The sequence below is a fragment of the Olea europaea genome, chromosome 10 (genome assembly GCF_002742605.1).
Source record: "Olea europaea var. sylvestris chromosome 10, O_europaea_v1, whole genome shotgun sequence".
NCBI lineage: Eukaryota > Viridiplantae > Streptophyta > Magnoliopsida > Lamiales > Oleaceae > Olea > Olea europaea.
Genome location: NC_036246.1, coordinates 13966416 through 14068907, shown reverse-complemented (window position 1 = coordinate 14068907; position 102492 = coordinate 13966416). Strand labels below are relative to the sequence as shown.

At 32.1% G+C, this 102492-nt stretch overlaps 3 protein-coding genes and 1 pseudogene across 4 annotated transcripts; all 4 read left to right on the top strand.

Annotated features, from left to right (window-relative positions):
- Positions 1-22203: 22203 nt before the first annotated feature.
- LOC111400323 lies at positions 22204-46246 on the top strand (annotated as a pseudogene).
- Positions 46247-74769: 28523 nt separating this feature from the next.
- On the top strand, positions 74770-75726 carry LOC111401324 (cytochrome P450 82A1-like). Its single transcript, XM_023029018.1, has 2 exons — positions 74770-75455; positions 75594-75726. Exon 1 carries the CDS (start codon positions 74856-74858, stop codon positions 75357-75359), a length of 504 nt encoding a protein of 167 aa, XP_022884786.1. The 5' UTR covers positions 74770-74855; the 3' UTR covers positions 75360-75455; positions 75594-75726.
- On the top strand, positions 75663-76281 carry LOC111400322 (cytochrome P450 CYP82D47-like). The gene is made up of 2 exons (XM_023027737.1): positions 75663-76049; positions 76273-76281. Exons 1-2 carry the CDS (start codon positions 75663-75665, stop codon positions 76279-76281), a joined length of 396 nt encoding a protein of 131 aa, XP_022883505.1.
- A 719-nt stretch (positions 76282-77000) lies between these two features.
- On the top strand, positions 77001-80464 carry LOC111401323 (cytochrome P450 CYP82D47-like). 2 transcript variants are annotated; one of them, XM_023029015.1, is made up of 4 exons: positions 77001-77547; positions 77806-78261; positions 79109-79388; positions 79652-80464. In XM_023029015.1, the coding sequence occupies exons 1-4, from the start codon at positions 77068-77070 to the stop codon at positions 79996-79998; spliced, it is 1563 nt and encodes a 520-aa protein (XP_022884783.1). In that variant the 5' UTR covers positions 77001-77067; the 3' UTR covers positions 79999-80464. The 2 variants fall into 2 exon arrangements, with proteins under 2 accessions (XP_022884783.1, XP_022884784.1); XM_023029016.1 differs by having other exon boundaries at positions 77003-77547; positions 79109-79382.
- Positions 80465-102492: the final 22028 nt, after the last annotated feature.

Genomic DNA, 102492 nt, shown 5'->3' with positions numbered 1-102492 from the left:
AGGTTTTGAGTCTAACTTGCATGGACTACGTGACACATTTCATGCTGATGTTCTGTATAAAATTTACTTATGGGATTTTAAACTATGTGTGGACTTAAGATTTGTCTACACGCTCTGAATGTCGGGTTTGTGATTTTGTGCATATTATTTGTATCGTCTACATATTTGGGTACGTGTTTCATCATCGATTTTTTAGTTTGTCTTTACAAAAACAAAAAAATAATAATACATACAACTGAAAATAAAAATAAAAATTTTTGGACCTATTTTCGTTATTTTCCAAAATTGTGCTACTTTTCATAAATTTCAAATGTTTGGTGCTATTTTTGACATTTCATTTTCGCTCGAGTCTCGCCTGGACTTCGCTCGAGCGACAAAAGCAGAAAGGATGTCGCTCGAGTTTCGCCCCGGTCTCGCTCGAGCGACATATATATTTAAAATGCGGCTGTTTCAATTTTTCGCGCATTTCATCATTTTTTTTCCTTCAATTCTTTTCTTCTTCCATCGAAATTATTCACTCCCAATTCATTTTTGGCCTCAATTCGACATCTTTAACACAATCTTGGGTCTGAAACACTGACTTCTTAGCAAAATCTTTAAGTAATTCTTAACTTTCTTTGCTTTCAATTTTTTTTGGCTTGTTTGATTTCTTTTCTTGATCATTGTGATGGTTTGTGTTATTTTGGCATTACATCTTGCTTGTACACGTGTTTTGTATCAAGTATTGATTTCCATTTCCCAAATTATAGTGCATTCCTATGGTTTTCTTCACATTTTTTCTAAGTTTTTGGTCCATGTTCATCAATGTATTTCTTGCACCTCGTTGATTCGTTTGATGTGTGGTTTGTTTGATTGTGAAGTCCATAGCATGTAGTAGGGATGTGTTTGGATTTGTGATTGGGTCTCGTATGTGCTTGGAATTTGGTGCTGAAGTCACGCACGCCACGTGTTCGATGAAAGTTCACTTTTATGCTTATTTGGTTTCTTTTGACTTTTTTTGATTTCCTTCTTTTCCTTCATTTCTTTCCTACTTGTTTGAGTGTCGTTGCATGCCATGTGTGTTTTCATTCATTTTTATGTGATTGGATCATATGTGTTTCCGTGTGTGCATCTTCTCATATCATGTTGCATCGTGATGCGTGCATTTCACATTATACTTATTCTTTTCATCTCTGCATGTGCCAGATGGCTCGTAAGAGCTCTTGTACCTCTGCACAGCCCGCTAGTGGATCGACATCTTATAGTAGATCCCGATTTATTTCTGCTACAGCTCAGGAGGTCTTCACGTCTCAATTCTCCTTACACCCCGTTCTCATGGAGCGTGAGGTAATTTTATCTGACCTTCCTGTTGACGTTGCCACTATTTTTGTTTCCCGGGGTTGGCAACCCCTTCTTGTTGGTCTTACACCACCGCCTCCACTCTTTGTTCAAGAGTTTTATGCTAATATTCATGAGGTGGACAGGTCGTCGTTTAGGAGTTTTCTTAGAGGTCATTCTTTTCGAGTTACTCCGTCTGCAGAAGCTCTTACGTTAGGTATACCTCAGTTCCTCATCCGACGTATCCCTATCTTTTCCCTGCTTCTCTTTCGGCCGATGCCCTTGTTCGGTCGACTCTTTTGAACACCTCGTCTACTGGGGGGCCTACGGCTATGGCCATGGGTTCATTACCCACTGATCGACAGGTTTTGTTGTGCATCATGTGCACAAACCTGTGGCCTGTTGCCCATACTTCTTCTTTACCGATGGTACGGGCTCGTTTTCTATATGCCCTACTTCATGGGGACTCTATCGACCTTCCTACTTTTGTGTGCCAGCAGAATCTAGCTTCTTTTCGTACTCCTGGGGGTCGTTTAGGGTTACCTTATGCTTGTTTGATTCATCGGGTTGTCCTTTCTCTTGGTGCATCTTTCCCTGAGGGGTCTTCTACTCGTATAGGTCGCCCGATAGGACAGTAGACCATTCACTAGAGTTGATCCCATGTCCCGTCCTCTTCGGCTCATGCTGCCGCTCAGGCTGAGCCCGTTGATGTTTTTGATTTTTCGGAGCCCTTTGATCCTATTACTGATATTCTTACTGGGGGTTCCCGTGTCTTTCTTCCGGCTCGTTCGGATTTTCCTTCAGCTGTTCTGCTTCGAGCTGCCTTTCCTTCGACATCTATTTCTGCTCCAGGGGTGGCTTCCTTGCCTGCTGACCCCATGGTGACGCTTATGGGTCAGATGTCTACTTTAGTCGCGCAGCGTGCTCGTATGATGGCAGAGATCACGCAGTTACGTGCTGCTTCAGAGCATCAGTCTGCTGAGCTTTCTTCATTTCGGCGTGCTCTATCAGTGTGTCAGCATCAGTTGCGTTGGATTTGTGATCGATTGGATGAGAGCTCGAGTGACGAGACTGGTGATGAGTCACCGAGTACGGGTGGTACTGCTTCTTAGTTTTAGTTTTAGTTTTTGATCCTTTGTCATTTGTGACAAAAAGGGGAAGTAGATAGTTTAATCTCAATTTAACTGTGATATATTGGATTAACTGTGATATAACTGTGGTTTGATATCTATTTAATGACTAGATTAAGTTTTGATGTTTTAGCAATATTGATGTATGTTTTTGGTGTTTTTTGACTTACATTACTATTGCTTCTTAATCTAGTTAATTACATATGCACTATTCCTTGTTTTATCTACTGTTTCCATTTCACGTGCTTTTACACTTGGTATTGAGTTTCTATATTTCAGGAAACAGGTTCGACAGGAGATAGTTGCTTTGGTTGAATGAATAGGTCGTTATGAGTTACATTTTTTTGTGTCCTTGACTGTCTTGTGTAATTTTGTCACAGAATGCCAAAGGGGGAGTTTGTTAGGAAAATGTTGTAATTGACAATCTGTGACCAAAAGGACTAATTTGTCGAGTTTGTAAAGTCAAGGACCAATTTGTCAATGGCTAAAAGTTCAGGGACTTGTGTTGCAATTTTGCAATAATTAATGTATAGGTCTAGGGTAAAATTGGATGCTTTGAAGATGAAAACAGCGCAAGATTGGTGCTAGAGTTTCGCCCTGACCTTGCTTGAGCCTAAATAACAGAACCTGCGTCGCTGGAGTTTCGCCACCACTTCTCTCGATCGAGAGTGCGTCGCTAGAGTTTCGCCGGCACTTCGCTCGAGCCACAGTGTCATCCGGCATTTGGTAATTTTCCTTCCTCGCTAATTTTAAACGCTCCATACTACCAAAAACGACCTACTATATAAACAAAAATTTCGCTTTTCATTAACAACATTTGGCAAAACACATAGCACAATATTTTCCTCTCTACCAAAGGATCAATTGCAAAACTCTTCACCATATGATTCATTGAAAAAAAAAATCAAACAACTTTTCAAACAAAACACCTATCAAAAATCCTCACTACTTCCAGAAGATCAGTTGACTAAAGATCCGGGAAGGAGGTTCATTGAAGAACTGGAGTTCATGTTGATTCACGAGAAATAGAAGAAATACAAGGCTGGGATTTTGGCGCAGATCTGCAGAATCCAGGAGAGCTTTGGTTGTACAGTAAGGAGGTCAGAGTGTTGTTAGATACAGTCATGTCTGGCATACTGTAAGTTGGAGTCTTCTATAGTGAATCCCTACTGGCTTGTGCCCGGAGTTTTTACCCAATTGGGTTTTCTACGTCAACAATTTTTTTGTTATTTATTACTTTCTGTCAATTTCAATTCAACCGGCAATTCAACATAGGTAGTTAAATCATGTGAATGAATCTGGACAACGTTTAATTTATGTGACTTGTTGCATAACTTAATTAAATTGTTAAATTCCACATAGACACCTATTCACCCCCCTCTAGGTGTTGGTTGGGTCGAACTATAGCCTTTTCACTACCTATCCGAGGTGGGTCTCCAACCGGTTTTAGTAAAGAAACACAATTGCAAGTGGAGGGTGTGCATCGACTTCACCAACCTCAACAGAACTTGCCTGAAAGACAGCTTTCCTCTCCGAAGGATTGATCAACTAGTAAACTTCACGGCTGGGCACGAGTTATTGAGCTTTATGGACGCATACTTCGGCTACAACCAAATACCCATGCTCCTGGCCGATGAGGAGCACACCTCTTTCATTACAGACCGAGACCTTTATTGTTATAGGATGATGCCCTTCGGGTTGAAAAACGCCGGAACGATTTACCAAATGCTCATCAACAAAATGTTTATGGACCTCATCGGCAAGACAATGGAGGTATACGTGGACAACATGTTGGCGAAAAGTTTGGAGGCTAAGGATCACATAACACACCTCAACAGCACCTTTCAAATCTTGAGAAGATATAGGATGAGGCTCAACCCCCTCAAGTACGCCTTTGGAGTGGCCTCCGACAAATTCTTAGGATATATGGTCAATCAACGTGGAATTGAAGCCAACCCGAAGAAGATTGAGGCCCTATGCAAGATGAGGTCTCCCCAAAAGCCAAAGGAAGTGCAAAGTTTGACTGGACAGGTGGCCGCACTTAGCCGATTCGTCTCCAAAGCTACAGACAAACGCCTTCCATTTTTCAAAGTACTAAAAGCGGGGAAGAAGTTCCAATGGAATGAGGAATGTGAAGAGGCCTTCCAAGGCCTGAAAATGCACCTGGAGCAGGCCTCCCTCCTCTCCAAACCGAAGCCTGGAGAGGTCCTACAACTATATCTAGTCGTCTCAAATGAGGCCATCAGTTCAGTCTTGACTCGAGAAAAGGGAACCACCCAACTTCCAGTTTACTATACAAGTAAAGCACTCCTATCATCGAAAACCCGTTACCCCAATATGGAGAAGCTCGCTTTGGCCTTGACCACGGCCTCTAGGAAATTAAGACCCTACTTCCAAGCTCACACCATCCACGTGCTGACAAATTTTTCCCTAAGGCAAGTGCTCCAAAAGCTTGATGCCTTAGGAGGATTATTGAAGTGGGCAGTGGAGCTAAGTGAATTTAACCTCGTGTTCAAGGCTAGGGCAGCCATCAAGGGTCAGACCCTTGCTGACTTTGTGGCAGAATTCACCAACCTACCCGAGGTAGATGAAATCATGGAACCCGCCAAACCCCCTATGTGGAACTTATTCGTGGATGGGTCGGCTGGAGACGCCGGCTCAAGCGCTGGAGTAGTGCTCATCAGCCCTGAAGGTCACAAGCTAAACTCAGCAGTGAGGTTCGGGTTCAAGGCCACCAACAATGTAGTAGAATACGATGCACTACTTGCAGGCCTCAGGTTGGCCAAGGAAATGCAAGTAAAGAGGCTTCTCATCAGCAGTGACTCCCAGCTGGTTGTTAGCCAAGTAAATGGTAACTTCTCAGCCAAGGACAAAATAATGGTCTCCTACCTGCAAATGGTGATGAACCTCATCCCATCCTTTGAAAAATTTGAACTGACCCAGATCCCTCGCATCGAAAATTCTCATGCGGATGCACTGTCCAAACTTGCTAGTAGCAAGGATTCAGAACTATTCACAGTAATACCCATAGAGCACCTCCTCCTACCATCGACCGAGGGCCCCAATGCCATGTGGGTCGCTGGGACCCCTATCTAGATGCAGCCAATGGTAGCATACCTCAAAGACCAGGTACTTCCCACTGACAAGCATGAAGCCTACAAGCTATGGAGGAGGTCAGCCCACTTCCTCTTCATTGATGATGTTCTCTATAAGAGGAGTTTCTCCTCTCCACTCTTAAGATGTGTTGGGGGAGAAGAGGCTACTTACATATTGAGAGAAGTCCATGAGCGCGTGTGCGGCAATCACTCCGGAGGTCTATCTTTGGCACAAAAGATTTTGAGGTAAGGGTACTACTAGCCTACCCAAAAAAGGGACGCCCTCGAGTTTGTACGAAAGTGTGACAAATGTCAACGATTCTCTTCAATACAAAGACAACCGTCGCAGGACTTGATCGTGGTTTCCAGCCCTTGGCCTTTCTCGAAATAGGGTGTGGACCTCATAGGCCCTCTACCTAAAGGTAGAGGAGGTGCAAGCTTTGCAATTGTGGCCAATGATTACTTTACGAAATGGGTTGAGGCTGAGCCACTGACAAAAATCACAGAAGCCAACACTTCCAAGTTCTTGTAGAAGAATATTATATGCCAGTTCGGGATTCCCTACTCAGACAACGGTAGACAATTCGACAACAAGAAGGTCAGAGCACTATGCGAAGAACTTGGCATCAAGAAGTATTTCTCCACACCTCACCACCCACAAGCAAATGGCCAAGTGGAGGCTGTCAACAAAACAATCAAACACGTCCTGAAAAGAAAGCTCGATGTGTCAAAAGGGGCCTGGGTGGACGAGCTACCACAAGTTCTTTGGGCAATCCAAACCACCACGAGGACGCCAACCGGGGAAACACCTTTCCTCATGGCATATGGTACTGAGGCAATGAGCCCCGTTGAGGTCAGACTTCCGTCTCCAAGACGTCTGCATTTTAGTAAAATAACAAACGATAAGCTTCGAAGGTGCGACCTCGACTTCATCGAAGAGAGAAGAGATGACTACCAGTTGAAGCTCGCCACATACCAAAGAAAGATGATGAAGTACTTCAACTCAAAGGTAAAGACAAGGTCATTCCGAGTCAACGATTTGGTCCTTAGGAGAGTCTTCCTCTTCTCAAAGGAACCTGGTTCTGGTTCCCTAGGTCCCAACTGGGAAGGGCCATATAAAATCAGAGAAGAAATTCGGCCTGGGACTTATTGGATTGATCAGAATCTATTACCAATGAATGTACTACCCGCTGGACGATCTTTCCCAGCTCTTGTAACATTTCTAAGGTTCAATGAAATCCTATGATTAAATCAACGTATCGCATTATTTCCTCACCTCGGAGGAGAGGCCGGGGTTCCATCTCTGGGCCACCTCGTTTGAACTCCGAGGCACATGCACATGCCTCCCTTTGGCGAGACTGGACGCCAAGGGAAGAAGCCTCAACATGGTTGCACCATCCACCATGTTGGAAAGCGTCGTCATCTCGGAGGAGAGGCTGGGGTCCTATCTCTAGGCCACCTCGTTTGAACTCCGAGGCACATGCACATGCCTCCCTTTGGTGAGGCTGAACGCCAAGGGAAGAAGTCTCAACATGACTGCACCATCCACCATGTTGGGAAGCGTTGTCACCTCGGAGGAGAGGCCGGGTCCCATCTCTAGGCCACCTCATTTGAACTCCGAAGCACGTGTACTTGTATCAGAGTAAAACTCCCAGTTCAATTGCAACACGGTCCATTCTTAGGATCCCTTCAGGTTACAATTATTAAGCTCAAGTACAATTCATTTGCTTAAGTCCCATATTGGTCATTTGCATACAATTTATTCGTTCAAGTAATTGGAGTTAGGATACCCAGTTAAAGTTATTTGGTTCTTCAATCAACATTATGTTCAATTATTTAACGAGGCCAACACACTTGAAAGAAAGAAATAGCATTGAACAAAAAGGAGATATTATATTGATTTTCAATTGAGATTACAAAAGGAGGGTCTGAGGCCAGTACATCATGCATAACTGAAAAGAAAACTATCCTAAGCTTGGGAAGATGGTGGAGGTGCCTCAGCAGCTAGAACTTCGGCAGCTTGAGCATCAGAATGTGTTTCTTCTGCCTCTACTACTTCATCTCCCACCACTTCATTAGCTGGGGTTTGAGGCACTTCGTCCACAAACTCCGACTTGAGTTACGACAGGTCCTGATTTGGGTACAATTCCTCAGCCCGCTCCATCACCTCGGCAAAAGCAAAGTTCCTCCAGTAAGCGCTGAAGCTCTTGTACTCCTCGGCATTATGGAAGTTGGCAATGTAGTCTCTCACTGCTTCCTTCCTTACACTTTGAGCTTCCTCCCTAACATGGGTCGCATCATCGACATACCACTTAATTTGGCCTTTGATGAACTTGTATCCGTCCTGGGCCCCTACCAGCTCCAGGTTAGCCTTCTCCAAGGCTTCGGCTCACTTTCTGGTGGTCATTGGAAACCTCCACCTTCTTAGTCAAGGAGGCAACCTCGCACTGGGACTCATGTACCTCCCTCTTCAATGCCTCTATCTGAGCCAAGGCAGACTCCAGCTTGGCCGATTCTTCAAGTTTCTGGGCCCTAGCTTTTTTAGCTTCAGCCTTAGCTGCCTTCAGCTTCTCTAAAAGGGAGGCAGCCTTCTTCTCAGAGGACTGGGTCCTCATCTGAAAATCAGTAAGAGCCTCCCTGCACTCTAGTGCGAGGCCAAAGGTCCTAACACTTTGGCTCACAAGAGCCATCGTCAAGTCAGTGGCATCACAGGCGAAGGCGTGCAGCTGCCACCAATCCGTCCAGAATTTATAGAAATTTTTAGCAGCGCTTCGGATTTCAGGTGGTAGGGCCTCCACCAAAGTTGGGGCCAGAAGCTCCTCTCGGCCGGTAAGGAAGCTTGGAGACTTACCTTGTACTCAAACAGGTTTCTCCTTGGCAGCCTCCTCCTCAGCCACCTCAGCTTGCCCCTTGCAGCCTCCTCCCTCGCCTCATCAGTCTCTGTACGCCTGATCATTTCAATCTTAACCGCTTTCGAAGTGGCTTCCAGTAGCTTCGGCGGTCCGGCTTCTTTGCCTTGGGACACAGAACTCCCAATTTGCCAGAAGAGCTGGAGATGTGCATCGGCTTCCTTTTCTTTGGCTCCTCAGAGACTTTCTCCTTCCCTTGAGGCTCCTTGGCCTTTTCCTGCCTCTGGGGGGTCTCCTCTTCGAAAGCCCACGAGGTGCTGTCCTTGGAGAGACGTTTGACTCTACCTCGGACCTCCTTCGCACCACTTGACCTCGGCTTCAGGGGCCTCACCTTCACAGTGGAAGTTGCCCTTAGTATGGACGCCATGTCAGGAGCTGGGTACTCCTTCCTCTTAAACTTATCTGCAGAGCGCAGCACGTCAGTACCAAAATGAAAACACAAAAAATATACAAGTAAGGGAGCTTCATACCCTTGGAGGCCATCAGTTCGAAGTCCAGAAAATAGCGACTTCTGTCGATGAGGTGATCGAAGTGGCGAAGCTTTAGAGGTCTCTTGTAAATATCTTCTATCACTTCAAACTCCTCCCTGCTTAGCTCGAACCTCGTACTGCAATCTGCAAACGAGGCATCAACAGTTAGACAAAAAATTAAAGCTACAAACGGAATGCAAACTACTAGAGTGGGAGACTCACGAGTTTCGTAGTACTGGGTTAGCACATTGCAAGACAGGGCTTTGTCTCCCTCCAGCGCCTACCACCTGCCCCTCACCCAGAACCACGACTCCTTCCACCTCTTTATGGAAGAAGGCAGCTCTACCACAAAAGGTGATGGGCCCCCAGGGAGTCAAGTAATAACACCCCTTCGACTCCTTACCTATTATCCTAGGCTGAAATAGGGTCATGAAAACATGGAGAGACATGTCCTCCCCAAGCGACACTTCCTTCCACAGGAAGTACGAGCCGACCAACTGGCTCCACCCATTTGGTAGAACATGGGTTGGCGAAAACATGGAATTCCTCAGCACAGCACTGAAGAAGGGGTGCAGAGGTAGACGCATACCTGCCCTAAATAAATATTAGCTCACAGCCACACACCTCGGCCTCAGATAACAGGCTCGCTCATGGGTCTCGGGCACTAACATCTCCACATAATGAGGTACATAGTACATCTCCCTTATCTCCCCCAACCTCTTTGACGTCATATTCGAAGGGACTCTAGACGCCCCCACTCTACATTGTAATCTACTTCCTCCTCGGTCATAGCAATATGCTCAACCTCGGAGTCCCCCCGATAACTAGACCCCCGACTAAACGATGCGACAGTGACCGACTCCCTACCCGAAGTCGACTCCATCTCAGAAAGCAACTACTTACACAATAAGAGGATTTTCTGTGAAAAATACCTACTAAAAAACTACGCGAACTGAGTTTACTGGAAAAGCAGTAAACGGAATTGCCTCAACGCCGGAATGTCTAAGCTCTAAGAGGAGAGATCAGATTGCAAATGCTAGAAAATTCTGAAAAAGGGAGTTTTCTCACCTTTTATAAAGGGCCAGGACGAACCTCCACCGTCAGATCGAAGCTCATTCAATCTGAACCCTTCATTTTAAATCAAATCCGAGGCGTAGAATTCAAACGATTTTTCAAACCTATGCCTCAGATTCAAGCGTGTCTCCCACGCATCTCAGCCAACGCGTCTGCTTCTAGAAGCTCCAGCTGTTCTAATAATTACGATTTTAATTCGACAGCAGTAGGCATCTTGGAAGTTGCAACGGTTCAGCCACCTTTCCTCGAAAACATGTGCAAAACATCAAATCATTGGCACAACTAACAAGGAACAATTATTATCAATGAACCTCGGCTAATTTATTATATAATTTATGATGATTCATTTATGCTTTTTTATCAAACTCCAAGAAATGGTAAGTGACGTTTCATTTACATGATTTTTTTATAATAATAATAATAATAATATAAAATTTATTATTCTATCAAAATAACTCAAATATGACTAGTCCAAAATTAGTTCTTCTTGAGCCAATTTATGTTATTTATCACAAGTTACAAAAAGAGTATAATATTGATATATTTTTATTAACTTCTAAAATATTTAAATATTTGATCCAAATAACTTACGGTAAATTTTAAAAGTATTTGTAAGCAAATAAATCATTTATACAAATAAGTTGGTCGAGTTTAGCACTTCAACTTTTGAACTTTAGTATGACGACAAGATTAGACATGGACTATTTCATTTGCTAGATGACCATTATTAAATTTAGCTCATATTAAAATATAATTAAAATACGAGGTTTTACATCCCTTTCCCCTTAAAATAATTTCGTCCTCGAAATTACCTTATTTAACCTAAAAGCTTTGGATACTTAGCTTTTATTTCTTCATCTTTTTCCCAAATAGCATCTTTGACTCCGTGATTTTTTCCATCGAACCTTAGCCAAGGCAATTTCTTTATTTCTTAATGCATAAATTTTCCTTTCAATAATCTCCAAAGGAGCCTTTTCATACGTTAGATCTTTATGTACTTCCAATGATTCATAGCTTGTCACATGTCTGGGATCATGCAAGTACTTTCTAAGCATTGATACGTGGAATACATTATATACCACTGATAGTCTAGGTGGCAGTGTTAGACGGTATGCTACATTCCCAATTTTTGTCTAGAATTTCGAAAAAACCTATAAATTGAGGTTTCAACTTTCCTTTCTTGTCGAATTTAAGAACCCCTTCTATTGGTGTCACTTGAAAAACTTTCTCACTGACTTCAAATTCTATCGATTTTCTTCGTTGATTTGCATAACTTTTCTGTCTATCTTGAGTAGACTTTATTCTGTCTCTAATTTTATCAATTGCTTGCACCATCCTTGTAATAATCTCTAGACCCAAATTTTATTTTTCTTCGATTCTCCCAATGAATTGGGGATCTACATCTTTTACCATAGAGAGCTTCATAATGAGCTATGCCAATAGTAGCCTAAAAGCTATTATTGTATGGAAACTCCACTAATGATATGTGTGATTCCCAACTACCTCCTAAATCCTAGACACATGCCTGAAGCATGTCTTCCAAGATCTGAATGATCTTTTCATACTGTCCATCAGATTGAGGATGATAGATAGTGCTGGAATTTAACCTTGTCCCCATAGCTCCTTGCGTGCTCTTTCAAAATTTAGAAGTAAACATTGGGTCTCGATTCGAGACGATAGATATTGGAACTCCATAAAGTTTAACAATTTCCTTAACATATAATTAAGCAAATTGATCCATATTAGAGTTCATTCTTACTGGAAGAAAATGGGCTGACATTGTCAACCTGTTCACAATCACCCAGATGGCATCATGTTATTTCGTTGATTTCAAAAAATCCACCACAAAATCTATGGCTATTTACTCCAATTTCCACTCTGAAATTTTCAATAGATTTAATGGTCCTAATAGCCTTTGATGTTCTGCTTTAACCTGCTGACATACAATACACTTTTCAACAATGAGACCAATCCCCCTTTTCATATTACTCCACCAAAATGTATCGCCAAGGTCTCAATACATTTTAGTACTACCGGGATGTGCAGCATACGGAGCATAGCGAGCTTCCTCTATCATTTCTTTTATTATCTCTTCATTCTTTGGTACATATAATCTTCTCTCGAACATCAAAGCATTGTCATCTGCTATTGCAAAACCTTTTCTTTTACCTGTACCAACTTCTGCCTTAATTTTCCTCAAAAGAGGTCATTGTCCTAAGCATCTTTGATTTGGTCCGTAAGAGTAGGTTGAATCTTTAATGCTGCACTCTTTGCAGTAACTTGAGACGGTGGAATGACAACTTCCGATTACATTTTATCAAAATCCTTTATCAAAATTAATTTTCTTTATCTAATTTAAGCAGAAATTCATTTTTTTATCGGTAATTCGAGAATGATAAACTATCCATTTAAGTGAAAATTTTCACATTAAATAAAATCTTAAAGTACTACGATTTCAAATTATCAATTCGAATTTAACATAAAATGTCAAATGTTCGAACACAAGAAGAACTACTAAATATTGTGTAGAAAATGGTTAAATAACAATGTTCTTCAACCGGACAAAGAAAATTTGCAAATTATCATCTTTAGAAATTTTACTTGATGATCCCATAAGTATCACTCGGTTAATCTGCCACACGTCCACACGACCCGTTCTAATCTGAAAAGTTATTGTAAAAGTGCGTATTTTGAAAACACTTAGTAAGAAATACGTACATATCCTTATTAACATTATATAAATATGAAATGATATGGCAAACCGATGTTTCTCAAATTTAGAGCAAACTGGTCGCGACATCCAATAGTTCAAGGAATTTCATAAGAATTTCTATATTTCGTAGGATTTACATATTTGACCAAAAGGTCCATCGTGTACAATTTATCATAGTCGGCCTAATGATTCATCCAATAGGATTTAACATAGAAGTCGATCCGAAGGTCTTAGAGTATTTCATGCTGAAGTCTATTAAATTTCAAAAAAATATTAATTTACCATTCGCACAAAGTACTTTTATCTCAATTGATATCGAAAATTCTAAAATTATTCCTTGAGACAATAATTAAAATTGGACAGAATGTTTATAATGGAATGAAAACCCAACTTGTGAAGTTTTAAATGTGGTTGATGAAATAAAAGGATACTCCCTTTTAATAAGTGTCTTAGGCCCGTTTGGTAGGGATTTTTTGCCCCAAAAAATGATTTTTTGACCGTTATTTTACTATTCAAGCCGTAATTTTTGACTTCTTCTCTCACATGTGGACCTCACTTTTCTTCTAACGGTCAAAAAATCAATTCTCAAAATCCCTACCAAACGGGCCTTAATATGTCTACCATTTACTATCTATTCAAACGCCCACATGTTAGGTTTGAGGATTTAATAGGTTATTTAATCTATTCTTTATTTCAAATCAAATCATGATGGATGGTTGAGTGTGGGAATTCTAATAAATCAAGTGACGGTTGAGTGTTAGAATTTAAAAAGGTTAATTAGATAATTTATTATATAATTGATAACGATTGATTTATGTTTTTTTTTTTTTTTAATTCAAAGAAACGGTTGGTCACGTTTCATATATATATATATATATATATATATATATATATATATATATCCTTATTTTAAAAGAGATAATGTGAAGTTTATTATTCATTTTTATCACATAGATTTTCACATGAAGCTAGTTTGACAACAATAAATTATTCTATTCCATCACACTTTAGCACTCTTTTGACACGCCAGCTCGCTATTTTCACACACCATTTCACTGATTTTTCCGTTTCACACACTACTTTACTTGATTAAAGCCAGTACTATATATTATATAATAAAGAAATGAAATTAAATGTAAAGATTATTAAAAAAAGAAATTGCAGACAAAAATAGAAAAATTTATTATAAAGTTTTTAAATTAAATTAAAATGATTTTTAAAAATATTATTTAATTCAAATTTAAAGAATGTCGTTCTATCATAAAGAGTATATAAAGATTATTTTATTAAACTAAATTAAACAAATAAAATAAAAGAAAGTTAGGAAAATTAAATAAATAATATATAAATATTATTTAATTAATTAAAATTGAAAAAATTAAATTTTACCATAAAAAAATTAAAAAGAATTTTATATCGAAATATGATATCAACAAAATTATCCCTCCATAAAAAATAAGAATTAAAAAAAAAAAACTCTTCGTGGATAGAGAGATAGTCTCTCCTTTCAAAAGGAGAGTAAAATGAGAGTTTTCTCCTTTTGCACGGAGTGTTGATTTTTCCTCCTATTTATAGAACATTTTTATTAATAAATAATTACAAAAAATATTACACTATCTACAACGTAAAAAGTTGTTTATAAGTAAAAAAAAAAGAAAAAAAAGCACTTCAAGTTATTTAAAAGTAATAAAAAACTTATAATTGTAAAAGCTACTTATAACTAAAAAAAAATATTAATCCCTCATTTTCTCATAATTGCAAAAGCTACTTATAATTAAAAAAAATAACTTAAAAATTTTTAAGTACAAATATTTAGATATATTTAGTTTTTTAAATTAAATATTAATAAAAAGATTACATTATCTAGAATGTAAAAAGTTACATATAATTAAAAAAAATCACTTCAAGTTATTTAAAAGTAATAAAAAAAACCTATAATTGTAAAAACTACTTATAGATAAAAATATATTAACTTCAGAATTTTTAAGTAAATATTTAGATATATTTAATTTTTTAAAACTAATATTAATAAAAAAATAAAGAAATAGAGCTCCGTGCACATAGAGTTGATTTTAACTCCCCATGTGAACTCCCATGCATGGGAGTGACAAATCAACTCCCATGCATGGGGAGTGAAAATTACTCCACCATGCACAGAGCGATTATCGCTCCGTGCACGGAGCCTATTTCTCTTTTTTTTCCCCTTAAAAATTTTATTTATAGTAATTATTTATTAATATTTAATTTTAAAAAATTAAATATATCTAAATATTTACTTAAAAATGTTGAAGTTAATATTTTTTTTTTATCTATAAGTAGCTTTTATAATTATAAGTTTTTTATTACTTTTAAATAACTTGAAGTGATTTTTTAGTTATAAATAACTTTTTACATTTTAAATAGTGTAATCATTTTATTAATATTTAATTTAAAAACTAAATATATATAAATATTTATACTTAAAAAATTTTAAGTTAATATTTTTTTATTTATAAGTAGCCTTCCCAATTTTAAGAGAAGGATGGATTAATATTATTTTACCTATAAGTAGCTTTTACAATTATAAATTTTTTTTATACTTTTTTAAGTAACTTGAAGTACTTTTTTTCTTTACTTATAAGTAACTTTTTACATTCTAGATAGTGTAATTTTTTTTATTAATATTTAATTTAAAAAACTAAATATATCTAAATATTTAAACTTAAAAAATTTGATGTTAATATTTTTTACTTATAAATAGCTTTTATAATTATAAGTTTGTTTTACTTTTAAGTAACTTGAAATGATCTTTTTAGTTAAAAGTAACTTTTTACATTTTTAGAAATAAAAAATAACTTTTATGTAAAAAGTTATTCAAAAAATATTATTACTAATAAAATTATCGGATATGATCTATAGTTGATAGCGTGAGAATATGGAGAAAGAGTCCTTTGTATCGGACTCAGAGCATGTAAGCTGCAAGTAAAATAGAAAACGACGTCGTTTCTACGCCACCATTTAAAAAAAAAAAAGCTACAGTGTGAGAATGTGAGGTTTACTTTTCATTTTTGTCACATTGATTTTCACATTGAACTGGTTTTGAAATTGGTTTGATCCTTTGGATTTGACATGCAATATTCCTTCTCCATTTTCTCACACTATCAACTATCAACCATATCCTATGATTTTATTGGTAGCAATATTTTTTTAAATAATATTTTGTCACATTGTATTTTTTTTAATTGGAGCAGAAACGACGTCGTTTTCTATTTTACCTGCAACTTACATGCTCTGAATCTGACACTGAGTACTCTTTCTCCATTTTCCCACGTTATCAACTATCGACCATATCCGATAATTTTATTAATAATAATATTTGTAAATAACTTTTTACATAAAAGTTATTCTTTATTTTTAAAATGTAAAAAATTACTTATAACTAAAAAGATCACTTCAAGTTACTTAAAAGTAAAACGAACTTATAATTGTAAAAACTACTTATAAGTAGAAAAATATTAACTTCAAAATTTTTAAGGATAAATATTTAAATATATTTAGTTTTTTAAATTAAATATTAATAAAAAAAATTACACTATCTAGAATGTAAAAAGTTGCCTATAAGTAAAAAAAGCAATTCAAGTTATTTTGTAAAAGCTACTTATAGGTAAAAAAAAATATTAATCCCTCATTCTCTTATAATTGCAAAAGATACTTATAAGTAAAAAAAATATTAACTTAAAATTTTTAAGTACAAATATTTAGTTTTTTAAATTAAATATTAATAAAAATATTACATTGTATAGAATGTAAAAAGTTACTTATAAGTAAAAAAATCACTCCAAGTTATTTAAAAGTAATAAAAAAACTTATAATTGTAAAAACTATTTATGGATAAAAAAAATTAGCTTCAATATTTTTAAATAAATATTTAGATACATTTAATTTTTTAAAATTAAATATTAATAAAAAATAAAGAAACACGGCTCCGTGCACATGGAGTTGATTTTCACTCCCCATGTGAACTCCCATGCATGGGGAGTGAAAATCTCTCTCTCTCATTTTTTTTATTTTTTTTATTTTCTTAAAAATTTTATTTATAGTAATTTTTTATTAATATTTAATTTTAAAATATTAAATATATCTAAATATTTACATAAAAATGTTGAAGTTAATATATTTATCTATAAGTAGCTTTTATAATTATAAGTTTTTTATTACCTTTAAATAACTTGAAGTGATTTTTTACTTATAAGTAACTTTTTACATTTTAAATAGTGTAATCTTTTTATTAATACTTAATTTAAAAACTAAATTTATCTAAATATTTGTACTTAAAAAATTTTAAGTTAATATTTTTTTAATTTATAAGTAGCTTTTGCAATTATGAGAGAATGATGGATTAATATTATTTTACCTATAAGTAGCTTTTACAATTATAAGTTTTTTATACTTTTAAATAACTTGAAGTGCTTTTTTTACTTATAAGTAACTTTTTACATTTTAGATAGTGTAATATTTTGATTAATGTTTAATTTAAAAAACTAAATATATATAAATATTTATACTTAAAAATTTTGATGTTAATATTTTTTACTTATAAGTAGCTTTTACAATTGTAAGTTCGTTTTACTTTTAAGTAACTTGAAGTGATCTTTTTAGTTATAAGTAATTTTTTACATTTTACAAATAAAAAATAACTTTTATGTAAAAGTTACTTAAAAAATATTATTAATAATAAAATTATTGAATATGGTCGATAGTTGATAGCCTGAGAAGATGAAGAAAGAGTACTTTGTGTCGGATTCAGAGCATGTAAACTACAGGTAAAATAGAAAACGATGTCGTTTTTACTCCACCAATTTTTTTAAAAAAAAAAGCTACAGTGTGAGAATGTGAGGTTTACTTTTCATTTTTGTCACATTGATTTTCATATTGAACTGATTTTGAAAGTGGTTTGGTCTTTACATGCTCTGAATCTGGCACAGAGTACACTTTTTCCATTTTTTCACGTTATCAACTATCGACTACATCCGATAATTTTATTAGTAATAATATTTTTTAAATAACTTTTTACATAAAAGTTATTCTTTATTTCTAAAATGTAAAAAGTTACTTATAACTAAAAAGATCACTTCAAGTTACTTAAAAGTAAAACGAACTTATAATTATAAAAACTACTTATAAGTAAAAAATATTAACTTCAAATTTTTTAAGTACAAAAATTTAGGTATATTTAGTTTTTAAATTAAATATTAATAAAAAGATTACGCTATCTAGAATGTAAAAAGTTACTTATAAGTAAAAAAAATCACTTCGTGTTATTTAAAAGTAATAAAAAAATTTTAATTGTAAAAGCTACTTATAGGTAAAAAAAATATATATATATTATTCTCTCATTCTCTTATAATTGCAAAAGTTACTTATAAGTAAAAAATATTAACTTAAAATTTTTTAAGTATAAATATTTAGATATATTTAGTTTTTAAATTAAATATTAATAAAAAGATTACGCTATCTAGAATGTAAAAAATTACATATACGTAAAAAAAATCACTTCATGTTATTTAAAAGTAATAAAAAAACTTACAATTGTAAAAGCTACTTATAATTAAAAAAAATATTGACTTCAACATTTTTAAGTAAACATATAAATGTATTTAATTTTTTAAAATTAAATATTGATAAAAATTACTATAAATAAAATTAAAAAAACTTATTTCCAGTCCGTGCACTGAGTGTTAACACTCCGTGCATGGACTGTTAACACTCAGTGCACGGAGGAGTGACACTCCGTGCATGGAGTGGGTTTAAGTCTCTGTGCATGGAGTGTTACACTCCATTTGCATGAAGTGATTTTTTATTTATAAGGAACTTTTTACATTCTAGATAGTATAATCTTTTTATTAATATTTAATTTAAAAAACAAATATATCTAAATATTTATACTTAAAAAATTTTAAGTTAATATTTTTTAATTATAAGTAGCTTTTGCAATTATAAGAGAAGGAGTGATTAATATTTTTTTACCTATAAGTAGCCTTTACAATTATAAGTTTTTCTTATTACTTTTAAATAATTTGAAGTGCTTTTTTACATAGAAGTAAGTTGTTACATTTTAGATAATGTAATCTTTTTATTAATATTTAATTTAAAAAAACTAAATATATCTAAATATTTAAACTTAAAAAATTTGAAGTTAATACTTTTCTACTTTTAAGTAACTTTTACAATTATAAGTTCGTTTTACTTTTAAGTAACTTGAAGTGATCTTTTTAATTATAAGTAACATTTAACATTTTAGAAATAAAGAATAACTTTTATTTAAAAGTTATTTAAAAAAATATCATTACTAATAAAATTATAGGATATCATTACTAATAAAATTATAGGATATGGTCGATAGTTGATAGCGTGAAAAAATGGAGAAAAAATACTCTATGTCAGACTCAGGGCATGTAAGCTGCAGGTAAAATAGAAAACAATGTCGTTTCTGCTCCACCAATTAAAAAAAAGCTACAGTGTGACAAACTATTACTACTAATAAAATTATAGGATATAATTGATAGTTGATAGCGTGAGTAAATGGAAAAATATGTTATGTGTCAGATTCAAAGGATCAAACTAGTTTCAAAACCAGTTCAATGTAAAAAAAATTGATGTGATAAAAATGAACAGTAAATTTCACATTTTCTCTTTGGCTCCGTGCACGGAGCAAAAAAATCTTTTTCATTTTTTTATTTTTTTCCTTTCTAGCTTCTCAGAGAATTTTTTTTTTTTGTTTCTATTTTTCTCATCATGTAACTTTACGAGACACGAGACCCAAACCTAATATCTTCAATCTCTGTCTTTCTCTTACGCGACAATCACATTCCACGTAGCATCTCCTATTTTTTTGGCCAAATCGTCGATAATAAGTAAGCAATCGAAGTCGACGTTTTTCTTCTTGATGGCCACACCAGGTTAGTCTTTTTCTGTAATCTAAGAAATTTTTTAATCCATATTTTTTCAATTTCTTCAAATTTTAGGATATTATTTTTTTCGATAATTTTGACACGATGAGTTTATCTCTACAATTTGGTGCTTTTAAATGTAATTGTGTATACGTTCATATGTTTGAAACTGATTTCCTAAACCTGCTCTTTTTGGGAAACGAATTCAAAGAATTCAGTCTTAATGGTGTTAGCAGAGCTAAAGTTCAGTCCAGCATTTGCTCGGGCCTTGTTTCTGTTAATGGCCGGGTCATTTGTAAGGTGACTTATTTTTCCTCCGTCTTTATTGTTTTGAAGATATAAAAATCTGATTCTATTGCTGAGTTTTTTTAAATATCAAACGCTATTCTTCTCTCTGTTTGTCTGCATTTTCTGTAGAATTTAAGTGCTTAATTTCGTACTTTTCATAAGAAAGTGCTATGCAATTTTTTTTCCATTATATTGTGCATCTTTTATGATAATATTTTCCTATTTTTGATCAGGGATTTTGATGCTTTTGTAATCAGGTTAAAACAAAAATACAAATACTCGTTGGGGATTTAAAGGAAAAGATTATACTCTGCCTAGAGACTTAGTACTTTCAGATTTAATTCTTATTGTTGGTTTACTTTCCAATCCTAAAATTGTATTAGACTCATTATCTGTTTGGTAAGGCTAAATTTCACCATTCTCTTGTCTATTTCAAGAACCATTTCATGTTCCAAAAAATTAAAATAATTAGTTAATTAATTAATATGTAGTGTCACAGTCATTATGATATCCTTTATTTTCCCTTTTCTCATTTTCCAGTGATTTGCTAAGTATTGAATTAATTTTTCCACTTCTCCTGACTAAAGTGTTGATTCTTCTTTAAAATTTATGTTGTAAGGTTAACATTGTTTTATTTGATATCTCTTGTTCCATTTCAAAAGTAGGACCATGCATTTTCCATTTTGCCATACACTAACATTACCTTTAAAAAAAACACAGTCCGTGCATTGCACGGCATGAGACTAGTATATATGAAATTAAGAATACTTTTCTTTCTATCAAAATAATTCAGATATGACTAGTCCAAAATTATTTCTTCTTGACCCATTTATTTTAGTTATCACGAGCTACAAAATGAGTATAATATCAATATATTTTTATTAGCTTCTAAAATACATAAATATTCGACTCAAATAACTTACATTAAATTTTAAAAGCATACGTAAGCAAATAAATCATTTATGCAAATAAGTTGGTCGAGTTTATCACTTCAACTTTTGAACTTTAATGGAACGATAAGACTAGACATGGACTATTTCATTTGCTAAATGACCATTATTAAATTTAGCTCATATGAAAATATAATTAAAATTCAAGGTGTTACACATTACGTGTTATAAAAATGGTAATATGTTGAACTATTTATGTTTAATATTTATCTGCTAGAAATTGAATTGATTTCACTGTATGATTCGATGCCTAAATGAAAGCTCAATGGTTCCACCTGTTCGAAATCATAAATATATTTTCTTCAATTTTCTATTTAGTCCAACTGGTTGCCTAGTTTTTATTTGTCATTTACCAAAATTTGAATATATTGACTTTCTTAAGTTTCAGTATCCCTTATCAAAAATCTAGGATTCGTCTTTGATCATGATTGTGACACGTGTTAAATGGATCATGGTGACGTTTGTGGCAGGTTGTAGTTGCACTAGTCATATAATAGTTCAAATGGACCATGAACATTGAATTATCACTGTAAATACAATTTAAGTAGGCCACACTCTACTTAATCTTTGAATGTGCAATCTAATTTGGTGCAGGCTGATTTAAATATCACAGCATTAAAACCTTTGTTAGCCGAGTTTAAAAGCTTTATTTATACGTATTTATTCTTAAATGAAATAAGTAAGTAAGGTAATTATAACACTAGTAATAAGGTTAAACTCTCTCTTGAAATAAAAAATTTTCTGACCATAAGTAACTTAGAAAAGTATATGACTTACTTTTAAGCTGTTAAGCACAACAAACATGTCAACTAACCTTTTTTCTTTTTTTTTTATACCTGAAAAGTGCCCAAAAAAAGAATAAATAAATAAATTGCTAAATATGTTTAAAAACAATCTTCCAAATGTAGATTTTTACCTTTTTCAAGGTCAGGCAACCATGGCTTATTTTCTGAAAAGAAAATTTTGTGATTAAAAGTCGGAACTTTGATTTCAAAATTACATCTGAAAAAATGAGTGACTTAAAAATAAATTAGGCTTAGTTTTTAAGATGATTAAGCATCCAAAAAAAAAAAAAAATTTTTAAACATGTGTAGATAATTTACTTTTCTTTTAAGTAATAAAAAAAAAATTCTAAAAGTAACTTTTACAACTCCCAAAAAATGTTGCTTAGCATTATCCGACTTTTAATAATAAAAAATTGTCAATTTTATAACTTATTTATTTATAAGCAAACACTTTAAGCTTCACTAAGCATGCTTACCTATATATGAGTCCCACAGGCCATAGTGAAAAATTAACTAGGCAACCCATCTTTGATCAAGAAAACCATGGAATTCTCGGTCTCACATCTCAGTTCTGCCATAGCTGCAATATGTGCGCTACTTTTGATTTTGTACTGGAAATCTAGGTCTAAAGCTAGCAAAAACAGTACACCGTCGGAAGCTGGTGGGGCATGGCCCATTATAGGCAACCTCCACCTCATAGGAGGTGGCTCGCGTCTTCCACACATCACCCTGGCAGCAATGGCGGACAAGTATGGACCAATCTTTACAATACGGCTCGGAGTACAGAAAACCCTAGTGGTGAGCAGCTGGGAATTGGCTAAAGATTGTTCACCACCTGGGATATGACTGTTTCTTCACGTCCAAAATTTCTTGCAGCAAAACACATGGGCTATGTGTTATAACACAAATTTTTTTTTCTAGTAAAAAATCAAAGGTTGACTTGTCAAAGTCAAACAGGGATTAAGATGAAATAAATTATTTTATTGGGGCTTATTTTACAATTAAAAATACTTAAGGGTTTAAGATTGATAAAAATTTAATTTTGGGATCTACTTATATATTTTTAGAAGTTGAGGATTTAATGCCTTATGATATGGAAGTTGAGGGACTCCCTTTGCAAGCATGAGCTAGTGCTCCACTAGGGGTACTTTTTAAATTAGCCAAGTCAATATGCCATTTTTTCACTTTGATCAAAAAATTTTGCCAATTTTCAAAATGGCCATTTGTTGAGTAAAAGACAAAAATATCCTTAAGTAATTTATACAATTACAAAGATAGAATTTTATTTAAAAAGACAAAAATACTCTTATATTACAAATTAAAAAAACCAAACACTTTTCACTTTATATTTAATTAATTATTTAAAACACTTACTCAAATAAAAAAATTAATATTTAATTTACATTCTTGTTTAAATATTTCGTTAATTAATTATCTTAATCGATTATGTATATTATTTATTTAATATTTAATATTTAATTAATCTATTTAATTATTTATTTAATCACTTGTTTAAATAAAAAAATTAATGTTTAATTTGATTTCTTATTTAAATATTTCATTAACTAATTATCTTAATTGATATATGTATATTTAATTATATATTTTAAACACTTACTCAAATAAAAAAATATATATTTAATTTGGTTTCTCTTTTAAATATTTCATTAATTAATTATTTTAATTGGTCCTTATTTAATTATTTATTTTAAACACTTACTCAAATTAAAAAATTAATATTTAATTTAGTTTCTCATTTAAATATTTAATTTGGTTTCTCTTTTAAATATTTCATTAATTAATTATCTTAATTGGTCCTTATTTAATTATTTATTTTAAACACTTACTCAAATAAAAAAATTAATATTTAATTCGGTTTCTCGTTTAAATATTTCTTTATTAATTACCTTAATTGGTTATGTATATTGCTCATTTAATATTTAATTACTTTATTTAATCACTTATTTAAATAAAAAATTAATATTTATTTTAATTTCTTATTTAAATATTTTTAATTAATTGTCTTACTTAGCTATGTATGTTATTTATTTATTTTTAATTATTTATTTAATCACTTAATTAAATAAAAATTTAATATTTAATTTAATTTCTTATTTAGATGTTTCATTATTTAATTATCTTAATTGGTTATGTATATTATGTATTTAAAATGTAATTAATTAATTTAATTATTTATTTAATCACTTATTTAAATAAAAGAATTAATATTTATTTTAATTCTTATTTAACTATTTCATTAATTAATTATCTTAATTAATTATGTATATTCTTTATTTAATATTTAATTACTTTGTTTAGTTGTTTATTTAATCACTTAATTAAATAAAAAATAATATTTAATTTAATTTCTTATTTAGATATTTCAGTAATTAATTATCTTAATTGGTTATGTCTATTATTAGTCATTAATATTTAATTACTTTGTTTAGTTGTTTATTTAATCACTTATTTAAATAAAAATATTATACCATAATGTACAGATGACATAACATTATTGGATATTTGAAAAACAGTTTTTTCGATCCTCCACTCATGGAATTCCATATGTACATTATGAACATCCTTATGAATTAGTACATGTGGAATTATCCAATATTTAATTTGATTTCTTGTTTAAATATTTTTTTTATTAATTATCTTGATTGGTTATGCATATTTAATTATTTTATTTAATTATTTATTTTAAAAACTTACTCAAATAAAAAATTTATATTTAATCTAATTTATTCTTTAAATATCTCATTAATTAATTATCTTAATTGTTTATGTATATTATTTATTTAGTATTTAATTAGAACATAAATCACATGGTGTATGAGAATATTTAACAGAGATGGAAGTTGAACTTTAGGCATGATCAGATTTACAATACATCAAACACTATTCAATAATGCCAATACTATATTTGCTCAACAAAATGAAGTTGAGTGAGAAGTTCCCAATTATGGTATATTACTCTCTACCCAACGAATATGTAATATCTATTTAAATCCTATGTACTCTCTATTTATAGTGTGTTATTGATTTTCTCAATTTTCTTTATTTGTAGTGTGTTATATATGTAATTAAGAGTAATTAGTTATTTATTCTATAATTACATAAAAACTGAAGTATTACAAACGTTTTTAAAAAAAATGCTTACTTTTGAAATTATTACAATTTCGGATCACAATGTACATAAAAGAACGATTGCATTTTAATGTGTGTTTAGTTTATTACCTCTACACCACGTTCGATGCAAAAAATTTAATGTAATTCAATTAGGGTTGTCAATGGATTGAATTTTAATCCGAATCCGATGAAATTAATGGGAGATGGATTTAGGGTCTCAATCCGATAACACAATCGAGATTCGAATTCGATAATTCGTTAACTAAATGAATTAATAGATTGGATTTTGATCCGAATTCGATCTAAATCCAATGAAATTAATGGGAGATGGATTTAGGGCCTTAAATCCGATAACCCAATCGAGATTCAAACTCGATAATCCGTTAACTAAATGAATCAAATATGGATATAGGTCATTCCTATCTGATAAATAAATAAAATCTTTATTTTTCTAATTTGTTCAATTTCGGATCGGATACCCGATAACATAGTTAATCGGATATGGATTTAACATTCAAATATCCTTTGGATTAATGGATCGGATCGAATTTGAGCAAATCCGATTCATATATCCGATCCATTTACAGCCCTAACTTAAATGCGAAGATTTCACAATCACCCTAGTCGATTTCACGAAAGAGGTTGGGCAACGTACCGCCAACAGATGTTCTCTTCTTTGCTTCGATCGTGTACGAAGAAACAATATGTTGTGACAGTAATTTAGTCCTCTTGCTAACAATTTGCTCTGGCACGTCAATAATATATTTCGTACAAGGTGTCATCCAAACTCGCGACATTATTTGTCAAGTTGGGGGCCCTCTTCGACATACTTATGTATATTATTTATTTAATATTTAATTACGTTGTTTAATTATTTATTTAATTACTTAATTAAATAAAAAAGTAATATTTAATTTAATTTCTTATTTAGATATTTCATTTATAAATTATCTTAATTAGTTGTCTGTAGTATGTATTTAATATTTCATTACCTTATTTAAATAAATTTCACAATATATACAATTATTTCATAAATAAAAGAATTACAATTATTGCAATTATTTCATCCTCACCACCGACACCTCTTCCATCTCCACTGACATCCATACTGATTCTAATGAAATAACTGTGTACATCCCAACCCCTCCACCGTCACCCTCTCTGTCACCATCTCCGCTACTCTTTGTTACTGTCTGGGACCTCTTTCACCTACGTACTGTATCTCTTCAGATATGACTCTGACCCTCCTCCTCGATCAACGGTATCAGCTCAGTGAGCAATTCAAGCTGACATATTAACATTTCACTGAGTTAATGACCATGCATCGAGATTTCGAAATGACGTACAACATAAATCACAAAATGAATAATATGTATTTCAGGATCGTCGAGGAGAGCTGATAATTGTCAGCTTTGTCCTATGGATAGTTGTTGAATGTGCCAATGTCATCGACAACCTCCAAACAAAAGACACCGATCAACGTCTTCTTGTGATGATACCTCAGTATGCTCTCCAGTATAAACACCATCCCCAACTTCAACTTGTTAAACATATCGTCGTATTTCTTGAATGCATCTCCTAACTGTGCCAGAGTTACTGTCATAAGTAGGATCAGTGTAACAGGTTTGCGTGCTCCTCATCCAACAAATATAGGACTAATGCGAAGCTGGCAAAGTTATAGTTCGACGCAACTTTGTCAGCAATTTGTCTCATGACGGTGTTCAAATGGTAATCCATCTTGTAAAATTTAAAATATTTATATTTCTTTGTTATTTATGTCAATTAATTATTTTTATTGCTTAATTAACATCTAAGTTACTTGTTTATTGAGTTTATTTCAATTAGTTATTTATTATCGTTTAAATAATCATTTAATTATTTATCATTCAAGTAATCATTTAATTATTATTTAAATGTTCACCGAGTTAATGACCATGCATCGAAATTTCGAAATGACATACAACATAAATCACAAATGAATAATACGTACCTCAGGATTGTTGAGGAGAACAGATAACTGTCAGCTTTGTCCTCATGGATAGTTGTTGAATGTATCAATGTCATCAACAACTTCCAAATGAAAGACGTCGATCGACGTCTTATTGTGATGACACCTCGGTATGCTCTCTAGTATAAATATTCCCAACTTCAACTTGTCAAACATATCGTCGCATTTATTAAATGGATCTCCTAATTGTGTCAAAGTTACCGTCATAAGAAGGATCGGTGTAACAGGTCTACGCGCTCTTCGTCCAACAAATCTAGAACTAATGCGAAGCTGACAAAATTATAGTTCGACGTAACTTTGTCAGGAATCTGTCTCATAGCGACGTCTAAATGGTAATTCATCTTGTAAAATTTAAAATATTTGGACCTTGCATAAAAGACAATAGATAGAGCATAATATTTGAAAATTAAATAGTTTATTTACTTATTTAAATCGTGTATTAAATATTTAATTGTTAACTATTTATTTAAATTGTTTATTGAATATTTAATTGTTAATTATTTATTTAAATTATTTATTCAATATTTAAATGTGTATTTAAATGATTTATTTTAATTGTTTGGTTGTTTATTTAATAATTATTTTAATTGTTAATTGAATGTTTAATTGTTTATTTTGAATGTTAATTATTTATTCCAATTGTTTATTTAATATTTAATTACTTATTTTTATTATTTATACTTATGGTTCATTTAAATTATTTATTTAATACTTAAACGTTAATTATTTATTTCAATTGTTTATTTAAATTTTTTATTTAATATTTAATTACTTATTTAAATTACTTCTTTTTATATTTATTGTTCATTTAAAATATTTATTTAATATTTAAGTTCTAATTATTTATGTCAATTATTTATTTAATATTTAATTACATATTTAAACTAGTTTTTATTATTTATATTTATTTGTTATTTATGTTAATTAATTATTTTTATTGCTTAATTAACATTTAAGTTACTTGTTTATTGAATTTATTTCAATTAGTTATTTATTATTTCAATTCATTATTTTAATTATTTTATTAATATTTATTTAATTTATTTCAATTAGTTATTTATTTTTATTTAAATAAACAATATGCATAAATAATTAACATAATTCGTGAAATATTTAAATAAACAAATAAAGTATAAAATGAAGAATTATATACTAAACAAATAATATACATAAACAATTAAAGTATTATTTGATTTATTAAATTACTTATTAAATATTTAATTTAATATTTTATTTAAATATCTCATTAATTACTTTAATTGGTTATGTATATTGTTTGTTTAATATTTAATTACTTATTTTAATAGTTTATTTCATATTTATTTACTTCATTTAATTATTTATATTAATTTCTCATTTATTTTAATTGTTTATTGAATATTCAATTGTTTATTATATTTATTTCATTATTTATATTCTAAATAAAATGAAATAAAAAACAATTAATTATTTTACTCAAATAAACAGTTTACATAATTCATGAAATATTTATTTAAATTCTTTATTGATATTTATTTAAATGCTTTGCAAATAATTAATTTGATTGAGATTTTAATTTTCTAATTTAATTGCTTATTTTTATTATTTTACGAATGTTTAAATATTTATTTAAATTCTTTATGTATATTAGTTATTTAATATTTAATTATTTTGTTTAAATTTTTTACTAACACTTATTTTCATAATTTATTTTAATATTTTCATTGCTTATTTTAATTATTTTACTAACACTTAATTTAATTATTTATTTTTAATTAATGTTTAAATACTTTTTTTAATTCTTTATGCATATTGCTTATTAATATTTAAAAATTTATTTTAATTGCTTTGCAGAAATTTAATTTGATTGATAAAATTTAATTTGATTGATAATTTAATTTTCTAATTTAATTGCTTATTTATAATTTTACAGATGTTTAAATATTTATTTAAGTTCTTTATGTATATTACTTATTTAATATTTAATTATTTATTTTAATTTTTTTTACTATTACTTAACATAAAATAAGTAATTAAAACTAAATTGGCATATAATAAATATTTAGATAAATAATAAAACATTTATATTAAGCATTTCAAAGAAATAATTTTAAATACATAATATACATTAAAATTAAACAATTCAAATAATAATTAAATATTAGACAACACAATATAAGCAATTAAAATAAATAGTTAACTTCAAAAATTAAAGAAGATAAATAAATAAGTAATTTTAAAAAAAAAATTTCTAGGCCTAGAAAACTGTCGGCCCAGTCAACTGGGTGCCTAGGCGACCCAGTCAACTGGGCACCCAGGCGACCCAATTGACTGGGTCGTCTGGGCACAGTTGACTGGCCCAGACGGTCTAGTCAACTGGCGCCCAGACGGCCAACTGGGGCGTCTGGGTGAGTCTGAGTTGTCTGGGCATGCCTAAATGGCCCAGTTAGCTGGGCTAATCGTCTCCTTTGTGGAGATCGTCCGAAAACTTCATTTTCGACGATCTCCACTCCATTTTCCTCCTCCCAAACTATTATCCTTACCAAAAAATCATGCATTTTTCCAAAAATCAACACATGTATACAAAATCGTGTTTTTTTTCTCCCAAAAATCAACATAAAAACATTAAATATGGGTCGTTTATTTTCCCTTTTTTATCAGTGCTACAGTAATTTTTCTCTTTCCTTACTATCTTCTCTTTCTTCTTTAAATAGTAAGGGTAAATTTGGATTTCTCTTGATTTTCAATATTTTAAACATTTTTGCTTTTTTTCTTTTTTTTTTAATTGGTCAAAGGCCTCTTTGGAAAAATGGCCGGGTCAACCGGCTATTGGCCACTATTTCCTCTGCTCCACTAACTTGGCAATAAAACCCATTTTTTATTACTGTTTTACATATATACACACACAATCCAGTTGAGAATCGGGCAGCAGAAGAAAAATCTAGAAAAAATGAGAAAAAGGAAGTGGGGGAAAAAGAAGAAGAAGAAGAAGAAGAAGAAGAAAAGGAAAGCTTGGGTTTAAGTTTTTCAATTTTTTCAAGAGGTAAAGACATCAATTTTTTCTTATGGAAGGATGATGTTAAAGTTGCCAGGGTTGGTTAAATTTTCGATTTAGTACAAGGAATATAATTTCTCGCTTAAATTGTTTGATTGATTAATTTTCAGTTGAATCAAGATAAGAAATACAATAATTAGCAAATCCTAGATTTTTATTTGGGATTCTTAATTAAGTATTATTAGTGGAAACAATTGTGGTGATGAAATATTCAAATGAAAACATGAGTTTATGGAGCAAAATGAAAGTTAAATTGGTTGTCAGTTTTCATTAGATTGAATGATAATTATTTTTATGTTTGTTATTTTGATGAATTAGTTATTAGTAGAGGGACTAGAATAAAGTGAAATTAGTTCCACTTGGTCAAAGAAAAATTTGGAAATTTATTCAAGTATTGAGAAATTTAGTTTAAGTACTATCATTAGAGATAAAAGATTTCTTGTTTCGACAGTGGTTAAATTGGTTATTTTGTAACGTATTTCAAATGGTAGCGAGGAGATCGGAAAAACTTATTTTCCTTCCTAGCATGTAGCTTGAACTGTGAGTGGATAAGCTTTTTTCAGAAATTAGTATTTATTAAATTTATATTAAACTAGAAAATTTATTATTTCATATAGTTGATTTGATAGCATGATTTTCAGAATAAAGTTGATTTATAATGAGTTGTTTTTAAAGTTAAATTCGGTTCAACTAAATCATTTGATTGATATGTTATATGAATATTAAATATTTCAACATATTTAAAGTTATTTTTAAAACCACCAAAAAATACCCTGGTGATTTTACCCTAGTCCGCACTGGTGTGAATGTGTTTCCACAGTGTATGACTCCATATGATGATTTTACCCACTCTTCACTGGTGTGAACGTGTTTCCACAGTGTATGATCAGTTATGGTGATTTTACCCGTTCTGTACTATTGTGAATGTGTTTTCATAGTGTATGACTAGATTATAGCTTTCGGACAGCTCTGCTCGCGTATGACCAGATTTACAGAATTTAATAGTTTTGCCATGTATATTGGTGCTAATCGATACATGAGTAAGGTTATTCCATTACCCTTTTGGTGTGATTTTCAAGTATTATGCAGCTTATCAGATTTCAAATTACAGAATATAGCTTATTCAATTTTTAGAGTAATGATTTCAACTCATAGTTCTGTGAAAGGATATTTTCGCTTATATGTACTGATATTAGATTATTTACATTTATTATATCTCACAGTTGTTTATCTAGAATTAAGAACAAAGAATTTTATGATGCAATCATGTTTAGTTTTAAAAGTGTTAATAAATTTTAGAATTTCTCAAAATTTTAATAGAGAAAGAATTTTCAGAAATTATGCATAAATGGAAAAAGTATATTCATTTGCAAATTATCCACTCATTTTCAGAAATTATGCATAAATGGAAAAAGTATATTCATTTGCAAATTATTCACTCATTGAGTTATAAGCTCGTATATCTTTTCACCATTTTCTTTATCAGATAGCAGCCGAGTTGAGCAGTTTTGGAGCCTTTTGATCTACTATTTTGAGCCACGCATTGTCGTTAGTTGTGTGACCTATTTTGTCAGTTTAGACAGTTCATATTTTTGGGGTACATGCATTTTTGTCAGGAAATGTATCCATATCATGGGCTCATTGCATATTTGATATCTTTTGATTATGTTGGGCTTTTAGTGTCTTTGACTTGTTAAGAAGTGTAAAGTTCATTCATGTGAGCTTTATTTTGAATAGTTTATATTTGAAGGGGTTGGTATACCATATTTTAAGTTACATATGTGTTTGGGAAATTTTATTATGTTTCAGGTGATTTTAGTCCATATTTTAGAGGAAACTCTGCTAAATTTTTTTTATAAAAATATGTCAGAGTTAAAGTAGGTCAAAGTTGCATTGGTGGTGGGACCGACACTTAGCTGGTATCTACCATCAACGCACGCACGTGTCGGGTCCATAAGGGTAATTCGATACGGGTCGTGAAAGTTTGTATCAGAGCATGGTTTATAAAGTTTTCATAGTTCATACATTGGTATATCATGCATATTCAGTACGTGTGGTTACATGTCGTGGTGATAGAAATCACAGGCTCTCAAACTCTTGCTACTAGAATGTTTGGAACTTAAAATGGTAGAAGAATACTTCTAACAGATGCAGAAATGAATAGTATGTATGTCATTTGCAATGATCTGATGGTTGAAATTGTTATTAGTTGTTGGGTTGGAATTGTGGTGCATATAGCCTATTAAGAGTTAAATAGATTGTTATTTTAAAAGTGAAAACTTTGATGATTTTGCAGGTTAATTACTTATAGGCATTCGAAGTGATAGATGCTGCAGTCACTTAAGTATCAAATTATATGTAGAATTGCATGAATGTTTAATGTATTCATAGAAAAATCTCTAGTCATAGTTGGCATGATAAATAAAAAGGAATGATATTATCTGCGTAATTGGTGATAGTCAACGAGGAATTTTAATTAACTTTGGAAGCCAAATGGTCATTAGCGTTATCAAAATTTTGTGGTAATTTGTGACCACAAATATGAGATGAGGATAGAAATCATGATGTTGTATTCTTATGCTATATGATGAGAAATTATGGAAGACAAAGTGATGATTTGTTGATGGATAGATAACAATGTGTTATTGTATACCTTAGGCGTCGATGAGATTAATGTTTAAGTGATTCAATTTTTTTTTTCAATTACTTATGAGTTGTTTGATTATACTAAGGGATATAAGAAAAATAAGATAGACTTCATTATTATTACTTATTATGGGGTAATATGTTGCTTAAGAAATATAATTAAATGGATATGTGCATTTAGGTACGTTTATGGAATAAAAAAAGGGGGACACACGAATAACTTCGATTTCATTTCTTGAGTATAGAAAGGATAAGTGATATAGGATACAAAATAAGGAAGTATAAGAAAAAAAATGAGTAGGACTAATTGAATTTTGTAGAATAAGGAAGTATAAGCAACACGGGATGACTAAAAATGTACACAGATAGGCACATGAAAGATCTTGAATTTGCAGTTGGAGATAAAGTATTTCTAAAATGGTCGACTTGGAAAGGGGTTTTGAGGTTTGGCAAGCTAGAAAAGTTAAGTCCACAATACACTGGACCCTATGAGATTACTGAGCGGATTGGTCTAATTGTATATTGATTAGATTTGCCAACTGAATTATCCAGGATCCATGATGTTTTTCATGTCTCCATGCTTCGCAAGTACATTGCAAACCCTTCTTATGTTCTAGAGTCTCAACCAATTCATTTGAAGGAGAATTTGACTTATATAGAAGATCCAGTCAGAATTCTAGACAGAAAGGTGCATATTTAGCAAAGCAAGACACTTTCATTTGTAAAGGTACTTTGGCAGAATCAAACGGTAGAAGAAACCACATGGGAGAATGAGGATTAGATAGATGCTCAATATCTTCATCTATTTATTACCCAGCCAGATGCCAGTTGAATTTCGAGGACGAAATTCTTTTAAAGAAGCACGATTGTTATAACCAAAATTTTTTCTAGTAAAAAATCAAAGGTTGACTTCTCAGAGTCAAAGTCAAATAGGGACTAAAATGAAATAAATTATTTTATCGGGGCTTATCTTACAATTGAAAATACTTGGGGGTTTATGATTGATAAAAATTTAATTTTGGGATCTACTTATATGTTTCTAGAAGTTTAGGGTTTAATGCCTTATGATATGGAAGTTGAGGGACTCCCTTTTCAAGCATGAGTTAGTGCTCCACTAACTTGGCAATAAAACCCATTTTTTATTACCATTTTACATATATACACGCACAATCTAGTTGAGAATCAGGCAGTAGAAGAAAAACCGAGAAAAAACGAGTGAAAAAAAAAAAAAAAAAAAAATTGGGTTCAAGTTCTTCAATTTCTTCAAGAGGTAAAGACATAAATTTTTTGTTATGGAAGGACGATTTTAAAGTTGCTAGGGTTGGTTAAATTTGTTGGTTAAATTTTCAATTTAGTACAAGGAGTATATTTCTTGCTTAAATTGTTTGATTGATTAATTTTTGGGTTCAAGTTCTTCAATTTCTTCAAGAGGTAAAGACATAAATTTTTTGTTATGGAAGGACGATTTTAAAGTTGCTAGGGTTGGTTAAATTTGTTGGTTAAATTTTCAATTTAGTACAAGGAGTATATTTCTTGCTTAAATTGTTTGATTGATTAATTTTCAATTGAATCAAGGTAAGAAATACAATACTTAGCAAAATCCTAGATTTTTGTTTGGGATTCTTGATTAAGTATTATTAGTGAAAAGATTGTGGTGATGAAATATTCAAATGAAAAAATAGTTTATGGAGCAACATGAATGTTAAATTGGTTGAGTTATTTGTGTTAGTTTTCACTAGATCGAATGATAATTATTTTTATGTTTGGGATGAAGGTTATTTTGATGAATTAGTTATTAGTAAAGAGACTAGAATAAAGTGAAATTAGCTCCAATTGATTAAAGGAAAATTTGGAAAATTTATTCAAGTATCAAGAAATCTAGTTTAAGTACTGTCATTAGAGACGGGCGGACGCAGACATTTTAAATTGGGGGTCACAATCAAACTTTTAAAAAAAATGACGAAATTTTTTTTATTACTTTATATGGATTATAAAATGTTATATTTTTCATCTTAATTATTTTTACATCTAAAAAATTTTGATCATTTTTAGAATTTTTTTTATTATGTTACTTTTTCCTCTCAATCAATTAATTTTTTTTAAAAATAATCTAATAAATTTCCTAAAATTTTTGACGTCATTTAAAAAAAATAATTAATTGATCGAAAGGAAAAGGCAACAATAATAAAAAAAAAATCCTAAAAATGATTGAATTTTTTTATATATAAATTTCTTTTAGATATAAAAATAATCAAGATGAAAAAGAAGTATAACAATTTATAACCCTATGAAGTAATAAAAATTTTATTAAAAATTTTTATGTCCAAAAAATAAAAATAAAAATTTGACATCATACCACATATAAGATTTCCTAATAAAATGATTTAAATTATATTGAGAAGTTTGTCGCGTAAAAATAATAAATATTAATAAAATAATTGATTTTTTTAAATAAAAAAGACGACTTATAAATTTCTCTTTGGCATACACGTTTGACATACATTTAACTATTTTTAATATCCATTTAGATAATTCGATATGTTTATGATATAGTTCTCGAAATAAGTTTTGAGAGGATATAGAAGATTTATGGATAAGGTTAGCATATAATCGTCGAATAATTTGTAAAGTTAGCTTGTTATTGAATTTCTTGAAATATTAAATTGGAACGACCTATTTTGATGCATCGTAACATTTGTTATGATTGACCATTTCTCACACCATTAATGACATGAAATATTAGGCCGTGAGTACTTCAAAATGATATTAAAAATGTAATATTTCAACTTCATTTGATATTCCATAGTGAGTTTGAAAACTAAGACATTTAAAAAAAGAAAAAGAAAAGAAAAAGAACTGGAGGGTCAAGTGACCCTATGGGACCCTCCTTGGGTCCATCCCTGATTAGAGATAAAAGATTTGTTGTTTCGGCAGTGGTTCAATTGGTAATTTTGTAACGTATTTCAGGTGGTAACGAGGAGATCGAAAAAGTTTATCTACATTCCTAGCCTGTATTTTGACTTGTGAGTGGATAAAAACTTATTTTTCAGAAATTAATATTTACTAAATTTATAGTAAACTAGAAAATTTATTATTTCATATAGTTGATTTGACAGCATGATTTTCAAAACAAAGTGAATTTATAATCAGTTGTTTTTAAAGTTAAATTCAGTTCAATTAAATAATTTGATTAGCATGTTATATGGATATTAAATATTTTAAGTATATTTAAATTTATTTTTAAAATCACCAGAAAGTACCCAGGTGATTTTACCCTAGTCTGCATTGGTGTGAATGTGTTTTCGCAGTGTATGACCATACCCACTCTACACTGGTGTGAATGTGTTTCCATAGTGTATGATCAGTTATGGTGATTTTACCCGCTTTGCACTATTGTGAATGTGTTTCCATATTGTATGACCAGATTATAGCCTTTGGGCAGCTCTGCGCGCGTATGACCAAAATTTCAGAATTTTAGAAATACAAAATTAAATAGATTTGCCATGTATATCCGTACTAATCGATACATGAGTAAGGTTATTTCGAGTACCTTTAGGTATGATTTTCCAGTATTATACAGCTTATCAGATTTCAGACTACAGAATCTAGTTTATTCAGTTTTTAGAGTAATGATTTTAGCTTAAAGTTCTGTACAAGGATATTTTCACTTATGTGTACTGATATCAGATTGTTTACATTTATTATACCTTACAGTTGCGTATCTAGAATTAAGAACAAAGAATTTTATGATGCAATTATGTTTAGTTTTAAAAGTGTTACTAAATTTTAGAATATTTAAAAGTTTTAATAAAACAAGATTTTTCAAAAATTATGCATAAATGGAAAAAGTATACTCATTTGCAAATTATCTACACACTGAGCTATAAGCTGGTGTATCTTTTCACCATTTTCTTTATCAGATAGCAGTCGAATTGAGCAGCTTCGGAGCCAATTGATCTACTAAGTTGAGCCATGCATTATCGTTAGTTGTGTGAACCATTTTGTCAGTTTAGACAGTTCATATTTTTGGGATACATGCATTTTTGTCAGGAAATGTATCAATATCATGGGCTCATTGCATATTTGATATCTTTTGATTATGTTGGGCCTTTAGGGTATTTGATTTGTTAAGAAGTGTAAATTTCATTCATGTGAGCTTTATTTTGAATGGTTTATATTTGAAGGGGTTGGTGATAGAATTTTGATAATTCAGAATTTGAAGGAAATCAAGAGATCCTTTCACCAAAATTGTAATGTTCCACGTTAAATCAAAGAGAACAAGAAAGCAGAAGCGTACCTTGATCCATAGATTAACAGTGATTTTGAACGGGTTACAATCTTCCAATTGATCCGTGATTTCCCTTGGAATTCTTGAAAAAACTATGTGTTGATGGGGATGCAGAGATTATGGAATATCACGTCAATTGGGGACCATGACCCCATGATAAATAGCTGTAGGCAGTTATCATCTTTTGTTTGCTTTAAATTGGCCCCTCATCAATTTAAAACAACCACCCGGCCTCTACTCTTTAATCTCATAATAATTGATACCCATTAGTCCAAAATTAAATTCGTTGGATTACTTTAATGGACTAAAATTATAAGATAGCAATGCACACTTTAATCACATACATGTGTGGCCCCAATTGATGAAAATTTTCCAACAATCTTTCACTGGGCCATACATGTAATCTTTTAAATGTGTACAACCTTATGAGCTCAAAATTTGCTATCATTATTAAGGGTATTTCCAAACAATCTTGTCCATTAGTCATACTGATGTAGGATAAAAGCGATTTTCGTCACCCTTAATGTGACTAAATCCATCAATGGTCACGTACACCCATATAACCAAATGACATAGATCAATCATGGGAGCGTAGTATGGAAATTACATGTTATGTGATCCAAACATATTTATTTCCAACTGGTCCAACCTTATATCTTAAGTGAGATCAATACTGAATATAATAACAGAGTGAAATGAATTGAATACTTTATTTCTGTACAGAAAAATACCCAAATACACAAATGTGTCCAATTAAACATAAAGCAATAAGAATACAAACTCCCACTAAAACACGATATCCTCAATAAATCTGACACTCATACGAGCAGTGTGCTCATGAAAGACCTTGGGTGGCAATTCCTTAGTAAGCAGATCCGCAATCATGGTGTTCGTCCCAATGTGTTCTATGGAAATTTGTCCACTCTGTACTCTTTCCTCCACGACCAGGAATTTAATGTCAATGTGTTTTGACTTAGATGTGCTCCTATTGTTGTTGGAATACAGAATTGTCGAGTTATTGTCACAATATAACTTTAGTGGTCTTTCTATGCCATTCAGAATGCACAGCCCAGTGACAAAGTTTCGCAGCCATATTCCTTGGTTAGATGCCTCATAGCATGCTACAAACTCTGAAGCCATGGTAGAAGAAGCTATGAGTGTCTGCTTGGCACTTTTCCAGGAAATAGCTCTTCTAGCTAGCAGATAGATATAGCCTGATGTGGATCTTCTACTGTCTTAGCATCCAGCAAAATCAGAATTGGAGTACCCTATAATCTCCAACTGATCCGATCTGTTATATGTGAGCATGTAATCCTTTGTTCTCTTTAAATACCTCATAACCCTTTTGGTTGCTTTCCAATGATCCATTCCAGGGTTACATAAATATCTGCCTAGCATTCCAACAATAAATGCTATGTCTAGACATGTACAATTTTGAGCATACATTAGACTCCCAATAGCTTATGCATAGGAAATCTTTTGCATTTCCTTAACTTCAAGGTCATTTTGCGGGCATTGTTTGAGACTAGATTTGTTTCCCTTAACGACAGGGGTGTCACCTGGTTTGCAGTCTTGCATGCCAAACCTCTTAAGTACTATATCAATATAGTTCTTTTGTGACAATCCAAGAATACCTCGAGAACGATCTCGACGTATCTGAATCCCTAACACAAAAGAGGTGTCACCAAGATCTTTCATCTCAAAATTCCTTGACAGAAATCTCTTGGTTTCGTGCAACTTGCCTATATCATTAGCGGCAAGCAGTATGTCATCAACATACAAAACCAGGAAAATATGCTTACTCCCACTGAACTTGTGATACACACAATCATCAATAGCATTTATCTCAAAATCAAATGAGATAATCACTTGATGAAATTTGTGGTACCATTGACGGGAAGCTTGCTTGAGCTCATAGATGGATTTCTTTAATTTGCAAACCATATTCTTCGGGTCTCCAGACACAAAGTTTTCTGGTTGCACCATATAGATCGTCTCGTCAATGTCGCCATTGAGAAACGTCGTCTTAACATCCATCTGATATAACCCAAGGTCAAAATGCGCAACAAGTGCCATAATTATCCTAAAAGAGTCTTTCGTTGAAACTGGAGAGAAAGTCTCTTTGAAGTCGATGCCTTCCTTTTGAGTAAAGCCTTTAGCCACAAGACGAGCCTTATATCTTTCTACATTACCTTTCGAATCCCTTTTGGTTTTAAAAATCCATTTGCAACCGATGGGCTTCGCACTTTTTGGTAACGGGACAAGATCCCAAACCTTATTATTTTGCATAGACTTATACTCCTCATTCATGGCATCAATCCACTTTTGAGAGTTAGAACCCTGCATGGCCTGATGGAAATTGATTGGATATTCTTCCATCATTCCATCATTTTCCTCATGTTCTTGGAAAAATACTATAAAATCATCCGGAATAGCATTTTTCCTTTCTCTAGTGGATCTCCTTAATGGCATTGGTTCTTGAGGTTGTTGAGTTTGTATTTCTGGAATAATTACCTCATTTTGGGTGGGAGGTTCTTCAACATTGTCTTGTTGAGATTCTGGATATACTTCTTGATCAATGACAGGTATAGGAACCTGTACATTGTCAAAAGTAATAGTAGGAATCGAGACCTATCCTCCCTCAACTTTTTCCTCAAAGATAATGTCTCTAACCTTATTCCTCTCTCCAAACTCAACATCCTCAAAAAATGTTGCAGTTCCCGTTTCAAAAATTGACTTAAGTGTGGGATCATAAAATTTGTAGCCCCTAGATCGCTCAGAATAGCCAATAAAGTAGCTGCTTACTGTTTTGAAGTCCAATTTCTCTTCATGTGGCCTGTAAGGCCTAGCCTCAGCTGGAAATCCCCAAACGTGAAAATGCTTTAGACTAGGCTTTCTGACTGTCTAAAGCTCATAAGGTGTTTTAGCAGCAGCCTTAGTTGGTACTCTGTTCAGAATATAAGCTGCGGTCTTTAATGCCTTTCCCCAGAGTGATTTTGGTAAGTTTGAATGACTAATCATACTCCTTACCATGTCCTTAAGAGTTCTGTTTCGTCTTTTACCTACACCATTCATGCTATGTGATCCTGGCATAGTGTATTGAGGGACGATTCCACATTCCTCTAGGTATTTGGCAAATGGTCTTGGACATTGTTCACCTAATTCGTCATATTTGCCATAGTACTCACCACCACGATCAGATCTAACGCTTTTTATCCTTTTGTTGAGTTGATTTTCAACCTCAGTTTAAAATTTTTTGAATATGTCCAGTGACTTAGACTTTTCATGAATGAGATATAGGTACCCATAACGTGAGTAATCGTCTATGAATGATATAAAATATTGTTGACCATTCCAGGAAGTCGTAGGGAACGGTCCACAAATATCTGTGTGTATCAATTCTAAGACATTCGAAGTTCTGTTAGTACCTAATCTCTTTGTTTTGGCCTATTTTCCCTTGATACAATCAATACATACATCAAAATCCGTAAAGTTAAGGGAATCCAAAATACCATCCGACTCAATTCGTTCAACTCTAGCTTTTGATATGTGACTTAAGCGCTTGTGCCATAATTTTGCTAAATTTTCTTTATTTAATATGCGTTTAGTACCACGTGATTCCAATGCAAGGTTTCATTATATGATACAATAATATCAAGTAAATATAGGTTATCATATGTAGATACCGAATCAGTACCAATAACATTTGAATTTAACAAAAGACTAAACTGATTGTTTCCAAATGAACAACAATATCCAAATTTGTTTAACGAAGAAACAGAAATTAAATTCAGTCTAAAAGACGGTACAACGAAAGTGTCTTTCAAATCCAAATAATAACCAGTTCTTAATAACAACCTAAAAGTGCGTATTACGTCAACTTCCACCGATTTGCCATCACCTACATAGATGTATCTTTCACCATCATTTGGCTTTCGGTAGTTCAGACAGCCCTGCATAGAAACACTTATATGAGTAGTAGCACCAGAATCTATCCACCAAGTGTTTTTAGGTACTGAAGCTAAATTATCCTCAGAACAGACCAAAGTAATAGTTGTACCTTTCTTTGCACGCCAATTGCAATATTTGGCACAATCATTCTTCACATGTCCAGCCTTGTTGCAAAAGAAACAAGTTCCTTTGTTTTTCTTCTTTTTCTTTTGTGCTAGACCCTTATGAGCAGCTTCATATTCCTTCTTCTTTTTCTTGCCCTTAATCTTAGAAGTGCTTGCCAAGTGAGCACTGTCAGTCCTTTCTTGCTTCAACCTTTCTTCCTCTTGCACACAATATGAAATGAACTCATTTAGAGACCATTTTTCCTTCTAGCAGTTATAACTGACCTTAAATTGATTGAATTGTGCAGGAAGCGAGATCAATACCAAATGGATGAGCAAGTCATCAGACAACTCGAGCTTTAGTCCCTTAAGTTTTGAAGCAATGTGAGACATCTCCATGATGTACTCCCTTATGTTTCCCTTGCCTCTATACTTCATTGAAATCAAGCTCTGCAAAAGAGTGCTTGTTTCAGCCTTATCGTTTTTTGCAAAACGCTTCTCAATTTCAGCAAGGAACTCCTTGGCATTAGATACCTCTTCGGTATCTGCACCTCTAAAGGCTTCCGGACTGCCGGGCTTAATGATCATTAGACTCATGCGATTTGAGCGATCCCACTTCTCAAAGTTCCTCTTTTCATCAGGTGAACTTTCTTCCATAAGAGGAGAGGGTTGCTCGATCTGAAGAGCAAAGTCTAGATCCATGCAGCCAAGAACAATCAATATGTTCTCCTTCCAATCCTTGAAGTTTGTCCCATTAAGTATGTGAATAGAATTAATATTGGCAGATATAGTAGCAGATGAACTAGCTGTAGAGAGAACAAAAAAAAGATTAATTATGCTCAATTTAATATCCACATTTAATAATTGATAAATTCAAATAATGGTGAATCCCATCTCAAGATACATAGTGCAATATCAATATCAAGTTTTTGGACAGTAATATTAATTGCAAGTAGTACTCTCAGTATAATGATCGAACATTGACAATAACTCCTGTCAAATAATAAACCCATCTTTGAATTGATTTATTATTCACATGAAAACTTTATAATTGTCACACATTCATCATCACAAGTGTGTATGTAATTCTGCCAGATATTAACCTTCCTTTGGGCCGGCTAATTTTCGCATGAAAAGACACACACACAACATCCAAGCATCCTAAACAAATCAATCTACACAAAATAGATCACTTTGGTGACATATTGTTTCAATTAGTTTACTTAAAATGCTAGGCAACCTTAATTTTTTTTTTAAATAAATGATTACCAATATTTTGAATTAGATTGTCCCAAATAATTAGACCTTAATTAATACCTCTTAAAGAAGTATTAGTATTGAAATTTGAGAAAGAGAAACCCTAATTTGCATCAATAGATGCGTATGGAAACTTTAGGGACCTAAGGGTTAATAATTCAATACTTTAGGGGTTTAAATTTTGAAAAATTTAAACTTTAGGGGCCAATTTTAATTAATTATGAAAATTGAGGGCTTTAATTGCAAAAATTCAGAAGTTAAATGGCCCAAATTAATTAATTTTCAAACTTAGGGGCCTGAATTATTAAATCCGTAACTTAAAAGGCCCAATTGGATGAATTCTAAACTACAGGGACTGAATCCTTAAATTTTAACCTAAATGATAATTGTAAGCTGGTCCTGGAATAACCCAAATTGCACCTAGGCCCCCGTCTCCAAAATAATCACCCAAATCAATTTTTTTTTTCTATATATTCTCTTTCTCCTTCTCCAGCGCCAGCGCAGCCTTGCACCGGAACAACAGCGAAGCAGCGCCTGCGCTGTTGCTGCCACAAACGCAGCAGCGACAGCAGCGCTGCGTGTTGCAGCGATCTGCACCACAATCGCGCTGCCCAACCAAACCGAAAAAAAATTACACAGCAACTCCTCAATTCAAAATTATGCTCAGCAATTCCTTAAAACTGAAATATGATTTAATTTCCTTTTCTTTAGTCCAATTCGTAAAAATTCACCATTTGATGCAGGAATTACAGTTGAGGATAAAGCAAACAACACAGCAAGTCCAAACAAACTAGCTCTATATCTTTTATCCATGTTCCAAAACTTGATCCATGTTGAAATATATAATCTTATGTACATAGAAATGGAATTTTCTTCTAGAGGAATTTTGATTCTCATATATATAAAACAGGAGGAAGCCGTATATGCCCAAAAATTCCAAATATTTATGTGAAAGATAAATAACCCAAAATTTCAGAATTCTTAAAACCTGATATTCTCAAAGATTCAACAATGGAGTAGCTTTGATACCACTTGATAGAATTTTGATAATTCAGAATTTGAAAGAAATCAAGAGATCCTTTCACCAAAATTGTAATGCTCCTCGTTGAATCAAAGAGAACAAGAAAGCGGAAGCGTACCTTGATCCATAGATTAACAGTGATTTTGAACGGGTTACAATCTTACAATTGATCCGTGATTTTCCTTGGAATTCTTGAAAAAACTCTCTGCTGATGGGGATGCAGAGGTTATGAAATATCATGTCAGTTGGTGACCATGACCCCATGATAAATAACTGTAGGCAATTATCATCTTTTGTTTGCTTTAAATTGGCCCCTCATCAATTTAAAACAACCACCCGGCCTCTACACTTTAATCCCATAATAATTGATACCCATTAGTCGAAAATTAAATTCGTTGGATCACTTTAATGGACTAAAACTATAAGATAGCAATGCACACTTTAATCATATACATGTGTGGCCCCAATTGATGAAATTTTTCCAACAGTTGGTGTTTAAGTTACATATGTTTGGGAAATTTTATAATGTTTCAAGTGGTTTTAGTCTATATTTTAGAGGATACTCGGTCAAAATTGTTAAAAAAATGTCACAGTTAAACCAAATCAAAGTTGCCTTATTGGTGGGTCTGACATTTAGCTGGTATCTACCATCGGCGCATGACATATGTCCGGTCCATAAGGGTGATTCGATACGGGTCGTGACACTATGATTTCGCCATGTTTCCATTCTCCCCTTATGGCACCAATTGGCATGAACTATGCGAACTAATAGCTGTCGAATTATTCTCCCCCCCGTAGACTGGAGCTCCTTAAACATATATGTGTTTCCGAAACTGAGGTATTGTCGACCAACTTATCTAAAAGGTTAAGATCCTACAGAATTACCACATGTATTTATTTCAATCTTGTCTCTAACATGCCGTTCATCTGGAGAATGGATTCAATATTTATGATCATAGGTATGTTTTTTATAAATTGAAGGTGGTGAAACTTAAATTAAAGTCTTTTGTCTGCTATTTAACCAACTCATCTGAAAGTTTAAGATGTTAGATAACCACCAAAATTGTACTTATTTGAATCATGGGTTTAACAGGTATCCATAAAAGAGTTTTACAAGTACTGGAACAAGAAGAAAGATTGTTCGGGTCAAGTTTTGGTGGAAATGAAGCAGTGGTTTGGGGACTTGAATTTGAATATTGTTCTTAGAATGGTTGCTGGGAAGAGAGATTATGGTGCAACTGCTAATGGGGATAAAGTAGAGGCGAGGCAGTGCCAGAAAGTGTTGAGGATTTTCTTTCATTTGGCTGGACTTTTTATTGTAGCTGATAATATCCTTATCTTAGATGGTTGGATTTAGGTGGATATGTGAAGAAAATGAAAGAAACTGCAAAAAAAAGGATAAAATTGTTGAGAAATGGTTTGAAGAGCACAACCTTAAGGCAAATACTGATAGTGAGCAGGATTTCCTGGATGTGATGCTATTAGCTGTAGAAGGCACAAATCTTCAAGATTATGATCCTGATACAATCATCAATTCCACATGCCTAGTAAATTTATTTATTTATTTTTGTCCAATTCTTGATTTGATCCTACCTTTCCAAATTTGATGTGTTTTTCTTTCTTGATATTTTATATCAGTCTACAGGGAGAAAAAACCCAGGAATTTCTCGATTTTCATGAAATCCAAAAGTTGAAAAGCATTAAGAACTACATGGTATCCGTTTTGTATTCACTAATAGATGATTATTGCATGTTACATATTCATTTTTCTTCCTTGATCTTTTAAGTATTATCAAACGCAATACATAATATGTCAATAGAACAATGTGACAAAGTAATTCGATAAGCATAGAGTGTCTAAGCCATAAAGGAAGTAATCATGAATTAATCTATTTGTACAACTTTTTGTACATGACCCCCTTGTCTACCAAATTGTACAAAAAGTTGTACTTCTAGCATGGTTGGGTAATCATAAGAAAGAATTACGAGGCTTAATAATTAAGAACATATTTGGTCGTCAATCTAGAAATTAGGTAAAAGTTACTTTTCATCTGAACATACTAAGCCTTGCTTGGTTTTTTTGAAAAAAAATAGATTTTTAGTAAATTTTAATAATAGTTGAGGATTCCATAAATTGTGGTTAGAATTAATTGATAACTTTAACTTTGATTTTTATTAACATTTTTTAGCTAAACCAACTTGTGCGAAAATTAGTTATTCTTCTCTTACATTAAGTTAAAAGGTTATTTTAATAGTAGCTCTTATCTTATCATCATTAGAGTTTAATCGGCGGTGGAGGTGACAACCATTGTTATGCTAGTATGGACAATAGCCCCGTTACTAAACAACTGCCATGTATTGAAAAAGGCTCAAGAAGAATTGGACATTCATGTTGTAAAGGAAAGGTAGTAAAAGAATGAGATACTAACAAACTGGTTTATATTCAATCCATTGTTGAAGAGGCCTGACGATTATACCCTGCACCTTTATTGGGTTCCACAATAGAATTCTCGGATGACTGCAAAGTAGCAGGTTACCACATTGCGAAAGGTACATGTAATGGGCTTTTTTTCTACTTTAAAAGATCAATCTTATTACAAGAAATGAAGATCATTATTTTTATATTTTTACCTTTAACATGATCACACAACATGTTAACTTGTTTGAAAATACAAACTTTGAAATCTAATTACTTCTGTTGAACTTTAGATATGTTGAAATTCTTGTTAATTTGATATTTATTATAGGTATCCGTCTTAACGATCAACTTTTCAAGAGAAATATTCTAGCTTCTAGCTAAGTTGTTATGCATTAGGTATTAAATTTATATTAACAACGTGAGATCTTACTTTTACAGGTATGAAGTTAATCGTAAACATGTGGAAATTACGTAGAGACCCTCGAATATGGTTCGACTCATAATTTCGAATCGATCCCATTTGGAGCTGGTAGAAGAATTTGCGTTGGCACAACTTTTGGCCTTCAGATGTTGCATTTAGTCTTGGCTAATTTTCTTCATACATTTGAACTTTCAACTCCTTTTGATGAAAAAGTTGATATGAGTGCGAGTTATGGACTAACTAATATGAAAACTACTCCTTTTGATGTTCTTCTTTCCCCAAGATTATCTCCAAATCTATTTTAAGTGGAATAGACATCGACGATAATGTATTTCATCAATATTACTAATATATGAGTATGTGAAAATGAAATCGAATAAGCTTGATAGCCCACATTAATTATCTTTAATATGTCTTTGAACAAGAATGATGAATCTAATTAAATTGTTAGTATTTATGTACACTCAATAAACATATACATATGTAAACATTAACTACCATTGACCAATTACTTGTAAGGAGCTTTTGTGTTGTAAATACAACATATTGAGAGTTTGAAAGTCTATATATCATTTGAGAGGTGCAATCATTCTCTTGGAAACTCTATTTTGTGGTGTATTCCATTGAGTAGTGGTTTTATCTAGTTATATATCCCTTGGTATATTTCTCTGGGTCATGATAAATATTGTATCCGTTTGATGCTTGGATGGTGAGCTCTTATATCAATTATTCCGTATTTTTATTTTCTTCAATCTTCTATCTAAATTGATATCAATTATGGAAGTGATTAAAGTACAAGTCCTCTTGGATGTCTATTCTCAAATAATGTCTCCTTTATACTTTACTAGGAAAACCCTATGAGAAAATAATAGTTAAAGGAAAATAATATCATGTCATTCTCATAAATACGAAAAGAAAATTATCTCATCAAAATTGTCAGGAAAATCCAAAGAATAATGTATATCTTGACTTTCTGATCTGTTTCCTCTCATGATAACATCAGATAAGATTATTAAACCAATGCATTCTAATATTGCATTCCAACATTTGTGTTGGGGAGAAATAACGATGCTTTTAAACTCATGGGTTGGATCACTCGAATGACTGTGATCGAATGTCATAAAAATTTTAGCATTCCCCCTTTAGGCACCAATTGATCTTCAAAAGAGATAATTGAAACTCAATCCCAACAAGAGGAATCAGAGCTAGGGTCAAGTAGAATGACAAAAACTTCATGTTGAGGAAGCGATTGTTGGGAGCAACTGGAAATCCACTCTTAATTTCGTGGTTTGATTTACTCAAGTTATAATGATCAAATGACATAAAGAGGTTTAGGCTGTCGTCAATGAACGTTCACCAAATGCTTTTCAAATGATGAAATCCAATCTCTTCAATTTTTAAATGTCATAAAAGCCATTACATTTGTATCTTATTTTATTCAATAAATTCATGATCCTAAATATAACATTTGCATGTTCGTTTGAGCTAAGCATATTAATTTAATAGAGAAAAGACATAATTTAATAGAGAAAATGATGTCTTTTATATGAATAATGCTATTTAACATTAATTATTTTTACATTAACCAGTTTGGTTTTAATCACCTATACTAAAACATTACTCCCTACAATTAACCAGAATGAAATTGGTTGTAAACAAATGGTAATACACAACATGACATGACACATGAAACGTTATTAAAAAATAAAAAATAAAAAAATAATAGAACATGCTTGTCTTGTAAAAATGTATATTGGAAATAAATATAATTCATGATTGTATAATAATTTAATCATTCAATATTTAATTTTGATAAATTTGTTTAACATTGACCAAACGAATTCATGATTACTTGTCGATGATCGTAATAACTTGTTAAAAATCTTAATATAATAACAAAATATTAAGCCCCCGTTTGCCCCCATTAAATTCCATTACATTATATTCCATTTTTGTCTTTCCTATTTTCAACCACATAATCTTCCATAAAATAATATTACACATAAATCGAAATTTTTTCCTTCTTTTTCAACTATTCATTTTTCAGAAAAATACTATTCCACCCATTTTCATTTCAAGAAAATGGGGGCCAAACGGAGGCTAAATTACTCCATAATTTTCCCCGAAAGCTCAAAGTCACTAGTAATTGTTTTTATAATTAACGGCTATATGGTTCCATCTTTCTTTCTTGATTACAAGATTCTTCGAAGTTTTCGTACAATTTTCTCGATGTTTTTCAGGTCAATTGTAAGAGAAAGTAGAATGGATCTCTTGTGATCAAATCAATGCAAATCCATTAGTTCAATATTAGTAAAGCTCAATTGTAATAGATAAGTGCATGTTTATGCATTCAATTTTATAATTTTGTACAGTTGAGTCACGAGAGGGGTCGAAAAAGTTAATATTTTGATTAAATTGATCATTCCTCTTCTGTGATGAGGGAAAGTTTATCGAATATAAGCAAATTCGTGTTTTTCTATATTTTTTCTTATTAGATGCATTCATTTAATTGTTAATCAAGGCATTTTTTTTTCAACAAATTAAATATTGGAAAACAAGATACAATATTAAGTCTCTGTTTGGAAGGGATTAAAACAAGTCAACCTTCGCATAACGACTAGTTCACATTGTTAAGCTGAAGTTTGACTTGCTTATAATTAAGAATCATGTTGCAGTAATATAATGATTGATATAATCCTTGACATAATCCCACATGTCATCATATTATTGAACTGTGTAAAACAAAGTCAATTTTTACATCTAATCATACCTTCCCAACCCTAATTATGTCAAAGTATTTGTCAACATTTTTCTATTAAAATAGCTTTACCCTATAATTAATCTCAATAAGTTTGTTTTGAAGATGAGTTTTGCATTTATTCTAATATCAATTATTATAATTACAACGAGTAAAACTCGTCTTTGAAACGACTTATAATTAAGGGGGAATATTGAAACAATTTTAAGTACAAAAACTATATCCGAACTATGTAACAACAAAAACATACCCCTCATCATTTGCGATCAGTAAAAGCTAATGTAGATAAGATTAACCACTATTTAATTAATTACAAGCAGTCCATTAAGATAATGTTCTTGCACTAAAATATAGCAATATAAGATGTGTGGTTATGTCAGTTGCAATGGAATAAATATTGGAATTTGGAAAGCGACTTTGTGTCAACTTCGGTCAAATATTCGAATTTGAGTCAATAGGAAAATTGTAATTATAAATAGACTAACTTATTCTACTCGTCGAATAGATTGTCGTAGTATATTTGAAATCTTAAAACCAATTTTGGATGAATGAAAAATTGTCTTCCAAAGTTGGAAAGAAAAGAGGAAAAATTGGCAGGGAAAATTGCCTAACTTCATCCCTCACCTAGCACTCGAGCGATGAGACTGTTGCTCGAGCGATAGGTGAGCAAAAAATTTCTGTTGAAAAATGACACTGACGCTCAAGTGAGAGGCCAGTGATAGGCTAGTGACAACAAACGATGCTTCTCTTTGTAAGGTTGCGAAATCTGGGATGTGTTGTTTCACTCACAACTTCTCATCTTCTATAAATGGGACCCTTTGGATATCCATTATGTATTCCATTCATTTGCATTGAGTATTATATCAAAACTCTTGCAAAACCTCTCCAAAAATCATTCCAAAAACATTTTCTTGTAAAGAGAATAATCCATTCGAGTTTGTTGTTGCCTTACAGTTTGAAGTGCCTCTACTATAAAGAAGTAACCCGTTGTATCTTGGGAGACAATTGTCATTACTCCGTTAACATTGTTGCAGGGCAAATTTGTCTTGAGGAAAGAGTGTTTTCTCTTACCTTGGATCATTTCATCACTTTCTTCTTCTTTCTTTTTGTTACTTTGTTTCTGCATTGTTAAACTTAGCTTTTTGTTATCCACATTTAAAACAAACTTTACTGCATTTCCCAAAAAAAATTAAGACAAATTTTCTGTGGTTGTTTGTTAAAAACCTTTTCTTCATCTTTGAAATAAACCCTCGTATACTATTCCTTTATTTCATTTTGTTTGTTGAACTTCTATTTGTATAACAGAAAAGAATATTGTTGAGACTACTTCAAGTCAAGCAACAATGGAACAAACAATGTGGTTCCACCCTTGACTATACCACTTCAAATTACTCCAATCCCACATGGGAAAAATCGAAGAAATTTGTAGGAATGAAAAAGATGGTAACAAAAGATGTCATTCTATCTTACAACTTTGAATTTAGCAAAGTTCTTAAAAGAAACATCTCCTACTATACAAGAAGGAGACAATAATCATGAGTCGATTATTGCATTAGATGCATGGAAGCACTCGGATTTCCTTTGCAAATATTATATCCTAAATTGATTAGAGAATACAATTTATGAAGTTTATAGTTTGAAGGACTCGGCTAAGTATCTATGGGATTTATAGGAGAAGAAGTACAAAATCGATGATGTCGGAACAAAAAAGATCACTGTCAACAAGTTTTTGGACTATAAAATGGTAGACTCTAAGACCGTGATAAGTGTCAAGTACAAGAACTTCAAGCTCTACTTCATGGCATACATGCAAAAAAGATGGAATTGAGTGAATATTTCCAAATTGCAGCCACTATTGGGAAACTCCTTTCTTTGTTAAGAGATTTCAAGAAATGAACTTGGAGGAATTGATAGTCAGTTTGAGGATTGAAGAAGATAATAGAAAATCGAAAGAAAGCCTATTGCTCAACTTGGAGCAAATTTTGTTGAAATTGGTTCGATGGTTGTAAAAAATGAGTGTAAGATCTCCAGTGATGCACTAAGAAGAAACAACGCTAAGAATGTCAATAAGTTCAAAGACAACTATTACAATTATGGAAAAGTTAGACATCATTCAGATGAATGTCAAAAGCCTACGAAGAACGCACAATCAAATGCGGTTGAAAGAGACTCTTTCTGAAGGGATACAAGAGATGAATATTTCTGTGGTTGTTTCTGAATGTAACAACGTTGGAAATTCGAGGAAATGGTGGTGTGATACTGGTGCTACTCATCACATTTGTACAGATAAGACCATGTTCTCAAACTACAAAGAATTAAATGGAGAAACAACTCTTCATGAAAAACTCTGCAAGTTCTAAAGTTAAAGGACAAGGGAAAGTTATGTACTAGACATTCATAACAATCTTGTATCCGATAAAGAGCTCATCCTCAAAAATGTCATGTACCAGACATTCATAACAATCTTGTATCCAGGTCTCTATTTAGCAAAAATAGCGTCAAACTTGTATTTGTATCCGATAAATTTGTACTCACTAAGAATGAGATGTTGGTAAATGACATCTATGTGATGTAATGTTAAAAAAAAGTTCTTGTAATTGTACCGAAACAAAGCATCATTAATAAAACTTTGAATTCTACTTATATGCTTTAGTTGTCTTGTTTATGACATAGACAATTAAGACACTTCAATTATAAATCTATGCGAAAACTTATGAATCAAAGTTTAATTCCGACGCTTAAGACTGGTCCTAATCATAAGTGTAAAGTATGTACTGAAACAAAGTTGGCTAAAACACCTTTTCACTCAGTTCGAAGGACCACAACATCTTTTGACTTAAATTTGTTGAAACTAAAGGTGGTAAGAAATACTTTGTTACTTTTATTGATGATTGTACGAAGTATTGTTATGTCTTTCTACTAAGGAATAAAGATGAAGTTTTAGATGCCTTTAAGCATTATAAGATAGAAGTTGAGAATCAACTTGGTAAAGGAATAAAGAAAATTCGTGGTGATATAAGGGTGAATATGGGGCACCGTTTGAAGAATATTGTTCCGAACATGGAATTATTCATCAAACAACGGTACCTTAATTACCACAATTGAATGGGGCTGTTGAACACAAAAACCGAACTCTTAAAGAGATGATGAATGCAATGTTGTTAAGTTTGGGCCTATCCTAAAACTTGTGGAGGGAAGCTATTCTAATTGCAAATAGCATTTTTAACAAATACACCTTAAAAAAAATGAAAGAAACGTCATATGAACTATGGAAATATCATCCTCCATCTTACAAACACTTGAAAGTGTGAGGGCATTTGGTTAAAGTTAAAGTACCTAAGCTGAAACAAGTGAAAATAAATCTCAAAATGATTACTTGTATATTTATTAGATACACCAATAATAGTAGTGCATATTCATAAATGAACAATACTTGAATCAATAAATTCATCATTCTTTGAAAATGTTTTCATGTAAAGATAAGGAAAATATGAGCTAGAATAAAAGAATGTATGATACTACAAATGACACTTCAAATGAAGAAGAACCGAGGGGTAGAAAAAGGGCTAGAATATCTATGTTGTTTGGCCCAAAGTTTCTAACCTATATGGTAGAGAACAACCTAAAGACTTTCAATGAAGCAATGTCTATATCGGAAGCACTGCATTGGAAATAAGCTATCAATAATGAAATAGATTCTATAATGTAAAACCATACTTGGGATTTAGTTTATTTGCCTCTTGGAATTAAGCCTTTGTGGCACAAGTGGATTTTCAAAAAGAAACTAAAACCTGGCGAATCTATTGATAAATATAAAGCTAGATTGGTTGCCAAGAGATATAGACAAAAGGAAGGACTTGACTTCTTTGATACTTAATCACCCGTAACTAGAATCACTTCGATGACATTGTTAATATTATTGCGACAGTAAAGAAATGAAGAAGTAGTGTCCAAGCGTGTGGCTCTGTAAGACCTCCACACAAGCCCACATTCTCAAGCGCCTCTACCATACCCTTGGAAAGTAACAACGGATGACTTCCATGAGGGAAGGTATTTATTCTTGTTTTCTTAGTTTATTCTTTGGTCTACAGGACGTGTGGTGTGTGTATTTATTTTCTTTCATATATCCTACATAGTAGAGGATATATAGGAAAAATGTACTCCCTTAATTTAGAATGAACTATTTCGTGTGGTTCAAAAGAATCCTTTATTTTAAGCTCCAGTAGACCCATAAATCATGGAACAAATAGGATGGGTAGGCCCAAGCACCACACTACACGTATAGATGTCGCTCCCAAAAGGTGGAGGGGGCATGTAATTCAAACCAGCTCAAAGAGTTCAGAGCGACCCCGTCGGGGTGATCCAGCCACCCACTTGAAAAGCTAGTCACCAGAAAGCCACTTTTACCTTTTTCTTTTTAGATATTAAACGAAGATTCCCTAAGCAACGAAGCGATGGGATTGAGCACTTTTCCTAGCCCAGGAATTTTCGTCAGAGGAACTCTAAGTCATTTGGGTGAAACCTTCTTTTTCCAATCCTGTAGAGGAGTCCGTGTAATTTATTTATCTTATTATAAGTGCAAAATCCCTATTTTTTTCTTGCTACTACAAAAGAAAAGACAAATAGAAAGCTTCGAACTTTCTTGGAGACCAAGAAGTCCCTATATGTTGGTGTTTTCTTTTGAACACCCTATTTATGTAGTTTAGGCTTCCCATGTCGGAAAAAGGAATATGACCATTAAGAGGTTGGGTTGGTTTTAAGTTGTCCTTAGACCGATTCTCTTTGAGATCTGCTATCTTATCGGTAAAGCAAGCAAGTCAAATAAGGATTTACAGGGAACAAGGGAAAAGCTAAATAGGTCAAATTGTCCCTTTTCATTCCATCATTAAGTTGTTTAGCTAGGTTGGTGTAAAAATGGGTTAATTTGAAAAATAGTTGAAACATAATGAACATGAAATAAAGTTACTCGAATTAGAGAGAAAGAAATATATCTTTAGTTCATAAATAACTAGTCATATCTAATATCACTTGAGATTCATCAAAGGATGTAAAAACGACATTTCTAAATGATAAGTTAGAAGTGCAGATATAAACGGAACAACCTAAAGGGTTCGTCTCTCCTAGGCATAAGTAAAATATTTGTAAATTCATTAGGTCCTTGTATGGATTAAAACAAACTCCTAAACAATGACACCAAAAGTTTGACTAAATGATGTTGTCCAATGTATTTAAGATAAACGAGTGTGATAAGTGTGTATACATAAAACATACACCAAAAGCCTATATAATTGTATGTCCATATGTAGACGACATGTTAATATAATGGGCAATAGTAAAAAATAATGCTAAACACCAAGAGAATGTTAACGAAACATTTTGATATAAAAGACTTAGGTATGACTGATGTGATATTAGGGATTAAGATCACTAGAACATTGGAAGAAATTATACTTACTCAATCTCACTATATTGAGAGTATACTTAAAAGATATAATGCACTTGCGGAAAGTCTTGCAAAAACCTCTATTGACACAGGTTTATACTTAGTCAAAATACGGGTGAATGTGTGTCATAACTAAAGTATTCACAGGCTATTGGTAGTCTAATGTATATTACAAAACTGTACTCGATCGGACATAGCATTTGCTGTGAATAAATATACTTAAAAGATATAATGCACTTGAGGAAAGTCATGCAAAACCTCTATTGACACAACTTTATACTTAGTCAAAAATACGGGTGAATGTGTGTTATAACTAAAGTATTCACAGGCAGTAGATAGTCTAATGTATATTACAAATTGTACTCGACCGGACATAACATTTGCTGTGAATAAGTAGATTTACAAATAATCCAAGCCATGATCATTAGAAGGCTTTAACAAGGGTTCTTAGGTACTTGAGGTTTACCTTAACCTATGGATTACACTTCATCAAATATCCCGCAATATTGGAAGGATATTGTAATGCAAATTGGATATCCGACATGAAGGATTCTAAGTCTACTACTGGTTATGTATTTACCATTGGTGAAGTTGCTGTATAATGGAAGTTGACTAAGCAACATGTATAACTTGATCAATGATGGAATTAGAGTTTATTACTTTGAACAAAGCTGGTGAAACAGCATAATGGCTTTATAACTTCTTAAAAGATATTCCATGTTGGCCTAACTTGGTACCTGCAGTAATTATACATTTTAATAGTCAATCCGCTATTGGAAGGGATTCAAAGTAGCATGTATAATGGTATATCTAGATATATACTTCGTAAACACAGCACCATTAAGCAACTGATCTCTAATGGTATCATCTCCATAGATTATGTGAAGGCAAAGAAGAACATCGCGGATCCACTCACGAAAGGTTTACATAAAGATCAAGTACGTTTCCTATAGAAAGGAATATGATTAAAGCCTACTACATAATAATTTTTGTAATGGTAACCCTACCTTGTTGATTGGAAATCCCAGGTTTTTGGTTCAAGAGAACAACTAAGTTATGAAAATTCAACGAAGCACTCAGGGAAATACTTTCCAACTCATTTCCATGATAATTAAAGTGCATTCTGTAGAATGTTAAAAGTTAAGATATACTTTTAATGATTCTTATATCTTGATTAAGTCAAGTGGAGTAGGGCAGAATACTCTGAATAGGAGGTCACTCATATAAGTGTAAAGTGGGGTTGCTTGATCGAAAATTTTTTAGGCTGAAATTTTCTGAAACACTTATGAAAACCAAGAGTGGTTCAAGGGCAAAATGAACCAAGTCATGAGAACTATGGACGATTTAGGAAAGACATCTATGTAAGTATTATTGTCTTGATTTACACCAATGGCTGAATGGTTCAAGACATTATGTTCACCAATTAGCCAAGTAAATCTGATAGTATTTCACTAAGGAAAGTTCAAAATTGGAAGTTACCTTAACTGATTCAGTGTTTTTCTGCTCTTTTTTTTCTTCAATGCATCATACATTTGCATAACATAAACATATTTGAATTTTCATTCATTGGTGGGGGATTGTTGGAATTTGGCTTAAATATTGAAAAATTTGTTTAGCTATAAATATGAAAAGTAAATTTGTATCAATTTCGGCCAAATATTTAGACTTGATTCGATAGTCAAATTATAAATATAAATATATTAACTTATTCTACTCATCGAGCATATCTTCGTACTATATTTGGAATCTCAAAACTAATTCTAAATGAATGAAAAATTGCAATTCAAAGTTAGAAAGAAAAGAGAAAAAACTGGCCGGTAAAATTACTTAACTTCATTGCTCGCTTAGTGCTCGAGCGATGAGACTACGATTTGAGTAACAGGTTTTGTTGAAAAAATGAGCCTAGTGCTTGAGCGAAAGGCCAGCAACAAGCTAGCGGTAATAAGTGATCTTCCCTTTGTAAGGTTGCGGAGTTTGGGGAGTGTCACTTCACTCATAAGCTCTCATTTTCTATAAACAGGACCTTTTGGACGTCTATTATACATCACATATCATTTGCATTGAGCATTATATCAAAACTCTTGCAAAACCTCTCAAAAAATCATTCCAAAAATATTTTCTTGTAGAGAGAATAATCCGTTTGAGTTTGTTGTTGCCTTATAGTTTGAAGTGCTTATACTATAAGGAAGCAATCTATTGTATCTTGAGAGACAATTATCGTAACTCTGTTAGCACCGCTGCGAGGAAAATTTGTCTTAAGAAAAGAGTATTTTCACTTGCCTCGGATTATTTCATCACTTTTTTCTCCTTCTCTCTTTTTGTTACTTTGTTTAACTTCATTTATGCGTTGTTAAACTTAGATTTTTGTTATCCACATTGAAACAAACTTATTACATTTTCCAACAATAGATAATGGTAATTTTTATACTAATTAAGTAAACATCAATATATAATCATTACTAATTATTTTCCTGAGGAAAACTGCGGGAATATCCAAATTCCAATTCAAGATAGCGAAGAGGATAGCTAAAAAAGAGCTTTTGATCTACAAATTCTTATTATATTTTTTTTTATGCTTTAAAGAAGATTTGTTGCAAAATTCATCCTTAAATACTTTTGAACATCTTTCCTGGATTGAAAACAATAATAATAATTAAAGGAGATTGATCAAGAAGCCATTGAAGAGACTAAATACTTTCAATATTTCTTGACCTTTTTTTCCGAACTTCAATTTCGGGCGATGTTATATCCATTTAATTTGTATTTTTGTAATCATATGATGGTTGACTAATTGTATAGATGTTAGGATAATGTTGAACCTTATGTTTTGATATTTTCACTCTTTCCTTAAGATAAAATTGCCTTACAACGGAGGTCAAGTTTATGGCACTTGTCTCCCAAGATACAACGGATTCAGCTTGTGGTAAAAGCACTTCAAACCACAAGTTACAGCGAATTTTGAATGGAACCTCCTCTCTACAAGAAGAAATGATTTTGGAATGAATTTAAATGGTTGTGCACACTCGTACGACACATTTGTCTTTAGACTTTATCTTTCATTGTACAAATAATTCAGTTGGACAGTTGCTGTCCACAAACTCCATGAGATGAGAAATATAAAATATTCATCTTCACTAGAGCCTTTTGGTAGTAGTAGTGGTAATAGTGATATGGAACCGTCGACCATCAATTTAAGAGTGAGAGCTTTTAACCCATTTTTTTTCAATTATTTTTTAATGAATTGTGATTGAAGTATTTATTTGAGTACAAAATGCATTAAAATTTAAAGAGTTTCATTTATCAAGTCAAGAGTTCAAACGTCGGTACCTCCATTCATCTCGATTTTAGTATTTCTCATTAAAAAAAACAAAAAGAAAAGAAAAGTAAAGACCCAATTAATGCAGCAATTATATTTGATAATTTGCCACAATATTAGAAATTTAGAATGAAGAAATTACATTCACACCTGTTTTTTAATTTTCAATTTAATTAATCAAGCTTTAAGTTTATTATTTCTCAAATCAAGTTATAATTGAATTATATAATATATAATTATTTAAAAAAAAAGTTATATTATAATTTCTCTCTCTACTACTTCTTTCTCTACAACTCAAGATCAAACCATGGCTGAACCGACCAACCATGTTTTGTTTAAAAAAAAACCAAACCAAATCAATTACATGTGTCAAAACAACCCGAGTCGGTTCCATTTAATTGATTTGGTCAATTTTTTGATTTGTTTGCTCAGGTCTATGCTAGAGTATTAATTACAATGTTGCGCTATTTCAGGAGCAACAGTGATTTTTTAGTAGACAAATATAAGAGTACTAAATTCATAAATTATATTGCATATTAAAAGAATAAAATGTAAAAATTAATTGAACGATAAATACTGCTTCAGTAGACATAGTTACACATGCAAGATTATAAACCATTACACATAATTACACCCATTTTCTTTTTATTAAATGTCATGCTGAAGGGACAAGAAGAATGAAATACATAGAAACTCTAAAGAGTAATGGTTCAAATTTTGGAGAAATATGAAATCAATATAGACAATTTTTTTAATTATTGAAAGACATGGGATATTAATTCCTGTCTTACATATAAATTGAGAGAAGACAGGAATAAATCTTGAAAGACAGGAATTGATACAAAAATACATGCAAAAGCATAGAACAGATGACTTCATACACAAATATGGCATTAAAAAAATAATCATTATAGTGGAAAGTAATCATTTTCTCTTTATGCTAACTTTGACTAAAACACATTATCAAAACAATATAATTAGGAGTAAACCATTACACACAATTACAATTATTTAGGCAAAAACTTTTTTGGGTGTAATGATTGGCAGTAGAGTCTGGGCATACAAGAAATAAATTGAGGCATAGCCACTTAATCATTGTGGTAAATAATATGATTCTAATAGATGTAGATGTAAAATTCATGTGTCACCAAATTAATTTTTTTTTTTTTTTAATACCCAGGTGTCCACCTTACAATGATTAATCCTGAGGTCTACGATCCAGCCCCTCTTCACGCAAACTAGGTAAACCGCAGGTTGTGCCCCAAATTGGCTAGGGTCCAAGAGCCCCCCAACTAACCTGCCAAAGTGCCGAGCGAGTCAAACCCATGTATGCGCCTTGCTTTCTAAGGAACTCCTGCCTTCCAGGAAATATCCTGCCTTCTAGGAGAAAGACTTGCCTTCCAAGAGCCCCATGAATCGAACCCGCGACCTCTGAACTGCCTGCCTTAAAGAACTCCGTCCTTTGCCAGTTGGGATGTGCCTCAGGGGGCATTACCAAATAAATTTTGATAGATATGATAGATGGTTATGCTCATAAAACTTATTACCTTATAACTAATTCACTTTGATTTTAAGAAGGTTGTGCGATAACGTATTAAAAAATAGAGAGAAAAGAGAATAGAATAGAGAGTTAATAGACTTGTACGTTTTATCAAGAATCAAAGTCTCATAATATAGGTAATAATTAAGATTACAAGGAATACAACAGTCTTAATGACTAGAGCTATAGGAATAAAAAAAAATCATTCATAAATACTACTATACTTACAACAATTGCAACATGTAAGTACACATTTAATCACAACAATCATCACATCATGATTCTATCTATTATAAGACTATAAATTCATTACCATTTGCTAATTTATAACGAACATCTCAAAAATAATATATATCACAAACACTTTCAAATGGTGATCACACATCAAAACAAAATAAAATAATAATAAACAATCACCTAAAAAAACAAAAAGAATCAGACAAAAAAGGTTTATTTAATTTATCAAAGAGCCTACAAAATTTTTATAGTGAATCCTAGCTACGAAGTGTCTAGTCTTTCCTGTTTTAATCACAAAAATTTATTGGAATACATAACTTGGATAATATTGGTATGTAATTCCCCCTAAACTTAGACAATCTTGGTTTGTAATTCTCCCTTTATGATTTTCGATTATGAGATATGGAATTCTTCCTTTATATGACCTAAATTAAGTTTATTTATATTTTCCAAAAAGGTCTTGAAATTGGTGTCATGGAAATACCCAAATTGCTATTTAATTTAAACCCCCGTTTGGCCTTCATTATTTCAAATTATAATTTTCTCTTATTTTTAACCACATAATCTTCTATAAAATAATATATGCGTAAATTAAAAACTTTTCCTTCTTTTTTTCAATTCACACTTAAAAAATTCTATTCTAAAAATTATAAATTGAAATAATGGGGGTTAGAAGGGGAATTTTAGAAATCAACTTTCACATCCAATCGAGCACTCTAACGGAAGCCCAATACATTAGGGCAACCGGACCGCAATGAAGACGCTCACTTAGCCCACAAGCTTCTTCCAAGAGGGGTCACCCAATGCTATAGGTTTCCCCCTCACCAAATTTTAGTTCTTAAACACTTTGGTTCCCTAAGTTTCTAGTTTGTTTACCTTTCAATCCTCATCTTTTAACCCCTTCTAAATTCTTCCATTTTACGCCCTAGACTTTACGAAGTGTTCATTTTGGTCTCCAAAATTTATGAAATCTTACAATTTGCTTCAAAGTTCATCTAATTGAGTTCCAATACTTTTTGACACTTATGGAAATTTCTATTTGTGAAAACATGTTTTTTTTTCTTTTTCTTTTTATTAAGAATTGATTGATCATAATATTATGAGTTATTGCCACATGAAAACGTGCAATTCATAACATTACTTTCAAATTAAATATGATACAATATTGAAGATCTTTTGGCTTTCCATGAGAGCAATTAATTAAGAGCATGTTTGACAGGAATTTTGATAATTGATTTTTTGACCGTTAGAGATAAAGTGGGTCTTACTTATGAGAGAACAATTCAAAAATGATTGCTGGAATAGTGAAATAATGGTCAAAAATTTGATTTTAATTGACTTAAAATCTAAACCACACAAGCACTAACAATAGAATCCACATATATTAGTATTGATGACCTTTTCGGATTGCCACAAACCTTACAATGAAATGTTAGACGACAAGCTAGAAAAGTTTTCAGTATTTTTTTCCATGCTCAATTTAGAAATGGATTATAAAATTGAAAATATAAATAAGTACAATTTTCTAAGTAATAGTGAAGATTTCTTGCCCATTGATAAGTGTATTTTATACACTTAATTATTCGGATTTTTATTCTTGATTATTTATTGCTAATTGAAAGGATATCTGCTTCATTTAGGTTAAATATGTTAATTATAGGTAGATCATCGGCTTGAATTTACTTGGAGTGAAAAAATGAAATCTGGACCTTAATTAGAGTTGATTCGAAATAATGAAAAACCAACTAATTTTCATATAATCAATTGGAAAAATTAATGAGGCAATCATATGAGATTCATAAGTTTCAAGAGCTAAATTTAATATATGAAATATTTAGGGACTTAATTGCAAATTTTAGAACTTGTATTAAAAAAGGACTTGGAATGAACAAATGAGTGAAACTAAGGAAAGCTATGAAGCTCCTGTACATAGAAGAACACATATTTAGTAGAGAATAAGGGGCCATTGGATACAAATTGAGAAATTCATTTAAACTTTGAAGAAGCTTTTACACAAACACCGATTTTCCATCTTTTCATATATCTTTGCTAGGAGTTGAGGAAAAACTATCAAGAGATTGATCAGGAACCATTAAAGGAATTCAAGATTTAAGATTGTTATGCCTTTCCCAACGAGACTCTAAGCATTGCCAAGTGGCAACTCTATAGCAAGAGAACCTAGACACGCACTTTATATCATTCTGCACATGTGGCAATTTGGCTGAACCCCTATGCCCGAACCACAATTGGCAAAACCTTTATTAGCCAAACCCCATGGAGAGCCGAGCCCTCATAGATAAGGCGAGGTAGGTAGAGGTATTTTAGGGAAGACCCTCAGACGTGATCTTTTAACAAGTGGATGATGTGACAACTAATTGAATAGGTGACTTTACTCAATCAACAAATTAAGTCTAGTCTTACATGTCAAGCCTTGGGTTGCAAATGGTTATCACATTAAATGCAATTGAGCATAGGTTTGACTGATTGATGCCTATGACATGAGGCCCCAGCTGCTAGGATGAGGCCTCGAGTCTCTTCATCCAACGATTCTAACTTACCCTCTTCTACTATAAAAACTCACACTTGGTGTCATTCCAGGGGAAAAGGCAAGTTTAGACTCTCACATTATAACTTTAGCATATCACTGTTTCATTTGTTACTCCACAAAGTCGACTTCCTTTTTATATTGGAAGATCACATCTAAAGCTCTCCCATACCCATATTTTTTCCCCAACTGACTTGATCGTTGGAGTGCACGTAGCCAACTCCACCCACCGGACGAGGCCACGTGTACTTGATTTGGAACTCTTAAATGTCCAAGGTTTAATATGGAAATAATTTCAGAGGTTTCCCTTGATTGAAACAAGGCTTGCGTAGATGTGAGAGGTATTGAGATTTGTTGGCCACGTTGGAGGTACATTTTATGGGGTCAGCAGATTGGCGCCGTCCATAGAAAACCAAACTATAAGCAAGAACATCTCGTGGAAAAAACATACAAAAAATGCCTAAGCTTCCCTTTTGAAAAAAGGTTTTGTTTTTTAATAAAGAACATGTAGAAGCCCCATAGATAGAAGTTTGAAGTTCAACCTAACATCTTGGGTATTCACGCTCCTTGAAAAATGAGTATTTTGTCTAAGATCCACTTAGAAGAACCCCTTTTGAAGAAAAGAGACGCCTCTTTACCATAAGCTCAAGCAACGATGAAGCTTTTCCTTTGACAAAAATTTTGCTCTTGTATAAAGTGCGAGTAAAAGCCCCCAAGATAGAAGATTCGAAGTTCAACTCAACATCTTGAGTGTTTACACTACTTGAAAAATTAGTATTTTGAGGTCAAAATCCACTCAAAAGATTCTCTATTTGAATAAAAGAGACATCTACCTACAACAAGTGCTAGTTATAAGCTAGACACCCAAGGAGATCAAGAGAGGTCCTCCGAACAAAAGTCACTACTATGCAATAATTCCTTATCCAAATGTAATGGAATATGCATGACCCCTATAAAGGAGGAGGCCTACAAAAAAGAAAGCTATAAGCAGAAGAACTCCTGAAGAGGGGAGAAGAACTCCTGAAAAGGGGAGGCCCTTGAAAAAACGAATCATGAATTGAATAACCTTTAAAAAGTGGGAAGCTTTAAAAAAAACAAAAAAAGGCTATACGGGAGAAACCCTAAAGAAAAGAACAAGTTTGAAGAATTAAGAGGCCTCATCCCTGAAACATAGGACTTCAACTCTATACAAATGCTTCATCTATTTTCAGAAGCTTCAATCTTGTAGCAATACTCCAACTCTACAACTGTAATTTTTTCAAATGTAGAGGCCTCGTATTGGCCTATTCAATAATGTTTCCGCCATGCAATGCCTCTTCATAGCCTATGCATAAGCGCCTCCCACATGTGAGTAAAATTCCTAAATTGAAGAGAACAATGCAAAAAAAGAGAAAAAGGCTAAAAGTGGGACTAAAGTGTAGAAGTGTTAAGAGTTGAAGGACTTTGGATGCAATTTATCAAGGGCATGATCGCAATAAAAATCAAAATATTGGGACCAAAATGTAGAAGATAAAAGGTTGAGGGACCTAGTTATGAAATTATTGAAGAACTTGAAGGTAATTTTCAGTTTGACCTATGAGCCAAAGCATCCTCATAAAATGAAGACCCTCAAAAAGAGTTGGCCTTTGAAGATGCCGTGAATAAAAGAACCACCACAAAAGGAAAGTCTCTAAAGAATAGGCTATGAAAGGAACATTCCCTAAATAAGGGGCCATATTTGAAGAATTACGAGGCTTCATCCATGGAGCATAAAAATATCTTTAAACTACAATTTTTCTAAGTGTGAAGGTCTCTTCTCGTTGATGCATGAGTGCCTCTACTATTCCTAAAAAATGGAGGCCTTTGAAAAAGAGGCTATGATGAATAATTCCTAAAGAAGCAAGGATCTCTGAAAAGGAGGTCATATTTTATGAATTAATAGGCTTTATCCTTGAAGTATTGGACTATGTTATCCAAAGCCTCATCCCGCCTATGCATCAGTACCTTCGCTATACAAGAACTCATCTCACCTATGTATCATTGCCTCGACCATGCAAGGCTTCATCATAACTAAGTATCAGTGTTTCAATTATATAAAATCCCTTCCATGAATTGATCAAATACCAAAGAAGAAGCCCTTGTAAGGAAGAGCTATCTCCTTCCAAGGAGGTAAAATGGCCTCATCAAGGACAAGTGTGATGCATCTCATAGAGTGCCACAACTTGTTACCTTAGAGGATTAACCTCTTTCATGGATGGATCAAATATCATGGAGGAAACCAAAGAAGAGTTATCCCCTTATAAGGTGGTAAAATATCCACATCAAGGACAAGTGCGGTGCATCCAATAGAGAGCCACAACTTGTTACCTTAGAGGATTAATCCCTTCCATGGAATGGATCCAATATCATGGAGGAAGCCTTTGCAATGAAGAGCTTTCCATTTGTAAGGAGGTAAAATAGTCTCATCAAGGACAAATGTAATGCAACCTATAGAGAGCCACAACTTGTTACCTTAGAGGATTAACCCCTTATGTGGATGGATCAAACATCATAAATGAAACCTCTGCAACAAAGAGCTATCCCCTTGTAATGTGGTAAAATAGCCTCATCAAGGACAACTATGATGCATCCTACAGAGCGCCACAACTTGTTACCTTAGAGGATTAACCCTTCCCATATATGGATCGAAGCCCTTACATGGAAGAGCTACCCCCTTATAAGGAGGTAAAATGACCTCAGAAAGAGAGGTCTATAAGCTCCTCTTATGTAAAGGGCCTTGGCCAAGTTCATTTAGCCTTTCAACAATTATCTCTTTACTAATGGGCTTTCCCTCATGCAAAGGTTTTTGCAAAGGACCTCGGCAAAGTTCATTCCAGCCTTATCATTAGGCACCTCTCCCCGAAATGGGCTTTTCTTTATGCAAAGGGTTTCAGTCAAGTTCAATTCGGTATTATCAACGATCGCCTCTTCCCCGAATGGACTCTTCCTTATGCAAAGGGCTTGGGCCAAATTCAATTTAGACTTATCAATGACTACTTTTTCATTAATGAGCTCTCCCTTATGTAAAGGGTCTTGCAAAGGGCCTGGGTCAAGTTTAGTTCAACCTTGTCAACAGATGTCTCTTCCTCGAATGGACTTTTCCTTATACAAAGAGCCTCGGACAAGTTCATTTCAACCTTATCCATGGCCATCTCTTCCAGAATGGGCTCTTCTTTATACGAAAGGCTTTAGCCAATTTCAATTCATCCTTATCAATGGTTATCTCTTTACTAATGGGCTCTCCCTCATGTAAATGGTCTTTTAAAGGGCCTCAGCCAACTTCAATTAAGCCTTATCAATGGCTGTCTCTTTCCCAAACGGGCTCTTCCTTATACAAAGGGCCTCGGCCAAGTCCATTTCAGCCTTATCCATGACTGCTGCTTTCGAATGGACTTTTCCTTATACCAAAGGCCCTAGCCAAGTTCATTTCAATCTTATCATCAGCTTGCACTTCTCGAATGGACTTTTCCTTATGCAAACGACCTCGATCAAGTTCAATTCAGCCTTATCAATGATTACCTCTTCGCTAATGGGCTCTTTCTTATGCAATGGGTATTACAAAGGGCTTTATCAATGGTTGTCGCTTACCCTGAATGGGCTTTACCTTATGCAACAGGCCTCAATCAAGTTCAATTCAGCCTTATAAATGGTTGTCTCTTAATAATGAGCTCTCCTTTATGGAAAAGTGTTGCCCAAGTCCAATTCAACCTTATCACATGCTTTATCTTCTCCATAAGGCTTGCTTAACTTTAAGGGCTTCCTCTTAAATTAGGTCTGCAAACTCTTCAAAAATCTACTTATATTGTACATTCTAAGTCTGCACGTTATATTAATATTCGTACATGGACTTGGCAGACTATTGTTATGCCTCTTTCAATGATGCTCTAAACATTGCCAAGTGGCAACCGCACAGCAAGAAAACATAGGCTAGCACTCCACATCATTCTACACATGTAGTAATTTGTCCAAATCCTAATTGGCTAAACCCCTATTAGCTGAACCCCCATGGGGAGCCGAGCCCTCATGGATGAGGTGAGATAGATAAAGGCATCTTAGGGAAGATCTTCATACAAGATCTTATAACAAATGGGTAATGTGACAACTTATTGAATAGGCAGCTCTACTCAATCAACATGTCAAGTATAGTTTTCCATGTCAGGCTTAGGACTGTAAATAGTCAGAAGATTAAATGCATATGAACCAGGTCTAATTGATTGATGCCTATGATAAGAGGTCCCAGCTACTAGGATGAGGCTACAAGTCTCTTTTTACATACGTTCTTACTCATCCTCTTCTACTATAAAAGTTCGCACTTGGTATCATTCCAGGGTAAAAGACAAATTCAGACTGTTACACTATAACTTTGCCATATCACTGTTCTATTTGTTAGCTCCTAAAGCCGACCTCCTTTTGTGTATTTGTGGCTCACGTCTAAAGCTCCCTCACACCCATATATTTTTTTCCAATTGATTTGATTGCCGGAGTGTGTACAACTAACTCCATCCCCACGTGTGGTTGACGTTTTGTCTGAGTGTGTAGGAATAAGGCTTGCATGGACGTGAGAGACCTTGAGATCTGTTGTCCACGTTGGAGGTACATTTTTTGAGGTTTAAACAAGGACCATTTTCCATGTTTCTTTTCAAACATTTAATTTGAGTGATGTTGTATTCATTTTGTTCTTGTTTTTGTATTATTATAATGTCTAGCTAGTTGTATAGTTGTTATGATAATGACGAACCCTATGTTTTGATGTTTTTACATAAAATTATGAATTTTGACACTTTAAATGTTTGTTCAGTTTGAATGATTATTAGTAGTTTAACTCTTTTCAATTAATTGGCCATTGATTGAATTAGTGTATGATTTTTATTTACATTCGGAAAGAGAAATAGGAATTTAGCACAAGTAGCAATCACATAAGGTCCTCTAGATTTTAAGGGACAATTATTTATGTTTTGCACAATCTCATTGAAAGTTCCTTTGATTTTAATGCATCTTCAAATGTTCGTGAGAATATTGAAAGAAATTCGTCGAATAATACCAACGTATAAATAATTGGTCAAATAAAAAAATGCATCCTAACAAACTTGAACTTACTAAAGAAATTTGAAATTTTTGGACCTACAATCATAGCATCTAAACATGTATACGTATATGAGAAGGAAATGAAAATAAAGTCGTAATATGTAATGCATGATTCTTAAGATAAAATTCTCAAAGATTGGTATACAAAGATAAATTATTCTTTGGTGGATGCAATCACAAATCTATATTTTATTATCTTTCAATACATAAAGCTTGATATGCATAGTATAAATGTAATTATAATCAACTCATTTATCACGATTACTAATACTATCCCTAAAGGGTTTAATATATTTGAAGCATATAATTCAAGTATTTTATCATGAGGGAAAGCATATATGTGCCGTACTCTTTTTTCCTTGATCAATGTTTTGTTCCACTGGATTTTCCTAGTAAAGTTTTTAATGCGACAACTATTATAGCTTATTTAGAGAAATAATATACTTTTTTTCCTTCATTACGATTTTTAAATAGGGTTTCCTTTAGTAAGGCTTTAACGTATTATGTTTTAATGAATGTCTATAACCTATATGACATTTATCTTCAATATAATATTATGATTTTACCATTGTATGTTATAAATTATATATGAGACTCTCGTACAGAGCAACAAAATCTGTTTTTCAATGTACTATTAAAGTAATTTGTAAAGTGTCGAACACACGTGAACTAAGTATTCAATCAAATTCAAATTAATAGCAACATTAATCGAATAGCAAACAGATTTTGAGTTTTCTATACTAATATCTAAATTATGAATTAAATTAGAAAGCGATTTAACAAGGTTTTTTTTTTTTTCAAATATATGAAAGTATTGCTAAGATGTCAAATCCACATTGTTAATATACTTTAGCACAACAAATTAAAGTGATAGTTAATAGTCATTCTTGTTGGTCAATGATCCTAATTTATTTGAAAACCTCTCTTGATAATGATCAAATCTATTCCTCTCATGTGATCTTTCTATTTTTCAATGAAAGCTACGAACATGAGAAATGCATTAAACGGTTTATAACTTATGGAAACTATGTAAAGCATAGAGGTATATCTCTATTATCTATCAAACTTTACAATGCTTATTATTTTTAGCTAAATTCCAGTAAATGATCTCAATTAGTAGTTAATTAATTGAGAAATCGATGAAAACAATAATAAACATTCAAGAAAACATACGTGCTTGACGTCAAAATAATTAATAAATACCAAAAATCTCATAACAAGGGTTCATATTGTCCTAGCAATGTAAAAATCTAGCCTAGCATAAAGATCACCCTAAAATTGAATAATTGAAGAGAAATGATGTATTCTTGATATCTTTTGAATTTTCCTCTCAGTCCTTGTGCAACTTTCCTAATATGAAGTCTCCTTGATAATCTTCTTGCAATTCCTTAGATGAAATCTCCCACAAATTTGTCTTTTGCCCTCATCTTTAATAAATTTCTCTCACAATCTTCAAGTTTTTGAGTAATTTCATTGCATAAAAGAGTCTCTTCTATGTTATGGGATGTTATGGTATTTATATGGCTCGAATCTACGTCAAACATATAGCTCAATACCTCGTCAAGTTGGATTTTAATCCTACAAGGAAGCCTAAGATTAGACCAAAATTTTGTACTATGCGACAGAATAATATTCTTGCATACATCCGCATAGTTCACTTGTTGAACTCCAAATTTGCCCTGCATGGATTTTTAACTATGTCGTCGTCTAGTTCAATATATTTTCTATTTTGTGCATTTTGGTCCTCGTACTTCTACGGAATGTCTTTTTCTTCCTCTTTAACCTAAGTTGGGCCCGCTTAACTTCTAAGTCCATCCAATTGAACCCCCAACATCTTCAATCTCCGATTTATGGTCCGATTCATCTATTGAATTGTTGCAACTTGGTCCCCATCTTTTGGATTTCATTCTTTTTCTGGTTTTCCTTACTTCTAATTCTTTATTCAACCATTGAACTTTACCTGTTTAACACAAAATACAACAATTTAGATTATATTTCATCAGAGGAACAACTAAATATTGCTATTTAAGACCATGAATAAATGTATAAAATACATTTGTCATCTTATCTAATGATAATATTGCTTTGGATTGTAACATGATAACATGGAACATACTTTATCAGAATTATTATATTGATAATATTATCATAAAAGATATGAATGACTTCATAGAATGATTTCATTAATTATAATCAAGGGGTGTAGTTGTATATTTTTTTCCTTCACTCAAATTTTGCCTCATTGAATTTTCTTAACGATATTTTAACGAGTCATCATTTTATTACTCTAAATTGTTTATAATATTTTTTCCTTTGTTTTGTATTTTTATCCTATCAAACTTATGTCAAATAAGGCTTTAAATGGTGCAGTTATTGTGTAAATAATCATTTAAGGGAAATATTGTAAATAAAGTAGAATTATCGAATAACAATTGTATCCTTACAGCTCTAATTATAAATATGAGACACTAGTTCTTAATAAAATAAACACACGAATCTACTGACTTCTATATTTTCTTCTCTACTTTATAACACAATGGAATATTTGCTATTCATTTCAAATGAAGTCAGCAGAATATTTGGATATAATTAAGATGTGTTAATACATCCAACGTTGAAGATAAAAATGTGATATAAAAGGTAAGGAACAGAATTGAGATAATGAGTAAAAGTTGAAGACTTTAAACGCATATAAAAGTAGGCAACAAAATAAAATGCGGTGTCAATATAACCTCCCTTGATAAGATATTGAGTTTTTTCCAGGTTTTGTCAATTTTGAGAATTCATGTATTGAATTATTGAACTTTAAGATTATTACTTCCTTTCTTTCCCTCTTCTCCTCATCACAATGGTGGTGTATCTCTCTATCTATAAATTTCATTTTCCTGTTTAGTTCTATTACTCACCTTTGCATAGTTAACATATTTAAGTGACTAGTTTAGAGCAAAATAAAATTTGACGAGCAACATTAAATTCTGCTTGAAGTTCAATAACTGTATTTATGCAATCCACGTTGGAATTTGCATTATAAATTAGATAAAAATTACAGAAGTAGATTAGATAGAGGTTAATGGAGTGGTATAACAGAAATAATGTGCATATTTAACTGACAATTTAAAAGAAAATAAAACTCAATGACTAATGAATAACACAAAATTTCTCATAAATTTCGATGCCTACGCCACACTTTTTTATTGCTACTTTGTGTTTATGCACTTCCACTTGTGTAAATAAAATATGTTCCATATAAAGAAGATAATAGATAAAAGACTAAGAATCAATTTCAATCATTAAATTGGTTTATCACATTCCAATTCCGAACGAATTTCAAAGAAAGTGTGACAAACATAGCCTACACGATGCGGCTCATGTTAGGAATTAGAATGTTTCCAACTCTACCTTACCATGATCAGAAGTTGATAATTATTTTTCATCTTGGCTTAATTCTTTTTATTATTTAGGCCATTATTTTTGCATCTTCACTTAATCAACATTATAATTTAGTATTAGTTAAATATGCATTTTAATGACTAATGGACCCACCCGTTCTTGGCGAGACAGAACACCACGACAAACTTTGAATAGAAGGAATCATTTTTCCTCAAAACAACAAAATCTACTGATAAACTGGAGAAATAAACTATACTAAGAAACGATAATAAAAGTCAATTATAGTAAGAGACGAAAATAAAAAGAAATTATACTTGAGAAAGAAATTATGTTGTCACGTTTTGTTTAGCTGCACTCATTTTTACAAACAATTACTATTTACTTTAACAAATTCTATGATATAAACTCCATATTGTTTACTTTAAGCAAGATTGGTTAAAGTTATAAACTCCTTAAAATTTAAAATCAGAGTCAAACATTAAGTATTTTGAAATTAATCATGAGTTAGAAATTCAGTATTTGTGGTGCTCCCAGAAGTCATATTTCATTTTATTATTTTCTCTCATTTTAATAAGATTTAATAATTTTATTTTCAGTGGAAGGATGATGCATCAGAAAGGATATGAAATAAGATGGAGGAGAAGATAAATAAAGAGAATAAAATTTTGCATTTTAAGAGTTGTAGTTATTATTTGAATATATTATTTTATGTTAACATGTATTTACAACTTTCTGCTTAATAGTATTGTATATTACAACTTTTGAATTTTGTGTTGCGAAGTTTTATATATGTTATCATATTTTTTAAGTGAACACATATTACAAGGGTGTTTAGTTGATATTAAAATTAGATCTTTTTAGAAGATTATGATAAAAGTTTTTGAAATGTGTGATTGAAAAATTGTGGGACAAAGAAGTTATTAATATTGATTGTTTGAATTCTTCTTAAATTAAAATCAGATTTTAATTTGAACCAAAGAGGCTCTAAATTGAGAGTAAGTTAGCTCCCGTTTGGCACCTATTCTTGTCAAATTTTAATGATTGGAATAATATATTTTTTAAAATGTATGGTTGAAAAAGAATGAATTTTTTTTTATTTGCAGATAATGTTATTTTTATAGAAGATTATGTGGTTGAAAATAGGAGAAAGAAAAAGAATGAGGATGAGAATGGGGCCAAAGGGCTTAATAAATTATTTAGAGTCAATTTCTCGTCTTCCCGCGCCAATTTTAAAATTAGAGATTAGTTTTTACTTCTGAAAGAAAAATGATTCTTAATTTAACTTTAAAGCAAGCATGTTTCGTGGCATTAGGGTCCTTGGGTCTAGAGGTGTCACGGCATAGATTATAATGGGCTGTATATATGTATATTGCTTGAGACTTGACGAGTGGAAATTTGTTTGGCCACTTTGAGTTCACAAGGCATGTTGGCAAGTGTTTGTAAACGGTTTAAATTATAAATTGATTGAAATTACTTGTGAATAAATAAGTAATACTTCTGTTTCATTTAATAGATATTGGATAAAAAAATAATTTTATCAATTATACAATTTATAAAAACTAGCCAAACACAAGCTCTAGGTCTTTAGCCGACACTTCTATATGAAATGTAAACTCTGAAACAAAACATAGTTGAGAAGCTGGCTTCAATGAATAATGATATTAATCATCATTGGTGTTAAACACCAGTTTAGATAATAATTATATGACATTAGATGATAGATTTATTTAAATGCAAAGTACTCACACATCTCATTTAATTAAGTTTATAAAGTGCAACAGTCTAAATTGATGCTCTAACACTAATGGTAATAAATAACATTATTTGGCTTCAATTATTACAAATGTTAAATGTATGGTAGTAACATTTGTGGCAGGTTCTGGGGCACTAGTCATATGGTAGTTTGAGTGGACTGTGAACGATGAATATTAATGTAAGAAAATTTAGGTAGGCCACACTCTGCTTAATCTTAGAATGTGTAATGTAAGACAACCAAGGGGTTTTTTCCAAGTCCCTGTTTGATTTGAGGAATTTTCCACGAAAAATTTTCCACCTTTTTGCTTTTTTGATTGCAAAAAATTTCTTGGCAATTCATTTTCCATCCCCCCCTCCCACATGACCCATTTCCCCTAGTTTAGTGGAATTCAATTCCCATGGGTTTCATGGAAATCAGTTTTCCAACTTTTATTTTTTTTGCAATGGAAACAAATTCTATCCACAATTGTAATCAATTTTACCCCTTTAATTTACAATTTTCGTGAAAAATAAAGCCAACAGAATACCAAAATTTCAACATTTTTCAGGTAGAAAATTGTACTAATCAAACACATTTAATTCACAATTCCCAATAAAACAAGTTTTAGGCAATTCAATTCCCAAAAATTCGTTTTCTTTCTACCCAAATTTCATTGTAATAAAAAAATGTAAGTTTTACCTTTTTCAAGTTTAGGCAATCATGACTTATTTTCTGACAAAGCAAATTTCGTGATATATTGACTATAGAGATATAGTAATGGGGAAATTGCAGTCGAAATACCAAACCTTTCGTTCATCAGCAGACTTTGTCCAAACTTTTAGTTTGTGCCACTGGAGGTATCAAACTTTTCAAAAATCTGCACCCGAGTCCAAATGGATGGAAACTGTCCATTTGACCGTTAGTTGACCAAGAAAAAAAAATTTTGACCTACTTTGACCAAATTGGAATGGGTAAAATGATAACTTGATAATTACAATATTAAATAAATTGAACCAAGAAAAAATCAAAAAATCAAGAAAAAATCAAAAAATTAAGAAAAGAAATTAAAAAAGAGTTGTCTTCTTCAACCTCCCCACCCCACCGAAATTTTTACACTTAGCAGCGATGGCAAATGGAATTGCCAGAAACAAAATCCATAGCTTTGTTCCCAACAAAACTTCTTGCAAATTAACCAAAAAACTTCGTGGGAGTTCCCCGATTTTCCAAGTTGTGGAAGTAGGGAGAGCCTTGGGAATTTTCTAATTTTCGTATGGGTGGTTCATCGGTTAGAAGATTCGCGGTGACCGAAATCAAGGTTGGCTAATTTAGGGCTCTTCTTTGCACTCGATTTTGGGGATGCTGAGAATTTGATAGTTTGCAGAAGCACAGTTGATTACCAAGATTCACTAATCGAGTTGGGAAAAGAAGCAACATCCTTTGCAGGAATATTTAATGTTGGAGATATATTTCCTTCACTGTCATTTCTTGATTCAATTTTTGGATCGAAGCGCAAGTTATTTAAGATCCATAAAATGATTGAAAAGTGTTTCAAATTGAAAACAAAATGAGGTTTCAGAAACACAGGTTTTGGGATGGATGGCGAGTGGGTGTGAGGGGGGTAAGTGGAGAAAAAGATGAACAGTGTTTTTGTTTTGGGTTTTTTTTATTTAATTATTAATTTATTGTAATGATGTTTTTGTTGGAAAATGTAGATTTACCATTTTATCCTTTTAAAATTAGTCAAAATTATGGCCATTGTTAATTTTTTAGTTAACTAATGGTCAAACTAACAGTTTCCATCCATTTGGACTTCAACCGCAAATTTTTGAAAGGTTTGGTATCATGGTTGGCACAAACTAAAAGTTTGGGCAAAGTCTGCTAATAAACAAAATGTTTGGTACCTCGACTGCAATTTTCCCTATAGTAATATGGAGAAGACAAAATTACTTCAATCACCGATGGAATCGAAAGCGCCCCTTATCTCAAAATGGGAAGTTTGATTTCAAAGTTACATCTGAAAAAATGAGGAACTAAGATTGCATTTAATTTGCTATTTTGAGGCAATTTTCAATTTTCTAAAACACTAAAAACGTATTTGATATGTTATTTTTAAAAATGCATTTTCGTAAATAAGAAAAATTTTACAACAAAAAACTAAAAATGACTTTTGACATTTCGAGTATTTTCAAAACATTCAGAAAAGTCAAAACAAAGAAAATGAATTTAAAATTTTCTCAAATTAAAATAATTAATAAAATCATAAAAACCTGCTCAAAAACAAATATCCAGCTTTCAATACCTCTCACTATCTCTCTCGCGCGCGCACTCTTTCCAAGTTCCTCCAAGAACCTTAGTGGAGAATCCAATTTTCTGGCGCTGTTTCTCAATCTTACAATGATTCCTCTATCTTTTTCTTTTGTTTCTTTTTTTTTTTAATATGTACATATATTTTTTGTAAGTAGTTTTTTAGAATAACAAACCAACTCGTTTTATGCAATCTTAAAATTATCCATTAAAACAAAAAACAGAAACGCAAATCAAATGCACCGTAATATTTTTAAGACTGTTTTAAGTATATAAAAATGTATTTTTTTCAAACGTGTATGGATAATTTAGTATTTCCTTTTAAGTAATAAAAATTTATTATTTTAAAAGTAACAATTACCACTCTCAAAATAAGTAATTTACTATTTTTCAACTTTTATTATTAAAAAATAGTTTATTCATAACTTACTTATTTATAAGCAAACTTTTTATGCTTAGCCGAGCATGCTTGCTTGCTTATATATGAGCCCCCAGGTCACAGTAACAAATTAACTAGGAAACCCATCTTTGGTCAAGACAACCATGGAATTCTCGGTCTCACATCTCAATTCTTCCATAGCTGCAATATTTGCGCTACTTTTGATTTTTTACTGGAAATCTAGGTCTAAAGCTACCAAAAACAGTTCACCGCGGGAAGCTGGTGGGGCATGGCCCATTATAGGCCACCTCCACGTCATAGGTGGCAGCTCACGTCTTCCACACATCATCCTGGCAGCAATGGCGGACAAGTATGGACCAATCTTTACAATCCAGCTCGGAGTACACGAAACTCTAGTGGTGAACAACTGGGAATTGGCTAAAGAATTGTTCACCACCTGGGATGTGATTATATCTTCACGTCCAAAATTTCTTGCAGCCAAGCACATAGGCTATGACTTCGCCATGTTTGGATTCTCCCCTTATGGCACCTATTGGCGTGAACTACGAAAACTAATAGCCGTGGAATTATTCTCTCCCCGAAGACTGGAGCTCCTTCAACACATACGTGTTTCCGAAACCGAGGTATTGTCAACCAACTTATTTTAAAGCTTAAGATCATAGAGAATGACCACATGTATTTATTTCAATTGCGTCTCCAACATGCCATTCATCTCGAGACTGGATTATTATCAATGATCAAAGGTATGATATGTGCATAATTTTTATAAATTCGAGGTAGTGAAACTTAAACTATAGTATTTTGTCTACTATTTAACAAAATCATCTAAAAGCAATTAGATAAATGCGAAATTGTATCCGTTTAAATCCTGTCTTTAATAGGTATCCATACAAGAGCTTTACAAGTACTGGAACGAGAAGAAAGATGGGTCGGGTCGGGTTTTGGTGGAAATGAAGCAGTGGTTCGGGGACTTGAATTTGAATGTTATTCTCAGAATGGTTGCAGGGAAGAGATATTTTGGTGCAACTGTTGATGGGGATAAAATAGAGGCAAGGCAGTGCCAGAAAGTGTTGAGGGATTTCTTTCATTTAACTGGAATTTTTATTGTGGCTGATAATATCCCTTACCTTAGATGGTTGGATATAGGTGGATATGAGAAAAAAATGAAAGAAACTGGAAAAGAAATGGATAAAATTGTTGAGAAATGGTTGGAAGAGCACAAGCAAAAGGCAAATTCTGGTAGTAAGCAGGATTTTATGGACGTGATCCTTTCAGCTATTGAGGGCACAAACCTTCAAGATTATGATCCTGGCACAATCATCAAATCTACATGCCTAGTAAGTTTTTTTAATCAATGATCATACCTTTCCCTATTTGATGTGTTTTTATTTCTTGACATTGTATGTCAACTATGTGAAAAATGATCCCAAAATTCTTGATATCAAAAAATTGAAAAGCATGAAGAACTATGCAACACGTTTGGTATTCACTATACTGGATATCATGGCATGGCAGATATTACTTTTTTTTTTTATTCTTTGATCTTTTTATTATTTTCAGATCCAATAAATCAAATATGTCAATAGAACATATATGTGATAAAGTGATTCTGTAAGCATAAAGTGTCTAAACCACGAAGGAAGTGATGTTACACCATTTAACAATTGTAGAAGAAAGAATTATGAGACAAAATATTAAAAATTAGTTAAATATTTACCTGTCTAGCTAAAATTTAGGTAAACGTTACTTTTAAATAACTTTTTTATCTAAACATATTAAACACATTTGATTTTGTTGAAAATTAATTTTTTAATAGATTTTGATAAAAGTTGATGAAGAAGTGATCGCACACCATTTAACAATTATACAAGAAAGAATTAAGAGGCAAAACTCAATCTTACAATGATTCCTCTATCTTTTTCTTTTGTTTCTTTTTTTTTTTAATATGTACATATATTTTTTGTAAGTAGTTTTTTAGAATAACAAACCAACTCGTTTTATGCAATCTTAAAATTATCCATTAAAACAAAAAACAGAAACGCAAATCAAATGCACCGTAATATTTTTAAGACTGTTTTAAGTATATAAAAATGTATTTTTTTCAAACGTGTATGGATAATTTAGTATTTCCTTTTAAGTAATAAAAATTTATTATTTTAAAAGTAACAATTACCACTCTCAAAATAAGTAATTTACTATTTTTCAACTTTTATTATTAAAAAATAGTTTATTCATAACTTACTTATTTATAAGCAAACTTTTTATGCTTAGCCGAGCATGCTTGCTTGCTTATATATGAGCCCCCAGGTCACAGTAACAAATTAACTAGGAAACCCATCTTTGGTCAAGACAACCATGGAATTCTCGGTCTCACATCTCAATTCTTCCATAGCTGCAATATTTGCGCTACTTTTGATTTTTTATTGGAAATCTAGGTCTAAAGCTAGCAAAAACAGTTCACCGCCGGAAGCTGGTGGCGCATGGCCAATTATAGGCCACCTCCACCTCATAGGCGGCGGTTCACGTCTTCCACACATCACCCTGGCGGCAATGGCGGACAAGTATGGACCAGTCTTTACAATCCGGCTCGGAGTACACAAAGCTCTAGTGGTGAACAACTGGGAATTGGCTAAAGAATTGTTCACCACCTGGGATGTGATTATATCTTCACGTCCAAAATTTCTTGCAGCCAAGCACATAGGCTATGACTTCGCCATGTTTGGATTCTCCCCTTATGGCACCTATTGGCGTGAACTACGAAAACTAATAGCCGTGGAATTATTCTCTCCCCGCAGACTGGGTCTCCTTCAACACATACGTGTTTACGAAACTGAGGTATTGTCAACCAACTTATTTTAAAGCTTAAGATCATAGAGAATGACCACATGTATTTATTTCAATTGCGTCTCCAACATGCCATTCATCTCGAGACTGGATTATTATCAATGATCAAAGGTATGATATGTGCATAATTTTTATAAATTCGAGGTAGTGAAACTTAAACTATAGTATTTTGTCTACTATTTAACAAAATCATCTAAAAGCAATTAGATAAATGCGAAATTGTATCCGTTTAAATCCTGTCTTTAATAGGTATCCATACAAGAGCTTTACAAGTACTGGAACGAGAAGAAAGATGGGTCGGGTCGGGTTTTGGTGGAAATGAAGCAGTGGTTCGGGGACTTGAATTTGAATGTTATTCTCAGAATGGTTGCAGGGAAGAGATATTTTGGTGCAACTGTTGATGGGGATAAAATAGAGGCAAGGCAGTGCCAGAAAGTGTTGAGGGATTTCTTTCATTTAACTGGAATTTTTATTGTGGCTGATAATATCCCTTACCTTAGATGGTTGGATATAGGTGGATATGAGAAAAAAATGAAAGAAACTGGAAAAGAAATGGATAAAATTGTTGAGAAATGGTTGGAAGAGCACAAGCAAAAGGCAAATTCTGGTAGTAAGCAGGATTTTATGGACGTGATCCTTTCAGCTATTGAGGGCACAAACCTTCAAGATTATGATCCTGGCACAATCATCAAATCTACATGCCTAGTAAGTTTTTTTAATCAATGATCATACCTTTCCCAATTTGATGTGTTTTTATTTCTTGACATTGTATGTCAACTATGTGAAAAATGATCCCAAAATTCTTGATATCAAAAAATTGAAAAGCATGAAGAACTATGCAACACGTTTGGTATTCACTATACTGGATATCATGGCATGGCAGATATTACTTTTTTTTTTTATTCTTTGATCTTTTTATTATTTTCAGATCCAATAAATCAAATATGTCAATAGAACATATATGTGATAAAGTGATTCTGTAAGCATAAAGTGTCTAAACCACGAAGGAAGTGATGTTACACCATTTAACAATTGTAGAAGAAAGAATTATGAGACAAAATATTAAAAATTAGTTAAATATTTACCTGTCTAGCTAAAATTTAGGTAAATGTTACTTTTAAATAACTTTTTTATCTAAACATATTAAACACATTTGATTTTGTTGAAAATTAATTTTTTAATAGATTTTGATAAAAGTTGATGAAGAAGTGATCGCACACCATTTAACAATTATACAAGAAAGAATTAAGAGGCAAAATAATTAAGGGTAGATTTCGTCTAGCTAAAAAGTAGATAAAGGCTACTTTAAAGTAAATTTTTTTCTGAACATATTAAATCGTATTTGGTTTTGCTTAAGATTTTCAGCATGCTGTGGTAAAAGTTGATAAAATGTTTGGTTGAAAAAAGCTGATAAATGTTGTGAGTCACTATTATGTGTGATTATAATTAATTGTTGACTTTGACTAAAATTTTTATAAACTTTTTAGCTAAACAAAATTTTTAAGTAAGAAGTTATCTATTTTAATAGTAGCTATTATCTTGTCATCATTAGAATTTAATTGCTGGTGGAGGTGACACAACCACTGTTATGCTAGTATGGGCAGTAGCCCTATTACTAAACAACCGCCATGTATTGAGAAAGGCTCAAGAAGAATTGGACATTCATGTTGGAAAGGAAAGGCAAGTAAAGGAATCAGATATCAACAAACTGGTTTATATTCAATCCATTGTCAAAGAGACTTTAAGATTATACCCCGCAGCTTTCTTGGGTGGTATAAGAGAATTCTCAGATGACTGCGAATTAGCAGGTTACCACATTGCCAAAGGTACATGTAATGCACTTTTTTTTCCCTACTTTAAAAGATCGATCTTATTACGAGAAATAAAGATCATTATTATTATATTTTACCTTTAACATGCTCACACAACATGTTAACTTGTTTGAAAATACTAACTTAATTTGAAATCTAATTACTTTTTGGAACTTTAGATACATTGAAATTCTTGTTAATTTGATATTTATTATAAGTATCCAAAGTCGTTATGCATTAAGAATTAAATTTATATTAACAATGTGAGATCTTATTTTTGATAGGTACGAAGCTAATAGTAAACTTGTGGAAATTACATAGAGACCCTCGAATATGGTCCGACCCATTGAAGTTTAAGCCAGAGAGATTCCTCACGACACATAAAGATTTTGACGTGAAGGGTCATAATTTCGAATTGATCCCATTTGAAGCTGGTAGAAGAATTTGCCCTGGCACAACGTTTGGCCTTCAGATGTTGCATTTTATCCTAGCTAATTTGCTGCATGCATTTGAAATTTCAACTCCTTTTGATGAAAAAGTTGATATGAGTGCGAGCTCTGGACTATCTAATATGAAATCTACCCCTCTGGATGTTCTTCTTTCCCCGAGATTATCTCCATGTCTATATTAAGTGGAAAGACGTCAATGATAATGATTTTAGTGATACGTGTGTGTGAAGATGAATTTGAATCAGGTTCAATGAACGTGGCTAGCCCACATTAATTATCTTTAATTGTTCTTTGAATAAGAATTATCAATCTAATTAACTAGTTAGAATTTATTTACACTCAATATACGTAAACATATTTACATATTAAGTAGCATGCTTCATTAAAAAAAAAAAGAAGAAGGTAGCATGCATCAACTACTTGTAAGGAGCTTTTGTATTGTTATTAAGAGTTTGAAAGTATATTTCATTTGACAGGTGTCATCATTCTCTTGAAAATTCTGTATTGATTTATCTAGTTCTGTATCCTTGTTAGATTACTTTGGGTCATAATAAATATTGTATCCATTTGGTGCTCGGATTGAGAGTATTCATCCATCGTTCTCTTGAAAATTCTATAATGTTTATCTAGTTATGTATCCTTGTTAGATTTCTTTGGGCGATGATAAATATTGTATCCATTTGGAGCTTGGATTGAGAGTTTTCCATCGATTCTTCACTTGTTTTCTTTGAATCTTCTATCTAACTTGATATCAATTACAAAAGTGATTTAAGTACAAATCCTCTTGGATGTCTATTCTCAACTAATGTCTCCTTTAAACTTTACTAGGAAAGCCATACAAGAAAACTATAGGCAAAGAAGAAGACTACATTATTTTTTCTGAATAGGAAAAAAAGAAATTTCTCATTAAACTGTGTTATGAAAATCCAGGGGATATATACCTCGATCAAAGAAAAAAAGTTCCACAATTATTTGTTTCTGCTCATGATAAAATCATCTATGATCTTCAAGATGTGCATTATAATATTGTGTTCCCGAATACTTGTTGGAGAGAAACAAGTATGCTCTTAAGCTTAAGGGGTAGATTACTCAAAGGATGATGCTCGAATGCCATAAAATGTTTAGATTACCACTCAATGTACTAATTGATCATGAGATGAGATGATTGAAATTCGATCCTTAGAATTTCAAATGTTGTAAACTGTAGTATATGAGCACCTTATGTTTTTCAATAAATTCATGTACAATGTTACGACATTTGCTTGCTTCTGCATACACTTATAGAGAAAAATATGTCTTGTAAATAATAATGCTATTTAAAATCAACAGCGTTAACATTAATTTAGTTAGCAGTTAATTTATTCTTATATTGTATAATAAATAAATATACATTTTAACTTTGAAAATGTAATAATGATCATACTATCATCTACATTGTTGTTAAGTGCACCATAATGTGGTCGAGTGGATGCTAGGCAACTCTTTTTTTTATTATAAGATGAACGAAGCTGCATCGCTCAGCGCAACAAAAAAATAGCTTAGCTAGAAAAAAATAGCATTTCTAGATAGATGAAAGCGAAATCTGCCCTGCCCTGTATGGATAGATGGATAGAATGATATGCCTGTACTGTCTTCTAAAGTCCCAAGAAAGTATTCTAATGTACTCCGACTTTTCTGCCCCTTCCCCACGAGTGTAAGTGGAGTCCGCAGGAGTGGAAGTAGAGTGTTTTTTCTTGACCTTCTCCTCTAGGGGAAATAAAGTTCATAAGCTTCTCCTTTTCCTACTATTTTTATTATACAAGACGGATACTTATGGAATTCAAAGGTCTTCCTTGAATAGAAGTGAAAAGTGGATCTCCTCTATTTTAGTGGACCCAAAGGTGTTTTGTTCAACTTTAAAGTTTTGAGTAGTTGAGCCTTGAGACTTGAGAGAGTACCAAAAGTTTGTATTTTGTATGAAGTGGTCGGTCTTCTTCTGTGGATATGGGTGAGTTTTTTTTTATCTCGTATCACTTTTTCTTATCCGATACATTCATTTAACCGTGTCACATTTTTTTTCTCAACAAGTGAAATATCGAAAAATAAGATATAACATTAGAGAAGAAAATAAATTAAAATTTTATTTATATGAATATTTAATTTTGTTCTCGTACCAAAAATTAAGCAAGTTTATCTCCGTAGAATGACTAGTTCAAATCATTAAACTAAACTTGATATTCTTAATATTAATCATGATAAGTCTGTTTTAAATATGTGTTTTGCTTTGGCAAGATAAAAATTTTCTGCAATAGAAAGGCTTGTTAGAATATACGGACGATGATTTTGGACATGTACAATAACAACAGTGCTAAACCTAAATCAAACTTTTGCATTGGCACTTTCTGTCAATGCACTGCAAGTTACGTAAACAATATATGTTCTGTCCTCCATAGAGAGGATATATATAGTATAAAAATCATAAATGACAATAAATATCAAATTCGATCATTGACTATTATATAATACTCCAAATGACTTTCCAACGCAGGTTTGACAAACATGGCCTATGCAAGAAAATATCTTCTTGTCTTGAAGCTAAGATACACAGTTACTGGACATGTAGGATGAGAAGATAACAATGACTCTTCCAAATGAATTTCAAAAGCAGGTGGGACAAACATGGCCTACACAAGAAAATAACTTCTTGTGTTAAAACTAAGATATACAGTTACGGGTCATGTTAGGATATTTCCAATTCTATCAAACAATAATGAGAAGTTGATCATGACTTTGCAGGTAGAATTAATATTCTTAATCATGTAAGCCATTAATTTTATGAATATTTAGCATAGTTTATCTTTGTTTGCTAGGAATTTGGCATAATCTAATGAATATGTAGCATAGTTTATCTTTGTTTTCTAGAGATTTTATTAAAAGTGCGTGTATAAACTATAATGTATCAGAATGGGAGTAGATTAGCTCGATTGAATCTTCCACGAGCCTTCTATGGAATTCGACATTCATCTAGCCTTAATATTTGATTATATAATATTGTATTGTACTACTCCATCTTGATTGTACAAAGCTTTTATTGTTTCTAGTCAAAAAGAGAGTGCAGATTTTATAATGGCCCTGTCAGATAGAGATTTTTAGAATTGATTTTTTGAAAAGTCATTTTTTTTTTTGGAATGTGCAGTTAAACTATAATATTAAAAGAATGTCCAATTGAAAAAGAGATTTAAAAAATGAGGGCCAAATAATTTTGCTAGGTATATATGGAAATATGATGATCAATAAATACATTTCAAACAATTTAATATATGTATATATATACAGAGGCGGACGCAGACATTTTATATTAGGGAGTCACAATCAAATTAAAAAAAAAAAAAGCAACGAAATTTTTTTTATTACTTTATATGGGCTATAAACTGTTATACTACTTTTTCATCTTGATTATTTTTACATCTAAATTTTTTATATATAAAAAAAAAATTCGATCATTTTTAGAATTTTTTTATTATTGTTACTTTTTCCTCTCAATCAATTATTTTTTAAAAAAATAATCTAATAAATTTTCTAATAAAATTTTTGACGTCATTTGAAAAAAATTTAATTGATCAAGAGGAAAAGCTAACAATAAAAAAAAAAATCCTAAAAATGATTGAATTTTTTTATATATATATAAATTTTTTTCAGATATAAAAATAATCAAAATGAAAAAGTAGTATAACAATTTACAACCTCTATAAAGTAATAAAAATTTTATTAAAAATTTTTACGTCCAAAAAAATAAAATTTGATGTCATACCACATAAAATTTCCTAATAAAATGAAATAAATTATATTGAGAAATTTGTTGCGCAAAAATGATAAACATTAATAAAATAATAAATTTTTTTTCAAAAAAGACGAGTTATACGTCTCTTTTTAGCATACACGTCTGATGTACGTTTAACTATTTTAGATATTCATTTAAATCATTCGATATGTTTATGATATAGTTCTCAAAATGAGTTTCGAGAGAATGTAGAAGATTTATGAATATGGTTAACGTATAATCGTCGAAAAAATTTTAAAAGTAGCTTGTTATCGAAACTCTTGAAATATTAGTTTAGACCGGCCTATTTTGACGCATCATAATATTTGTTACGATTGGCCATTTCGCACAACATTAATAATGTAAAATACTAGACTGTGAGTACTTCAAAATGATATTAAGAATGTAATATTTCATAGTGAGCCAAAGAAAAAAAAAAACACCAACCTTGAAATATCTGGAGGGTTAAGTGACCCTAGGGGACCCCGCTTGGGGATATATATATATATATGAATTATATGTTAATTTGCAATTGGAAGATAATGTTTCAAGAAGAGAAATTTCAACTTTCGTTACTAACAATCGCCATTGATAGTGACGAAACCACACAACTTGAGCCCTGCTGTACAGGTCAACAAGATACAAAACTCATCTTTGATATGAAATGTATGAAAATTCTTAAAAGAAAAGATTAATTTAACAAGTTGGCTATGATTGTAACCGATGTTAAAAGGATTGTGACACGTTCTGGCTGCATACGATATAGATAAGAAAATGGACAATGGATAATGAACGTTGAACTATTAATGTAAGACAATTTAAGTAGGCCACACATTTCTTGAACATTGAATGTGCAATGTAAGACAATGGCAGGTTGGTTTAAAATATCATAGTATTAAGACCTTGTTAGCCTAAGCTTTAGATCTTTATTTGTACGCAAATGACTTTACTTCGGGTCCTCAAAGTTTTAATGGCACCAAGCCGTGTCTAATGAATTTAATGTTGGCAAAATTAACTGAGTGGGCTACTTTTGGCATAATTTTGAGTGAGATTCGTTCATTCATTTTGAAAGATTAAAGTTGATTTGTGTTCTCTTCTGTGAAGATATCGAAATCATATATTTACTTGCCAAAAATGATAAATCGGTGAATGAGAAATTGAAACTCAAAGTGATGAATTGGAAGAGGTTAATGTGTTGAAGGGAAAACTTATTTAAGTTTGTCTAATATAGGAAGATTACAAAGACAAATACTACTTTATATATGACTACACTTTAGAATTATGTAATTATGCATAGCATAGAGGCTCTCTCCACGTGTGCCTAGGGAGGGTGCAAATCAAGGACCGAATAACTCCAAACCCGATAATTCTCCATTAGAGCCTACTTATATAGTCATTTTTTCCCGTTATTCTAAACCCATGAAATTCCATATTTATTTCCCTTCTTCTCGAGAACATTTCCTACTCGTGTTACTGTCTACTCGAAAATTTTCAATTTCATCTAAGTCTTGATGGTCGTGTTGTGATAGAAATTCAGTTCGTTGGAGTAAAAACGAGTGCTCAATTTTTACTAGTTTATCACTATATCCTCGAAGATAGACTCTCGTGCGACTATTTAAGCAACTACTGTGAGGGGACGAGTCTATTTTATAAATACTATGTAATACACAGGCCTTGGTTTGCAAATTTCTATTCTTCTTTAGCCATTGATATTTTCTGCAGTTTTATTTCCTATTTGTGGTTCTCTGAAATAATAAAATATGGGAAATACTAGGGGATACATAATTTTTGGTACAAGGTGTGTCCTCCCTCCTACGTGGGTGGGGCCCACTTGAATAAAATACTCGAGTGGGCTCCATACCATATGAGAGGGTGGATACCATTATGTATAAAAAATTATGTACAAGTATCTTTATCCATAAAATATTTTCATCATTGCTGTTTCTTTTTGTGTTCAATATATTTCATATTGTATTTTGCAATATTATTTAGTTAAACATTTAATGATCTAATACAGAAGGTCATATGTACACATTTACCTCTTCACCCGTTCCAAACTCGTTTGAGTGCAGGTGGGTATATTGAGTCAAGCGTAAGTCCAATGGCTCTTGATAAGTATGTTTTTACACACTTATTTGGTTCACAAACATGACTTAAACATGGATAAAATGATTGAATTGTGACTTAATCTCATTGAATTCATGCAATGTAGGTGTTTCTATGGAAATAGTGGAATTCAGGAGAAGAGAGCCGAGAAAGGACTAAAATGAATTAAACTGAAAGTTCGAAGACCAAGTTGCAAATAATTCATAGATGAGACGGGAAATGGAATAAAGATTCAAGAGTGTTAGAGGTCAATCGGATGAGGAAAGGAGTCACGAGGTGAAATAGGGTCGAAGTATTATCAAGTATCAACTTTCAGGCGAAAAAACTATGCTCGTGATTTTTAGTATCTACTTGAGATTCATTTTTGACATAGTAAACATCAGAATTTGAGGAAGCATATTTCTATCAAAAGTGTAGATCTTTGAGTTTTCTTCACAATTCACTTTGAATCACTTCAATCGGAGATCAGGAGAGAAAGTTATGACCAAAATACTAAACACTGTCCAGCGGAAAGAATTGTATAACTATGCGGTCGCATAGATTTTGGAGGGTTTGGAGGGGAAGAACAAGGCAAAAATAAGGCAATCCACTTCAAGATTCAAGATTTCACTTCAAGAATCAATTGGATGATGTTCTTCCTTGGTTATAATTGTTGTTTTTTTTATTTCCAATTATGTTAGGCTAGATTTTCATGTGCTAGGAGATCGATGTACCATGTGATTTGAGTTTTATATTTCTAGTTTTGCAATTTGACATTAAAACATATTTCTTTTGTTTTGAATGATTTATATGCATTTATTGTTTCCGCAATTAAGGGCCCGTAATTGTGTGAGTTTGGGTGATTTATTCTTGCATTCGAGAGAATTGGAATAGATTCGACATAATATAAATTATCGTAGGGTCCGATAGGGGATAGAAATATACCGCTATGCCCTACGTGAATCTTTAAGTGTTCATAAAACTACATGCATTTTTACATATGCACTTGTCATAGAAATATAGGCCTGTGGTATGTAGAAATAGATTTGATACATCTCGAGAGAGAGTATTGGATAGACTTAGGAACATTGATTCGTCAACAATTGAATTATGTTGTCATATTGTGAAACTAGAGTTTAAAGTGATAATTGCATGGGAAATCGTGATCCTAGTGTGTTTAATTTCTATTGATTACAACAAACGTGCGTTCTCAACAATTGATTTCATTTTAAAGTTTTAAATTATTGTTTTGCTTATTAATTTCATTACAATCATAAAAGCTGCATAAGTAGGGTTTTCTTTCCAATTTTAGAGTTTTAATTAGGTCCACATTCATTTTGAGTAATTTGGTTTCGGTTAAGGTCGAATAAGTAAAATTGAACTAACCAATCTCTGTGGGACGATACTCGGACTCATTGAATCCACTTTATTACTTGTTAACGAACCGTACACTTGCGGTAATTTAAATCGAAAGAAAATATTTCGTGAACAGCTCTCTTATCAATACAAAGCACGGGATCAATTACAGGACTTATTAGAGCATTTAGAAGAAATTCATAAAGTTTGGGGGTTCAATTAAACTATTTGAAAGTTTGAGGATTAAATTACAAAATTTTAGAATTTGCATGTTAACAATTATTAATAATTTTGGAATGATGACGATTAATAAATTGTGAAGATTAGACAATAAAGGACTAAAGTTGCACACGTAAAGAACTCGAGCAAACCAAAAGAAGGAAGTTGGGAATGAAATGAAAATGGAGGCAAGCTCATGCCATTGTGTTTGCTTAACAGATTGAAAGTTTATGTGATTGCAACCAAATGGGCTGTGCGCATGCACAACATATTTCCGGCAAAACAAATTTGTTTGCTTGCTCTTTTCGATCTATTTGTTTGGAAAGAAATTAGGTCACAATTTTTACCTAATTCTTGGCCAATAATATGTACTTTCATCCAACAATTAGAGAAGGCTTGTGGGATCTTAATATACAGAAATCATTCAAGCCAACTCATAATCTTGCAGAGGAGAGCCAAAGATGAAGGGACGAATCAATAAGTTGATTAAGGAGCCATTGAAATATTCAACAATTTTAAGATTTCTTTCCATCTTCTTTTCAAACATTATTGGGTGATATTATATCTATTTCATTTGTGTTTATATACTCACCTGATGCTTGACTGATTGCATAGATGCTAAGATAATGTTGAACCCTAAGTTTCAATATGTTGTCTTTGAAATTAAACATTTGTTTGATTTTGAATGGTTGTTAGGGGATTAATTTTATTTAGTTAATATCATTAGTTTTATTTTGTTGTGTAGTTATTGATTTCAGTAGAAGGAATAGGAATTTGGCACGTAGTAAAAATCATTGTAAAGTTTGATTGGGAATAGAGATATACCTCTATACTTCGCATTATCTTTAGATGTTTTGTGATTTAAGCATCTTTGTATGTTCACATCCTTTACAAAGATATATGAAGATCATATGTAAGGATAGTTTTAATTTTTTTTTGAAAGAGATTACAAATAAATTTAAAAAATTGATCTTCTTATCTGAATAGGTGTTGTCAACAAATGAAAATAATATTAAAAATGTTGGTGAATAATGTTTGTTCATTAAACGGGTGTTCAAAAATGCTTCCCATAGATTAGTTAGATAGTCATAGATTTTAGTTTGTTAATGTATAATTCATCTATCAGATCTTTATAATCTATTAAAGTTATGTTTAATTAAAATTAGATTAAATACTCAAGACTCATGAGAACGATATTTTATTCATTCTTTATTACTTGACTACGATATTTTAGAATTACAGAATTTTAGCTAACAAGCTTTCATTTTTTATTTTTTTTAAGCCGTTGCAAGGGACAAATTTATTTAATTAATTTTAATTAATTAAATCTTTAATTTGAATATTTTTCTTATTTTTTTCGGTTGATGTTATCTTGATTTCATTGACCGAAAATTAAAAGAAGCAAAGGCTAGCGACAAATCAAGATGTGGGATTCCAACTTTGATGAAGATGACACTATGATGGGAATCTTAATACTTATAATTACTTTTAAACAAAGAAGTATAATGCACTTGTTGAAGTCAATGAGTCAAGCTTCACAATAGAGGATAAACAAAAGGGAAAATTGCAACAGCGGTACCAAATTTTTCGTTTATTAGCACACTTTGCCCAAACTTTCATTTTGTGTCAGCGAAGGTCCCAAACCTTTCATAAATATGCAGCCAAAGTCCAGATGGATGGAATCCATCCATTTCACCGTTAATTGACCAAAGAACTGACTTTGACTTCAATTTTGACCATATTAGTAAGGGTAAAGTAGTAACTTGCATATTATCCCATTAGTTAAATAAATAAACCTTAAAAAAATAAAAAAATAAAAATGAAAGAAAGAAAATGTGGGCATCATCTTCTTCTCTCCCCCTCCCCCCAATCCAAATTGCAACAGGCCATCGTCAGTGGTGTCGTCCGCCATCCACCGGCCACCACCATCCCCCACTCCAACCTTCTTTCTCCAACTCCACACCACACCCCCACTCTCGCTTCCACCTCCACCTCCACCTCCATCCCACCCAAAAGCCTGATTCTTGTCTAGTTTTCCCTTTTATTTATTCTGATTTTTTCCTTTTAATCCAAATCTTCTGCCGTGCATGGTGAGAGATGAACTCATAGATCTTCATTTTGGGTTGGGTTTTGATAAATTTGAACAATAGGTTCTTGTTGGGCTTCAAGTCTTGAGAATCGGTTGTTATTAAAATGGTATAAAATTTGACAAATCTGGTGTTTTTGTTATAATGCCAGAAGTGGGTTTAGGGTTGGTGGTAAAGCCGAAAGTGGGTTGGTGGCGTCGAGATTCGGGATTCAGGTGAGGAGTAATGTCGGAAGTGGGTTGGTGGGAAAGCCATGCGGGAGTCGTCGGTGGTTTGGATAACAAGTTCATTTCCGAGACGGTGGTTCGGGGTGGGGTGGGGTGGGATGGGATAGGGTGGTTGAAGAAGACAACCCTTTTTTTAATTTTTTTCTTAGATTTTTTTATTTTTTGATTTTTTCTTTATTTTTTGATTTTTTTTCAATTTATTTAATATGATAATTATCAAGTTACCATTTTATCCTTTCCAATTTAGTCAAAATAGGTCAACATTTAATGGGATAATATGCAAATTACTATTTTGCCCTTACTAATATGGTCAAAATTGGAGTCAAAATCAGTTCTTTGGTCAACTAACAGTGAAATGGATGGATTCCATCCATTTGGACTTCGACTGCATTTTTATGAAAAGTTTGGGACTTTCGCTGGCACAAAATGAAGGTTTGGACAAAGTCTGCTAATAAACGAAAGATTTGATACCTCGGCTGCAATTTTCCCTAAACGAAATAAATCCTTTCAGGATGGTCCATATGTGAAAATTGATGAAGACAATCATGTCCACGGGGGATTACTTGGGTACGATAGAATGAAAGCCCAAATAAGTTCGAATGATCAAAATAACAAGACTATAGAGGATTACTTGACCATGAATAGGATGGGAGCCCAAATAAGACAAGATAATCAACCAAAAAAAAAAAAAAAAAACATGAGTGTGGGAGATTACTTCACAATATATAGGATGAGGTGTTCAGATGCTCCAACCAACACATTGGAAGAATCATTAATCAAACTAGAAGAGATCATATCTCAATTCATGCAGATGATTGACACACACACACACACACACACACACACACACACACACATATATATATATATATATATAACTTGAAAATCGAATAAACATGATCTAAAAATGGCAATCTTAGGAAATAACTAAATAAAAGAACTAGCGTATAGAGACCGAAGAACTAATAGTGAAGGAACTAAACGAATTAGTGGCATTCAGTAAAAATGAAATTATGAAATTAGCATATAATTCTTTCGATTTCATTGATTTTGTGATTTAAGGTGAAAAAGAGGTTGAACTCTTTGTAGTTGAATTAGAATCACAAAGGAAGAAAAAAGAGGATAGGCAGACATAGGTGAAGCGGCTGAACTTTCATTTATACTGTAGGCAAGTCATATGCTGTTTCTTAAAAATTTTGAACTCCTTAATTCTATATTATTTTTTAATATTATGAGTTAGAAATTCATTATATGGGGTGCAGAGGACTTACTGCATTTTTTACATGTTAGGATAATGTTCTCTTATTTTAATAAGATTATATATATACACAAAAGAGAAGAGTTTGTTACTATTCATAAGGCATAATCTTTACCTCATATTGGTGTCAAATATGTGCATATGAATTATTTAGTGTTGTCATTTTAATCATAGAAATTGAACTTCCTTTGTCAGATTTCAACTTGCCTTGATTGGATCACTGGAAATTGGTTGGAAATCTGTTGGCTCCATTACCTACAGTAGCATGTGAAGGACAATTTTGGAAAATTGGATGAAATATATATATGGACCCCTAGATGGAAAGGTCAAAAAATGGTAGCTATCTTGGTTAGAATGAAGCAACCTTGTCAGAGTTGGGGACTACAAATTATGAACATGAGATAAAAAAATAAATAAATAAATAAATAAATAATAAATGAGCCAAACCCTTCTTTCTTCTTTCTTTTTTCCTTTTTTTCTTTCTTTTTTTCTTCCAGAAAATGGCATCCCAAAAAATCCTGAATAGACGTTAATGCTTCATTTATCGTAAATTTGAACTTCATTTACATTTACATTTCATCTATTTATATATAAATTTGCATATCATTTCATTTGTATTTACACTAGTCTCATACTCGTGCAATGCACGGGCATTATTTTTTCTTAAGGTAATATTAGTGTATGACAAAATGGAAAATGCATGGTCCTACTTTTGAAATAGAACAAAAAATATCCATAATAAAACAATGTTAACCTTACAATATAAATTCTAAAAAAGAATCAATACTTTAGTCATAAGAAGTGGAAAAGATTTCAGTAAATTAAAGCATCTCAGATTCATCTTATAGTTTGTGCTTCTTATAAGCAAAACAAGAAAAACACAAAAGGAAAAACAGATGCATATGAAACAACCAAGTACCTGAAGGAACACTTATGTAGGTTTTGCCTTCATATAAAACTTATTCAGTTTAAACTCTAGCTCTTCAAAGAGCCTCAACGAAACTTTTACTGGAAGCAAAAAATTGTTAAAAGTACATTTTTATAGCATGTGAAACACATATGAACTCTTTTACAATTGTTCAAAGTAATCTATTGAGTGAAAACATTATTTTCTTCTAAGAGATAGTGAAGTTTGAGTACTTGATTTATTACGTAGAGGGTGATATATTCAGTTTGGGTAAATGGGACCATCAACTGTCTTTTGTGTGGCTGGAGAACATTTATGAACAAGAAGTTTATGACATAAGCATAAGAATAATGATAAACTTTGGGCACTTCGTGCATGGACTAATTTCCACTCCATGCATGGACAGATTATAATTTTATTAGTAGTAATATTTTTTATATAATATTTTGTCACACTGTAGTTTTTTTTTTTAATTAGTGGAGCAGAAACGGCGTCATTTTCTATTTTAACTGCAGCTTACATGCTTCAAATCTGACACATAGTACTCTTTTTTCATTTTCTCACGTTATCAACTATCAACCATATTCTATAATTTTATTAGTAATAATATTTTTTAAATAATTTTTTTACATAAAAGTTATTCTTTATTTATAAAATGTAAAAAGTTACGTATAACTAAAAAGATCACTTCAAGTTATTTAAAAGTAAAACGAACTTATAATTGTAAAATCTACTTATAAGTAAAAAAAATATTAACTTAAAATTTTTTAAGTATAAATATTTAGAAATATTTAGTTTTTTAAATTAAATATTAATAAAAAATTTACACTATCTAGAATGTAAAAAGTTACTTATAAGTAAAAAAATATTTCAAGTTATTTAAAAGTAATAAAAAATTTATAATTGTAAAAGTTACTTATAGGTAAAAAAAAAAATATTAATCATTCATTCTCTTATAATTGTAAAAGCTACTTAAAAGTAAAAAAATATTAATTCTAAAATTTTTTAAGTATAAATATTTAGATATATTTAGTTTTTTTAGATTAAATATTAATAAAAAGATTAAGCTATCTAGAATGTAAAAAATTACTGATAAGTAAAAAAATCACTTTATGTTATTTCAAAGTAATAAAAAAACTTGTAATTCTAAAAGCTATTTATAAATAAAAAAAAATATTAACTTCAACATTTTAAAGTAAATATTCATATATATATAATTTTTTAAATCAAATATTACTAAAAAAATTACTATAATTTAAAAAAAAAAATTATGCATCATTCCATGCAACTTGCATGCAAACCACTTCGTGAGTTACTATATGTTTTTTTTTTTTTAATTATAGTAGTTTTTTTATAATATTTAATTTAAAAAATTAAATATATCTAAATATTTACTTAAAAATGTTGAAGTTAATATTTTTTTATATATAAGTAGCTTTTATAATTATAAATTTTTTAATTCCTTTTAAATAATTTGAAGTGATTTTTTTACTTATAAGTAACTTTTACATTTTAGATTGTGTAATCTTTTTATTAATATTTAATTTAAAAAAATAAATACATCTAAATATTTATACTTAAAAAATTTTAAGTTAATATTTTTTTTGACTTATAAGTAGCTTTTACAATTATAAGGAAAGAAGGGATTAATATTTGTTTACCTATAAGTTGCTTTTACAATTATAATTTTTTTATTATTTTTAAATAACTTGAAGTGTTTTTTTACTTATAAGTAACTTTTTACATTTTAGATAATGTAATCTTTTTATTAATATTTATTTAAAAAGTTAAATATATTTAAATATTTATACTTAAAAAATTTTAAGTTAATATTTTTTTAATTTATAAATAGCTTTTACCGTTTTACTTGTAAATAACTTGAAGTGATATTTTTAGTTATAAGTAACTTTTTACATTTAGAAATAAAGAATAATTTTTATGTAAAAGATTATTTAAAAAAATATTATTACTAATAAAATTATAGGATATAGTCGATAGTTGATAACATGGAAAATGGAGAAAGAGTACTCTGTGTCAGATTCAAAGCATGTAAGTTGCAGGTAAAATAGAAAACGACGTCATGTCTACTTCCTCAATTAAAAAAAAGTTACAGTGTGATAAAATATTATTTAAAAAAATATTACTACTAATAAAATTACAGGATATGATTGATAGTTGATAGCGTGCGAAAATGACGAAAGAGTATTGTGTGTCAGATTCAAAGGACCAAACCAATTTAATGTGAAAATTAATGTGACAAAAATGAACAGTAAACTTCACATTCTCTCTTTCAAGATATGGAGGGAAAAAATTAATATTGAAAAAATTTTAAATAGAAAAAAAAATTTACTTTCACGGAGAGAAAAAAATACTCGTAAAAATTAAGTTCAATCGTAAATAAAAAGAAAAGAATTCATAAAAATTTTAAATAGAAAAAATTATCTATAATAACAACAAAACAATTTACAAATAAATAAATAAATTTCTATCCATTGAAGAGAACCTCTCTGTGAGACGGAGAGTTTCACTCCTTTGAAAAAGGGGAGAACTCTCCTTTTGGAAAGTCAAAAGTAGAGAACTCTCTTTTTGAAAGGAGAGGGGAGATTTTTATTTTATTTTATTATTATCTTTTTTTATTAAGGAGGGATAATTTTTTTGATATTATATTTCGATATAAAATTCTTCTTAATTCTTTTATGGTAAAATTTATTTTTTTTCAATTTTAACTAATTAAATAATATTTATATATTATTTATTTAGTTTTTGTAACTCTCTTTTATTTTATTTGTTCAATTTGGTTTAATAAAACAATCTTTATACATCCTTTATGATATAACGACATTCGTTAAATTTGAATCAAATAATAATTATTTTTAATTTTAAATCATTTTAATTTATCTAAAAACTTTATAATAAATTTTTCCTATTTTTGCCTACAATTCTTTTTTTAATAATCTTTATATTTAGTTTCGTTTCTTTATCTTTATTATATAATATAGTATTGACTTTTATCAAGTGAAGTAGTGTATGAAAATGAAGAAACATTGTAGTGGATGTGACATTGTAGTGAAACGGAGTGTGAAAATGGTGAAATGACGTGTGAAAAAATGCTACAGTGTAATTGAATACAATAATTTATTGTTGTCAAACCAATTTCATGTGAAAATTTATGTGACAAAAATGAACAATAAACCTCACATTCTTTCTTTTAAAATAAGGAGGGATTTACATTTGTATTTGTATATTTGCATTTCTTCGTTCCTTATGTCTATCTGTACAGCAAAATAGCATAAAAGAAATATTATTTTTTGCTCTCTTGATCTTTGTTCTCCCTCATATACAGACATACGTTTGTCTCTATTTCCTAGTAATAGAACATTTTTCTTCTATTTAAGCTATTTTAGGTTTCATTACTTATATTTTTCCCTTTTTACTTATCTTTGCGGGATACAAGGTTGTTGGGCAATTTCAATTATTTCAAGAATAATTTTTTCAATCCAAGCAATTAATAGAACAATTAACTATGCAAATAAATAATCCAAACAAAAATAAGAAAACGAAACAGCAAATTTTAATTGGGAAAAACCCTCTAGTGTAGAGGGAAAAAATCACGGGCAACTCCGGCAAAAATCCACTATAATAAAATATAGTTACAATTATTCAAGTTTATGCCCCAAAACTTAAATTATCCACAAATTGGAATACCACAATAATTAATCTCTAAGACCACAAATTTATCTCACCACAAATCAACACTATGATTAAACTTGTGAGAACCCACTATGAATACTACGTCTATGAAGTACCCAAAATACAACTTAGAGAAAATTTCAATTTGTTTTTAAATAGAGAAGAAAAACCTGTGTGAATCCACACCAATGTTGAAAGAAATCTTTTTTTGGCAATCGCAATTTTCTGCTACAGTAAACGCTGCTTATTTCTTTCTTTTCTCATCAGTTTTCTCTCAGCAACAGCGGTTTCTATGTCTCTCAATGAAAGCCCTCCTTTTTTTTTTTTTTTACTTTTCAATGAAAATCTCTACTCTGTATCTCACAATTCTAGCCCTTGCTTTTGTCTCTTAATCTTGGCAACAGATTTCGAGAGGAAAAAAGACATATATAGATTGTCATAGCAACCTTTTTGACCTAGAATTAAAATATTACTTGGGCTAATTAATTCTCTTGTAGGCTTAATTTGGCTAAGTGGGCTCGACCCACTCAACAATCTCACCCTCTAGCCCATTGAGAAGGAGATTAACCTCTAACAAATCAGTTAGAATTCATGCCGGCCAGTTCGACACAAAGCTTAAGCTTTTCTCCAGTTACTACCTTTGTCATCATATCAGCTGAATTCTTCTATGTATGAGTCTTCTCCAACAATATCAATTGTTCTACCGCTACCTGTCGTAGCCAATGGTATCTGACATCAATGTGCTCCGTCCGAGAATGATAAGTAGCATTTTTGCTCAAGTCTAATGCACTCCGGCTATCACAATTAACTACATACACATCTTGCTTCAAACCCAAATTTTGGAGAAAACGTTTCATCCAAAGCATTTCTTTCGCTGCTTCAATTGCTGCAATATACTCAGCCTCAGTTGTAGATAAGGCAACACACTTTTGTAATTTGGACTGCCATGTGACAGCCCCCCTGCAAAAGTAACCAAATATCCTGAAGTAGATTTTCTACCATCAAGATCACCAGCCATATCTGCATTTGTAAAGCCCTCCAAAATTGGTTTTGAACTTCCAAAAGTCAAGCACATTTTAGAAGTACCTCTCAAGTATCTAAAGATCCATTTTACTACCTCTCAATGATCTTTACCAGGATTAACAAGAAACTTGCTAACCACTCCAACTGCATGAGCAATGTCTGATCGTGTACAAACCATGGCATGCATCAAACTCCCAACAGCAGAGGAGTAAGGAATTTTTTACCATTATTTCTTTATCTTAGAAGGACAAGTCACCTTACTCAGTTTGAAGTAACTACCAATCAGTGTCCCAACAGCTTTAGCATTATTCATGTTAAATCATTCCAGCACTCTCTCTACATATTTCTTCTGTGATAACCATAACTTTCTGGCTTTCCTATCACAACGAATATGCATTCCCAAAATTTTCCTTGCTGGTCCAAGATCCTTCATGTCAAACGACTTGAACAGATCTACTTTCAGACTGCAAATTAACTAAACATCATGTCCCACTATCAACATATCATCTACATATAGCAAAAGGATGATGAATTTACCATCATAGAATTCTCTGACATAAACACAGTGTAACCATAACCCATCATAAATGAATCAAACTTCTTATACCACTGTCTTGGAGCCTATTTCAATCCATACAAACTCTTTTTCAACTTGCAAACATATGTTCTTTTCCTCTTACTTCAAATTCCTCTGGCTGAACCATGTAGATTTCTTCCTCCAAATCACCATGGAGAAAGGGGGTCTTGACATCTAACTGCTCAAGCTCAAAATCCAAACTAGCTACTAAACCCAAAACTACTCGAATAGAAGTAATTTTGACAACAGGAGAGAATATCTCATCAAAGTCAATCCCTTTCTTTCGACCGAAGCCTTTTACCACCAATCGAGCTTTGTTCTTCACTAGCTTTTCACCATCTTTCTTCAATTTGAACACCAATTTATTTTTCAATGCCTTTTTACCTTTAGGAAGCTCTGTTAGCTCATAAGTGTTATTCTTCTGTAAAGAATTCATCTCTTCCTATATAGCTTTCACCCAGCTTTGTTTGTCCTTATGAGATTCTACCTCCTGAAAATATTCTGGCTCCCCCTCATTAGTTTCCAACACATAATCTGATACTGGATACCTGATTGATGGACGATGGTCCCTGGTAGATCTTCTGATATGATATTCTGATGTAGTAGGCTGCTCTACCTGCTCAACATCCTCTAAATCATCCTCATTAACCCTTGTTGGCTCATCAGCATGATTGTCGATGTGCGTCTCTACCTCCTGAGTGACACTGTCTAAAGGTAAGGAGCCAAGTGTAAGGTCAGTGACCCATCAATAACACATCTTTGATTCCCAGATTTCTCAACATCTACCAACTTCTGATTTTCATGAAAAATCACATCTCTACTTCTGAATATTTTCTTCTTTTCTGGATGCCATGATCTATAGCCAAATTCTGCATCTCCATAGCTAACAAAAATGCAAGGACTAGCTTTATCATCCAGTTTCAACCGTTATTCCTTAGCCACATGTGCAAATGCGTTGCACCCAAAAACCTTCAAGTGAGAATAAGAAACATCTTTTCCTGTCCAAAATTTTTCTGGACTTTCAAAATCCAAAGGAGCTGATGGAGACCAATTGATTAGGTAGCACGCTGTTCGAACTGCTTCACCCCAGAATGACTTAGGTAACCCAGCCATCCTTAACATACTTCTGACCTTTGCTACAATTATACAGTTTATTCTCTTTCCCACACCGTTGTGCTGTGAAGTACTAGGAACTGTCTTTTCATGTCTAATATCGTGTTCTGAACAGTAATCTTTAAACACTTTAGATGTATATTCCCCTCCGTTGTTAATTCTGTAACGCCCCAACCCCTTGTGGACCGGAACGCTACTTACTTTACTTAACTAACCGGTGGTTTAGTCATAGAAGAATATGTTTTAGCGGAAGCTTATTTTTATAATGATAATTTTAACAACAACCTTTCGAATACTTTAAATAAAACACTGAATAAAAAAATAACGGAACATAATTTATTTGAAGAAAACACAACTTGTTCTCGTGTTTAGCGTTATTCAAATTTTTTAAAGAAATAATATTGAAAATGTTCACAAAAATAAATCTAAATAACGGGTTCACCGGGTTTTTCTATGGGCTCGTTGCACCACTCTTCATCTTTTCTATCATCCAAGCCTAAGGTAGAATCATATCAATTTGTAGAGAAGGGGTTAAACCCGTGAGTTAAAAAAACTCAATAGATATCATTGGTGCATTCGTGATCAAACTATACATTTCAAAGCTGTAACTTTAAAAACCTTTTCATGGTAGGATTTCTGATAGAATCCCAAACGCGTAGAGTTATGACTTAACACGACGCCTCGATCGGAAGTACATGCCATACCCGAAAGTACCATTAGACATGGAGGTGTATGCCGTACTGGAGTACCATTAGACATACAAACATTAACATAAATCCTCATTTGCTAGAAACTTATAACTTAACACGAACTAACACTTTGCACATCTACCTATCTTGATTGATACTTTGAACCTTGTTGAAAAATGCACTCCTTTGACACTTCAAAAAAATACTCCGTTGAGAATTGATGCTTGGAAAACACTTCTTGATAGCACCAAAACTTTTAGGAAAAACTATTTTTCCTCCCTCTCCTTTCTCTTTTTTCTAGACTTGAAAACGCTCTCTTTTATGCTTAGAACATTTTGTCTTGGTGTGAAAAATGTGGATGCATTGGGGCTTATTTATAGGTGAAAATCTCACAACTTAAGGGCAAGTGAAGAGCCTAATACTCATTAATACGGGTGCCATTTATGTGGGAGTTATAGGTTTAACAAAGTGCTAGAAAATCGTGTAGGAATTTGACTTTTCATATTCCGCGTACTTCGGTTGATACTATACAGCTTTTAGTATTTCTATCATAACTTCTTTTCCCGATATCCGATTGAGGTAATTCAAAGTGCGTTGAAAAGCTAACTCAAAGAGCTACAACTTTTCTTTAGATATCATTTTCCAAATCGAATGTTTTCTATGTCATAAATGGGTCTCAAATGAGAATAAAAATCTGAAGTATACTTTAATCATCCAATATTCATGTCTTAGTGCCATTAAGGTGTTTAAAATTATTTGGGGTTCTACAAGTTCGGAGACACTTTAAAAGCTTTCCACTTTCCTGTTCCACCATGACATGGAATTTCTTAAAGTATTGAAGAACCTGGCCTTTTGATCTAAGAAAGAATACCTACAACTTTCGTGAAGCATCATCAAGAAAAGTAAAAAAATACTTATTACCGCCTAAAGACTCCACCTCAATGGGACCACAAACGTTAGAATAAATCAAATCCAAAACATTAGATTTTCTACTAGAGGATTTCTGAAAGGATACTCCATGCTGTTTACCAGATAAACAATAATCACAAGAATTTAATGATGTACCTTTGGTAAAAGGAATGAGAGATTTCTTTACCAAAATCTGTAATCTTTTCTCGCTCATTTGAGCCAACTGCTTATGCCACAAGTCTGGTGAAAAATCACTTTCAGTTGCATTTACCGCTTCACTACACACTTTTACTTATGTCTTGTAAAGTATGCAACAAACCTTTCCTCTAGTAAATACCATTGACCCTTTTGTTAGTTTCCATCTTCCATTGCCAAAATAACTGTCATACCCTGCTTCATCAAATACATGTGTAGATAGCAAATTCAAGCGCATGCCAGGAACATGTCGTACATTCTTCAATGTCAAGCTACATCCAATATTTGTCTGAAAACAGATGTCACCAATTTTCGTAATACTAGCAAAACTGTTATTACCCATCTTCACTCTGCCAAAGTTACCTGTTCGAATAAAGTGAAGAACTCCCGTCTTGGAGTAACATGGTAAGAAGTCGCTTAGTCAATAACCCATTCAACAAATGATTCTGCAACATGAAAACACTGCTTATCTTTAACGGAAAATATTGCTACCACTTCTTCTTCTTCTGAAGTGCTAGCTGCTGTATTTTGATCAGTCTTCTTCTGATTTTTCTCCTCTTTCAATTTATTTTTTTCAAGTCATGCAATGTTTCTTTATATGACCCTCTTTGTCACAATAAAAGCATTTGACCTTTCCTCTTGTCTTTGACTGACTTCTAAAATTACCACGTCCCTTAGGACCTCTGCTTTTACTCCTACCTCTTTTCTTTGTAATAACAGCCGGTGCATCATTCCTACCCAAGTCTTTTCTTCTTATTTGTTCATTAAACAAACTATCTTTAACTAGAGTAAGTTCTAGCACACCATTCGGAGCGGAGTTACTAAGTGATACCTCCAAAGTCTCCCAACTATCACGCAATGAACTCAAAAGTAATAGTGCTTGCATCTCATCATCTAGTACTATTTTCATTGTGGTCAACTGATTTATCAAGTCCTGGAATTCAATCAAATGCTCAGCAACTTATTTTCCCTTCTTTAGCTTCAGATTCACAAGCTTTCTAACAGCAAAAGCTTTATTTTGAGCAGTTTTCTTCTCATAAAGACTCTCCAATTTTCCCCAAAGACTGTGTATGTGTCTCTTGAGATATATGATGGAAAACATTAATGTCAACCTACTGTCTAATATATTCAATGGCTTTCCTGTTTATCTTCTTCCAGTCACCGTCACTCACATTGCTTGGCTTAGCATTGTCACCTTCAATGCAAATCCTTACAATACAAGATATCCTCCATCATAGGCTTCCAAATAGAATAATTTGAAGCCGACAATTTAATTATAGTGCCTGAAGTATTTTTCATTTATTCCGCAATAAAACCACGCCCACACAACTTGAGCTCTGATACCACTTTGTTGGGCAATTTCAATTATTGCAAGAATAATTTTTTCAATCCAAGCAATTAACTAGAATGATTAACTATGCAAATAAATAGTCCAAGCAAAAATAAGAAAATGCAACCCAAACTTTTACATGGAAAAAACCGTCCAGTGTAGAGGGAAAAAACCATTGGGTAACTCTGACCAAAATCCACTATAATAAAATATATATTACAATTATTCAAGTTTATGCCCCAAAACTTGAATTATCCACAAATTGAAATACCACAATAATGAATCTTTAAGACCACAAATTTATCTCACCACAAATCAACACTATGATTAAACTTGTGAGAACCCACTATGAATACTACGTCTATGAAGTACCCAAAATACAACTTAGAGAAAATTCCAATTTTTTCTTAAATAGAGAAGAAAAACATGTGTGAATCCACACCAATGTTGAAAGAAATCTTTCTCTAGCAATCACAATTTTCTGTTATAGTAAATGCTGTTTATTTCCTTCTTTTCCCGCCGGTTTTCTCTCAGCAAATGCAATTTCTATGTCTTTCAATGAAAGCCCTCCGTTTTTTTGACTTTTCAATGGAAACCTCTATTATGTGTCTCACAATTCTAGCCCCTGCTTTTGTCTCTTAATCTTGGCAATAGATTTCGAGAGAGAAAAAGACATATATATTGCCACAACAACCTTTTTGACCTAGAATTAATATATTACTTGGGCTAATTAATTCTCTTGTAGGCTTAGTTTGGCTAAGTGGGCTGGACCCGCTCAACAGAGAGGCCAAGATCTTGATAATGGTCTCTATTTAATGGTGACTAGAGGTTGCGATTTTTGTTGCTGTTCATTGAACTAATTGTAAGGATATTTTTTTTGTCAATTTCCATGTGCATGCGGTTGATTTGATTTATTAATTTTTTGTACTTATTTTTTTTTTCTTTTCCTCATGATTGCAGCATATGATGTTATGTTAGGCCATGTTTGATTGGCAAATCTTTTTCATGGAAAATGATTTCCATTTTCCTACTTTCTAGCGTTTGATATGGTTTTTTTTTTTTTTTTTTCCATGGAATTCAAGTTCCATATTTTCTTGGACTTTGGACTTTTCTAACTTTTTAGGAAAAATCAATTCCCACCAATATGGTGGGAATTGATGTTCCTGGTTACCATAGCATAAATGTATTTTTTTTTCCTTTTTTTTTTTTTTT

What these genes read in the sequence shown, in the direction of transcription:
- LOC111401324 (XM_023029018.1), top strand. Translation starts at nt 74,856, where the DNA reads ATGGAATTCTCGGTCTCACATCTCAATTCTTCCATAGCTGCAATATTT.
- LOC111400322 (XM_023027737.1), top strand. Translation starts at nt 75,663, where the DNA reads ATGAAGCAGTGGTTCGGGGACTTGAATTTGAATGTTATTCTCAGAATG.
- LOC111401323 (XM_023029015.1), top strand. Translation starts at nt 77,068, where the DNA reads ATGGAATTCTCGGTCTCACATCTCAATTCTTCCATAGCTGCAATATTT. An exon ending in TACGTGTTTACGAAACTGAG is followed by an intron (nt 77,548 to 77,805) that starts GTATTGTCAACC and finishes TGTCTTTAATAG; the next exon opens with GTATCCATACAAGAGCTTTA. An exon ending in TCATCAAATCTACATGCCTA is followed by an intron (nt 78,262 to 79,108) that starts GTAAGTTTTTTT and finishes TGTCATCATTAG; the next exon opens with AATTTAATTGCTGGTGGAGG.